Source organism: Pelmatolapia mariae, linkage group LG4 (assembly GCF_036321145.2).
Source record: "Pelmatolapia mariae isolate MD_Pm_ZW linkage group LG4, Pm_UMD_F_2, whole genome shotgun sequence".
NCBI lineage: Eukaryota > Metazoa > Chordata > Actinopteri > Cichliformes > Cichlidae > Pelmatolapia > Pelmatolapia mariae.
Window position 1 is genome coordinate 25,567,137 of NC_086230.1, and position 115,165 is coordinate 25,682,301.

The following is a 115,165-nucleotide window of genomic DNA, read 5'->3' on the forward strand; positions in this document are numbered from 1 at the left end:
GACTTTTGATCAGCATGAGGAGTTTGTCTCTGCTGCTTGGCTGTATGAGCTTTCGGCTGTGAATCAGGGCAGCCTCTCTGAGTGTGAAGGATTGAATTGGTGTGGGTATTTGTACAAGGGACTGGATGATGGCAGGGGAGGAAATGCTAATGATCTTTATGGGGCAATAAACAGGACATATATCTTCAGGTTGAAAGATGCACATGACCTTTGCTGTGATTTAGTTCCACTGAGTGAGTGTCAGGGGAAGAATGACGTCAAAAGGCATTTTGGAGTTTTAGTGAAGCAGAGATGACAAAACACAGAAGTTGAAAAGCTCCTTGCTAGGACATGCTGTTGACTCTAGATCATTTCTGTTCTTCCGAGCATCATATTTCGCAACACCTCCTGTCTAAAAATAGTTTCCCAACTTCCACCTTCTTTCAATCTATGAATGACTTACTAACATTGATGTGTCACCTTTCGACTACATCTGTGTGTGTGTCATTTGTTGTAACATTATTGATCATTCTGGTATCTCCCAGTTATTGACCTCTGGTTTACTTGCGAACACTAGAACATATAAAATGCTCAGATAAGAAGTTTTTAAGATAAGGGAAGAATAGTAAGACACTTCACAGTAGATATGCATACTCCTTGGTGCCAATTCTACAAGGCCTCAGTAACACAGGCCTAGAGACCAGCTGGTGACTGCTTGTCATCCACCAGATGCTAGGAAAATAAGTTATTCGTGCACACTCACTAACTGCTTGCCAAGTAGTAAACAAATGGTGAAAAGTGCGACAAAAAAAAACCCCAGAAACAGTTTGCCTTCAGAGTAAATGTGCCTTTTGAAACTTGTTGGTTTCAGTGGCAAGACACCAATGTTAGTTGGTGAGTGTTTTTACTTACTCTTCCATGCAAGTTAAGGCCACCACTGGTAATCTGCTGATTGGTCACTAGGCCTGTGCCACTAATGGTGGTATAAGTCTTATGCCTCTTATGCCACCATTAGTGGTGAAGAGATACAACTGATTTTGAACTTCTTCAAAAACATAGTATTAACGTTTTTGCTGATGCACCACCAATGGCTTTATGGTCAAATTAACATTATAAGTACTACTAAAACTTAATATTTAAACAACAGCCACTTCCTGGGCTGGAACTTGCTTCTTTGCACAGTTAGTTCCTTTGGAAAGAACTGGTTCTAGTTCATACATTAGCTTTAAAGCCTCTTCAGTAGTTTTGGCGATTGTGCTACAACTGTTGTATAGTATTGGAAAATGTTAAAGTTAGCGTTAATTTGCAAACTGCATAAATAAGTCAAATAAAGTTTAAGAGCTGTGAGAAATACCTTTCCTGAAGAAGAATGATTTACTGCCTGAAATAAAAAAGCTTTACTTCCTGGAGCCAGTTAGCTTAACATACATACCATTGCAGTCACTTTTTTGTACAAATTAAACAAACAAGACATGACCTGTTTAGTGTCATTCCTAAACATGTCATGTCACACCCTCACCCTGTCTAGGGTTAACATAGCTACTATAGCTATATTAGAGTAAGCTAGTAAGCAATAGAATGACACATATTTCACAAAATTTTAAACTCAAATACACAAGTAACCTCACCCTTCTACTAATTTCATCACCCTGCCAGTTTTTTTAAACTACTTTAGTGATTTCTGCATGCAAAGATATGCTCTACTGTGTAATTTAATAACAATAACCAAAAAATAAGAAGTTTTATGACTTCGTGCTGTGGTTGTGGCAAATGTTGTAGCTTTAACACGAGATCAGGCTGAAACCATAATTTGTAAGACGTTTCTCTTTTCACACCGTTGTGGTGTGCCAAACAGCCACCAGCGGGTGATCTAACATTAACCATGCATTTTTTGGGAAAAAAAGCCGCAGAATCAGACCACATGTTTCATGCACAGTCCCATAAGGTACATGCTGGCTTGCAAGTGTTTGAATGAAACAGCTCAAATAATGATTTCTACATGGGGAACATATACTGTGTAATAATATACTCCAAGGAGAAGTTGACTGTGCTAGCAGATGTATGCAATCCAGCCTTAAATTACTTATTTATGCTGCCTCCTTCTTTTCATCAACCTCAGCTGTTAGGCCTAGACTTCTAGATGAAAGCACTCTTAGCGTCACTTGCCTATACTTGTGTTTTAGTTTTTCAGCCCCATATACCTGATAGCACAGTCAGTGTATGAGGTGGGACTTTTTAAATTCTGAATTCATTATCCTAAGCTTCTTTTCAAGTTGTTAAAATTTCTAAAGCCACAAAACATACAGCTGTCATTTTTGCACAACCAGCTTCAAACGCTGATAATCCACATTCCTGTATTCAAGTTCAAAGAGTGCTTTTTCTCTCAGAGCTCAAATTATATGAAACTACATACGCATGAAGTCCATTGATCTCGCGCTGATGCTCATTATATGGATGACTGGCTCCATGAGATCTCTTAGTGTTAAAAGCTAGCGCACCCAAATTAAAACATCTGCTGTGTGCATGATGTTTAAGTGGCTGTAGCACCTGTTCCAGCTTGATGAATAGTGCAGATACAGATCAGGTTACACTTGCATGCAGATTTATGAATGCACAAAAGTTAATTTCGTATTATTTTTGTCTATTTTTCTCAACTTGAGCTTTTCCAAGCAGGGGAATGCTTTTATTAAAGGAGAGGAAAGAAAGCGAATGGATGTGAAAACATGCGCAAAACAGTGTATTCATCAGAGACGAGGTGGGTTCATGTTGAAATAGCTCCCGAAAGATTAATCATTAGCTTCCTTACAAAACACACAATTCTGCTCTGACTCACGTGGGGATAAAAAGGAAGGTTAAACAATATCAGCCTTTCTGGCACACTAAGTTGTACGATTAAAACATCATCTTGGCTGTAGGGAAATCTTTGGTTACCATGGCTCAAGCCACAGTTAGGGAGGTCTGGACAAAGTTACCCAACATAGCGTGGTTGAGAAAGGGCAATAAATCTGAAGGCTATTATCATAATTCAAACCTGTCATATTTCTGTATTGTGTGGTAATAGGCACTTTAATACTGTGAAGCAAAACCGTCAAGTTACAAACATGTAAATGACTAAAACAGCTGTGTTTTGTACATAATGCCAGAAACCTGTCTAAGACTCACTGCAAACATGTACTGTTCTTGCCTTTGTTTTTAAATTCTGCTGGCAAACATGATATAACTGGAAGTGAAATCTTGCAGCTTGCTGTTGTTTTACTAATGTTACACAGATGCCCTGAGAAAACACTATAATTTTTGTTATTAAAAAAAATCAAGTTCATAAGCGATGTCATAATGAGTAGAGTTGGGCGTGTAAAGGGTGGGCTGAAGCTGCACAATTTGAAATGCGCTTTTTTTCTTGTCTGGGAACAAATGCTCACTTTATTAGGTACAGCTTTCTAGGACTTGTTTGGACCCTCTTTTGCCTTTAAACTGCCTTAATTCTTTGTTGCATACATTCAACAAGATATTTTCAGATATTTTAGTCCATATTAACATCATAGCATGATGAAGTGTACCAAAAAAGTGTTCCCCACACCTTACACCACTATTACTAGCCTGAACCAATGAAACATGGCTGGCTGGACCCATGGCATCATACTGATAACGCCTAAGTTCTGACCATACCATGTGAATGTTGCAGCAGAACTCGAGACTCATCATACCAAAGCAGCTTTTTCCTTTCTTCTGTTGTACAGTTTTGATGAGCCTGTTCGAACTGTGGCCACAGTTTACTCTGAGAGGAGTGACACCCAGTGTTGTTTTCTACTGCTATAGGCCATCTGCTTCAGGATTTTCAGAGATACCCATTTGAATATGTTGGCTGTAACCCGTGGTTGTTTGAGTTATGGTTGCCTTCCTGACATCTCAAAGCAGTCTGACCATTCTCCTCTGACCCCTGGCATCAACAAAGCATTTTCACCCAAAGACCTTTTGCTCAGTGGATATTTCCTGTTTTTCTCTGTAAATTCCAGCAGATCAGCATTTTCAGCAACACACACGGCACATTCAAAGTCACTTAAATTAATCTTTTAGCCTATTTTGATTCTGCAGGTCAGGTGGCCATGTCTGCCTTATAAAGTGGCCTGCTGGTATAAAAAGGAGAACTTCTCCAAGTTTCTCACAGACAAGTCTGAGCAAGCTTATTCTGTTGTGCAGTGAAAAAATAAAATAAATACACCAATAGTCCACCTGAGTCAACTACAACCTTGGTTGTGGCTGTTCTGAAGAACAGCCAATAAAACCAATTGTGTTTTCAGCAAAAACTAATCAATGTGCACACTGAGCTTCCAGATGTGCTCGTAGGCAGATGTTGTTGTCTTGGGAGGGAGTTAAATCAAAATGCTTCTTAGCATGCAAAAGAATGGTATTAATCTTTTCATCCAACCTCTTTCTTATTTTGACTTTAACTGGATCACTATAGAACTGACCCGTGCAATAAGCTATTAGTCTGTCTGTATCTTGTACCCATTTGGTAAAAAATCTTCAATTAGAAGATCATTTGAAATGGAAAATAAAATGGACTCTTTTCAGTAGTACTCTTGTCTCTTAGAGAAAGAAACGCACACAGTATTTGAATCTAACCTTGTTTGATGTTGAGAAAAGATGTGGTTTAAATAAAATAAACACATCGTCTCTCAGGTCACTGTAAACTTTATTTGTGTAGACTTCAATATTTTTGCTAACCTGACCTCAAGGCTGTGAGGGTTGCAGTCACCACAAAAGATTATTGTTAAGATGCAATAACTTAACAATGACTTGATGAATTAAGTTTCTTCCCAAAACATATTACTGTTGCAGTTTAACTGTTAATACATTTCTTTTCTACATAACTGTTTAAATCCTTCCACAAAAGCCCCTTTTTAATGAGAGGTCTGCTCAGCACACACAGTACTAGTCTGTTGCCTCCATGTTAGTGACATGATGACATGACAGACTTAAAAAAAAAACCCCATCACACTTTGTATTTTAATTTATTCCAAGCTCCAGAGTCATTCCCTAAAACCCGTTCCTTTCAGCAGCTGATCTTACGGTTGGAATATTGGTCGGTTTTGGTATCTGAGTTACGAAATGTAGTTGCTGATCTGTGAAATAGTGCAAGCAAAACACATTAGCTATGCTGTTTTCAGAGTGGTGCTGTGTGTGTGTCTCTCTCTCTGTCTGGCTACACTGTGGGCCTTTTCAGTTGCCCCTCTCTGGGCCTCCTTCCCCTCCAAAACCCTCCTACTCGCTATTGTTCATCTGTTTGGTGCTTTGTTTGAGGCTTTCTCTTATCATCTGTACAGGCTCCAACTGTCCTATTTATAAACATCTCAAATTCTGGCTCCCGAAAGCTGCAATAACAAATATAACATTAAACACAGCTAATTAGTTGACAAATCTACAGGACATATTTGTCTGCATCCATCACATATCACCAAGTTTTTCTTCACTATCCGGACATTCTCCACCCTTTGCCTGCCAGCAGCCCCTTTTATTGGCCCTTTTAGTGCATTGTGGGAGGCTTGTGTGGAGGTAGAGTTAAGGCTGCCCGCCCTTGTCTGGAAGGTTTGTTTTATGGGAGGTCTGCGTTCACCGCACAGGATTTTCTAGAGACATGCAGAGTTTAGCAGATGACAGACTTACCTCTCTGTCTGCACGCAGAGTTAGAATCTACACGATGCAGGTACATAAGGGATTGTTCCCATGTTTGTAAAATTCCTATTATTTATATGCTTAAGCTGCAAGACCGGAAAGTCGTGTTGGGAAAGTAAAGCTATATAGGTGTGACTCTGTGTTTATAGTCATCACATGGAGGACCTCAGCTAGGACCACTGAACCGCAAGGGTGTCATTACACAGTTTTGCTTACATCAGCCACATATCCTTCACACCCCAAAACACATGACTGTAGTGCAAACAAAGCGCATGCCTCCGCTCTGTCCAGAAACTCAAAGGCAGACTGACTGCCCTCACCACAAAGTTTGACTTCCCAAAGTCCTGGGTTTTCCAGGGTGACATCTTGAACTTGAGTTACTCCAGAGCAGCTGTGCAGGAGAGGCAGACTTCAAGCTTAAATGGCTTGTACAAGAAAGCCTGAATAAATGCATGGGCCTCCATGTGCTTTCAATCAGATAAGAGTAAGTCCAGGGAGCAGGCATGGACTTCTCTGAGCATTCCTGTGCTGCTACACAAGACGGCTTTTGTCTTCCCTCCGTAGCTGTGGCCCCTATTTCACTGGGAGTGTTAGATGTGTGCTGTTTTTAAGATGCAAAAGGCTTTATCTGCTTGTGCCTAACTGGATCACACAGAAAGATGATGCGATTAGAGCCTACATCTACTGTAGATAATGGGCCACCCAGCTGTAGTATGTGCCATTAAATGCCATATAAACAGTACTGCATCTGCATATTAAATAACCAACTTAAAGTTTTATTTAGCTGCACTTACATAATTATTTTATATGTACAACTTTTTATGTTTTGTTCACCTTTCTATAACGATTCCCTTTTGTGTGTCTAAGAAACTGCATCAGACAGCACATGTAAGTTCAAATTCATCTTGAGCTTTGCACTGTAGCATTCAGTTGAGCTACAAGGGGTTAATGTTCTTTGCTGGGACACAGGGAGAAGTACTATCATTATATTCAAAGCCCTCTAGGGCATTTCTGAATTTCCGACACCTGGCTACATTAAATTCAAAGAAAATATGCTGCACAAGTAAAAAAAAAAAGATCGTTTACATTTCTGTGGTAGATGTAGTCTTACCTGCCAAGACTTTTAGCATCTCTTAATCACAAAGAAAAGGATGAAATACAATCTGGCCACTTGATTAGGTACATCTCACTAGTATTGGGCTGGACCCCCTTTTGCCTTATGAACTACCTTAGTGTCTCATGATTTAGAAATAACAAGGCAGTGGAAACATTTTGAAAGTGAAAGCAGTTTGAGATTACTTGAGCTTTTTGACGTGGTGCGTTATCCCGCTGGAAGTAGCCATCAGAAGATGAGTACACTGCATTCATGAAGGGATGGAAAGGGTCAGCAGCAACACTCACAATCCAGCCTTTAACAAGCCTGCTGCGCAGTCAACTTTACAGTAAAAGTATAAGGATCACTTGCACATTTGATTATGTTATTTTTACCATATGTTCACTTTATTACTTCGATCTTGTACCCTGTGTTTTATCACTTTACTATTTTGTGTACCTGCAGGGAATACAGATGGAAATTAACTAGCAGCTAAATCTGGAATGAGGAATGTTTTTTTCTCATGAGATCAATATTTTTGTGCATAATCCCTAACAAATAAAGAATAAAACTAAATTAACATAAAACATCTTTTCGTATCTAGAAAGTACATCTTTCTTTTTTAGTCAGAATTTCTTATTAGGTAATGTCTGCATATAATTGCAGGTTCTAACTTTTTCCTTTAGACTCCTGCTTCCTGATTTTCATACATTGGATCTAAATCTTCTGTCCATCAAATCAAAAGTCACACTTATGTTGTCAACCAGCTTTCATCACAAATTGCTGTTGAAACTGTAAATCTTTTTCCGTTTACGGTAACACACCTCCGGAGTTTTGCTGATGGATGAAGTCATCATGAAGTCTTTCCATCCCATTAATATCTGATGTCATTATGCTGGCGTTTATTTTTGCAGCATTCAGTTTTCCTTAAGTAATATTTCATTAAGTCTAATGGCTTGTTTACTAGTTTTGGCTCGACGAAGACTGTGATGTATGGTTCTTTAAATGTTGTGCACTACACTGCAGTTTAGCCGGGACAGAGATTTATGACACCGATTATTGTCTAAGTGTGTGCATACAAGACAAAAAAAATGATTTTAAACTGAGGGGTAACTATGTGTACGTGAGGCTCGTGAACTATTTTGAACTCAATTCACTGAGAACATTGAACATTTAATGGTTTCTACTTTTTTGTGTGCTCTATCCACCTGGGAAACTGAAGATGTAGATTAACACAGAGCCAGACTAACCTGTTTGTCATCTCCATTCAGACATCTGCTCCTGCAATAACGGCGAGATAAATGTTAGATGAACAGACAGAGCACGGTTTTACAGTAGGGTTTCATCCTCAGATGATAAAAAAAAAACAACCACTCCCCACTCTCCTCACTTCAAAGAGAGCAGTGCATTCTGGGGCAAACTGCAGGATTTTACTGTTGTGTAACAACCATGGGGTGTTTCTAGGATCTGAGTGAAAGGGAAGCTGTATGTGTGTGTGTGTGTGCGTATGTGCGTGCGTCTGGCTGGCTGGGTTGATATGTGTGAGCGTGTGGATGTTTGTATGCACTTGATCTGATAAAGTACAGTCTGTCTGCTCATGCACTGATTACCGAGGCTGTTTGGTATTTTCCATTGAAGCTTTGGGAGATGTGCATATAAGCAAAGACTGGCTAACCTCGGTTTACATTCACGTCAATTGTTCAGCTTATATAAATGTTATTTCATGACATAATACATTGTTCTTTTTTTGTCTTATTTTGATAGAGAATCCTGACAATTTACTGACAATCACTAAGCCTGAAAAATAAAGCATTGACACTAAAAGTTAGTGGAAGACCCGCTCACGTTTTTGTCTGATTTTGGATAATTTTGCTGTTAAAGCAAAGCTCCGCTGCTATGTGAGGAATCAGCCATGTTGTTAGTGGAATCCAGTCAGGGGTATAGGATGAGACAGTGCTGGTGTTGCCAAATAGCAGGCATCTGGATTGAGTTTCATCACGCTGAGGCCTGGTCCTCAGCAGATGGTGCTCGCCAAACAAGCAACACTGATTAGAACCAGAGGGGCAGCCCTCTCACTTATGTGCACATGTTTCATGCATGCTTGTCCAAAGGCCAGTTTTAATAACATGTAAGGAAAGTGAGTGCCGTACACGCCTCTGTGATCAGGGTAGGGGAAGTTTCATTTACCGTTAAAAGCTGGTGGTGACTGATTAACAGCATTGTCTTTCTGTTTCTGTTCACTTTATTGCAAACCTTTGAGTGCTGATTGTAACCTTTACTGGTATTTTGGGTAAGAACAAAGTCTACAAATTTGTTTGCACGTTACGAAAGAATTTAGGGACAACTGGTCTTTGTCAAGCATGCCAGCAAGAACAAACAAATACATTAACATAAGCTACCCGAGCTACATTTCCACTGGAATACAGGATGGCAATTTTTTTTTCTAAATCTCACCACATGATGTCCACATGATATGAAAACAGAGCAGTGCTTACCCACAGTGGCCACAGAGTTTTTTAACTGCGTGGGAGCTGATGAGAGCAGACTGTGAGTGTTGGCAGCTGCCATGGTGGTCCCAGGGACTCAATGATGGCATCCATTGGGGCTCTGAGCAAACTAAATAGGCTGAATGTGGGTTTTTGGCTGAAGTCTAACTGTAGAGCATTTTGACTTTTTGAGGCCAAACAGTTTGCTTTGCAATAAGCTGTCACCTTTGAGTCGTTTGTCTCCTTCTGTGTATGCATCTTTGTTCCAGTGACACACTCAAATATTATACCACTTACAATACAGAGAAAATGGCTTTTTAAAATTTTTGAATTTCTTCAGCTGTGTGGTCACATACTGTGTTTAACTGAGGCTGTTTATTTATGCAGACATGGCATGGCTGGAAGAATGTTTTGGAGACAACAGGACTATTTCTGACAGCCTCAGCTTCCCCCTTTGGCTCATGTGAAATCATTTGCATGTTTCAACACCAGTAAGACAAGCTAGGGTCTGTGCCTTTGTTCCCGCCTTTAGTGGTAGATTTCCTACCTGCTCTGATAATCTGTTAAGAGGCGTTTAAAGTCAAGATCACAGGAGACTGCAAAACAAAACGTGGGACAGCTGAGCCGGCTGTAAAATACGTGTGATTGGACAGGATGTTAGGATAACATTTTAACAGCTGCTCCCGTCCATGAAAAAACACACAATTTGAAAGTGCCAACGCCCCCATAACTGAGATCCCATCCACCTACTCTCCACCACCCAGGGAAAGTTGATTTGGCTTATGTGGAGGTCTGGGGGCATGGGAGAGAGGCTGACATTTATACACTACACCCACAGGCCGAGAGACCGCAGATTTGTGTTAGATTTGTGTTTCTTACCCCTATTCTCTTTTGGGAGGATTCTTTGAGTCTATTCCCACAGCCTCCATGCAAGAGGTCCGGTCAGGAAAGAGAAAGGGGGGCACTGTTTACAGCTGTACCCTCTACCCTGTGAACCTCGACTTTATGGCACTTTCAGGAAGTGCTGCAGAAATAGTCCCCATTATCGCAAATCTCCTCAGCGTCCATGAAGAAATGTGTGCTATTTTATTTCATCTGAAATTGTTGAGGATATGCGTTTCCCTGTTCAACACAGTTATATTTCACCACTTCATTTGCACACTGCATTGTTCAGTCATCCAGCTAATGCATGCAGTGAAAGAGGGCATGAGATCCTTCATGTGAGCTGACTGGAAATCTTCCAAGGAAACGGAATAGCTGGCACTGAAAAACAAGACAGCTCTTTACAGCTCTCACGTATACTTTATGAATTTGCAGTCATTCAAAAGCCCCCGAGGGACGAGAGAGGAAACACATTGTGGTGGAGCCTGCTTCAGCAGCCAGCGTTTCCTGTATGAATCATCACAAGCCTATGAAAGTTATAAAGGAGCGGTAAAGGTTTCGTACACAATTTATATCTTGTCCAAAAAAAGTTGGGGAAGTGTGAAAAGTCAGCTGACCTTGAAATGAACTGGGAGATTTCAACTGCAGTGACTGGTCACATTCTCCCTCTTTCACCGCTGGTGGCCATGGATACAGTTGTCTTTATTAGTTAGTCACCTTCAAAGACTTCAAAGATGGAGCTGTGGGCACTTTGGCTTTAAGACTGACCACTTGACCCTCAGATGCCCTGCTCGTGGAGAGCTGTGATAGGAAATGAACTGAAGATTAGTCTGCCTACAATCAGTCAGGGGATAAAAAGAGGCTTTACACCAGAGGATATTAGCCTTTGCAACAAGAAGCGAGAAGAATACACCGGGCACTCAGAGATAAATACTAGGGTGGTGGTCCTTCAGATTCAATTAATCCTGACTTTGGGTGGCACGGCGGCTACTTTGAAGAATTCAGACTTTGGTTCTGTTATTTCTTGCCTGTGAAAAGGGCAGCAGTGACAACGAATGAATAACAAGAGGTCTAAACAACTCTGGTCAAAATGTCATCTTTAATGTCACCCCAGGCATTGGTGCAATGGTTTGCATTCTTTGATATGCATGAGATACAGATCCATTCTTTTGGATGCGGTCCCCACCTTTTGTGACCTTCTAGCTCTCTCGTGAAATTAGAGTGAGTGCATTTTATTTTCTTCCCCATTTTTTAAAGGAAGTGAAATAACTTTCATTGCATCCATCAACACAGCCAGCATGAGCCAGAAAGAGGAAAGGTTTAGGTTTGCTCGTGCAGTTGTAGTAAAAGTAAGACTGCGTCACATCGTATGACTAATGTGATGAAAAATAGATTTAGTGCTGGATAAAAATTATTTACTTTGAACTGTTTTATCAATGCCAGATTACTGGCACGATCCCTAAATGCAGTTCTCCTTAAAGCCTGCCAATGTTCTCTCTCGGTGCCAAAGCAAACAGCATGAATAAGTGCACATTGTGTTGAAATAGTGTGTTTTTCTAATTAATGCTATTGACTGCATATAATGAATGAGGTATCGAAAGCTATTAGGGAAACACACAACAATTAAAAAGTCGTTTATTTCACTTTGCTCTTATAATAAGCAGACCAGAAGTATAAACAAGTCCCCCTAATTGCAAATGAAACTACGAAAATAAAAACATCCTTGTGGTGAGATATGTTTCCTCGTGTATTTAAAACCTTAAATACAACCTGCATTTAAATCCAAAATTAAAATCACACACATTCCACTGAAATGACCATTTATGGTATGTGTTTTTCTACCAAGCGCTATATTTCCCACTGATGTTTGCAGCGCAACACAGCGTGGCGAGTTATGCACAGTCTAGCGTCTAGCTCAGGTTTTTTATCTCAAACTTTCCGTCATTTACCATTTTACATCTGCTCTGAACCATATGTTCGCTGATGAACATTAAATTTTAGCTGTATCTTACTGATGAAGACTTGAAGACTCGAAGAAATCAGCAGCTTGAGGCCAGCCTTGCATGTAAAGTCCTGCCAAGCAGCAAATTATGTTGGCCTCCTGTTAAACTACAGGCTCATTTTAAGACTACCAGCAAAGTTAGGAACAGTTAGTCTCTCCATTAAGACGCACTGCCAAGAGAAAATCAAGCATGAATGCCCATACTGTAGACAAAGGAGAATACTAGGGGGAGATAACAATGTTTAATGCTCACTTTCAGTCATATAATTACGGTGCCAACATGTTTTTTTTTTTCAGCGTTGTGATTTGTTTGGGAGCTTTGTGTAAGTACATACTGCTGTGGAAGTATAAGTCTTTTATAATGTTGCAGAAATAGCTGGGGATAGATGTGCGTGTTTGAGACCAACTGAGTGAACTGCGGTTAGTGTGTTCCCCGCACTGAGTGGATAAACAGAGGATTCATGTGGACATGCCCTGCCACAATAATGACTTCTTCACAGAAAGAAGAAAGAAAACCGTTCTGTTTTTATTTAAGTCCCAAAATGAACATCCTTCACCGACATCAAAGCACAGGGCTGGCCTGCCTCAACTGTGAGCTCCTGTCTCTGCTTTTTAGGTTCTAGGTTTGTGCAGCTGACCTCCTCAGTCCATGGTCTACCAGCAAAGGAGTCATTCACATGCAAGCTGTCTAGTAATTCCTGGAGTATGACTAGAAAAAAATCATCTGATAACTTTTTCAGTCATCATAAGTCAAAAAAGGCCAGAATGCTCAATGTGTGCTGAGGCACTGCACATTTTTTGTGTATACAATCTATTGTTTAGCTGTCATAACTAATTATTTACAGCTCTTCAAAGCTTACAGCACAATTACTGTGCGAACACAATGGAGACATTTGAACAAGAGCATGAACAGAAAGATGGAGTGAAGGCTTTGAGGCAGACTCTGCAAGGGCACCAGCAGGGGAGGAGCGAGACAGCGGGGTGTCTCCTTGATTAGTTTGTTCTTTAAACTACTTCCAACTGTCACTCCTTCAAGTGAAGAATGAGGAAAAGTTAATTATTATTGCAACCCGGGAGTCATGTCATGTGGAGCAACTGTGGACAAAGAAAACAACAACATAATGCACAACATAGAGAGAAGAAGGGAGTTCAGTGGCGTGCGAGTGCATTGTGTAGACACAAGGTTAAACACAAATGTATTGAAGTGTCAAATAGTATTGTGTAGGTTGTGTAGGTTACTGATATTCTGACTTCTTTTTGTAACTGAATGGAAGAATTTTCTGGCCACTTGGGAGCAACTTTAACAAACCACTGGCATTTTAATATCTTTTAAATTCATAGGTAACTTATTGCAAATTCCTTCCTGCTCTCTCACAAATGTCTCAGAGGAATAAATATCTAAATGCTCTGCATTGCTAGGGCTGAGGAATTTAGCAGGACAAAAAAAAACCAGTTACCTGGTTTAACTTGGTTTGAATGCTAGATGAAAATGGACAACCAGCCATTCCCAATTTTAAGGCCCCAACACTCCTTTTAATCTGAAAAACCTTCTGCAGGCCACCCAAACCTTTGATAACACCTCTGATCATCAAGCAAGCCCAAAATGAAGTCTTTGGGGTTTTTTAAAAATTCATATTATTCTAATAATAATTTACCTCTTGAAGTCTATTCTACATTAATGACTGTACTTCGAGCACCATCGATTTAGTTCTATCACAATTAAACATATATTTTTAAAAAGCACAAAATTTAATGTGATTTAAAACCACAACTTTCAATAGTTTTCATTCTTTTAAAATAAAAATTTCATGTCACTTTTGAGCAAACATAAGTTTTATTATATTTATTTATTTCAAATGATGTCAGCAGTACCTTCGCGACCCATCAGGGGGCGGAGCTCCTCACAGTTTACTTACCCCTTGTGAAGCGATCTGGGTCACATTTGATTACTTAATTATTTGCAGTCTAAATTTGAATGTGTGCTGATGCATCCCTGACAAGTACACATCAAGGAAATATGTCATCACCTCAGTACTCTGAGGCTGATGTGGCAACACTACCGGTAGTAATTTGTATTTATGTAAATACATGCGCACTAGCTTTTGAAATATTTCTGTTTTATTATGTAGCCTGGGGGTTGCATCAAGAAGGGCATCCAGAGCAAAAGTCTGTGCCAAATCAAACATGCAAATCCATCCATTGTGGCAGCCTCTCAGGAAATGAGGGTATTTAGCCTGTGCATAATAAACCTGAATTAATAAATGTGTGTGGATCTCTTTCACTTTCTAAAAACACTGTTTCTTTGGAAATGCTTAACAGACACAGGTGTGAACAGTGATATGTCTTGGTAGTTGTTTCAAGGTAGTTCACTTGTTTGAGGTGAGGCCACAAGAAACTGGTAATCAAACAATATAGCACAGCTTTAATAGTTTAGAAAATCTGTATTTAATGAAATGGATATGAACTTTGCTGGCTTTACTGGCTTTGCTGGTCAGCCACCGTGGTTGGCACTTGTCACCCTTTGCCCTGAGTGGTGACCTACATGCTTGCACTAACGTCACGGACAGGATAACATGAATGCATGAGGATAATAGCTCAAAATAGCATATTGCTCTTCATAGTGACCGGAGCGCAGGCATTTCTGTGGTCAGGGAAGTGAGGCTCATGTTTTGTATCTCATTAAATGAGTGTTACTAAAAGGGGAGATAATAATAAAGCCATATTGTTATTGGCTCAGATCATCTATAAACATCAGAAATTTGTTATTATTGGATGAACTCACTGCAATGGTGCCTGGTTATATTCTTGTAGGCCTAAACTTGTTCTTTCCAAATCTGGGGTCAAATCCAGGCTTTGGGTTTCCCTTGTTGTTCATTTTAATAATTTAATTACGCTATGAATCATGGGTAATGTCCCGACCAGCTGTCGCTCCGATTCTTGGATTCTGACCTGGTGGAAACACACGACTCGAGACGGACTTCTCAGTTCAAGAACTTCTTTATTCACCCATGTACAAGGGGAGATGTGCACAGCGTGAAGCCTCCTGCAGATCTCAAGGGCAGTCCCTCGATCTGTTACATTTATACTTTTTCAAAGTTCCTCATTCAGTGCCTACTTTTCCTGTTAGTACTCTGTGTTCCTGTACCCTTCACACACCGTTTTGATCAAAACATCTCCTCCTTCCTTTAACATTATCTTTTCCTTTTACAGTCTTACAAATCAATTCATCTCTCCTTCTCTGCACGCCCTCATTTTCTATGCACGTGGGTGCTGCATGTGGGTTCCATAATAAGCTAAGCTTTCTACCTAGTTCTACTTTTTTGATCTATACTTATCAAGATGTGTTAGACGGCAGTTAGTGCTGCCCTTTTCACCCACTCCTGTAATGCTACTTCTGAACTCTTTCCTATAATGCTGTTTTTTTGTTGTAACTACTTGCTCCTGCAGTTACAAAGGGGCCTGTTAGTATAATACTACATACAGTTCCACAGTAATTCTTTTAAAAAGTGTTTGTGGCACTGTAGACTTAAGAGAGACCTCAAGCACTTATTGCTTGAACATTGGGTTAAAGGTAATGTATATGTCAAAACCCACGTGTCTATATTGATGGACCAGGAATAGACTCGCTTTCTCACTCTATAAAGATCAGTCGATACAACTTTGTGTGAAGATGATTCTGCGATGGGTCTCATTAAAAAGCTCACTGGCTTTGGCCCAAACACTGTCCTATTTGCATTCCTCATAGGCAAGCTGTCCAATATTATCTCTACTCACTCCATCACAGGCCCCTGAAACCACAAAGGACTTGCTGTGTTGGCTTCTTCCCACATCATATTTGCCGGAGAGGAGAGGCCAGACAGAGCTGCCTAATAATGCTGACGCCACACCAAAGGATGCACCTGCAGTCAACAGGTGTTTTTGTCCTCAGCCTGCGAGGAGCCTTCCTTTATTCTGAGGAAAGCTTCTGAGGTCCTGCCAGTGTGCTCTGTCTATATATATTCACATTTTCCGTGAAGCCTCAAAAGTGGATCTTTCTCTGGAAGCGATTCAGATGTGAATTCCTTACATTGTTTGAAGTGGAAGTTTTTAAAGATTTTTAAAATAACTCAAGCAAGCAAGCGCATGCTGGTATACATGACAGATTGGTTTAGCTGAATTAATAACCTCCCTCTCCTCCTTCAGCACATGTATCAAGCTACAAAACTAAACCTGTGATATCAGTCTAAGAAAGCCATACAGTGCCATGTCTGGAAATCTGCAGGTGTGAAATTTTACATCTCAGACAAACAAAACAAAAGTGTCTGTGTGGGGGATCCAGGCTGACCTGCTGCAGTGGGAGGAGATGGCCTCTGCAGTGTAACATTACTGTGTGGAGGATTAGGGTTGTTTGAGGGAAGATAAGAGATTGCGGGATCAGTGCGCTGTTAAATGTATCTGCCAGAGCCGGCAGAGGAGCTACAGCAATGCAGTGACTCTGCCAACATTCCTGGGGATCAACACGAGCTAAATGCTCCCACCTCTCTCCTCCACGGCCAGAAGTTAAAGAAAACCTGATAGATGGAGCTCACTGGAGCTTCCAGCACACTAAACTGTCTTCTTATGTCTCTATTGCTTTGTTTTAAATCAGGTTACTGACCAAAAATAAAAAACTAAACTCTGTTGATGGAAAATACTTACACTGTAAAAAATGCCCCTGATAAAGAACAATACTGGCAGGAAAACACATCACAAAAATGGTATTATAGGCCTATTCTATGAATGAATATGAACTATACTTTATGATACTGTCTGTTTGGTTGGTATTAAGTGTATTGATGTAATCTCCACAAAGTTTATTACTGTTAAATATAATCGCACACCTTCCCCCTGTACTCAGCAACTGTTGCCCATTACTTGCATTGCAAGGGGACGGAAGTCTGAATGTATTCATTGCAAATGTCATTCACAGTAGCCCATTGGCAGCTATACCTTAACTCTGCTCTTGGACACACAAACAGTGCAAACTGCATCACACTTCAACAACAAAGTCTACATATATTGTATTTAAAAAAAGTAAAGTAGCTTGCTCTTATTTTCTTTTACCATAAAGGCCAGCAATTTGTTACATTGTAAGTACTTTTACTCATGTACTTATACACCACTAAAGCTCAAAGAGCAACATTATTTCTCTCATTTCTGTCTCTCTCTTTGGTCCATTAAGATTTATTTAAGATTTGTCACACAAAAATGACGATAACCAATAATACAGTGCATTTTCCCACAATTAATTACACTTGCTTTTTATGTTTTGACTGAATCAAATCACTAGTCACAGCAGCAGGCGCTTATCTCTGTGTGTCTGAAAACACCATGCCCCAACACCCAGCGTCACCAGTTGAAGGCTGTCTATAATCAGACATTGAGTCCTTTTGATAGAGGAAGAACCTTAAAAGGATAAAGTAGTCACTTCGTATTCTGTGCTCCTATCACAAAGTAATGTAAACAATCAAGTGACATCAGGGCTAGGGCGACCCCTATAAGGCTGAGTAAGGATTTGTAAAGTTACGACTACATCTAGTGGTTAGAACTGGAAATCCTTGGGACCATTTCTGTCTACTGAGCACCTCTCTCACACAAATGCATGTTATCGCGCAAACACTGAATATAGCTTGTATTTTAGAATCCAGAATAGATGACAGTCAAACAGCGAGAGCATTAATAATCTGTATGTCGGCTCACAGGTGCACGGAGACATTAAAAGACCAGAGAGCTGTCATATGCACCGACAGATGTAGTGAGCGCTGGCACTGACTAGAGGGCATAATGTCTGCATTAGATGACAAGTTCCTCTCCACACCTGAGCCAGCATGCAATTCAATACCCTTCAGTCATCACCAGGCTTCTAATTTAGAAGGTATCGACTAGTGTTCAGTAGAGCACAAGCACTCGCAGACATTCATGTCCTCCAGCTGTGAGAAATTCTTGTCTAATCTACTATCACAGCAGCTCCTTGAGAAATGCGAACACCAAGGCGATTGTGTCGAGGTATGTTTCACTGGCTGTGGAATATGATTTCTGTGGTCGTGTGTGATTTTTCTGCAGGGCTGCTGCTGCGTTACAAGGTGCATTTGATCTTCATGTAACTGCTGCCAAGGGGATGTAAAATATTAAAGGTCACCGAAAGGCTGATGGTCGGGATGATGGAGTGAACAAATAGGTGTGAGCCTACAGCATACCTCCACACAGACACAGATGCAGCAAATGCTATCTAAGTGACGGCACTGAGTTTAAAGTTAAATACAATCTTTATTGGGTTTGTAGACATTTCCCAAAGGTATAATCCAATAAACAGCAACACAGGCATTTACAATTCAAGGACAAATAATTCACTTTCACAATAACAAATTGAAAGAGTTTTGCCTCTTGCAGATACTTTTCACCAGCAGTGCCTTTGAATCTAAACGACCAAAGAAAGTGCTCAACTCAGCAACATATCACATAATAGTTTAAATAAACTATTGGTTAAGCTGTGACACTAGGTCATAATGATGGTGTGTTGATTCACAGTCTGATTTCCTTTGCCACATTTCCTGTATATTCAGAACTAAACATTTTACATCGTTTTCAATGAACCAAACACTATGTTAACACTTTGACTTAACAGAACATTTAACGACCAAAATGTTTCCTTTGCTTCTGAATAATCAGCAGAACAAATCCATAATAATACTGACCGGATCTGCCTGTCTAAGGGCAACGTTAGGAAATTTACAAAACTGTGACTGAGTATAGACAAATCTTTAATAACTGGAAAATATAGTTGCTTTCTTCAACTGCATTCTGGAAAAAAACGTTTTTGCTTCTTTTTTTTAATTTAAAATCGTCAGTGTTAGTTTTAATTTGACTATAAATATGCAACTTACTCCTGCATGTTGATCCTACAATATAAGATTTTTCTTATAACATTTATTTGACTTTAAAATAGTTGCTTACGCTCAAAATGAGGTTGCATTTTTCTTTGTAAACATTTGGCCAGAAGAACTGGTTGTAAAATAATACGGAGAAAATATAATCGCAACACTGGTACTCACTCAAATATCACAGTTACATCCTTTTATCACGCCTATGAAAACCTGCAGACTTAACAGTGGAGATGCTGGGTGATTTTTTTTCTGCAACAACGCCAACACTATTCTACCTGAAATATCCTAAGAACTAAATGTAAAGGCAAGTGCTATTCAGATGGACTGAGGCATTCCCAGCTCCTGTTTGTAAGGCAGGCTTATCGAACGCTTTAACAATGCCTGTAAATGCGGCACACTCTCCAGGCATAGATATGGTTTTTTGGGTGCTTCATCCTCACGACTCCACAGGTTAACGACAAAGCACTACACAAGCAGCTACTGTAAAGTTACATCACTATCAAAATGCTGTCGGTGTGAAGATTTTGGTGCTAAGTACTTGCTACAGTGTTTTTTCAGTGTTTCTTCACTACACCTCTGTTACTACTCTGTGATCCCGCTGTCTCGTCTAAAAAAGGTGCCATTCGTAATTAGAACTGCGATTTTAATACTTCCCAATACCCTGGCTGTATTCCTGTTTTTTAAATGCTTTTAACATAGGTCTCAAATCCCCTTTGGGGTCACGTCAGGAAGGGCAACTGGCATGAAACACTCTGCCAGATCAAACATGCAGAGCTACCCGCTGTGGTGACCCCTTGTACCAAGGGAGCAGCTGAAAGTAGCTTGTTACAACAGCAGATGACTGTTCAGAGTTTCTAGTGCATTACAACTGTAAAACTTGAGCTACATTTTTGATATTAGGGGCAATTTCCTAGAAAAATATAGCATTAAACCTCCAATTTAAAAGTTCTGGTTGTCAATGAAAATAATTAAAGGTACAGTACTCGGCAGAACTCTTGAGCCACCACTCATTTGTTTTATTTTCCTTCCTTGCAGACTCAAGTGGTCTTGAGCAATAGTTCTTCAGCCTTTCTGATGCTCTTTCTGATTTTTTCTTTTGACATTGGCTGCTTGTTTGTCAAGCCACTTAACACTTACCTATGAACCTATAAACTGACCCATTCAAGCATAAAAAAGGCTCATATCTCAAGGTGTGGAATTAGTGTTGAGTCAAACCTTAACATTTTGACAGAGAACAGAACAAAAAGCCTTGAAGGTATTTCAAGAAACCTGGAGAACTGTTCCAGAAGACTACTTAAAGAAAAAACAAGAAAGCTGCCTAAGAGAATTTGGCTTGTGTTTAAGAATAAAGGTGGTCATAGTGAATACTGACTTTTAAAATATGTTGTATTTCCAGGTGTGACTAGACATGTTTCAACAAATGTCTGCATGTATTTCCCATTTTCCTAGCAAAAGTCAAAGAAATGAGGGGTGGCTGATTTCTTTCCAAAGTACTCCGCTCGTTTTCAATGTTTTGTTCCTTTTTTAAAATTTTGTTTGCTTAAAGATGGCTTGGGTTGTCGATATTATTCTCAATGTCACCAGACCTCTAACACTAGAGACTGAAATTAAGCTCATTAATCCACAACCTCACCTTTAAAAGTAAATATGAGGTTTACTAAAAAAGCCTCTTTTTAAAAGCATAATTGGCTAATGTTTTATTTCAACCTCCCTAGGAAACGAGCCCTTTAGAATTAAATGAGTGTGAAATTGAGAATACTCCATTATTATATTGTCATATCTGCGTTTTTTTTTTTTTTTAATAAAATGTTTTTTTAATCTTTAAGTTGCATAACAATATAACAACAATCCCATGTGGTTAACAAGATAAATACTGGCTGGATTTCTGGGTGTGGTTTGACCCTCATCTTAACATCCTAACCTCTCAGTTACTGGCACAGCTTTGAGAGACTAGCTAGTGTTATTTCTGTCAGCCATATGAGAGCAGCTGCTGGTATGGAGGGCTTTCTTTACCGCTTAAGTATAATTAAGCCACTGCGCAGGTTCATTAACCTTATTTCCTTTTGACCTCAAGAGATTAAACTTCAGAACATGACATAATGTTCATTTCTTTTCCTCGCAAAAGGACTACGATGAGTAGGAGTTCAAATTTGATCAATGGAGATCTTGTGATGTTTGATGGTTTTCTGAACACTACTGTTTCACCTAATGAATGTTTTTGAACCTCTTTCATCGGGGCTTAGGGCCACACACTGTGCCACAAAGTGTATTACTTTTTGAGGATGTCAGGGGATATATTCCCCCACCCATCAGATTGATCTAGATAACCATTAAAATGCTAGCAGAGTAGCAAAGAGCAATAGTTATTAAGGACTTCACATGTACTCAGTTGAAAAAAAAATCTAATTTATCAAGTTTAATAACGAAAACTTTAAAATCGGTCCTGCCTCTTTCTTTCGACTGTTCTTTGCAATTCCACTCTGCAATTCCCCCCGGCCTTGCAGATGCAGTGAAAGTCTTTTGGTGGTGAGTGGCCTTGATTGCATGATTTTCCACACTTGAGAAGATGTGGATAAAAGCATTACTAAGGTAACAGAGAGGGACACCACTTTTTACCATTGCTCTCCTGACTGTGCTTTTCAATAGCTCGCTCCTAGATTAGAATTTTAAATGTGCAGCGAGTTCAGTGTTGCTGTTTTCATAAGCTCTACTCTCCATCTCCCAACCACGCTGCCTCGGATATCAGATCGTAATAATAAGTGACTAATAAGTCGACGTGTGTGTGACGCATTAATGTAACAACACTCCCTACCATAAACCAGACTTCTTAATAACGCTGAACTTAGGGAGTACAAATGTTATTAGGAGTTATTTCCTCCTTGGGATATCTGCTGTCTAAATGAAACAACTGTCTGTTTAGCAGGAACCTCTTATACTCTTTCTCAACTGCATCTTTATTCTTGGACTCTACTAGAGTATCTCTGGATGAACAAGCTCTTTAAGCGCCTCTCACTTTGCCAACTTTCTACTGATTGGCTGCCTCTTGGAAACAAAAGCTTTGTACATCAGATGGGGAAAGCTTCTATGCTGAGATGACCATATTATAGATATCCCTCTCAGTGACATCATGTCAGATCGAAAAGCAGAAAAAACTGTCTGAAATTGAGCGTTAGGGATTAGCTACACATATGATGCTCTCATTATCTGAAAGTTTGTCCATATTTTAATGAGCATCCACTAAGGAAATGCACAAACACGCAACATTTCAACCTTTTGTACACGGAGGATACATTCGTTTCTGGCGCTATGTCTGTAAAGTTAATCTGTCAGTTGAGCAAGTGGTGTCGCATAAAATACGGGAAGGAGTTCAAAGGATAGATCTTTCCAGCACTAAGGTAGCACTGTCTTTGGTCTCTTCACTGACCCATCACAATCTTTGTGAGGAGCAATCTGAAAAGTTGAATGAACCCGAGCTGTGGCGTGTGCCTCAGGGGAACGTTAAGCCTCCCTGCTGCTCCTCCTGCTGCTGCTGAGTGAATGACTGGTGCAGTTTCCCAAAGCTGTGCATTATGTTTTCATGAGTTCTACTACAAATTTCTATTTAAAATTTAACTTATGAAATGGAAACTAAATGCGGGTTCAGGCTTTTACTTTCTTAATAGTCCTTCCCACAATTTATCTCCACAAAGTCCATGAAGAATGTCAAACTCCCCTTCAACTAATGAGCATATCTGAGGTATAGACTTTGACTAAATACTATTGGATGTGTAAGCTACTTCCACAAAATAGTTCTAAAATGTTAAATCTATCATATCAAAGAGTATACAACAAAGATAACGATTACCTCATTACAAAAAATATAGACTAGTAACATTTAGGATCAGCTATCCACTGAATTCTAAAATATAGTTTAACTGAGACGGCATCGAGTTGCACAGTGACAGGACGTTCATTCAGTAAGAAAACGGAAATATGCTTCACTGTCTTCCTTTTCTTTTCATTTTGGTATAATTACTGAACAAACAATACATCAGGGAGGGGAAAAAAATAATTTCAATAGTGTAAACATTGTACCAGTACAAAAGCACATGTCGCAAGACGTGGTCAGAAAACACCAACACAGGCAGCGCTGTCACCCTTTACTCTTCCTCCATTGACTTCTCAATCTCTTTCAGCCTGCGGACAAACTCCTGAGCCTCCCGGTCCCCGACGCGAGCTTCCAGCATCCCCATGATTGGCTTCTCTGGAGGCGAGAGAAAACAGATGAGCACAGTTTCTACACCTGACACAAATATCTCTTGATTGAATGGCTTTTCATGCTGCATTGAAGAAGTAATTGGAAACCCAGACTTACACCCCCTGGTCTTCAAGAAGCAAATATTATGTCTGAGTAAACAAAACGACGGCATAAAAAACCCCCCAAAAAACAAAACAAAATAAATGATACAGCCCGGAGCCGTATGTACCGCTGGGTTTACTGCGAGACAGATGCAGAATGACAGGCTGGACGCTCTTGCCAGCCGCTGAGGCGTTCGGTCTCCCCGGCCAGCAGAAGTCGCTGAGAGGAGCGACGGCTTCTCCAGCGAAGTCGTTGGTGGACAGCCAATCGTAGTCCATCACAGTAAAGGTCAAACAGGCAAACCTGTGCCTGTACTGTTCAGGACTGACGTGGCTGGAAGACAATGGAATCAAACAAATCAGCCACAGGGTGTGTGCATATAAACAGGGAGACCTAAAAAAAAGGTCAGAGTACTCACAAGTAAAAGAGCTCATCGAACACTGGGTGCAGCGTCTTAAGCTTCACTTGCGTGCGTTGACTCTTGGCCATAGGAAAGAGGTGGTGAGGACATAGCTCCACTATGACAAAGGGATCACTCAGACCTGAGGAAGTAGTGCGTTCAACTTTAATATTTAATTTAAGTCAAAAATTAAAATTCATAAATTCACATATTTACCATTGGCATCCAGTGCAATGATATCGGCAGCATGCAGGATCTCCACTGTCAGGCGCTGCTCTGGAGCATCATAGTAGCACTTCACGCTGATCCGACCGTAACGTGTATGTTTGAGAGTTTTCTGCAACATTAAGTATTGACAGAAATATTCAGCATGCATCCAGCCACATTTCGCGGGTTGTGTCATGTCTTCAAAGGGCCGACGAGAAGGCAGATTTTTAATCAGAGGTATAACAACAGAAGAAAGAGCACTCTGCTGTCCAATCAATACTTCTTTCTTCACTTCAAAGGAGAACAAAATGAGATTGTCAGTCTTGTAGGTTGAAACGCACCTGGTGGGAAATCTTCTCTAGATAGTACTGTTCAATCAGCTCAAAGGATGAACATTTATTCAGCCTCAGCTCCTCATCCAAGACCTAAAACAGCATCGAGATTGTCACAAAGTGATCAATGGCATGATGGATAACGCAACAAAAATCTGACCTTAAACCCACTTATCATGATACCAGGAGCCAGACTAGTAGATGTACTAGTAGATGTTCACCACTAAAAGTGTGTGTAATGCAAAAAGGGCAGAAATTTGCTTCTTTTATAAATCTTTGGACTTTACAGAAAGTGGAACTTGTAGAGTTCAACAATTTAGCAGAGCTTCTGTCATAAAAACAAAAATATTTTAGAAATCTTTTGAAAACTTTAAAACTAAAAACTATATCACTTATTAGCCAAATAAACTGAATTTAGATTTTTATACCCAAACTAAACTTCTCTGGAAAGTTAGAAATTAATCAAGTGTTTTAATGACATTTTATTTAATAAATAATGTATTTTACTGTTTTTTTCCTTCTGTAAAACTAAAATGCTGCAGTTTTGTGCAACATTTTAGCATTAAAAATATTATTTTAATTAAAGACCTTGCACATACTGGTGGATTAACCATAACAGAAACATAAAAATATTATTATTATTATTATTTGGCAATTACAAACAATGACAATTTAGGGCAGCTGTTGCATATATAAATAAACCTGGCTTTGGGTGGTGGTCTAATAATTTGGTTAAGCACCGTAGAAAATTTCCTTGTTTATGGAATCATGAACAGAAGAAAAATGCCAAAAGTGTAAAAGTAAAAGTAACCGAAGCCATCAACTCTGTAAGTTCAGGGTAAAAGATCACGGCAGATTTAAGACTGGAAGACAAACATGAACCATTAGTAAAACAGAAGGACCACCTGCCAAAATAAGTGTAATATTAAATGCAAGTTTTGTGAAAATTGTCTGTTTTGTTGCACTTTTTAAAATCTCAACTTTATCATATCATGTGCAGTGTGCACAACAGACGTACATTATTTATACAGCTGGCTCCTGGTTGACAGAGTTCCTACCTTGTAGTCTCCGCTCTTCATGTCTTCCAGGAATAGACCCTCTCCCCTAGCATGAAAGAACTGCAACAGAGTCTAAAGCGATTGAATAAAAGCATTAAACTCGGGAGCTGGGACTCATAACATTTATCCCTCTATTTTTGATAGACTTGTTGTTCACACAAACAGCATGAAACCTCTGGCAAACATTGCATCTGTCTGCCAGCCTCCAAAGTCATGCCATGACTTTTCATGCAAATATGTCACGTCCTCTTCCAGCTGGTTAAATTGGAATTAGAATATACAACAGTTCCCACATTGTCATTCATAAGGGAGCTCACTTTGGCACTGAACTATTACCTAGTGTCTTCATGAATATCTGATATATGCTAATGATTGCACGCCAAAGGGCATACCGAGATAATTAAAGAATGCAAGCGGCAATGATAATCTTAACATATTAGACACATGTCTTTTTAAACAGACCATTCTTTTCAGTGGGCACACCGACTAATAGGATTATTGTGCAATGCAGTAATCACTGACCTCTACTGTGTACTGGAAGCGGTTGTAAAACTCCACCTGGACACCCCTGTTTTCAGTGACCGTGTCCAGGATCATCCGCAGGAGGAGCTCCCACATGCTCTGGAGAACTCTACCAGGAAGCAGACAATGAGACACCCACACATGTGTGTTTACCAGCTCTTCCAATTACACCCCATGTACTCTCACTATGTTTTCACAGATAATAGCCCGATAATGAATACTTGTAAGTAGTGTAAGTGCTAAAGGCTATTATTATTATTGCAACGCTTACATTCATACACAAGCGCAGCATCTTATTTGCTGAGCTGTCACACATTTTATGTGGTACAACAGAATAGAGAAAATCTCTTTTTAAGAAAAGGAAACAATGGATTTTGTTGTGTAACTTGGTTCGTAGAGGAACATTTCATATGCGGTTGGAGTGAACCAGAAATCTATTTTGGGTTGGCTTGGATTCATTGTGGTTTTAACAATCAAATATATGCTGATCATGCAGTGTTTCATGTGCATGGGAAACATAAGGAACCAGGGGATATTTGGTGTGGTGCATGCTGGCTGAACTGCCACAATAAATCATATTTATAGTAGAGTGCAAAAAATCTTGAGCCACCCTTATACAGTTTGTACAGTTCTAACAAGCCTAAAATTCATATTTGGTATGGCCTCCTTTATTCGCCAACACGACCTGAACTCTTTTAGGCAAGCTTTCTTGTAATTTCTCTAAGTCGTCCTCAGGAACAGTTCTCTAGGTTTCTTCAGAAGAAGTTCTTCTTTGGAAACTGGCTGCCTTTTCTTCTGTTTTTATCAAGATGATCCCAAACTCCTTTAATAATATTGAGGTCCAGGCTTTGGGGATGCCAGTTGTTAACCGATAGTGTTCCATTGTGGGTTTCCCTATCCTGGTATCTTTCACTGCACCAGCAGTGTGTTTGGGATCATTGTTATAATGAAAAATGAAGGCGTGGCAGATGCTTTCCAGAGGGCATTGCATGATGGATCTGAGTTCATAATCCCATCAACTATGACAAGATTAACAACAACACTGCCTGGAATGTGGCTGAAATTTGTGACAGAGCCTCTGCCAGATTTTATTGGTTAGTCCAGTTTTGTGTAATTTCACACACCTCAGCCTCCTTGATTCCCTTCCACTGACAGCATTTCTGTTGCGGCTTTGGTGAACAGTAGATGGATCAACTGGAGGGCAGATACATCTCTCAGGTCCTTCGTCAGGTCTTTTTTGCTATTTCTTAAGGACATGACTTTCAGATACTGTTGATCTGCTGTAGACAGTTTTTCAGGCCTGTCACTTCTTTTTTTTGTCCTCCACTAGTCCAGTTTCCTGTGTCAAGATGTCAATTTTTGGCTAATAGCTCTTTGGGAATAACCTTGTAGTGCAATAAGGTGAATCCTAAAGCGCAAAAATAAAATCTTGCTATTTTATGCCTGTCAAACTGTGTTATCCGTGTCATCATTTCCTGTAGATTAAAAAATGGGGGCAATTATGTGCTTTTGCAGCAGGCTACTGAAAAACAAAAGGGTAAGGGTTTTAAATTTGACCTTTGTTTTTTTGAAAGTGGTGATTTGCTAATTGCATTGTTACGTGTCTTTTTAGGCTTGAATGATTCATAGATCTGTGTTAAGTGGCTTAAATAAACCAAAAAACAAATAAAAACATTCCTCTGAAAAAGCCTGGAAAAGATACAAGCACTGGACGGAAAATTAGTGAAAAAGCAGTCAGTGTTAAAGAAATCCAAAGCTCCAGAAAGCCTGGAGAACTTTTGCTCAAGACCACCTTGAAACATTACGAGAAAGTCTAGATCCTTGGATGCTTGCATCAGTGTTATGGTAAATGGCCTGTATTTGTATAGCGCTTTACTAGTCCCTAAGGACCCCAAAGCGCTTTACACAACCAGTCATCCACCCATTCACACACACGTTCACACACTGGTGATGGCAAGCTACATTGTAGCCACAGTCACCCTGGGGCGCACTGACAGTTATGCACATCTTAAGTTAGTATAAAGATACCATACTTTGAAATAAGCCTCAGAACAGTCTTTTCCTGCTACAGTCAAACCTATTTTCACAGTATTTTGACTATCACTCAAATTAAGGTTCTGATTAGTTTTGCATGTATGCCTAAGGAGCTTGGAAAGAAAAGCGTCTGGACTTCTTTAAGTTGCTTGAAGACGTTTCACCTCTCATCCGAGACGCTTCTTCAGTTCTAGGGTCAAATGCTGGAGAGTCCCAGATTTAAGCTCTGTGGAAGTAACTCACCAAGAGGGACAATGGACCCCCTAATGATCCTCTACCTAATCACATGAGCCAAGGTGTGAAAATGGGTGTGGGTCACAATCAGCCAAGGTTTTGGGTGAGCTCATTGTGAAACCTAGCCCCACCCTGTCATGTGAATTCCTGAGGTCAGATGGCCCAGGATGTGAGTGGGCGTTAAAGCGTCTGGGAAGGGATCTCAAAACTGGATTGGCAGACAGTTGGTGTCGTAAACCACCGCCTCTGTTCAAAGATGGTTGCTCACATCAGACCCCAACTAGGGAGGATAAGAAGGACAAACGCAACAACACTGTCATCCCCTATGTAGCCGGTGTATCAGAAAAACTCAGGAGAGTCTTCTCCAAGCACGACATCCCAGTATACTTCACACCCAGCAACACACACAGACAGAAACTGGTTCATCCCAAAGACAAAACTCCTAAACACAAACTTAACAACGTGGTGTATGCTGTACAGTGCAGCGAGGAATGCCCAGACCTCTACATTGGAGAGACTAAACAGCTACTTCATAAACATATGGCACAACATAGAAGAGCCACCTCCACGGGACAAGACTTGGCGGTCCATCTGCATCTAAAGGACAAAAGTCACTCTTTCGAGGATGCCAATGTACATATTTTGGACAGAGAGGACAGATGGTTTGAAAGAGGAGTGAAAGAGGCCATCTTTGTCCACTGTGAGCGACCATCTTTGAACAGAGGTGGTGGTTTACGACACCAACTCTCTGCCATCTATAATCCAGTTTTGAGATCCCTTCCCAGACGCCTTAACACCCACTCACATCCTGGGCCATCTGACCTCAGGAAATCACATGACAGGTGGGGTCTAGGTTTCACAATGAGCTCACCCAAAACCTTGGCTGGTTGTGACCTACACCCATTTTCACACCTTGGCTCATGTGATTAGGCAGAGGATCATTAGGGGGTCCAATGTCCCTCTTGGTGGGTTACTTCCACACAGCTTAAATCTGGGACTCTCCAGCATTTGACCCTAGAACTGAAGAAGCTTCTCGGATGAGAGGTGAAACGTCTTCAAGCAACTTAAAGAAGTCGAGACGCTTTTCTTTGCAAACTCCTTAGACTACGATGACCTGGATGACTGAGAACCTTCACAGACATTTTGCATGTACAGGTCCTTCTCAAAAAATTAGCATATTGTGATAAAGTTCATTATTTCCTGTAATGTACTGATAAACATTAGACTTTCATATATTTTAGATTCATTACACACAACTGAAGTAGTTCAAGCCTTTGATTGTTTTAATATTGATGATTTTGGCATACATAACTCATGAAAACCCAAAATTCCTATCTCAAAAAATTAGCATATCATGAAAGGTTTCTCTAAACGAGCTATTAACCTAATCATCTGAATCAACGAATTAACTCTAAACACCTGCAAAAGATTCCTGAGGCTTTTAAAAACTCCCAGCCTGGTTCATTACTCAAAACCGCAATCATGGGTAAGACTGCCGACCTGACTGCTGTCCAGAAGGCCATCATTGACACCCTCAAGCAAGAGGGTAAGACACAGAAAGAAATTTCTGAACGAATAGGCAATTCCCAGAGTGCTGTATCAAGGCACCTCAGTGGGAAGTCTGTGGGAAGGAAAAAGTGTGGCAGAAAACGCTGCACAACAAGAAGAGGTGACCGGACCCTGAGGAAGATTGTGGAGAAGAACCGATTCCAGACCTTGGGGGACCTGCGGAAGCAGTGGACTGAGTCTGGAGTAGAAACATCCAGAGCCACCATGTACAGGCGTGTGCAGGAAATGGGCTACAGGTGCCGCATTCCCCAGGTCAAGCCACTTTTGAACCAGAAACAGAAGCGCCTGACCTGGGCTACAGAGAAGCAGCACTGGACTGTTGCTCAGTGGTCCAAAGTACTTTTTTCGGATGAAAGCAACTTTTGCATGTCATTCGGAAATCAAGGTGCCAGAGTCTGGAGGAAGACTGGGGAGAGGGAAATGCCAAAATGCCTGAAGTCCAGTGTCAAGTACCCACAGTCAGTGATGGTCTGGGGTGCCATGTCAGCTGCCGGTGTTGGTCCACTGTGTTTTATCAAGGGCAGGGTCAATGCAGCTAGCTATCAGGAGATTTTGGAGCACTTCATGCTTCCATCTGCTGAAAAGCTTTATGGAGATGAAGATTTCATTTTTCAGCACGACCTGGCACCTGCTCACAGTGCCAAAACCACTGGTAAATGGTTTACTGACCATGGTATTACTGTGCTCAATTGGCCTGCCAACTCTCCTGACCTGAACCCCATAGAGAATCTGTGGGATATTGTGAAGACAAAGTTGAGAGACGCAAGACCCAACACTCTGGAAGAGCTTAAGCCCGCTATCGAAGCATCCTGGGCCTCCATAACACCTCAGCAGTGCCACAGGCTGATTGCCTCCATGCCACGCCACATTGAAGCAGTCATTTCTGCAAAAGGATTCCCGACCAAGTATTGAGTGCATAACTGAACATAATTATATGAAGGTTGACTTTTTTTGTATTAAAAACACTTTTCTTTTATTGGTCGGATGAAATATGCTAATTTTTTGAGATAGGAATTTTGGGTTTTCATGAGTTATGTATGCCAAAATCATCAATATTAAAACAATCAAAGGCTTGAACTACTTCAGTTTTGTGTAATGAATCTAAAATATATGAAAGTCTAATGTTTATCAGTACATTACAGGAAATAATGAACTTTATCACAATATGCTAATTTTTTGAGAAGGACCTGTATGCCTCTTCAACTATGAGCTGTATGTGCCCATTCTGATTTCTCATGTTCTTTGTTACGTTCATGTTCTGTCTTGTGTATGACATGATTCAGTGGTTTTGTACTGAATGTCTATTTCTTTTAGCACAATTGTGACTCACAACAGTTATTAACGCATTAAAGTCTACCTCCCCCCTGCCTTTTTTGTCATCTTGTGATGACGTTGCATAGTGACTCAAAAAGCAAGTTTTGCTAAAGGCAACAAAAAAAGTCTGTGTGCTGTTTTTAGAAAGTAATGCAAGAAAAAACACTTGAATATTAATAGTAAAAAGAGAATTAAAAAGTACCTGGTTAGATTTTCTTTTACAAGGTTTTCTGTCAGGATGACCATAGTGTCTTGTAAGTACTTCATGAGAGGGGAAACAGCCTGGGAGAATGTCACACATTACATAAATACCACAAAACACCGCTAATATAAGGATAAAAAAGGCTAGGTGGCTATTGCTACATACGTCATCATTGTTGATGGAGTCAGGAGACAGGCTGATGTGCTGGATGTACCTCCGCAGCTCAGGCAGCATCTGCACAGGAATATTTAGTCACAGATGCATACTTCAAGTATACAGATGTCCGGATACGCTCAAAAAGTTCTACAAACTGGTTTGTGAGAAACAGGAAAATTATACTCCTCGTGTTCACCTTGTCAGTGAGCAGTGTGATGAGGCGTTTAGCTTCTCTCTGCAGGTCCAGGTCCATGTTGAACAACTGTCCATTCAGAGCCTTGTAAACCTGCTCTTTCCCCTCCACCCCACATGATTCCTCCATGGCGCGCTCCACACCCTGCCAGTCCAGGTCCCGGGGCAGGTGACCCAGGAAAACGCGCACATGGTCTATGTTGTTCAGGGCGATGCAGAGCTAGCAGAAAGCGAGGAGGAGCAAAGGCGGAGAAACAGAGGGTAGAGGTGGAGAAAAAAAGAAGGAAAAGAAGCAGGGCTACAGAGAAGTGGAGGGATTGAGTTTGAGTGTAAATGATTGATGACGACAAGAAGCAACTGCTTTGTTTTTGTGTGTATAACATATCTGCTCTCCCGCTGAGCCCTTTGTGTTGACAGAGAGCTTGCTGACATCGTTGACGTAATTCTGTGCCCACCCCCGGTTCTGTCTTGCTACAGGCGTTACCTGCACTGTGAAACTCTTGTGGTCTCGGCCCAGCTGGTTCCTCTCAATCTTGTGCGTTATCATCTCTGAGTAGCACACGGCCTCACTGCAGAAATTCTGCAGTAGATAAAATCAGTCTTGTCATTACGGAACACCTCCCTCAGTTTCCTTTATGATTTTGACTGATAAACTGTATGTGTCATGTTTCTATGTGCACAGAATATGAGTATGTGAGTGTGGCAACACTATAAGTGGCACTCACGTCTGTCAAACGTGTGACAAAGATGAAGGCCCCCGCAGAGTCTGGCCAGGCCAGCTGGACCCAGATCTCGCGTACCTGGCTGAAGCAAGCTGTCACTTCAACTGCTGAGGAACTGTGCTTGGCTTGCTGCAAAGGTCCAAGCTACTCACAAAAAAATAAAATCAATCTTAAAAAAGACAAAGCATGGATTTCCTAATATTTACTTTTTTTTTTACTTGCATGAAAATCTGTAACATTTTAGCATATTTTGCAAGCAGGGAATGAATAACTGTTTTAAACTTAACACGGTAAAACATTTTAATGTAGTTCCAAGGAGGTACATGACCTGTGATTAAAAAATACGCAGTTCATTCATAAAAAACAGACCTGATTTAAAATTTCCCCTTTAAGGTCATATAGTTGTAAAGCTCACTTCCAATGCTGCTCCTTCTAATTGGATCACTTCAATTACAGCTCATAGTTCTTCTATTTTTTTAGCCTTTATTGGAAAGTGAAGCAGTGAATATAGACGGGAAAGTGGGGAAAGAGAGAAGGGGAAGACACGCAGCAAAGGGCTACGAGCTGGACTTTGGAGTCGGCCATTATCTGCCAGCACACAGCGCAGTTTTTTGACTTGGCCAAATTCATATCAATTTGAAGAGGACCCATTTTGACACAATGGACATGACTGATCTACCCATAGCAGCAGCACTGGAAGTGGTCCAGTGGTGTACGCAAAGAAGACCTTGGAAGGAAGATTGGCAAATCAGGTAAGGGTGTGGTTTCTTCTTTTTTTTTAATCACTTCTTGTGAACAACAAGTTTTTTATACTGCATTTGTGGACCACTATAACATCTCAGCTGATCGAGGGACTGGCTGATCTGCTAATGAATGCTAGCTTATAGCGCCAGACAAATTATTTATCAGCAGATTAATGCTTCTCCTTAAAGTGAATACTGTACATGTTTAATAATGGTGAATAAATCATTATTGTACAAAATATTTTAATTCTTAGGAAAAAATATAGAAAAACAAGAGAGCTGGGGGTCTCATAAATCTTTTACACCTTTGGTAACAATGGAACACTTTTGAGCAATAAGGATACAATATATAAATAATATTTTACAGGTTAATTGTACATTGATACTGTGATAATGTGTTAATTGATAACACATTAAAGGTGCCTTTTACAGCTATTCACAGCTACAATCCTAATGAGTTTTAGCTTGTTCTAAAGCTTTAGACCTACTCTATGTGGCACGCAGCCATATTTTACACACCTGCATGTTCAGTACTTCTGTAAGTTGACTTGTCTTCTGAGAAAAGTCTATTATGTTCCTTCTATTATTCATGCCATTTCTCACCTTATCTGTTTCCACTGCCTTGCGAATCCTGTCACAGGACCTGTCGTGAACAATCTGCAGCCACTTGTGAATTGAGGACTTGAACCAGTTATGAAAACCTGTCAAGGCCAACATTTTAGCATCCCTGTAAAAGAGAAATACATTCATTAGAACATGACTTCCAGTCAGAGCCTTTTACATTGTTACATCAATAGACGTTGGAGTCAAAAGGATAACCAACTTGAGAGGAAGAAACTCTCGAAAGCCTTTGAGGATTTTCAAGGACATGAAGAGCTCGAAGATGGTCTCTCCCATTGTCTGAGTCAGTCTGGAGCTCTCCTGCTCGAGAGTCCCACACACCCGCTCCATCGCCATGTTCACATCATCAGCTACCTGTCAGGTCAAAGGAAGTCAGCGTGTTTCATCCGTGTAAAAGTTAGCAGCAACAACAACATATGACTCAGAAAGACTTGTCATGCCATGTTTACAGTGACCTTTCGCATCATTTTCAGTGACATACCTGCTTTTCCAACAATCTGTATGATATGCTGAAGAAATCTACTTTCACTGCACTGTGGAGAAAACAAACAAACAAAGAAAAATATAGAAATCCCATCAACAACCAAGCACACAAATCAGTGTGTCACCACTGAATAATATAGCATGACACTTATCGGTTGTTTTTTTTTTTCTCCCTCAGATGTCTTGCAGAAAACTGCTGTTCACCTGTAGAAAAGTTTGTTGTAGATGTTCTGGGCCCTCTGGACGTCTACACATACAGCATCAATCACCTGAACCAGCTTCTTCAGCTGTTCCTCCAGAGTCTGCATTGTCAGAATATAATGAACATCATCCTGGATGAGAAAACTCAAGGTACACTGTGTAAAAGATGTTAAGATAGCTATGATTTAGGACCAAAACAAGCTTACTCCTTCCTCTGGTTTATATCGAGCGATTAAGCTCTCGTACCACTCAGCAGTTCCTTTCTGTTCAAAAGATTAAAAGGAGAGTAACTGGGCTGAAGTAAAGGGCTCTTATTGACTAGTAAGTATTTCTTACATTCAGCATTTCTCATCATAAAACACTCTGTGAATCAATAAAAGCTCAAGTGTTAAACACATTTACTTCCTCATTTAAAACTTATATCCATATTTCCATATTTTATTGGTACTTTACTGCATTAGGACCAACAATAACATCCACAGATATGCAGTACATCACTACACTCTGTACACTAAATGACTAGGTTATTAGGCACATCTGTTCAACTGCTTAGCCCAAATATCTAACCAGCCATGACGGCAACTCAAAATATTCACGTATGGTTGTCGGTATATTTCAGAATTTAGGAAACTGCTGATCTGCCTGGACTTCCCCACACAACCATCTGTAGGTTTTACAGAGAATGGTCTGAAAAAGATAAAATGGCACTGGGTGCCACTCCTGTCGGCTAAGAAAAATAGCTACACAAGGTCAACAGACAATAGAAGATTGGAAAAACATTGCCAGGTCTGATGAATTTCACTTTCTTTCCGATGCTAGTGTCAGGATTTCTCATTAAATACATGAATGCACTGATCCTCCCAGCCTTGTATTAATAGTTTGAGTTGCTGCTCTTGGTTTAACAACGTGGGGAATATTTTATTTGGGCCCTTAGTACCAAATGAGCATCATTTCAGTGCCACAACGTACCTGACCATGTCCTCCATGGCAAGGTCACAAAATTCAAATCATCTCAAACAGTTTTTTAAACATGAAAATGAGTTTGTGTTCAAACTGTATTCACAACCAGCAGATCCTTCATGACAATATAGACCAAAATCTGTGAGGAACATTTCCAGCACCTTCTTGAATCTACACTATGAAGATTTAAGGTCAAGGTCAAGGTCAAATTTATTTATATAGCACATTTCCAGATAGATGATGCTGCACAAAGTGCTTAACAATATAAAAATGTCATTAAAAAGAAACAATGTAAAACTATAATAACAATATAAAACAATCATAGGACAATAAAAGAATTAAAACAATAGCTAAGACTATTAAATAAGACCAAAATGCTTGGGTCATAGTGTGTTAAAAGCCAGGGCATAAAAATATGTCTTTAGTAGTGATTTAAATTGATCAAGTGTTTCTGCGGATCTAATATTTAGGGGAAGACTATTCTAAAGTCTGGGACTGGCCACAGAGAAGGCTCTATCTATTTGAGATTAGTCCGTGGGATAGATAGCATTAAGTTTGAGCTAGACCTAATGGATTTTCCTGGAGCATAAACAGAAAGGAGCTCAGACAGGTAAGAAGGGGCTCCAGCGTTAAGTGACTTAAAAACAAAAAGTAAAAGTTTAAGTTGGATCCTGTAGGAGACAGGAAGCCAGTGTAGAGAAGCTAAAACGGGGGTTATATGCTCTCTCCGTTTCAGACCAGTTATCAGGCAAGCAGCTGCATTTGAAGACGATGAATGGAGGCCTGGTCGAGACCAAAATACAATGAATTGCAGTAGTCCAATCTGCAAGTAAGGAAAAGGTGAATGACACGTTCGAAGACGTTAACTGGGAGGTATGGCTTTACATTGGCTAGCTGTCTTAACTGAAAGAAGCAGGATTAGACTACTGCACTCACCTGCTTACTCAATTTAAAAGACACCGAGGTTTTTTTACATGTGAGGTTTTTTTTACATTTTTACCAAGGTTTTTTTAGGGCAGTTCTAGCACCTGGTACCTAATAAAGTTTCATAAGTACATGCATGAAGGACAACAATTAATTCATCTACTACATTAAAAAAAAAACATCCTGCTGGTCAAAAACTTCATGGGTCACCCGCACAAGTTTTCTTGTTACCTTGATAGCAGTAGTGATGTCGAGATGCAGGTCATTTCGAAGAGGACACACAGTCTTAAAGGCACGCATGTTTTGCATGTACCCAATCCCCCTGACAGTCACAGACAGAAAAAGCCAGTGACAATGTATGAGTGCGATTATATCATAAAGCAGTTATACAGTAACATAATGTTCTTTAGACCTCAGAAAATATAAAAGCTATATCTATTGCACTTTAACTGTATGCAAGATTCTGCATATCTGTGGAGAAAATGAGAAAGATAACTTTAACTGTTAGGTGAGTCACTTTATGCGTGTGTGTGTGTTTCAGAGTGTAGAAAAGAGTTCCCTTGAGGTGCTGATAACCGGGCAGAGCAAGACTTCTTACTGTAAAAGCTTCTATAAAAAGCCAGTCGCCTCTAAATTAGTCCAAACCAGGCACATGAACTTCAATAATTAGCTGCTTTTACTGCAATTTATAAGATACAGACTCCTTATCTCTGTGCTCTTACTTTCTTCCTTTGGTCACTGCTACGTACAAGCAAAAGCCAAAAGATGGCGATTCTTCTCTTGCTGATCCAGATTTTGCTTGTCGATGGTTTCTCATTTCTAGTTATCCAAGACTTCTAGTTAAAATTTCCCTCTTGGTACATTAGTCAGGTGTTAGTCTTTTTTTTTTTTTTTTTTACAACAAATTGGGCTTTGAGGAAAAGGTGTTATAGCTCTTTTGACATGAGTAATGAACAATGACATTTAAAACATTGTTTAGTGAGTAAGGAACCCAACACTGCTTCCTCCACAGAGTGTGACTGACTGCTTGTAGTCTCTCTGTGTTTGTTGGGGTGAATGGCTGAACATGTTGGTATGAGAGCACGGGCGAGTGCGTGATGTGATGGTGGTGTGCCTTTACCTCAGCATGAGCTCGTAGCGTGTAATGGCAGCAGCGCTGGTGCAGGGGAAAACCTGACGCATGTTCTTCATCAGGCACAGGCAGTGCTCTGTGTACAGCCTGAAGCTGTCTGACAGCTGCCTCTCCTGGACACAGGAAGGGCCCTCAGTTATAGCTTCCAGTACACTGGCTGTGAGACATTTTTGGCTGAACCAAAAACCTTGATGAATGTCAGTGAGGAGCTGAGCTAATGAGGTGACTGTTTCTAGATGATGAAAGGTTTTTGTTTTTTTCCCTGTTGGGGGAGCAACGGTGTAGAACCTACTAGGTCTCCCCGCACAGCGGGAGGGTCCCACTCTGCATCGATAGTCCTCAGGAGGCGCAGCAGCAGGGAGTAGCACACCCTCTGGGTCCGATGGTGGCTGCTGTAGCACTGCCAGCGACTGCATTAAAAATAAAACACGCACCTTCCACCTGACGCTAAAGCTTTCATATAACATTTGATCAATTTTATTCCTCCATTAATACTCACATAATAGCCTGTTGCAGAGGTGAGAGATCAGTTTGCACAGCATGGTGAGTTAGCACAGTCCATGCTGGAGGAGAAACCTGCCCGTTCCAGTTGTACGGCTCTCGCTGGAAATACATGTGGAAGATTACAGTCATTTCAATCACACTTCAACCAATGTAAGAAGAAACTCTTTGTACAGTTTGTGCACTTTTGAGTGCACAAACTAAAATGATTTCTAAATACAATCATTTTAGCCATGTGATAAACAGCCTATGCAGGGTGTACCCTGCCTTTCACTCTCTGACAGCAGGATTATTTCCATCTGTATAAGTTTACATTTAATGATAAAAAAATGACTAAATGGTTAAATAGAAAACAATAGAAGCTGTTATAAAAGTGTGTGCTTAGAAAAAACAAACTAAAGGAAACTCACCTTAACATGAGCATGCTCATACTCCACAATCTGACTCAGCAGTTTCTTGTGAATTGAGACATTTGCCTCCTTCTTAGACAAAGCTGTGTCTCTCTGAAGGTCAAATGAACATTTGAAGTCTTATCGTACACAGAGGAAGACAGGTTTTTATATAATGAATAACTGTTGTACTTTTAATACCTGGCTGGTGAAGAGCTTCAGAATCAGGTGACATTCTCCCTGAACTTTAGATGCACTCGAGCGTGGCTCAAGCTTGAACCAGGTGTCGTAGCCCATAACGGGAATTTCCTGAAGAAGGAAAGCAGCTTGACTTGACATACTGCCAAATCTTCTACAGTATGTCCTTTAATGTATTTGAGTTTGTGTGAGATTTTGAAGATGCAAGGGGCAGGGATAGAATTAATGGGCTAAACCATCTGAAGCCACAGATTGAGCATAAGAGAAGGGAAGAAGCATGGAGCGGGTGAAGACGAGTATTAGAGGTGATGTGTGACAGAAGGATAGCAGCAAGAGAAGGAGATGATTTACAAGATGGTGGGAGACGTGCTATGATGTTTGCTTTGGATGTGGTGGCACTGGAAAAAAACAAATACACAATAACCAACCAATCAACCAAAAAAAGCCCAAAAGAGGCCAAGCGGAAGCTAGCAGAGTTAAAGATGGTAAGACTGTTAGTGACCAGAAGTGGCAGGACAAAATTAGAAATGAGTATATCAGAGTGACAGCTCAGGTTCAGCAGTTTGGAGACAAAGGTAGAGAGGCAAGGCTGACATGGTTTGGACATGTGCAGAGGAGGATGACATAAACAAAGGATGTTGAATATGGAGCTGCCAGACAGGAGGAAAAGAAGATTCGTGACAGAGAAGATTCATGGATTCAGTGAAGGAAGCCATGCAGAGGGTTGGTGTGATGGAAGAAGATGCTGAGGATTGGGGTGAGATGGAGGCAGATGGTTCGCTGTGGTGACCCCTAAAGGGAGCAGCTGAAAGAAGAAAAGCTTGTGTGTGATTTCTCTGCGGAGACAGTTGCACTTTGTTCACTCACATTCAAAGGAATATTGATGCATCCGAGGAAGTCATCTACATTCTCCTCAGAGCCTGATGATGCAGATCCATTCGCGCGCACCGACTTTGCTATTTGCTTAAAATACCTGAGCGGAAAATGCGAGGAACAAAGTAAATGGTGAGTTTTCAGTTTTTCTGCATTTAGCTAATGCTTTCATTATGTGTGACTCACAATTAGAGATACTGCATTTATTTACTGATGCCAGCTGACCACTTGTTACTTTCTTGTTGGATTAAAATTGCAGATTTTTCACCACGGGATGAGGATCCTTTAATCCCTTGGCTATGGTTGACATTCTCAGGTTTTCATTAGACATGTCTGCTATTTATTAGTGTCTCTGTGACCTGGCTGATCTCCTCATGTTCTCTGTGTGCACAGATTTATTGGCACCAGGGTTTCCTGTATGTCAGTCTTTCAAAGGGCAAATACCAAATGATCCCGTAAAATTAACAAGTAGGCTGCTATCAGCTTTTTGAACATGTGCAGACAAACCAGGTCTCTATACTCATCAGCTGGAACTTCTGGAATAATTCACATGGAAATGACATATTTAATGACTCATATTTTTACTGTTGCAATGTCAGCTGGACTCACGAATTAACAAGTTTAATTGTTTCCAAAATTAGGAAAGTTTTAAGGATTTCTGACAAAATTACACTGGAAATCCAGAATTACTGTAGTTAGCATGCAGTACTTTCTTCTACCTGCCCATTCCTCGAAGTCCACTGACTTCATTGAGCTTTTTGCAGGCCTCAGCAACAGATACGTCGTCATCGTGATCCCTGAAGGAAAGAAGACGAATAAAAGCTTGTTACACTCTCACTTACTGCAAAACATGAGAGGCTGTAAGAAGCTGTAATAAACTGAGAAGAGAAGGTCATCTATAATCAAGGCCCATTGTTGTTTAAGAAAAGCAACTTTTACCATGACAAGAGGCAGGAAATGTTTCGGTAACAGCTGAATAATGGGGACATTTTGTAATTTAGAACATCGCATTTTAACAGGCTATTTGATTTGCATAATAATGATATTCACACTGAATGATGCGGATAAAATTGTTACATTTTTGCATAATTAGAAAAGATGATTGCTTCGCTTCACTTTGGACTTTTTTCTCTTTTGCTTGTAAAACTTTGATCTGCTAAAACTGAGAAAGTAAGCAGAACCAGGCGCTAAACTGGGCAGATTGTAAAGCTTTTGACAAAGTAATAAAAAAGATAGAGCTCTGTGACTTTTCTAGAGCTGCAGTGAGGAGTTATTTTAGAGGATTTTGTTGCTCAAACACAAAATATCAACTTTTTTGACTGTTAATTTTCCAAAAAACCCAAAATGTGATGATTTCTGTTTCTCAGCTGAAAGAATATGCTGCCTTACATTTAACTAAATTGAATATCAATAGATTTTGAAAGTTATCTTATCAAATCAAACACATTAGTTGAGAATAATTCAATTTGTAAGTTTTCATAGATCTAATTATTAACTGAGAAAGTAATCAGTTATTGTATACTTAATATAATTATTTACCACCTCTTGTTTCTCTGCTTCCAAATATGTTTTCTTTTAAATTTCTGCAATGCAATGTAATAATCTGGCATTAAAGCAAAAACAAATCAAATGTACTGTAGGTTATTTTTGTAGCTGTAAGAGCTTGGCATTACTATGCACAGTCTCCTCAGATGACACACTGCATTAATAGGAAATAAAGTTGAATTGAATTATCTTACCATATGTCTAGATGTAAGAGGTCATTGTGGACATCGTCTATTTCACTAGAACACAACAACAGCAAAGCAACAATAAAAAACTAAAGACCCGGAAACATCATCGTTTAAGCGCTCATTTTCATCAGCAACACCGACAATAATCGGCTCAATTCTTCAGTGGCTCTTTTCACAGAAATGACATTGTGGCGCACTGGTCACATAACTAGCAGCTTTGGGCGTTAGTGTGAAACTAATGAAACCGTGATTCCTGCATATCACACATACCAGTGTGTGCAGATCTCTGATAAAGGTTAGAATTTGTCTTGTACTCACAACACGAAGTGCTCGTCCCACACTGGGTTCAGAGTCTCAGGTTTGACCTCAGTCACCTGAATACACCTGGCTGGTAACACTTCCTTGGTGCTGGAGCGTTTCTCTAGCTTGTCCTTCCTCTTCCTGAAGCTGAACTTTCTCTCCTTCTTCTCCTCCGTTTCCCGAGGGCTCTGGCCCACGAGGATGCCCAGCATGCAATATGGGTCACTGTAGCCTGGCAGGGTGCAGGGTGACAACCAGAAGACAGTGTTGGATAGTTACTGTTACTGCTGTTTCATTAGCATAGTTCATTTGTCATAGGTTATACATTATATCCGACTACTTGGATTATAACATCAGCACTCATCATTACACTTTAGGCTTAGTGGCTTTTTCTTTTTGTACAAAGTGTCAGAGTGGGGAAGAAAAGTGATTTAATCACTGTGAGTGGATGAAGCACATTTCGATTAAATATTAGAAAAAGATCATGTAATGAATGAAATATCTCACCATTTGCATCCTTGGCCATTAGATTCTTTGCTTTCATAACAGAAACTCTCAAGGAAAAATTGGCTCTCTGTGGAAAAGAATTTCATGCCTGTTTAGTTTAAAACATCTGAGTATATTTCAAGGATGATGGGCATGAATTTTAAAAAATGATAACTTCCTATTTCCTGTTAAACTTCAAGTAAAAAGGCAGTAAAACTCAGGCAACCTCTATTTCAAAACACTTCAAAGTTCTTTACATGGATATTAAAAGGTGTAAAGTGGCAGTCAAGTAAATAGCCCCCCCCCCCAAAAAAAAACCCCCACAAAAACCCCCCAAAACATGCTGTACAAAATGTAGCTTTTACTTGTTACAAGTTTTACATTTCACAAACATCTTCAAGGGCATGACTCTTCAGGCCATGCTTTCACCTTATTACTCCAGAACCTTTCCGGTGCATTAAAGCACCTCCTGTGAGGGCATGGCTGACTTTTGCAGGATTTTCTTTCTACAATGTTTCATTTTAACTTAGGGATATCGTGAAAGGCTCACCCGAAAAAAGCATATTTGATATAAGTCACATAATACTGCAGCTGAATTCTGCCTGTCCTTCTATAACAGAAGACACAAAATTTGCTTGAACGCCACAAACAAATCTCACCTTGGATTCTTGAACTTTTTGGAGAATGATTTCATGTTCTTCCTCACCCATATCAAAAACCTTTAAGGAGAAGAGTGTCAGTCAAAAAAGACCTTTTAACCATACCTGAATTAGAGTTTCTTAGGTAGCAATATTAAAACATACAAAATAGATAACAGAGTTACTGCTTAAATCTAACAAAACATCTCCAAAATATAAAAAACATAATTCGGTCAAAGTCCCTGGCAGAAGCTAACCTTCTGTTAAAACAAGAAAGCCAGAAAAAGATGCCCACTTCAGAAAAAACAAAAGGAGACTACGATTCTTAGCACGACATCATCTGAATGAATGTAATATAACAGCTGAATATCAGTACACAGTGTGACTGGGCTTTGATGTTTAATCAGTTTTGAGCCAAGAGCATCTGCTCTGATTCTTACAGCCCGCTCACAACAAATAACGCTCTCTCTGAGGCTACCATCAGTGTTACTGACAGAGATTTAATGAAGCTCAAGAAATACAGTCTGCTCTTATCATGTGTCCACGAGACAGAGAAAAAGACGGACGGACGGACGGATAGATAGACAGATAGACAGACAGATACCTTCAGCAGGTAAGCAAAGAGCTCATCGTCACTTTTCACATGTTCGGGTGAGGGCACTCCAACCCTGTTGACCACCGTGTACACAGCTTCCTCATAAAGCAGGTCCAGCTACATGAAAACACACTCCAGTTAATAACAACCTTTCAAAAATAAAAAGCTTGTGTTCTTTTGCCCTTATGCGTTCTGCTCCGCTGCACATCAAAAGCAGGAATAAAAAGCCTCAACTGTGTTGTTATTGTGAGTTTTGAGATTTAATCCCTGCTGAAATAAGATGAAAACAGAGAAGCTGAGCTCACGCACCTCTGTCCTGCTGATTCTGTCGGGGATAAAGGCTTGGTCCACATGCTCTTGGGGTGGTGGAACTGTGCAGGCCCCTCTTTGGCACTGCGAGAGGACAAAACCAGTTTAGCCAAAATAAAATTGGCCTTGGATAAAGGCTGTGTTGAGAGGAAGAACTTCTAATATACATGTTTGGCTTTTTTTCTTTGTTTTTTCAACCTAAAAAATCTTCCAGTGGTAGGAGAAGTACAACGCCCATTTATTTATTGTTGCATCAATACAACAATATAAAAATAATAATCTTTTTGAACTAAAAACACAAAAGCGAAAATTACAATCTAAGAAGCCTCACTGAAAACTGAGGAAATTTCATGGAAATTATCTTCAAGACACATATCTGATTAAAAAATTCCTACTGTGTCACAGATTTCAAATGATTTGCAGTTTTTCCATGAATGCACAACTCATCCCAAGAGCTGCCCTCTTTTGCAAAAAAGAATAAAAAACTAAAAAATTTAACAGGATCTGCAGGTAATTGGTGGTGTCAAAAAAATCATAAAAACTGAAGGGTAGCCAAATGCCTTTGTTCTCCAAAAAGAACATTACAGCAAACCTGCCAATGAACACAAGGATAAAAACCGTGCCTAAAGGAATGTGCTCTTGATGATGGATCAAAGTCATTGGCCCACAAATATTTGTACATGTGTTTGTTGTTGACCAATGACAGCTATGAAAAGAACCTTATAAAGGCATAAAAACATTATGGTGTTGTCCCCCATACCCTCAGGAACCAGTCAGGTTGTAGTTATTGATTCAGCAATGTATTCTGCACAACATCAAAAAGTGCTGAAAGACAACATGACCACAACCAGGTCGAAAGTTGAAACTGAACTGAAGTTGAACTTCCACTGACGGCTGGTTCAAGAATGGAGAAATGGTCAATAGTTATGGACGGGTTTACAAGGGACAACTCGTAAATCAGTGCCAACATCAATGTCCAAACTCTTCTGTGCTCCTGGAAAAATGGTCAAAAACTTCTATAAACAAACGCCTAAACCTTGTGGAAAGGAATGGGCTGAAATCAGATTAGACCCAATGTATTAAGAATGGGATGTCACTCAATTTCATTTGCATGGAAAACCCTCTGTAAAGCCCTTTGACTTACCTTGTGTTTGAATAGCACTATACAAATGAATCTGACTCAACTTGATCCCTCTGGTGGAATAGAGTTCAATTGTCTTTCTATCTTGCACACACAAACAAAATAAATAAATAAGCGTAAATTTAGCCACCGATGGATAGGAGAAAAACAAAACAAACAAACAAAAAAATCATTTTTCCAGAAGACAATATGATAAATGGCATGCTGAGTGAATATACCTTCTGTTTTGATCACAGTCAGCAGTTTGCTTTGGGCTTATTGGCTATTTTGCTGACAGCGATACAGCAATTTGGAAATGAAATCATCAAGCATTTGCTACAAATTTTTAAAAAGCATCACTGTCTAGCTTTGGCAGTAGGAGAAACTGAACACAGCCTTGACAGCAGTTTGTCACAGCCGAGTTTCCAGCCCTTTGAGCGCCCTGCTTAACCTAGTCCGTCTGTCTATAGACGTCAGAGTGGTCATGGTGGTGGGCTGAAAGACAGCGCAGAGATCTGTACTCGCTACACACGCTGTACATGTTTCAAACCTGTAACAGACAGAAATGCGGAAGTTAGGTGGGGGTTACCTCTGCCTGGGCCGCCCGCATCATGTTCTCCTGTTTCTGCAGGATGGCATTCATACGCTCAAAGAACTCCACGCTCTCCTCTGAAATCCTGCCAAGTAGACGGAGCACATTGAAAATCGATTATCTCTAAAGATAGAGAGGGAAAATAAAAAAGTGAGTTGAAATGCATGTTGTACTCTGTTATACATCTACACCATCTGATCAGCCTAAATTATTTATGGATGGTAATTACAGCAGGATTGAGTGACATTTGTGGGATCACACAGCATCCTGTTTGCAGACACTTTGAAGAAGCATCTGTCAATAAAGAGGATCTTTTTCTTTTAATGTTGAACTACTGGACTCCATCGCCTACCGTTCAGCTTTTTATTACTTATCAAACACCCTCTTGTCTCAAGCTTAAAAAAAGAAAAAGTCAGCATGTCTGCACCCTGCATGAACCATGTTAATCTGCTATGAGCCGGGCTGTGTGCAAAATGCAAATGATGTTTCTGTTTCCTCCAGGTGTGAGTGAATCCCCGGACTCCCGCCAGCCCCAGTTGTCATGGTGATTCGGGCACATTCACTGAGCTGGCTGAACACCTTGGGAATCCCCACCACCACCACCACCACTTACACCCCATCTCTCCCAGTATCTGCCAAATCTCTCTAGGGGGAATCTTCCCCTCAGCCTTTATGGAATTCACAGACACCGGCAGCCGCTCTTATGTGAGCTGTAGCGGAACCATCAGGATCAGCCATGCCGTCTGCCTTTAACTTCTCACCTCCACCACCTAACCCTACCACCACATCTACCTCTTTTCTCATCCTGGCATACTTCGAAAGAACTGTCCACAGAGGCCCTGACACACTCCTTTATTAGCATCCCAGCATCCCACATCCCAGCACTTACTGAATATCACAGTGGTGGGGCAACAGATGGTAAACCCATGAGGTTTTTAATGGATAATGATTGCTGCCATGCTGGGAGAGTTGGTGAAGTTTCTACTGGGGTGAGGACCAGTTGAACTGGAAAAGTGAAAGTTTCCTTGGGTAAACTTTTATAATCATATCAGAGTCACTAAAACATAAAAAAAAAAACACTAAAAAAAGAAAAGTGAGGAGTACAACTTGACAGTGAGGTCAGTCCTCCCAATATCAGTGACTAATGTTAGGCCTTCAGTGGTTGTTTTTTTTTTAATCTACAGCCAAGAAACCATTTTACCAAAGCAGTTTATTGGCATGATGCCATTTCATCTGACTCTGTTTGTAAAATTGATGGAGTTAGAAATCTTTTTTGTAGGTAAGTGACAGCTTATAGATATTTGGAGGGAATAAATCATGTATGAATATTTTCTAAAGAGTATTTTCTTCATTACAGTTTCAACCCATAAAAAGTCGACAACTCATTTCAGGTGACTGAGTTATTGTAGCCTTACTGGTCATTATGGCAGGATTCACATGGCTGCATTTCAGGCTTCAGTGTTCTCACTTCTTGTCGCTTTGAATGGGTGATGTCATGCATTGCTGAAATGAATTACGGATGTGTTGCTTCTCTTTGCTTACGCTACACATGCCGAAAGTCAAGAGAAATTCAACTTCTGAAGTGCCAGCATGGCTGTTAGTCAATTAAATTTTTTATGCAAATATCCTGAGAGCATGAATTGGCCCGTCTGTTTATTTTTTATAGGAGTAATTGATAATTGCAGTGAATAATCAAGCTATTGGATATAAACAAAGTTAGTAACAAGCATTAGCTAGCTTGGCTAATGCTAACATTAGTCAAAGCCCTGCTAGCTAGTCTTTTGATGACTGGTTATAGTTGCTATGACAATTGTCCTAGTAAAGATATCCTGACCTCAAAATTCTGGAAAGCCTGAATCCTCTGTGAATCTTGCCTTAGTGATTTGATCCCCAACTAATCTAATCTGAAGTTTCTTTGGGTCAGATACTAAATCCCAAATTTCCCTCAACACATCCCCAAAATAAAAATAAAACTTTAAAAAACCCAACCTTTTTGAATATGTTTGGAACTTGTTGAATGTCCGTTAGTCAGTAAGACTAGCTAAGCATTATTTAATGTTTACTCATTAAAAAATTCGACACTCAAACTTGCTTCAGGATTTCTTGCCTATTCCCATCAAAAATCCCAAAACAAATGGTATCGTCTTTTGTCTAAGTGACTTTGTGACATTTCAACAACAACAAAAAAAAAAATCCAGCAATTAACTGATAACCAGGACAGCTGCTGAATTTGCTCTACATTAAAACAGTTCTGAATAAAACCCATAGCTATACTTTTCAAACACCCTCCTGCATTATACAGAAAATAAAACCACAGCTGTTTTTCGTAAGTAAACCTCCTCAGACAGCATTTGAAAGAAAACCCCAAACCGAGTCTGTCAAAGACAAAGCCTGTTCCACTAACAAGGGATTGGGAGCTTTGTTTCACGGAGCTTCAGTTTTCATTTGCACAAATAGTACAAATAAGCTTCATTCCACACTAAGACTTGTGTTTAGAGACACTCGGTTCTCTCCACATCCGGGTTGAATTGCCCAGAGTATTTTTGTATCCAGAAATCTGTCCCATCTTTTGTCAGTCAGCTTGAGGATTTGTCCAAACAGTCTGGGATATTTTTTTTTCTTTCTGGGGGCTTGGGACAACATGTTCATGGGAAGCAGTACTGCACAAATGATGCAAATCAAGTCCATTTTAACATGATACATCAAAAAGATATATTAAAGATGTATTAAGTTAAATCGTTCTCTCCATCTCTCATCCACACACACAAACACACACACATGCACGCACGCTACCAGAATAACAAACTGATTTGATGTTGCTAGGAAACAGGTCCCTTTTTTTAAAAGCTCATTTTATTGTAATTTATTTTCCGAATTCATTCAAATGGTTCAATTATGATTTCCTGTCTGGAGAGTAAATCAGAAGGAAAACAAATAAAAACAAGAACGTCTTCTGTCTAAAAGAATAACTCAGAATAAACATGAACTGACTGAGAGTGCGAAGATGACAGAAGCCCTTCACTTCAAACCCCAATATATGATGGCAGTGCATACATAGTAATTAATATTGCAGACATCACTGTCATCTGCGGTATGAAAAACAAAGTGACGTCTGTATGCATTCTAGTAAAGTTAAATGTTGTTTTATTTATTTATTTTTAATCTAATTCCTTATGGATGTCAATCCATAATATAAGCCTGGGGCTCCAATCATAAACTGAGATCTCTATGACAAGGAACCCCTCAAAACAACACAGAAGACTGTTTGTTATACTCTAATTACACATTTGATTAAGCAGCAAAACATTACAGGTAGAAGGCTTCAGCGTGGAGATAAAATCACAAAAGCTCTGATTGAATCTCTCCATTCAATAACGTGGAAGAATCTGCAGTCGCTCATGCAGCCAGTGGTACTGACAGACATAAAAGTAGCCTGGTGTGAAATTATTTCCAACTCAAGACTTTTTGGTTGCTTCCCAGTTGCGTTTCACAGTTTTTACTTTCTCATTCCGTGGGTCAGTGGCTGACTGTGGATCTGACATATTTTAAAACAGACCACTGTCAGGTTTAAAGTAAAGGTTTGGCATGCTTTCTGAAAAAAAAAGCAGTATCAACAAGAAATCTGACACAAAGACACATTTAAAGGATTGCTGAGGTATAAGACAATTCTCCTGGATACTTTGAGTAAATGGCTATTCCTTCCTTAAACTTTTTCCCCACTTATCACATACTGTTTTCACAATTTTAAGTAAGATGTGTCCCCTCAGAGCTCTTTGAGCATGCACAATCTTATTCTTCTTTTGATGGCTCGCTTTAGGGGTCATTACAGCGGATCATTTGCCTTCATCTAACTATGTCCTAGTATCCTCTTCTGTCACACCAACTCTCTGCTTGCCCTCCTTCATTACATCCATGGATCTTCTAGGGTGGTCTTCCTCTTTTCTCCTGTCTGGCAGCTCTATATTTAACATCATTTGCCCAGTATATCCACTATGCTTCCACTGTATATGTCCAGACCATCTCAGAATTTTATCGTCACCTTTGTCTCTGAATGTCTCAACTTCAGCTGTCCCTCTGATATACTTGCTCATAATTCTATCCATTCTCATCACCCAAATGATAATCTTAGCATCTTCATCTCTGCCACGTCCTGCTCTGCGTCATGTCTTTTTGTTAGTGCTAGTGTCCCCAGGCCATGCATCACAGCATGTCTCATTACCATGAAGAATAACGCATCACTATAACATTTCAAATGTTGTAAAAATGTGTGGGACCACTTTGTTTTTTTACACGTTTATTTTTGTGTTTGATTTGTCTTCTCTGTTGTTATTTGGCTATTTTTAGGAAAAAAAAATGCAATTTCATGCATTTAGGCATGTAGACTTAAGGCAACCGACTGAAGATCAAACCCAAAATTAGCATTGGGATAAAAGGTCATTTAATAAATGACTTTGAATGTGGCAAGATTGTTGTTGAAGACAGGCTTGTCTGTGTTTTTTTCCCACACCACCATCTCTAGGTTTTACAGAGAATGGTCTCCAAAAGGGAAAATATCTACTGATCCACAGTGAGAGAGAAAATGCCTTGTTGATGCCAGAGTTCAGAGAAGACTAGCCAGTCTGCTTTGGATAGCCAATATTAACTCAAATATAATGTTGGATCTGGACGCATATGGGCTATAGTGGCAGAAGACCACACTGTGTCACTCCTATCAGCTAGGAACAAGAAGGTGAGGCTGACATTCAAAAGTGTACAAAAGAACTTTGGAAAAACATGATGTGGTCTGATGAGTATCAGAGCAGATCATCCCTTTTATCTTCAAAAATTAAGGATGTTTTGAGGGTAAAAGGGAGTCCAGCCCAGTATTAGCAAGTTTTACCAAATAAAGTGGCCAGTGAGGGTATACAACATTAACCAGGAAATCTTTTCACATCTGCAACAAACCCATGATCTCATAAAACTCACAGTTGGCCAAACTCTAGCTATTTAATTCTGTGGAACTATCCTGCCCACTGAAAAATGAAGTTAAATGGAGTCCCAGCGTACTACAATGCAATCCTTACAAGCGTTGTAACATTGTGCTTACTGACACAACTAAATGTGCATTAGAGGTTGCCTGTCTGGTAGTATTTTAGATTTTCATAATTTCCACAACTCCCACAACTAAAAACCAAATCCAACACTGAACTTTAAACTAAACTAAAGCTTAACTACAAACTGAGTAATTTTCAAAATGTTCCAATATCTGATCCAAGATGCTCTAAATGCCAGAAACTGGCTAATTAAATTTGACATTTTAATTCATGAAACATCCTTGTGCAACAATGTTTCACTCTGTGTCATGTTCATTCATTACAATTATAATATGTACTGTGATATAATATACATTCTGATATTTATATCAGTTAAAGAAAAGGCTAGAGAAAAATGCAAAAATAAAAAAGTAGTGATTCTACTTTAAATAACCCAGAAACCACATGTAAGCCAGCAATCTGAGAGCATAGGGTTTTACTGAGGTGATATGGTACTATGAGGTCTTTAAGATAAGATGAGGCTGATTATTGAAGACCTTGTATGTGATGAGAAGGATTTAAAGTTAAAAATTTTGTTTGACTGAAGGACAAAAATAGGATCAGCAAAACATACTTTGAGGAAACCGATCAAGAAAACTTGATCATTATTATTCTGGAGGTTAGAGCATCCCATCAGTTACTTTTCCTGTGAATCGCTGTCCCTCATAAACAAAAATGTAAACAGGTGGGTTAGGCTATCTGAAATGATTATAATAAAGATATTGCCTCTCAATAGTGTCAAGAGTTAAAAGAAACGCGTAAAGCCTAACTTCTGAAACCTGAAATTTTGTCTCACTGTGACTACTTCCACATATGGTCATTATTTGGAACTTGTGTAATATAAGGATTCCCTATGGGAACTGTATATAAATTTTATCCTGATCAGTGTGGTGTCATGGTCTGTGGGTTTTGTTTGGTAGCTTTTTGTACTCAATTATCCCCAGTATTTTGAAGCTTCAGTTTTTGCTATATTTTAGTACTGTTTATAGTACTATCCTCTGTGTTTCCTTTTTGTCTATCCTCCTGTGTCTTTCCCCTGTGCCAAGCTTATTCTTGTGTGTGTTTCCCTGTTTTGTGTGCACCTGTGTCTCATTTCTTCCCAGCTGTGTCTAAATTCCTAATTCACCATCAGTGTGTATGTGTACCCTTTGTCCTCACAGCATCTGTTTTCCTCCCCATGTGTTTTCTGCCTGTTTTGGATTCTGTTTTTCTTTCTTTGGATTTGTATCAGCTGAAATAAAGGGCTTTCCTTTTTTTATTCAGTCTGCCTGGGAGTCTGCATTTTGGCTCCTCCTCCTCTGATACTTGACAGGTGGAGCTGTTTGGAACAAATACACTTTAGGATGTTTATATATAGCCTATGTTTAAATAACCTATTTAGGAGACCATATTACATTTTGCAGAGCTTGTAAAACAGTCAACTTTACAATATTTATCCAAATCAGAGTGGAAAGCACAACTGCATGCATGCACAGAACTACTCTGTTACTTTCCATCCCTGGTTGGTTATTCCCACAATACGATCTAAATTCTTGTTTGAATGCAAAAACAACTACTCATGTGATGCTGGAAGCAGTCTCAAATAAGTGCAGTATTATTATTTGACTGACATGCTAAAAGCTGAGATTCTCAGCTACTTTACTGAGCTCTTTTAAAATTTAATTACTACACAAAGAAATAAAGTTTTACTAAGATTTTCTAGGTTTTGGGAAGACAGCCAGGAAGTCAGGAAAATAAAGTAAAACATGGTAGGTCCTGCTCATTTCAAGGACTTGTAAAGCAAAAATTAAAAATATACTAGCCTTGACTGACTTTGCAATAGCAGGTGTTGATTTTATTGCATTAGGGGTTTCTGTTTAATGTCACTCTCAATTGACTGTGTTATTTTGCATTATTAAAAAATGAGAGCCTCGATACCGTGACACTGAGAAGTCAGAGCCATTAAGCAAGCTGGGGATTCAAAACACAGTGAAGTCAAGTGTGAAATATGAAGACTACTTCTCTTGACGGATGTGGAAGCGGACAGCAAAGTAATCAAGCAACAACAACAGCAACAAAAAAGCAAAAATTTAAATTTAACCCTGGTGGGTTTATATGCTGTACCGCCAGTCGAGCTGATTGCTGACAGTGTATTGTGCTTTTCCACATTGTTAAAAAAACAGCTCACATAGAGGTAAAAACATAATTTGCTCTACTGAATTAAAAAGTTCACCTCCGATGTGCAGGTCTCTGCTCGGAAAGGGCTCGGCTCTGACAGCCGACTGTACTACTGGGTCAACAACCGTGGATGGAGCAGCCTAAATCCACCCGGCCTCATTTGCAAATTCTCAATTAAAGTGAAAGTGCATCCAGGTCAGCAGCCGTCTGAATGGATAACAAAGATCAACAGCCTGCCTCTAATGATGAGGGCTCAGGGTATGCACACAGCTGAGACTCAGTGGGGAAGCTGCAGCACCAAGAAGCTGGCATGGGAAATGAGAGAAAGGTGCGATACTGTCAGGTCGAATCACTGCTTAATGAAGACAATAAATCAGGTCTTTAATAAAGAGCACAAATCAGCTTCTATTATGTGATATTAATTTTGCTTAAAAATATTAAAATCCTAAATCAATAAACCTCTTTAAGCTATCTTAAAAAATACAATGAATTAAAATGTATGTGAAAAATGTGTCAAAAATCATCTGTATGTCCAGCATCACACTTTCAAATTCAGATTTGATTAGTGTTCAACGCAGCGATTGAGGTTATCTTCAATGTTAAAAATAGAAATGGTTGTTATTACAAGTATAAGTTCACATCACGGCAGCAGCCTGTGTTTAGGTTGCTATAGAAACCTCAGGTTCATACGATTACTTTTGGCTTTATATAAAGCTTCAAAACACGACTGAAATAAATCAGATGACTCTTTTTTTTTTCTTCTTTTTTTTTTACCTGTTCCACTTGTTGCGAAGAAAAAACTAAACTCCACTAACATAACTAGCATAAGCTAATGGTAACACATTTAAGAAATTAATTAAAAACAGCATTATAAGAGAGAGAAAAAATTAGAAAACATCACAAGGTATCTAGTGTATATACTGTAGAGTATAGATAAATATGTATGTGTGTATGGCATGAAGAAGAACAATACAGGGCAACCACTGTATATACTGGCTTAAAGGGTGACTAAAATGCTGGATTCAGATTAATGTGCCCTTTCAGAGATTCAGATAGGTTTTATCCATTTAGTTTTCTATTGTTGGCTATCTGCATAAAAAACGCTCTGAGGTTAGCATTTCACTGGCCTGTCACAAGGTTTCTATCTACCATAATCTCATTTCAGAAATAGGATCTGTAACATTACTGGCTTCATCAGACTGTCACCATCACAGCACTTTTGTCATGTGAATGTGTCACTTTTACGTTAATGATCCTCATAACTCTATACAGAAATATCCATGACAGTAACAGAGCCACAGTAACCAGGCAATGTTTTTCATACACTCAAGAATACAGTGCCTTCAAAAGAGGAATATATAAGGTCACAGTTTTCTTGCAAGTTTTGTAGTTACTTAGAAAGAACTGCGATCAAGCTCGCTACCTGAGGAAGACTAAAGTATCTGCAGTTAGTCACAAAAAGCAAATTATTTAAGAGTAGGATATAAAGTGTGATAGTTGAACACAGTGAACTAAACATCAGCTCCGTAATGATTATATCAACAATTAGGGCTGTGCGATATGACCAAAATCTCATATCCCGATATAAAACATCTATCGTCCCGATAACGATATAAATGACAAAAATTTTACATTTTCTGTAAATTCTGCGAATCTCGCTTAGCTGAAGTGTTTCCAGCTGGGCGTCGTGTACCTGGACTCGAGTGTTTTAACCGATGCATGAAACGATACATTTTTAGACATAGGTTGTAACGGCCGCCGTTTCCTTTGTATTTATTACACAGCGTGCTGCAGGGAAAAGTCTGTTCTAACGTTTGAGTCTAAGGTTTATTTTTTAGCACCTGACGGCTCTTTTTTGCTTCTCATCCGTAAATACTCTGCATACTTTTTCACGTGATTCAGTTTATTTTGAAAAGTCTCAACAGGATCTTGAGCTTTATTGTGAAAGGTTTATGTGGAAAATAAACAAGCGGACATGCGATGGTTTTACCGTCGTTGTTGCTAACGAAAACGCATAAAAACAGGTCCTTGTCCGTCTGTAGTGTGGTTATATTAAATATAAGAGAAAGAGAGAACTTTAACAAATTAATATAGCCACTACGGTGACCATCAAAACGGTGAAAAAAATATTGCCGTAAACAGTTTATTTTGCGACACCACGAAACAAACGATAACGTAGAATGACATGATAGATGTTTTTATATCGTCATCCGATATATATCGTTATATCGAACAGCCCTATCAACAATATTATAATGTTAAAGTTTTGTCAAATCCTGACTCTACATTCATTGTGGATGGATCTTCAGTGCACTAAAGGTTTTACTTAAAACTTGTTCTTTACAGACGCTTCAATTTGTAACAGGAAACTGTTAAATGAGGGAAAACTCAACATCTATTAAAAGTGTTTTGTGATTTTGGAGAGGTCTAGTTTAAAGCAACTGAACTATGTTTTTTGTGCGTTCACTGCAGGTGCCAAAATGTGGAAAAAACTTTTTTTTTTTTCCTTAAATGAGCTTTGAGACTTCCGCTTATCACTAGGGAGATTATCATGAGCATTATATATCTGATTCTACATCTGGCAGAGATTTATTTTTGCCTCATGGTAATGGTGTTTAGGGCTTTTGCAAAACCTGTCATATTTGTGCGCTGAGTAACTCTTGAGTATCCACAGGAGACTAGGGTTTCACAATACTAGGATTTAAATGTTTCTCCTACTGAAAACATTACGTCCGGATCAACAGAATGAACCTTTTGGGACTAGGATTTAAACTTGACACAGATACCCAGGAAAATCCTTGACACCATTTTCAATACCACAGGGAAAAAAAAGACAAAAAAAAAATCAAGATGCACTTTTTTCAGTTACATAAATGAGAAAACTATTTGTCAAGCTCTCTGCCATAGTGAGAAACAAAACAAAAACTGTAAAATAACCATGCAACCAATTCTGGGTTGCGGGGAGGCTGGAGTATATCACACATTTTAAAAGAAATGATCAGGTAGTTCAGTAACTTTTTAATACCACAATGCTACATTTCTTTTTTAAATGGGACCTTTACTCACTTTTAAATTCCTCATAAAGTGTAGTTCAGTGGTATGAATCTCAACGATTGCTTAAGTGTTCAGCTGCTAGTGAGGGGAGGGGGCTGTGACAAGGATGGTCAAGGCCCACTTCCCCCTTGGATGAAGAGTTCCAATAAATCAATACAAAGTTGTTTGGAGTGATCTATCCTATGACATAACATTTCTATCCTGATAAGCACGTTTTAATCTAGAATGACAATACGCCTGAAAGGTGCCACTAAATGTTTGAAAATGATGTGAATCACATGGAATCACCAGATCTCAAGCCAGATGCACATGTGAAAGTTTGGATCAATATGTTAAACAGCACTCGCTACCACCAAGAAAGACTCAATCATTCATCATCTTTTGGAAAACAAGGAAGCTAGAGAGAATTGAATCAAGAATCAATACCATGGTGCACTGAAGCTTTGCTGGTGGCACATGGATGTCTTAGCACCTTACTAAGGCATTTGGTTAACACTAGAACTACTAAGCAGGTCATTTTGACCTCTTGGCATTTAAAAAATCATGTTAAACTAAAACCCCATCATCTCATATTTCATGACTTTTACTATATTGGCTTATTTATCAAATATTAAATGTTACCGTGTGTGGGATCAAAAGAAAAAAAAATTATGAACACTTTTACCCAGAACTGCCGGGTACGTCATTTTGACCCCATAGGAATAATGTAAAACTACTACTGCTGCACGCCTGGTTGCCTAGCAACATTATTTTTTACACATACTTAGATTTGAAGGCTGCTATAACATGACCCAAAATTAGATAGATGTTATTGATAACTCTGCATGCCTTTCTTCATCAAATCTTAGAATCTTCTCTGTGGTCTTCATCATTTCCTCCTCTCTGGCAATTCAATATTCAACGTTTCCAAACCATCTCAGCCTTGCCTCTCTAACCTTGCCTCCAAAACACTCAACCTGTTCTGATATACCAATTTCTAATCCTGACTGTTCTGGTTGCTCTCACTGAAAACCTTAACATCTTCAACTCTTCCAAGATCATTCATCACAGCAGGTCTAATTACTATCTTGTAAATTTTCCCTTTCACTCTATTCTCCTTCTTCTCTCTAGTGCACTGTCAGTTGCTTTATATGGTCGACACCAAGCATTTAAACACATCCACCTTCACTACCTCTGCTCCTTGCAGCTTCTTGTAACACCTGTCTCCCTCTCATTTACATATGTATTCTGTCTTGCATCTCCTGACTTTCATTTGTCTTCTCTCTAGAGGATACCTCCACCTCAGACAGACCACAATAATGTCTATGAATATACAGTCCACAGAGACTTAGCTCAACTGTCAGCCTACCCATCACCATTGCAAACAAAAAGGGGCTCAGAGGCGATGCGTGATGTAGTCCAAAACCCACCTTGAACCCATCTGTCACTCCTATCACACACCTCTCCACTGCCTTGCTGTCCTCAAACATCTCCTGCACAACCCTAGAATACTTCTCTGACACTCCTGACTTCCTCATAAAACACCACAGATCTTCTCATGTTATCCTATCATATGTTGTCTCTAGATCTACAAAGAACAAGCTCGATTAATATGTCTATTCATATTAATGTACAGAATTCACCTGCTTGCTGCTACTACTGCACATTCACCCAATGTATATACTATATATATATATATATTTATAATGTTATTCCTCTACCCCCCCCCCCCCCCCTTTTTTTTTTTGCACATGTTGAGGAGCGTGTCAGGATACATTTCACTGTGTGTTATACCTGTATAACTATGCATGTGACAAATAAAGAACCTTGAACCTTGAACCTTGAAATAGTGCAACTCTTTCTGACATTCTCTATACTTTTCCATCAACACCCTCAAAACACATATTGCATTTGTAGTGCTCTTTCTCGGAATAAAGCCATACTGTTGCTCACTGAACTCTCAACTCTCATCATATCTTTAACAACTCTTTCCCATATTTTCAAATTTCGGCTCCTCAGCCATTTTATTCCTCTGCACATCCTTGTTCTTGAAAATCAACAGCAGTACACTTTTTCTCCACTCCTCAAACATCCTCTGACTCTCCAACTTTGTGTAAAACAGTCTGAATAAAAAGCTCACTGCCCTCTCTCCTAGACATCTCCATCCCTGCACAGATGTGTTACCTGGGCCAACCATCTTTTTACCACCTGATTTACTAACCTTCATCCATCCATCCATTTTTTTTCATTTTCATCATTCATGAGCTTCTCAATGTACTCCTTCCACCTTGACATTCTCTTCACTCGTTGGTACATTTTAAGATCCCTAATTTGCTGCACATCCTTTCCAGGTCGATCGTTCTGCCTAACAAAAGTCCTTTTCCCCAGAGGTGGCGTGGAATGCAGGTATGGAAATTTTATTCTTGGTGAACATATATGATTGAATGTTTGTTTATTTGTTTGTGGTACTATTTGTACATGTATGTGCATCCGGCTGACTCACCTGCGAGGTAAGGGGTCAGGACAGTGTGTGAGGGGGCTGCTGGCAGTCGGAGGAGGAGGTTCCCTTCGGCTCCTTAGCGACTGGCTCCTCTGCACCTGCCTCAGCACACTACTTTTTAGGTCCAGCAGCGTAGTCATGATGTTTCACTGCAGAGTGGAGACAGGAAGCACATGTTAAGACTCTGCAACTCACTGCAACCCCTGAGAGTTAGTAATTTGCAGGCTCAACTCTGGGAAGGTTTGTCATAATACATTTGATTTTAGGTACAAGACAATATTCATAAAACTACTTGTTTCTAGAAATACACTTGGTCTGAAGGCTTCTTTTAGTTTAATCAGCTGCATAATCACCCTTTTTCACCTTTAACATAATTATTCTCTTCCTCAACGGGAGCTGTGTTCTATTTCTGTCTGCACCTAACTGATGCTGCAGGGTATGCAATTTATCTTTCACCTTTATGTCTGGTCTGCTCAGAGCCAATTGAACCCTATTTTTTCTACTGCACTTTGTAAAAAAATATGCAAAACAAAAGAGACACAGAGTGGAAAAACAAGGCTGCATAAAAGTAATGGTCACAAAAGGTGTTTTATAATTGAAAGAACCATAAAATATATGTCAAAAAAATAATGAGTTACGTAGAAACTAAATTTGGAAATGAATGTCTTAATTATAGACCTGGTCTTTGTGCGGATGTAATTTTATGCAATTCTACATCGTACTGCTAAAACAGTTCAGATTCCTCGAGGCACAGACTCTGCTTGATCTTCTAGTGTGTCAGGAAACCAGACATGAGTAAGAGGTAGAGCTTCTGTGGACTGGACTGAGTTTCCACCATACTGGTATCTGGTTTACAATAATTTTATGTAAGTGGTAGTTGTACAGTGTAATATCTGCATGAATGCCAGGACCAAGGATTTCTTAGTAGAACTTTAGCCAGATCATCACACCATGTTCACACTACAATATGAGCCAGCCTTAGCTTTTCACAGGCATCTGTGAGCTATGGCCATCCCAAAACCTATCATGGGCTTAGTATTTGTCCTTCTTGGGAATTAGTAGGTACTTATTAGGTATTAACCACTGCATATAAAAAAAAAACCCCAGCTGCTTTGACCCTGCTGCTTGCCATTATAATTTGCTCTTTTGCCAAGTCACCCACATTTTTTCCTGCCTACATCAAGTACAAACTGACTGTTCACTTTGTGTTCTAGACTAGGATTGTACTCGCTTGCAGACACTAACACAGACAGCTATGCACACCTTAACCAAGTATTTGTTCCTGTTATACATTTTATAAGTCAGTGTCTGCACAGGCTGTCACAATAACTCAGCAGGCACACATACATTTGCATGGAGCCTTGATTTTGACACATTTATAACACACAGACCTGAGCAGACCTTCTCTTACATACAATACTTATGTATCCCACTCCTTATCAACTGCTATTGTATCAACATAATCAGTGTAATTCACTTCCTTTTAATTTGCTGCTAATCTGTCTAGCATGACCTACTGTATTAACCCTGCCTGCAGTGACTGGGGAAGACATCTTGCATAATCAAAACCAGTTTACATGAAAGCAGTTAATATTGATGTAAACTTAATTATTCAAGTTCTCATACCTGGCCATTTTCGAAGAATTGATTTGTTTTTGTTTGTTTGTTTAAGCCACTTAATGTTGACTTAAAATAGACAAATCAGACACATTATTACTAGGTGCCTAATGCAAAAGTATAATTTGTTCTGAGGTATGCCAAATTACACAAGAACTTATGAGATCTTACGGAGGGATGAGTGCAAATTTGAACTCTTTAGTTCAAATGGTAATCAGTATGTGCATGATCCACCATGTATTACCTGGCAACATATTCATTTTTCAGCTTAACAATGATCCCAAACATACTGCCAGTGCAGTAAACGGAATGAAAAACACACAATGGAACACTATTGATCAATAAATCTCTTAATAAATAAAGATTCCATTCCCAATTTTCCTAGCAAAATATAGACAAATAATGGGTAGCTGATGTAGCTATGATGTAGATGCATTTTGGGGGATTCAGTACTGTGTGATGAATGGGAATTTTAACATCTCGAGATTTTGCAACTTTTGCACAGGATTGTTTTGCATTTCTTGGCAATTAACGTTATTGTTTTGTCGCTTACATTTGATTAATAAGATTGATAGCAAGTGTTGCGTCTCTTAGTAAATAAGATGCTGGCAGCTTCAGCTGCTCTTCTTGGCTTAGCTCACAGACTGATAACTGAACTGGCTGCCTTTACCCTCTGTTTTATGTACATTACACAAAACAGATATTATGGAATGTGGTGACTAATGATAGGTGAATTTTGAGAAATCAGAGATTGGCAATTCCCTATAGGTTGGAGCTCAGAAGACTACCAGCTGTTTTCTGTCGTTTTATATTCATTTTTGGGACAAGTGCTATCAGTCCTCTCATCTGTCTTTTGGCTAGAAAGTCAGGATCACAATTAAAATTCTTTATTAATTCCATCTGGGTAAAACAAACAAAACAAAACAAAACAAAATCCCCTAAAGGAACTTAGTGATCTCAAACTGACCTTGGTCATTCAATTATTCTGGATGATGAATGTTTTAACTCGTAAATGACCGATCTGTAACAGCATTAATTAGACTTATTGAACTAAGGAGCCATTCATCAAGCTATGCCAAACACACTACTGAAGCATTCAATGAGTGGACAGCTGAGCTACACAGGATGAAACCAGGTTGACTGTTATCTTTGCAAACAATAACTAACAGTTGTTTGCATATGATACATTTAATTAAACAAGATTATGTCCAATAGTTAATTTTTTATATAGTTATTTCATAACATGACAAGTTTTTTTTTTCCAACAAATTTAAAAATGGCATCTGAGCATATATAAAGAAAGCTATCCTTGGGCTGTCATGAGTATGAAATATGAATTTAGAAATCTGAGCCTATGCAACATCCTGAAAGAGATTGGCACTGTGTTGCTAAGCGATTCTCTGAGACTGAGTAGTTCTCTCTCAAAGCCAATTGCTATAAAGTGAATTCTCATTTTGGCTTCATAGTGACTTTCAAGTGTAACTAAATTATATGTCCTAATAACAATATCATATGCTGTCACAGCTCCGCGCAGAGCCAAACAATCAAACAAATTCTTCTGGATGGAAATATTAAAATAAGCTGCACATGCTGTCATTTTCACCATGTAAAGGAGTAAACACAAATATGCGAAGGAACCACAATATAAAGCTTAAAATATCAAGAATATCAAAAATCAACTGTGGTTAGCCTATAACCACAGTTTGCACCAAAACTATAGCACACAAAAAATATTTTTTAAGCTTCAGTTTTTTTGTCTTAGTCAAGCAAAGAACTTCATTATGTATGTCGGAAGCATGTGCTGTTTATTAGGACTTAATCTAAAAAAGTTAGGGTGTGGATGATTAAACATATTTTATTTTTAATTGTGATTCTAGGCTCTAGTGATTATTTAAAAATGCAATCAAGATACGATGATTATCCTGCTGTATTTCATTTCCTGTCTTGTTTTGTAGTGTGATATCAGAAGAACGGTTAACTCTTTTCACTCTATTTCCAGTCTTCAGTTTCACACACACTCTAACCAATTTCAACCTTGCTGACCAATTTCTAAAGGCAAAATCTAACATCATATCAATTTGTTACTGATCCATAATAGGGGTACCGGGAAAAATATCAATAGAGCATCATTTTGTGATATTTTGCATGGTGATATTCTTTTCATACAAGGACACTAAATATCTATATTTTATCAAATAAATTTAAATACTAAGAAAAAGAAGGCTCATCTCAGACACCACTATCGTGAGATTACGTTAGCAAATTGACTCAGCCCAAAAAAACAACCAAACAAACAAAGAAAATCCAACATCGGACACACTTAGCTTGATAAAGCTAGATCCTAATAATGGCTCAGTCACAGGAGTCCTCAGTCACAATTAAAAAAATAAATAAATTGGTGGCTAAATAGTAATTGCATGGAATTGTTTTGGGGTTTTTTTTTTTTACATTCTGGTACCGATCACTACTTGTGGTGACTAAATAGGCTTGGACCGACAGCAATCATCCTCAAAGAGATCACAATCTGATTTATAAATGCAGACAGACTGCCAACATTTTGCTGTCATTCTGAATTAGTCTTTATCAATGAGGACAACCTAAGGGCGCTCGACTCAACATTTATGGCAGGTTTTGCTGACAGTGTCATCAAATATGACAGCTTTATCTTTTTGATAAAACAAACTTTCAATTTGAGGACATCATTTGCAGTTGAAAAAGGTTACAAATCTCACTATATGTTATTGCAATACTTACCATTCTGAAAAATGTCAAAAATATTGTGATCACATGGTGTTAACATACTGGTTTTGCTGGAGTTTTAAGAGTGGCAAGCAACAAAGTAAAATAGTCTCAAATGACCATATTAAGACCTTTTTTTTTTTTTTTTTACTGTGTTATGAATTCAGCACACACCTTTTCTTTGCAGCATTCCACTTTGACCTCTCCTTAAAAGTCCAAACCATGTTTTGAACTGTTTACTTCAGACAGCACATGACAGGAAATGAGCTTTGGTCAACAAGATTGATCTAGAGGAAGTAAAAGTCATAAGGAGGTTTTCAGAGGTGGACATCTGGAAACATGATTAATAGTTACCTGCCTGATCACTACCTGTCCTCCCTCTTTTGTGTCTGGATCAGACAGGGGTATACCCTGACATTTCTCCCCCTGTGGAGATTGGACTTCAGGCCTCTGTAGTTCTTATCTGTCATTCATTCACTTGAATTATATGAAAAATTGTGATTTAGCAGCATATTATTTGCTCAGCCTTAACTGATGTTGATTACCAAACTTTCACAGGAACACAGTACACTTATTAGCTGCCACATTTCTGAGCACTAACATTACATTTGTAATCACCGCAGCAGCAAAACAGTTTATAGTTGTGTTTACTTTTCATTTCACTCTTCATGTCAAAAGGCTTTACAATGATTGCAACCTCATTAATCACGCAGCTTGTATCTGTCTAGTAACTGATGAGGAGAGTATCAAGAATCCCCTTCACATCTTCCCATCGACACTGCTTATGGCTTTTAAATTTTGATGTGAAATTTGTATAAATGGGACTGAGATTGCAGCTCCACCTGGATGAATGAGTGGCTTTTGTGCAACTCCAACAGTGTCTGTGCCACGAAAAACAGTGAAAGAAGAAGAGACAGAACACTCAAAAAAAGAAATGACAAGGACACAACGGAGAGAGGGTTTGATTGATGGAGAAGTTGTTTCAGAAGACAGTCAGACAGCCTCAAACAGTCAGACTCCTTTTCAATATTTGACAGCCAGTGTCTGCGCATCGACGTGAAAGAAACAGAGTGAGCCAGGGGAAGGGTTTGTTCTGACTTTTACAAGACACAATATCAACGTTAGAGGATAATTAGCTTGGTGGATATGAGGGAAGAGATTCTGAGCTGATGGCACCCATTTTACTGGCAATGTTGATTTTTTTTTTGTCTTTTTTGGATGGTGCTGATGAAGGTTGCCTGTTTGAATTGAATTTGCTTACACTAAATGAATCCAGAAAATGAAACATACTGTATTTGTGTGTGTGACTGTCAGTCGGTGCACCAGGCCAACTGCACAGAGAGAGCAGCATGCAGTCGGCTTTCCGGTTCGGAGTAAGCCAGAAGCTCGGGGTAGAAGTTGCATCATTGACTGTGCCAAAGGAGAGTATGCTATAATCCTGGAGGCTGGCATCTGTTGTCCACATGGAGAATTCACACTTTACTTTGTTAGACTCGAGCGTTGATACTTCTTCTCTGCTAGATAACATCAGTGTTTTGTTTCCAGTGCACCACAGAGGGAAACTCTTGGAATTTCCTCTACTTCGACTCACTTAGTGATTTTCGATGTTTCCCAAAATGGTAGCGATAAGGCGTAAATTTGCTGTTTTGAATCAGTGGTGGTGATTGTACATATAGACATGCCAGTAATTACTTTAACTAGCCGACTAATGATTTACAGCAGGACTAAGAAAGATTGCATGTTTTTAAAATTAGATTTAAACTCCTGACTATAATATTTCTTTCAGTCACATCCTCACATAATCTTTCCTGGTCCTGGGCACTTCGAGCCAGCACTTAATTAAAACTAATTTTTTTTGTGGACTTGTGATTCTGTTCTTTTGGGAATTGAAACGTTCTACTTCTATATTTTGTCCGTTGAAGTATTATATTGTTTGTTTGTGTGTTTGTTTGAGTTTTGTTTTCTATCCTCTTTTGATTATCATGTTAGTTTTCTTTCCTGTCCAGTCTGCCCTAGGCATGTCAGTATGTCTGTGTCCCTTTCTGTCTCCTCTGTCGTGTCCCTGTGTTGGTCTGGTTTCTCAGTGTGCTGTCTTTGGGGTCCCTTTTTAATTCTCTCAAGTTTGTATGTCTTAGTCCTGATCCCAGTGTTTGTTATCTCCTATTTTACCTCCTACTTTTGCATCCCCTTGTTTCATTAGTTAGATTCAGTTCAACTGTGTTTTCTCAGATGTTTCCACTCTACCCCAATCTCCTCTTGTCTATTTATACCCTCAGTTTGCCTCTGTCTTTGTTGTGTCCTCCCTTGATATTTATCCCCATAGCAGGCTTGTTGTTTTGGTTTCCTTGGTTTTTGACCTGCATTATTTTGTAGTTAGTTTAAGTTCAGCAATAAAGCTGCGTTTTAGTTTACCTCTTGTTTTAGAGTCCTGTGTTTTGATCCGACTGCTGCCTGCCACACAGCCAGCCTCGACAACACCATTATTTTTTTCAAGTTTTACAATATTTGAGTAAACTGTAAGACCTGCTATGATATATGGTTTAGAGATGGTGGCAAAGTTGAAACTAAGATTTTCATTTGGAGTGATCAGGAAGGACAGAATTAGGAATGAGCACATTGGAGAAATGACTAAAGTTGAGCATTTTGAGAGGAGGAGTAGGACGTAGTGAAGGGCATGCAAAGAGTTTGTGTGAAAGACAGTGATGCTAGGGATATGGTGAGGAAGAGGACCCACTGCGATGACCCCTAAAGGAAGCAGTCGAAGAAGAAAAGTTATTCGTAATCGAATGATTGCCCGTGGTATTGGGTTTCTCAATGTTCAAATATGTTTGATCAGTAGGGTTAAGACTCCTAGTCCCCTACAAATGCAATTATTAACACTTATTTGTTTGACTTGTATTGACATTTTTTGCATGATAATCAAAGACCACACTATATTCAAGTGGTGCTATAAATGAGGCATTTTTAGTTTGCTTCCTATTCATATGATACACTTGTAACCTTCCAGTATTGGAAACTCCAAATTACTAGGTTTCCTGGTTGACTGCCAAAAAGTAGCTTATAAAGGAAGCAATTGTGGCCTAATTTTCGGGGTGCTTTTTTCAAGAGCTTAAATGTTGCTTCTTCAGTGTTTGACAGGAAACGGCAGTTAAGTCCTTCCAGTTCTTTATGGTGAGTTGTTGGTGAGAGGAAAGTGACAGTGAACAATGACGAGTTTTAGAGTTATCCAGAGATTTAAGTATTCGGAACAGAAAGCAAAGTGCAGTACAAAAACAAAAGGCTCATGCTGAGGGTATGTATGGGATACTTTGTACTTGTAAAGCAAATATTTATATGATTTGTATAAAACATAGATATTGCAAAAAAAAGGTTTCTTAGTTAGTCAGTTAATATCACAAAAATAAAAAAATCATTCAAGCCTAGAAAAATTTCAAAAAGCATTAATTGTAACTTTAACAAATGTTATGTTCCGGCTGGATTCATGTGCACTTGCCACTTGCCACAGCTTTATCGCAGAACATCTATTTAACAGAGTTATGCTCTTTAGATGACATCTTACAAAGGCCACACAGCTGAAATACCTGAGGCATCTCTTTCAACTTCCACACTATGGCGCCACCAGTGGAAGACTTGCTCAGGCATCATATTATATCTACTACATGCAGACTGGCAAGCGTGGACTGTTGACAGGTAACAGGCGCCGCAGAGCAGCTGTCTCCCAGGTGAACTCATTTCAATTACGGGAGTGGATTTCTCCCAGCTGATTTCACTCTGTCTCGGCTGTCAACCCATAGTGACAAAATGGGTCGACGTGCCACTACTGGTGTGGCGCCAGCTGCCAAGGAAACACTGTCAAAGCCAAGCAAATGCCTTTCTCACTACACTGGTGCCGAAATCAAGCCAGGGAAACACTGGCTCACCAGTGTCTCTTTCCTGTGAGATCCAATGAGCCCGGCAGCCAAAGGCGACTTGCTGATAGGGATGGTTAGTCTCTATGGTAACAGCAGCGGAAAGGAGTCGGTAAATACAGGTAAATGGAATTCTGCAAGGGCTGAAAAAAAGACCCTGGGTTTTATAATGCATTCACTTTAATGCTGCAAAATACAAAGCTGATACTGACATTACATTGTAATACTGTCACTTTGACCTATAGCAAAGAGAGAAGAATACATAGAACAATGTGTAAGGTGCACATACAACACTGCTTTGCCTATTTAGTGCCAGTCATTAGTTCACCTAATGCTCAGTCCTGAGAATATTTCAGTGTGACTCATGAGCTAATAACTACAGTTCATACTTTTAACTTGGTCCCATTTGATATTTCCAATTCTGTCCAAAAAACAGCGAAAGAATAAAAAATCAATAACCTCAAAAAAGTGTAGCGTGTTCTGCAATAGTTGATTAACAACAGCTCTAAAGAGACACCTCGATCAACATAGTTGAAATGCTATTACATTCCTCTTGAGTCGCTGAAATAAAAGGGAACAATTAACCATCCCTTTATGGCAGTTTATGTAATTGAATAAAACAAGACGTGCTTATTTTGACCTGCATATTCCTCAAAACTTAATTTAAGCATGGCAGCCGGAGGGGATACACATTCAGATCATATCATAACTCTAAGTAGATTATTCTGCAGAGTTGCCCGTGTTAAAAACCACCTTTAAGTCAAATCCATGAGCCTCGTCACTGGCCCCGAATGTTATTATGTGGCTGGCCCTTGGGGACACAAAAGGCTAAATGGATTAAACTGCCAGCTCTCTGTAAAATCTTTTCAGTGGGATCAATGGGAAAAAGTGCAGACATTACATCGTAGTGACCTGTACTGTATGCACCTGCAGATAACACCTAATCTATGATTCACCTAAAAAACACTGAACATTAAGCTGTCTATTCCCAGAAGCTAACAGAGTCGGTGTTGTCAAGGCACATGACAGGCACTCCGGCTTGGAAATTGATTGCCAGAGAAAATCCCAGGAATTGACGGCAGTGAGCTTTTGTAAAGGGCGTCTGCAGCACAGTAAGGCAGCAAAAACCACTGACAGCCACGCACAAAATATAAAATTTAAACAATAGTGAAAATCCCTGCTTATTATACTACACACAATGCATCTTTTGTCACCCTGAAAACGCTCAGCAGCAGTAACACTACTCTCAAAAATAGAAACCACTGACTTATTATGCAGCGGCAATAATGCTCTATAGTTTACGCAACAACATCAATCTGCATCTACAAGACACTGAGCTACAATACGATTCTCTGAAGACATGCAACACTTCACAAAGGCTGTAATTAATGGCGTACTACCAAACATCTGAATACTCTGTTTGTACAGCATTACCATAACCTTTTGTCATGTCTCTATGAGTGTGCGCAAGCTGCTTTTTACATAGACAGGTTTGTGAGTAATGACCACTGAGGTCCTGTATGATAAAAAGAGGTAACGATTAATTAATGTCTAATGGACTCATGACTCTAAAGTGGGGCTATGACCTGCACCAGAAAGGCTCATAAGGAGATAGCTGAAGGGAGGCCACAGAGAGCAAGGAATTATGAACTGGAGATGATTTCTGCAAAATTGAGAATCACTGTTTGTTTGGTTGGTTTTTTTTGTTTTGTTTCATACACCACCAGCGCTCTGAGTTTTATACAGATGGTGAATAATGAGGTATAATCCTTTTTATTACCCTTTTAATCTGCTGTACATGTAATTATTGTCAATATAAATAGCTCAGGTAAATTACCAGCTCACTGTGGCTGCGGCTTTCACTGGGGGAAAAGACGCTTCAAGCAGAGAAGTCGGTGTTTGTGTGTGTGTGTGTGTGTGAGAGAGAGAGAGAGAGAGAGAAAGAGAGAGGGTGCGCTTCACAAACATCTCTATGACAGAACATTGATTTATACATAAAGCTCAGTAAGCATTACAAATAAGCTCAATAAGCTTTAGAACTGACATGATTAAGTGGTTAAAAAAAACAAATCAAAAGGTTTAAATCCAACTTACCTTTATCTTCCTGAGAATTTGACACACACACACACACACAGTGTGTGTGTGTGTGTGTGTGTGTGTGTGTGTGTGTGTGTGTGTGTGTGTGTGTTTTATGGGTGTGGGGAATTGTATCTATAGAAATTTGAAGAGTAAACAGCTTTATACCCTCAGCTCAATTATAAAAACCACATGCATAAAACATAGTAGTAATAATACTAATGATGATACCATACAATCATATCTACCTGTGAGAGTTTAAGGCCAACATAATTCTACTAAAATGAATATTTATTATTAAATGTATACCAGTGTTTCCTGCCTAAGGCAGCTCGAGCTTCTGATCAAGCTTGCAGCACCATGTTTATGATCTGTATGTTTATCAGTGGGGGCAACTTTTGGCCATATGGCAGAGAGATTGTGCAGGATCTTTTTACGAGAAATGCCATAAATGCTGCCCAGTGCATAAATCCTCACATCGTCCTTCATGTGCTATTCCAGTAGAGCCTACTTTCATATCATCAGTGCGTCAACAGAACTTTATCATCCTTTAAAAAGACTAATTTCAAATGATTTCCAACTACAGGAAATGCAGATCAACAGGTGCCAATTTAACATCCTTATAAATGACGATGAGTCTGCAGCTGTGTGACGCATTTTTTCTAATTTTTTGGTTAATTAGTTTAAAAAGGGGATTTTTGTAAGGTGTTAAATGACTCAAAATAAGAAAAAACACCTTACCTGTGTCTCCTGACAGTTTTCCCAGTGTCAAATGTTCTTTTGTTGCTGCGTGTCAGAGTTCCTGTGAATCAAAGCTCACTGCAGCAGGACGTTGCTTCCCTCTGTGAACGCGGCGCAGTCAACTTATGTGAAAACAACGTTTGGATTTTTTTTTCTTATGACAGACGACAGACAAAAGCTCATTTTAGTCCTTCGAAATGCTTTCCTGTGCTCACGCTGCACCGATGCTCACTCCAAATATGGCCATAGGAAGTGCCACGATACTTCAATGCCCTTGAATACTGTCGGATGTATGGCTATTAAGCGTTGACCGTTTTGTGGACAACCGATCGTTAAAGTGTACTGCGTAGATTGATTGTTACTGTTTATACACGAGTAAGTAATATGGCTGGCCGGGTTAACCGATAAGGAGAAAAAAAGTATAAGGCAAAGGAAATAGAAACGAAACAGTCGAATCATTTATCGTGTAACATGGCCAACATTTGCTACCTCGACTTAAAGTGAAAATCAAAAATAAATTAAAAAATGTATTAGGCTACATATTTTTTTATGCTAATAATTTTATTTTTTAACTTTTGAGGGGTGAGATAGGTTTAGCAGAGGATTTGTTTTCTGATGACAAGTTGGGCAGAATATAAGAGTACTCTTTTCTTCTTCTACTTCTCCTGCTGCTGCCTTTAGGGTTCGCCCCAGCGGATAATCTTCCTTACTTTCACATCACCTCTGTTATCTTTCACACCAACCCTCTGCACGTCCTCCATCACTATATTCATGAATTTTCTCTGACTTCTTCCTCTTTTCCTCCTGGTTGCCAGCCCCATCTTCAAAATGCTCCCCCCTTATATCCACTATCTTTCCCCCGCACATGTCCAAACAATCTCAGCCAACTTTAATTTCAGCTCAAACCTGTGCTTTCCCTCTGATCATTTATCATTAATATTCAAGCAACTTTTTTTTAGTCATATTCCACTTAAGTTAGTAAAATTACTAGTCTACTTTCTGTCCTTTAAATGAACGCTTTCCAACACTGATTTACAGTACAGTTACTTCTTGTCTTCTGCCTGTTTCATGCTGATTGTTAGTAACCGAGCTACTTTAGTGAAATTCAGAAGTTTACATTGTTCACCTGAAGGCACCATTTGACTGTTGCTGAGGGATGTCGCCGAGAATAATCCTCTCAGCGGCAGAGGGGAGCAAGTTCAGCTGTCAGTCAGATTGAGATTCATGTACTTTTTTCTTTGCTCTGCTTAATTAGCTCTTCCGGCGCTCTGACAGCGTTGTTGCACCTAAACGGGACTTTAATAAAAGTAGAGTATGCCCTATGCAGAATACCAAAAAGGCATTAGAGGCTTCTCAAACTGAGGTCTCATTTTCATACAGAAAGACAATATTTCACTTTTTCTTTTCTTTTCTTTTCTTTTCTTTTCTGTCTTTCTTTAAATACAGAGTATTAGTTCTGAATGTACATTATGTGTTGAACATGAAATTTCTCCACTGGCAGAGCAATGTGGGACAAAGGGACAAACGTAAACATGCTGCAACCAAAAAATATTCAAGTAGACTACAAATACACAATTGGATATAATGGCTACTGTAGGTAATCCATTATTAATAATCATTTCCCATTTAATTTAAAAAATACGGGATTAGTATTTAAATGATAGAAATAATCCTTTTCTTTATGTAGCTAAAGTAGACATCTTGGCAATACACCTGCTTTGATAATAAGTTCAGGGCTTGTTTTTCATTGCAGTAATATAATGTTACTCTAAGGGTTAAATAGATAAAACACAGCATATGGGAGTCATTTCTTTTATGACACGTCAGACATTTTCTCACACGACACATGAATGAACGTGCATGTGCTTTAAACTGGCTCAGGAACATTAATCATACCATTGCTTTATTCTAAATATAGACATCATAACAGAAGGTGCAAGCAGGCATCATCTTGTAGCGTAGGACTGGCAATTCACTAATGTATACTATTCATCAGCGTCAACAAAGTCAAAGCTTATCTTATTAGGGAATTTCATTAATCACAGTTTACTGACAATAATCTACATAAAGGCCTGGAGCAGTTATTGTGTTACAATGGCTTTAAATTAAGTAAGAGTGACCTTTGTTTATAAAGCTTATAAAGCCCATAAAACATAGACATGTTTTATGGAAATAATTTAGCATATTATTGCAAATCACGGTAAACAAACAAAGGTTTTTACATCTATTTTAGAGCCTCTTGACATTCCAATTAAAACCAAAACAATACCAGAGCACTTCAGCTGTATTTTGAGTAAACACATTGGCATTCAAGAACATAAGAGCTGTAGCTCAGTCTTGAAAATTAATCTTATATTTTGCTGTTTTTCTGCTCAAAGCCTTTCCTAATTGATACTTGATCACTGGGAGGGTCGTGATGGGATAATTGCCAATGTTAAGAGCCTGTTTATTTGATTTATTTATTTATTTCTTCAGTTTTTTTTTTCTTTTCTATTTTTTTATGAGAGGTATTTTTTTCATGACTGATTGCAAGTGCCTCCTGTGAATAATACAAAAATAGACTGACAAGGACTCTAAAGCTGGAGTCCGAAGAATAATATCAACAGCCTTATCAAATCTACTAATGAGGAAAACCAAAAAGGTAGACTGTTCCTTGATTTTGACATCATTTTAAAATCTAAGCAAAATCAAGCACAGGGCTTTTCCTGTCTTGAGTGATAAGACACATGTGACCCTGTGCCTTGTTTCCATGGACACATCATTAGCGAACTTCCCCAGCTGGCTCCAAGTGCTTGAAGTATTGGTGGCAAATAATAAGAGAAGGATTTTTCAAAAGGAAGACAAAAGCAAAAGTGACTTTCAAAGTCCAGCACTTGAAGAGATTAAAGTCCTACAGACGCCACATAATTGAGCAATTATAGTATATATTCAATATAGTCTTGGAATTTAGTCCATTGAATCATTTCCTTCCATTGAACGAGCCCCGGCTTTGCACTTTCTTGATGAGAACTGCACTAACAACTTCAGTTTTTTCAACCATTATAAGGTGGTTAAAACGCACTTCCTGTAATTGTTACCTTGAAATCCCCAACCCACCCAACAGTGTCATATTCTCAGCACATATGTATATTAGTTGCAACATTGTTCTCTGTACAGATAAATCCATTATACATTGCATAAAGGGTGTCCAGATCCAGTAGGTATTTACAGCTTTATTGATTTTAAAAATCAATAACTGGGATTACAAGTTGGAATCTTTTATTTTCTCTAATTCACACAGGCTCAAAATTTTACGTACAAGCTCAAATGTATACTTACTCCCCACTAATATTTTTGCTGAATGTCCCTTAGCAAGTTGTACCTTGGCCAGACATTTTTGGTAGTCAGGAGTAAGCTTCTGGATATATGACCACTCTTCTTGGCAGAATTGGTAGAGTTCATCTAAACTGGTTGGTTTCCTAGCAGGGACCTGCCTTCTAAGCATAAATTTTGAACAAATTTTCAATAGAGGTGAGGTTAGGGCTTTGCAAAGTACCAGCAAAACATCCCCAGAGCATGATGCCACTGCAAACATGCTTGAAATCTGAGGTTTGAAAGCCTCAACTGCACTCCTCCAAATATATACCTCTTGTCATTGTGGTCAAATAGCTCAATGTTTGTCTGACCATAAAACATTTCTCCGAAGTGCATTTGGCTTGTCCATGTGGATAACTGCGAAACTGAATTTTAAGATTTTTTTCTTGGTCTGCACCCTCAGTTTATGATGATAAAAAACTGGCTTCACGTGGGAGATGGGACGCTGGTGTTCTAGCAGTGTCCAGTTCTTGGCAAGGTTGAGTTTTGGTGGTTACTGGGTTGTTTCTGAAAATCCTTAGCAATTTCATCCAAGGGTGACAGTTTGTGTCTTCTTCCAGACCTGGGCAAAGTGGTGACACATCCAAACTTTTACTTCCATGCTGCCTTTTTATGCTGCCACAGAGAAAACTGCCAGTTGTAGTTCGTCACGATCATAAATGAGAATTTAATAGGTCTTAGCCTTTATCTGCAGCAGATGAACAGTATCTGAAAGTCACATTTTTAAGAAGGATGTGACACAGAGGACCTGAGAGCTACATCTGTCCCTTCATTTGACTCATGTACTATTCACGAAAGCCTCACCAGAAATGGTGTCCATGGGGTGGCTGTCGAGCAATTATTCTTAAGAAAAGAAAACAGGGAGAAAAGACTGATGTGTGCCAAATTACTCAATAACTGGACAGGAAATCAGTGGCAACAGCTCTTATGAAGTGATGAGTGCAAATGGGAACTTTTTGCTTCAAGGAGACAGGTACAGCAGTGAAGATCGTGGTCTGGAGCTGCATTTCAGTCAGTGGTATTAGGGATCTTGTCAAAATTGGTGGAATTATGATGCCACACAATCTGGAAAGTAAATGATTGGCAACAGCTTAGAGAGAACAGAATAAAAGGCAGCCAGCATCAAAATAGGCCTGGAGAGGTTTTCCTAAAGACTACTTAAAGAATTACTAGAAACCTTAAGAGAATTTAGCCTGTGTTGGAGAATAAAAGTGATCATACCAAATATTGGCTTTAAAGTTCTTTAGAAGTGCACAAACTCTTTTTTAAATTACATCTATATACTGTATTTCTATGTACGACAAACATCTTTCAATAAATTACTGAGCCTAGTTCTCCTTTTTCTAGCAAAATATAAATGAATGAATAGGGTGGGGTGGCTCGGACTTTGTTTTATACAACACGGTATGCTTTATTTGAAAAAAAAAAAAAGGCTCACATTTGGCCCACTTTGTTATCTAATCTTTAAAAGGGATGGCTGGAAAAAGTGTCACCCTGTTAAGGTTAGTAGCAACAATGTTACCTGACTGTTTTGAGAGCATCAAAAATATCCAGCCTGAGTTAAATTATAACCCACAAAAACACATGTACAAAAACACTTCACAAATAACAGTCAGTTTGACAATGTAGCTTCTACTAACTAGCTAAGAGTAAAATGCATATGACCCTTTTCAGACTGAACACAACCGATATCAGATTTGACTTGGATATTTCATTTCTTCTGCTTTCATGGATCTGTGTCATTCTACACGTGGAATACAGGGAAATCATTAGTGTCACTGTTTATACTGTATAGTGAGTTCACCATCAGAGAAATGTTTTTATCCAAAGAAAAGTTGCATGGCAGTATTGATATTATGAGAATAGCAGCAGTACTTTGGTATCACTTAACAGCAACACATGATGCTGTTGGCAAGAAATAATTTTTTTATTTTATTTTATAATTGGACACAAGGACATTAGAAAGGCTGACTAAGCAGCTTTTAAATAATGAATTGCTGCGTTTGGAGTGATAAATAAAATACAATCTCCTAAACTGCAACACACAGTGTGTCTTCTCTCACAGTCACGACAATGTATTTTATCAGACATATCCTGCGTTAATTATTTTGATTCTTTGTTTGAAAAAATGTACAAAGATATGGACAACCATATGCTAGGATGGCCATACAAAATTCACACACATGTAGATATACACATACCACCTTCTAATATATGTATTTCAGTTACTCAGATAATCAGATAAATAGGCACACTTGTGGCTCTCCTTTTCCTTTTTTAATGCTTGTTGCACCTCCTTCAGGCACAATAGTGAACTGAAAGTAATGCATGATGAGACAATTGCTTCCAGTGTGTACACATCTTAACAACTTAACACTGGATTCTGAAATAGCCTTCCCAAAGCCCTGGTCTCAACCCTACTAAGTTGTGTTGAAAATTGTGGACAATGCTTAAAAGCCAGATCCATGCCAAGAAACCAGCCAACTTAAGTTTTGCCAAGAAGAGTGGTCAAATATCCAACTAGAATTATGTCAGAAGCTGGTTATTAGCTACCAAAAGTTTCTGGTTGAGGAACTTGTCAAAGGACATTTAACCAAATATTAGTGCTGGTGTATGTATTTAGAGCCTTTATGTTTACTTTTGACTCTTTGTGGATTAGAGAAAATCCAGCTCTTGTAAGCTTTTGTAAAGTACATAATAGATGTATGCTGTATACCGTGGAAAAAGAACACTTCAAAGAAATCATTAAAATTGCCAAATTACTCATGTCCATGATGTGTGCAACTTCAGACTACAATTGTAAATCCCAGAATAAGATGTGATCTAACCAATTTGAGAAAAATTAAGAGATGCAAAATGATTACAAGAGAAATTCACTAAGCCCAAAATGTGGCACAAAATTAGATATAAAAACACCAAATGAGAGACAAAATCCCCAAAACAAAAGAAAGTATAACACAAAGAGACACAAAATGACACTAAAGATGCAACCCCCCCCCCCCCCCAAAGAAAACCAAAACAAAACAAAAAAACAACCCAACCATACAAGAAAAAAACAGTGTCAACAGCAGGACGCAGAGGAGCAAATGACTGCAAACAGAATTATAAATGATCAATATAGGAGACAGACGATGACTGGTATCAGCATGGTTAGTCCTTTGCGTGTATTACACCCCTGTGGTGAGTACAGCCCAATACTGTCACGAATCTGAATTCTTAAGATCTCCTTTCTGAAACTAATATATCTTTTAAAAATTAAACCTTTGATCAGACCTTTAGAGTTAATTCTCACTGAATGATAGCCACGGTAGGTACTTTTTCCCAGTTAACAAAAGAATATAATCTTAAGCCGCTGACCCAACTCCTAGCCAATAGGTGGCGGTATATTAGCTCTAAACAGAGTTATCTGCCGACTACTCGGACAAGAAGAAAAAGAAGAAGTAAACGACATGCTACTTGGTATCTTAGCCCGAATGTGCCTCTGAATGTGCTAGAAGATGTGAGGTTTAACTGGATTTCGTACACACTCTGCTTAGAGCGTAATTGTCTGCATACCATGGCGGACTGTCTGCTCGTATCGGACCGTGATGGCGGGGCCGGAAAGTACTGCCGCTGTTTCTGCTGCTCTTGTTGAACCGTTAGCTGAATTAGCTAACGCTGCTGTTTTTACTTCAGCACAGCCGCTGTCGCTTCGGTGCTGCAGGGCAGTAGATCGCAACAACAAGGTAACTTTGAAGCAAGTTGCAGACATAAACAGCTAACCTAAGCAGTGTCAGTGCTGCATGTCTTCCGCCATTAGGTCGTTTGGTTTGTTTTGTAGGCAGGATTGTTGTGGAGGATTAGCTAACGTTTTTCGACAACATAAAGAGCGCTGCATGCTTTTGGAAGACACAACTTAGTGAACATGTTACCCGCTAACACACCTAACACTCCCTGCAGCTCTAACGTTAACCACTGCTGCTGTCTACATATTTTGAGATGTAGCATCAGTTAGCCAGCAAGATGACTCGGACTCCGTGCAGCACATCTGAGTTTTCCGTCTGCATGTGAGCTGTCTGTGAGAGGGGAAATCATGTCTTGTAAAGCCGCAACCAAGGACAAGAAGTCCAGCTTCAGCAAGAAGCTGTTCAGGCGAGGCTCTGTGCGCTCTGTGGGCAGTTTTATGAGTAAACTCCTGAGGACACTCACAGCGCTGTCACACTTTGGATCCGAAGTGCAAACCGAGGATGACAAAGATGATGGAGGATTTTCCACGTTTAAATCTGGAAGTAAAGATGTACCCATGGAAGATGTGGACCTGGGGGGCTTCCTATCCAGGGAGAGGGTTCCTGGGGTGTCCGGTCTAAAAAACCACGGCAACACCTGCTTCATGAATGCAATTCTGCAGTGCCTCAGTAACACTGAACTCTTTGCCGAGTACCTCGTTTTGGAGCACTACAAAGGCGAGGAGGAGGACGAGGACCAACCAAAGACAAATGGTGTGCATTTGCAGAAGAAGGGTCTTCTGGCCAAAGGAGAGGTCACGGAGCAGCTGTCAGGACTTGTGCGGGCTTTATGGACGTTTGAGTATACCCCCCAGCATAGCAGGGACTTCAAGGTAAGAGTGACATCAATAAATCAAGGTGAGATAACACCAGTAAATAGGGGACCTATTATGCTTTTTCATGTTTTCTATCTTATATATATACTCTTACAGTAGTGTATATAGTCATATTTAACATGACCAAAGTTTCAAACAATGAGGGCAGTGCACTGTATAAACAAGTAATTCCTTTGGACCAAACTTAAGCTTCTGCCTGCTTTAGATGCTTGGTTGGAGATATGTTTTTCTACTCTTGTCTCTGTATGATGCCAGTGATTGCAGTGGCTGCTTTTGTTTGTTGATGCAACCAACCACTTCTAATAAACTAGGCTTAAAGGGAGGTTGAATGGGCTCTTTTTAGACCGTGGATGAGCAGAAGTGGTGATAAGAGATCTGAGATAAATAAAGATTATTTTGAACTGTTGTTGATGCAGAACTACTTGCATAGGATAAAAAAAACATTGAGTTGGGCATGAGCATAACAGGCCCTCTTTAAGTAAAGATGACCAGGATTATATTTTTATAACAGTGTATGGTAAAAACAATGCGTACCTACACCACACAAATCTTATACCTGTTGTTAATAAAGCTTTACTCAATGATCTAGATATTCAGAGTCATTTCAGGATAAACAGTGGCAGGCATCGTAACTTTTGGACCATGCTGTTTCTTGCAGAATGTTGTGTCAAAAAATGCCACACAGTTTAAAGGAAACGCTCAGCATGATGCTCAAGAGTTTCTGCTGTGGCTGCTGGACAGAGTACACGAGGATCTCAACACCGTTAACCCCAACAGCAGGCCTGCTATTAAGGTGAATCCAGAAAATATTTGGTGTTCTAATGTACATCCCCCCCCCCCCTCTCTAATCAAGCCACAATTGTGAATCATTAACTGGATATTTTCTCCTCATTGCAACTCATCAGTTTTCATTCCAAGGCTATTTTGTTTCAGTTTATATCTCATCAGTGTTCGGGGTGTTTTGGTCACTTGGTGCAGCTTCCAAATGAGCGGCATTCACAGTCTGGCTCATCTAGGCTTGCCAGGCTTTGTTTTCTCTTTTTTCCCCAGAGCTACTCAATAACAAGACTGTATAGCTCCCACAGCAGCTTGTTGAACCCTGATAGACCAGAATTTATTATGATGAAGTAATCAGACTAAACAAACCTGTTTGTTTTTGTTCAGCCACCTATTGAAGAAGACGATCAAAGCATAGAGGGACCATCTCCTCCCCTTTCTGCTGGGTCGTTTGTACAAGAACTGTTTCAGGCTCAGTACAGGTAAGCTTTATGTTCAATAGAAGCTCTGTTGCTCTGACGGTGTGACAGGGATGTCTCTGCACCACATTAAGATTTTTAATGTTTTCCCAACAGGTCTTCTCTTACCTGCCCACATTGCCAAAAGCAGAGCAATACCTTTGATCCCTTCCTCTGTATCTCATTACCAATCCCGCTGCCTCACACACGGTGAGTTTCTCCCCCTGAGCTGTGCTATAGGTCAGGGAGTGATCAGTTAACAACACTTTGATGACATGTTCTTACATGTTTCTGATGTGATTGTTGCTCTACCAGATTGTTTGCATTTCTACACTTTAAGCAGGCATGTGTGTTTAAAGGTCTTTAGAGGAATGATACCTTTCACTGGATGTAAAACTGTGTGTGTGTGTGTGAAAATATACAGTATATGTGATTGCAAAAGTGGGCGTGTTAAATGTCCAGGAGTAGATTTTTTTTTGTTGTTGTTGTGTTGCAGAGCATACACCTCATTCTATAAATTAAAAAAAAATTGTTCTTCAGGCCACGATATTCACATTTTATTTCAATTAAAATAATAGATTTTTACATGAAGGTTTAAAGCCATGATTAAGTTTACATCAGTACTGAAAGAATTTGATATGGCCCTCTTAACATGAATTCCATTAGCTTAAAAGTAATCTCTTCCCTAAAGAAAAGAGCTCACGTGGCTCAGAGGTGACAGAGTTGGAATGTGTATCGAGGTTGTCTGACATTTTAAGGAACAAAAACCCTTTGGAGATGAGTTGGAAGGCCAAAAAGCACGACTCCTCCCACGAAGAAGAGAATTTGAGAGTATGTGACTAGAACCTTAAAGGATTCATAACAGAAAACAAACACTCTGTAAGCCTCAGAGACTGAAAGACCCAGACTGAAATTTCAAAAGCATACAAACGAAGCGCTGAGTTTTTGAACAAAGCTTTACTGTTTGGATAAAGTGAAGATGATTCCCTAGCTAAGTGAAAGAAAGAGGAAGATGTCACCAGGGAAGCTACAAATTGTATGGTGATGTCTAAAGGTCACTGACAAACAGAGTTCCACAAACTATGAAATATGAGGGTTTTGGCGTGTCACCATCCTGTTACTTTTTAACCTCTAGAGCTTGGGCATCACCAGGGCTCTGCTATTAGAAGTCTCATAGACATTTCTGTTCTATGATATGATCCTATCCAAATATTTACTTTATTGTAATATCCATTATTATACTTTACACTGATTGTTCTGGACTCGCCAAAGAACAAATATTGCCTAACTGTCCAAATGCTTTTAGGCTCCAAGTATTTGGATTACATATCAAGGCATTTTTATGGTTGCAGTACAATAATGATAAAAAGTGGCTTTATAGCCCTTGGTCACAAAGACAGCGTCATGGACTAAACAAACCTGGCGTAATGTTATCTTAGCGTGTACTTTCAGGTAGCATGCAGAATCAGAGGTGTGATGTGTTACACAACAGTGCCTGCATCTAGTGTGGCACTCTTCCTGTCATATCAGTTCAGCTCCGGCTTACTTAAAGGCCAAGCTGCAACACCACACCCTCCCCATTTTGTCCAGTATTAAATAGGTTGTGTGAATTTTTTTTTTTTTTTTTGTGTGTGTGTGTTTATTTGTGCTGCTCATTCCTGTTTCTTTTTGTTAGGCCCCTGTATGTGACTGTGGTGTACCAGGGGAAGTATTCTCACTGTATGAGGATTGGAGTTGCTGTTCCGCTCAACAGCACCGTGTATCGCCTCAGAGATGCTGTGTCACGCGAGACTAAGATCCCAATGGACCAGGTGCTATTCCTGTCACTTATCAGGGTCTGCCACAGTGAGACTATATTATGGGCACAGTGTTGGCACAGCCAGTTCTAAAACAGAAGCGAGTTTTGCTCCAAGCCCCTGGCTGTTATAGGTTATAGTTGGGAGGTAATACACAGTTCTAACATTTGTTCTTAGTACTACAGCAGCGTGGTAACGCAGACAAGAAAGGGCTTGAGAGCATATGTAAATTACAGCTAAAGCGGGATACAGCTGCTAATAAGATTACTGAATTGCTGTAATACTGATATGGACTTAATACAGAATAATTGCTACAATGTTTAAATGTACTCTTTTTCTCTTGTAGTTTGTTTTGACTGAAATGTACTACGACGGCTTCCACCGTTCGTTTTGTGACGATGATGACGATCTTGACATCATACAAGAGAGCGATTCCATCTTTGCCTTTGAGACACCCGAGACCTTCAGGCTGGAAAACATCCGCACAAAAAGAGGTTACTCAGTAGCTTTAAAAAAAAATATATATATATTTTTTAAAGGTGTCTTCTACATTTTCCACGTTTAATCAAAAAGACTCACGTGCCATTCTGTCTGTCACAGGAAGCCTTCTGGCAAATCTGAATCATAACAACTTGAAGTATGGGACAGAAATCAGCAGGACTCCGTCTTTTATGCAGGGGGCTGTGACACCTGTAACTGCATCACCCAATAAAAACCTGGGACCAGAAAAAATGATCCTTTTGGTGTGTAACAGAGCGTGTACTGGCCACCAAGGGAAGAGGTACTGCACCTCAGAGTGATTTTATGTTCTGCATTTCTTACTCATCCTCTCTGCTTCTTCTGATTGCGTAATACATGCCCTGTTCTTGTGGGTCTGTCAGTGATAAAGAAGGGTTATTGACATAACCCACAATTTGTCCCTGGCATTTACCTAATAACAGGCCTGATGGAGAAGCTGATAGCAGCTAATGGAACTTGTGCATTTTGTTGTTTTTATTTTTAGGTTTGGCCTGCCTTTTGTACTGTACTTGGAGCGCACTGTGACCTGGGATGCTCTGCAAAAAGAGATCCTTGAGAAAATGCGCCATCTTTTGAGGCCTGGGGTCTACATTCAGGTAGGATGACAACCACTCACTCTGCTTTATACTCAGTTTATTTCCTTAAGTAGTCCTGCAGCCTTTATTTACCTGAACCGCTGAAGTCAAAGGGTTTTATTTGGAGCTGGTTTATAGTGATCGTACCCTCTGTTTGATCACAAGTAAGTACAAACCTTCCTCCAGTATTCTCCTGTTTATACCGACTATACAAGCAGTGACTACCACTTGTGGTGAGATTATTAAGAAAGCTTTATTTTAAACAACAAGCATAATATGATGTTAAACAGTGACTCCTTGTAACCCATCTGTCCAGATACCTCCTGCACTGATGGGTCACATCTTTGCTAACTTAACATGAAAGTTCATAAAACAGAAACAAATGTAGAGTGACACTTTCTGACAGATGATGCACAGCTGGAAAGACAATACTGTCCTAATTTATTTTTTAAGTGAAGTTGAAATTTTAATAGGTATCAAAGCTATTTTTAATACAAAACAGTTTAAAGTAGTTGGATGACACTGGGGGGGTTTATATTTCATTTTCAATCTGTGTGCAGGTTGGACCTTTCAGTCTTCGAGTGGTTGGCGTTGTTGGCATCACCTACCTCCTGCCCCAAGATGAGCGACCACTGTGTCATCCAACCGTGGAAAGGTCCGTTCAGATAGCCATTGTTATATTTGATAACTACTTGATTTCAGATGAGAAGTATGACCTAAAATTTAACTAAGTCGGGATATGTTTATTCAGAACGTTCTTTAGTAAATTTCAGCTTACTCACACTGTGACTTCTTGTGACAGCTCATAAAAGCAACTCATAAGGCTAATAACCCAGACTATAAAATGACTGTTTTTCTCTCTAAAGCCTGTTTACATTGCCATAATTATATTGGATCACTGAACTTAAAAAAAAAAAAAAGTAACCTTGCCTTGCAAAACAAGTATAGCTATTTGACATGTTGTAGTCATGTAATGTAGTAACAAACTCAGCAGTTTGAAAAGGGTGTATTACCGGTGCTAGGCTCTCCATATGGGTTAATGTTTTGCAGCAGTCAGTGAAAGTGAGAAAATCTGAAATCCTAATAAATACTGGTGCATAAACATAAAGGTAAAGGCAGGCATGAGCTTGAGTAAATAGTTTGAAGTTGTAATTACATCAATTTTCAGCTTTAATCTCGCCTCTCCACACTTGCCCCATCAGTTCTACTTTACTTATGACCTGAGCAGAGGACATGCCCTAACAGGATTTGAATGTTAAATTGCCAGTTTGGCCTGTTTGACTTAGAACCTGAATGATTTCAGAATAACAAAACAAGTCACAACACTGCAGATGCACAAACCAAAGTGCAATTATATTTGATTGTATTATGATCATGATTAATCAGTGGTGATCATAACTAGCATGCTTTTTGTTGTTTATTGAATACAGTCCTGAAACATTTAATATAGCTCTGTTCTCAGTATAAACGATTAACTCTCATACTGTATTCAAATATCTGTCTGACATAAAGGTGTTTTTAAATTACATTTAAGTGAATGGAACTCTTGGCATACAGTGCTTGGAAGAGGGGGAAAAAAACCTTTTTCACTCATCTTACTTTGTTGCTAAATGATTTTTTTCTCATTACAGAGCATACAAGTCCTGTGGACAAGGGGGACCACCACATGTGAAAATTGTGGTTGAATGGGACAAAGAGACCAAGGACTAGTAAGTGAAAAAATACGGATGTGTATGTGTCCAGTTTCACTTGTCTACAGTACAGTTGTTCTGCAAAGGATAAAAGGTTTGAATTGGAATTTGTGGGCCCTTTAACCAGAGCTAAACAAATATCATTGTTAAATTTAAAAAGTATAGTTTTTGTTAGCCATGACCTATCTACCCAAATATAAAAGCCATCTTTGACAAATAGTAAGAAATGAGGTCTTTACTATAGGCAGACCAATTCTGCTTAAGACCCATTTTGAGACGGGGAAATCCTGAAAACTGTTCTGAAAATTGGTAAAGCCACTGGTCATAACCTACTTTGTTGACATAACATTGACTCTGTAATTGATTATGATTGCTACAGACAGCCTAGTTTTGCTTTGTAAGCAGTTCCATTCAGACCACCATAGAAATGATGGAACATTACAGACAAATGCGGCTGAACTTCAAAGTGTTATGATGTCTGCAGTTGCAGAATTTTGACCCGTTTCTGGTCCTGACTTAATGTAACTGCTTTTTGACTTTACGGGCAAAATCTATAGTGCCACAGACACAGAAAAACCCCACCTTCCCCACACACATCTCTTCTACTGTAGCTGTCAGTTAGGGTTGTGGTTTAGCAGTTCAATGTGTCTCAGCATTTTCAGTAAAATTGATGGTGACAGTAACTGCTTTGCCGAGTGTTTCTGAAAAGACGTTCAAATTGAGCAACACCTCAAACTTAACTAAGGGTGTTTCAGACGACTTGGCTTTTCTGTGCGTATCTCCTAACATATCGTTTGCTAACTGCTGTCCTTGACAGGATTTCTTTTTTCAAGAACTAACTTATGTAAAATGTCAAAAAATTCACGCTACATTTGAAGCACTTCCTTCTTTCTCACTAAGCTGACTAATATGTCGAGCAGTTAACACAAACGCCCATGCTGGCCAAATCAAACTTTTTTTCCCCCCTTTTTGGTACTTGGATATTGATGATGTTGGCTTTGAACAAATCCTCTCGAGTTCATGTGTAATGCATGTCTGTACAAGTGCTGATTGTGAAGCCCTTTAAAGTCTTAAATCCTTTAGTTGCACTGCTGGGTGTGAACCGTTAATGTAAGGACAAACGGCATTCTTATGACATGGTAAACAATAACTTCATCTGTCTCAGTTACAGTAAAATACTGGTCAGTTTATTTTTCTTTTATCAATCTCAGATCCTGTGATCCTCACCTGAGTGCGCTGTTACACGAAGGATGTGTTTCTTTTTCTGTTTCCCATAGTCTGTTTGGACACACCGAGGAAGAGTATATTCCGGATGCTGAGAGTGTCTATCTGCATAGAGAACAACATCACCAGCCGCAGGCCTGCACCCTTGCTCAGTGCTTTCAGCTGTACACTAAAGAAGAGCAGGTAGACACACGAGCACGTATGCATGCGTGCAAGACGGCACTGTTAGTAGTTTAACTTGAATAAATAAATTGTAAACTGGCCTTGGCACATGCACTCACAGTGGTTTTACTGTGTTTTGCTCTGGAGTAAAAGAGAGAAGTTGGAGGGAAAGTCGGGGCCTCATCCTGTGTGAGGTCTATTATATAAGCTCTGTGGTTGGGGCTTTCTCTTCATAGCTACTCCTTGGGTCTTGTGTGTTTTAGCTGGCCCCAGACGACGCCTGGCGCTGTCCCCACTGCAAGCAGCTGCAGCAGGGCCGGATTAAGCTCAGCCTGTGGACGCTCCCGGATGTACTCATACTGCATCTCAAGAGGTTCAGACAGGTATTTTAGTTCATCTGGATATTTTCAGTAAGAATTTGTAAGTAAGTTTTTTGCTAAATCCTATATGTTGACCAGCAGATATTAAAAATGAACACTGTACATCTGCAGAACTTAAAGGTTAGAGTTTTAGTCTAGGTGGACAGCTGATGGTCAGATAACGAGACTCTGTTACAACATGCTTCTATATTTTTGTTTCAGGAGGGGGACCGGAGGGTCAAGATGCAGAACATGGTGAAGTTCCCGTTGATGGGGATGGACATGGCTCCTCACGTGGTTAAGAGAAGCCAGAGTAGCTGGAGTTTACCTTCCCATTGGTCTCCGTGGAGACGGTCCTATGGACTGGGAAGGAATCCTGATGACTACCTGTATGACCTATATGCTGTTTGCAACCATCACGGGAACATGCACGGAGGCCACTACACTGGTAATGCGAGCAGTTCTTTGCTTCAGACCTATTTTAAAATGGATCAGAAATGCAAATTAAACCTTTTTTTTAATGCCTATCCTTATTTTCTCTCATATGTGCAATGTTACTGTGTTTGAAAGTCAAATGAAATGTGGGCAAGCTGTCAAATAATGATGTAAAAGTATATAAAAGTAATCCCTGTAAGCCAAAAGCTCAGAGTCAGCCTCCAGACTGCTGGAATATAAGCTTTATGCCAAGCTAATGTCAGCGAAGCACATGATTTCCTTATATTTCCAAGTGTTATATGCCAGTAGAGTCAAACTACAAGCTGCTTGGTAACGTTTTTGCTGAGCAGTATTTTGGGATTAGGAGAAAGTGGGCTTTCAGACAAGCGGGCACTTAAAGGGACAAAACCAAAAAATGGCTTGTTTCAGCCTGAGGTAAAACTGAGTGGGACATCAGGGGAAGGACTAAAAAAGAAAAAGTCAAACAAACAATGAATCACTGATTTGCTTTTAACTGTGATAACATGCAAATTAAACGTTGTATTGGAAATGAGCATAACAAGCAGCTGAATGTGTTTGCCATCCATGTTAACTCATTCTTTACTTTGTGCTCACAGCATACTGCAAAAACTCCATTGATGGTCAGTGGTACTGCTTTGATGACAGTGAAGTTACAGCAATAGCTGATGATGACGTGTGCCAGCAAACAGCCTATATACTGTTCTATCAGAGGAGAACAGTCATCCCCTCTTGGTCTGCCAATAGCTCTGTGGCTGGTCAGTATTTATTTATACACCATTTGTCCACCTAGCATATGTAATGTATACTGTACCATAAAGTGGCATAACAAGCTTTATGTGACATTTAAGACTTAAAATTTATCCATGTTTGTGTTTTAATCAGGCTCTACTAGTTCATCCTTGTGTGATCACTGGATCAACAGGCTACCTGGCAGCAGGCCTGCTAGTTTGGCCTCTGGAGCCTCATCCAGACGCACCTCTCTGGCTTCACTGGCTGAGTCAGTTGAGTTTCCAGTCGAACGTAGTGAGGATGACGGTGAGAAAATGCTGAACTTTCATTTATTTTTCTTTGAATTTAAAGGTTCCGGATTGTTCATTTTCATTGATTTTCATTATACACACATGTTCTACTGCCTCCTGAGCGGGTCATAGTTTCAGAAATGCACAAAGTTCAGAGTTTGGGTTCAAGGTTTTGATTAAAAGTCCATCAGATTTATAGGGATAATTTAAAGCTTCCTCTAAAGACAATATCTAAAGTGGGATTAAAAATTACAGTGAAGAATTATAAACTCAGGCTTTAAATTTACCAATCCCAACTCTAATAATTGAAGTCACAAGGCAAATATGGCATTGGAGTGAAATGAACAAGTCCCCACAGATCTCTGAGGTGTGGGAAACCTTCACTAGCCAGTCAGCAAGATATGGCTTGCATGTTGTAAAATTTCAGAAAACTACGCATGACTTGTCTTGGATGCTCCCTTTTTATTAACTTGGTTTTTACTAGTCGTTGTGTAGGCCTTGGTCTTGTACTAAGTGAGAATAACATTACAGGCACTGTAAATGTGATAAAGTCCTTTATTATAGCATAGCTTTGTAGCAATGTAGAAATATGACCTGAGTGATGTTTCGGGTCCAGTGGGTTATAGCTGTTTGCCAGTTTATTGATATTGGCTTTGACAATGGCTAATAAATGAAAATTTAAAAACTAGAGAGTATTACATAGTTTGTCCATCAGATGGCACTCTGCAAGTTCCCTGTTGGTAACATGTGTTTATAATGCTGCACAACAACCAGCTGATCACAGCAGAGTCAGTGTTAATGAGCAATAGATGAGTTGTTGTGGTAATAAAACAAGATTTTTTTTTTTTTACAACACGGTCACATCATCTAATAAGCACTCAAAAAAAGAAAACCAGCCAAAATGTCTATTTTTTAAATAATCAAATATCAGTGTCAGTATTGTTAGTGATGTAGATACACTGATGGATTTACCCCCCAAAAAGTGTGAAACATTACAACTATTTAATTTGATTCTTAATATAAAAATAATTGAGAAGGAGCTTGTTCATTATTGTGTAGATATTGGTGTGTTTTAAACTAAATAATTCCCTGTTTTTTAGGAGGATTCTCTGTCCGCCCCTTTGTGAGGAGTATTCAGCGACAGAGTTTGTCCTCCAGGTCATCCATTGCCAGTCCTTTAGCTTTCAGTGACAGTGGGATAAAACCTTCCTGGTCTCTCTCTGCCAAGCTGCACATGAGATCTAACTCACCCTCACGATTCTCCCTTGACTCTCGGTGTTCCCCTCCTTTAGAGAGGATAGGAGAGGCATGTGACGACAAGGTTTCCACATCGTGTTTTGGCAGCTACAGTAAACATGAACGATACTTTGGCAACAGGACTCCGTTGTCTATGATGGAGAGCAGTTTCCCCGACCAGGACAACAATAAAAGGTTCTTAGACATGTACTGTCGGGCTTCCACTCCAGTGGAAAAGAAGATCACCAAAAATGAGCCAACTGAAAACAACAACCAGATTACAGCTATAGACCAAAACATATTACCCACTCAAGCTACTCCCTCCAAAGAACAGAAACGTAAGAATAGTATCGGAGGATTTGGCTTAAAGGCTGAAAGCACAGGATCCACAAAGAGTGTCAGCAAAGTGGAGCAAGATAAAAGCTCCAAAAAACGATTGTGCTCGACCCACAAGACCTCTGCACCTGAGACGTCTTCCAGTACACCAGTGAAAGGTAAAAAGCTGAGCAATACTAAAGAGAAGAGTGCAAATGCTAAGAAAAGCACCTCGACGCCCAGCGGAACTCCCTCCAAAACAAAAGAGTCAAATCAGCCTCCAGAGGCTACGCCACAACATAAGCCATGCGTCCGTTCCACGCCTCAGTCCTCAGCTTCTCCTTCACCAACCTCAAAGAAGAATTCCACTGTCACTGAGAAGAGCTCAACAAACAGCAGGAAGCGGCTTATAGAAAGGAGCTACAGTAGAGATTCTATGCACACTAGCCCTCTGGCTGACAACCTCAGATGCAGCTCGGTAGCACGCTGCTCACTTTCAAAGAGCGGCGAAAGCAACCGTCCTGAGAGGAGATTTGTGCGGAGTTCCAGCAGCAGTTCTTCTGTCACTAGCCTGCGTTCACCTAGCGTTTCCACCAGAGACCTGCAGCGCAGCAGCAAATCTGAGGAGAAAGGGTTGTCTTTCTTCAAGAGTGCCCTCCGACAAAGGGAAAGCCGCCGGTCGGCTGATTTAGGAAAAAGCACCATGCTCACCAAAAAAGCCTCGGAGAGGACATGCAAGCAGAATGGACAAGCCAAGGAGATCGGTGGCAATGGTGGAAAGCCAGGAGACACGGCGTCTTCTCAGAAATCTGCAGAGACTCCTGGAGGTGAGACAAAATCAGAGACAAAGGAGTCTTCCAAGCCCCCCAGCTCTCTGAGTCGCTCTCTGTTAAATGTAGGCAAGTCCAAGTCTTCCACTTCTGAAGTAAGTTCCAAATCTCCTAATGGGAAGAAACCCCTTGAAAGAATGACATCTTCCCGAAAACTGTCATCGAGCATGCAATCTCCTGCACGAACAACACAGAGGCCTCAATGATACATCTATAGTCGGTATATTGAACAAGCATAATGCAGCTAATCTTTGTGCCTAAGTTTCAGCGAGCACCAGATGTATTTAAGACACATTTTTGATGTTATGGTTTTGTACACTTGGTTTAAATGCACGTTGGGTTTGCAATTTGAGTATTGGCAGCCAGCTTTGAGTGTTTAAAGATATTTAAAAGTACTGTATCATCATCTGCCTACTTGAGTGCCAAGCACTTGTGTAGTATGCTGCCAATTTAGCTTCTCCCAGTAGTAAATATTGATACCTTTTACACCTTTGGTGGTGCAGCAGCGTATTTGATTGTGTGCGTGGAAGACCTGTATGACACGAGCCTGAAATAGAACTTGATTTAAAATGCAGCAGCTTATCCATTTGAACTTGAGTCTCTACGAAATACTTATCAATGTCTTGTGCACCAGTAACTTGTAATTCAGATATTGTAGTAGTTTTGTTGTAGTTTGTGTTTTCTGTTACACAGGTTCCAAATCTTCTAGTTATTCTAGACTTGATTAGCTGGCTGCTGATGCTTGAATTCTGCTGCTGTTCTGTAAGCATTTTAAATCATTGTCAAAGTGTACAAAACTTTAACATCAAAAACAGCCTCTGACAAATACTGAAACAAAATTATTCAGACATGCACACAAATACAAAAAAGAGTTTCATTCCGAAATAGGGTTGGCTAATAGTACGTTTCATTGATTGTTTTGCCCACTGATGGGTTAAATCTCTGTTCTTCAAGCAAGTTTCTCCATGCACCTACTGCTTTAGTCTATAAAGGTCTTACAAGTATTATTCTTACTCCATTTTTCCATTAAAAAAAATTAAGTAATCTCATAATGTGGCTCTGCTTGATAGTTCCTAGCATTGATACAGAGGAGCAGGAAGAACAAAACCAGAACTAATGTTGGCAAGAAATTAGAATTGGTTTACAATTTGTCCAATATTTCAAAACGTTATTATTTTTTTTACTAGTACTTTTTAAATATAAATCTATTTTTCAAAATTTTATTGAAGTACTTTTGCATTAAATTGATAGTGTGTTTTGGAATGAAACCCTTTACAGTCACGGTATATAAATATATGTATATGTGTCTGTACATATATTGACAGAAAGTATATGGTATGTAACTCATTTTTTATTTTCTCCTTCCATGAGCAAGATGAAAATAATCTTAAGCGCCTTTCAATGCTGTACATGTAAACAAATAATTGCCTTTGGCAACATAGTAGTCTTCTACTGTATGCATCACTGAGTAGGAATGTTTTGTTCGCACTTTGTAAAGATGAAGTAGTGTCGTAATTATTAATTTAGTAATTTCGAGACATATCGGACAGTAGATTCAACAGGCCTTAGACTTGAAATGATAAAAGTGTACATTCATCTCGATGTTTCAGGGGCCATTTTTTTTAAGAAATCACCCCTTTATTTCACCTGGTGCTCTAAAATGCCACTGCTCCACTAGCTCTTGTTTCTTAAATGAGCATTCTTTCAAATGATGACGCTCAGAACTGTGACCACAAACTTCAGAAAAGGTATTGTTTATCATAACCTGCGGTACCTCACTGGAGAATATTTTCCATTTTGTTATTCATCAGCTTGAATCAGAATATTGATAATGAGCCATTTGGTTGATTGTAGATCTACACATACATTGTCATGGAGTGGTTGTTGTCCAAATATGGACATGTATGCGAAAATAACAGATGCATGGTGGTATGTTAGTTTTGCAGTAAAGTTAAAAGCAGTGGCAGAATATTATCAGTGCTGCCGTCATGATGCTTGCTGGCCTTTTTGTGAACAATCAGCTTTAGTTCACCATAGAAATGCCCCATTTATAAGGCAATACTCATACATTAGGCACCACTATAGTGTATGTTTCAAAAGAATGAAAGGGGCTGTTTCATTATAAACCACAACTAAGTGGTTTTACTTCTAGCATAAAACATTTTGAGTTTGGTATTTTGCAGTATCTTTCTCACTATTTCTCTGTAGCATATATGAGGTTTCAGGTTTACATTGGGTTCTCAGATGGTTTTGGATACCACTCATTTTTAAACAGTTCAGTGTATTATTTCAATGGTCTGTACAGGTTGTTAAAATTGATGAACAAATTATACCCAGAAATGTTTAATCTGCCTGGTGTGCTTGATGAATTGTCACGTTTAGACAACACGATGTGCTCGAGCAACACTAGATGACGTTTCATGTCTTTATTGAAGCCACCTGTTAAACCTTGCCTTGCATTTAATAACTGGTCGAACATCCTGTTAAGCTTCCAGTAATAATTAATTTGTTTATAACTGGGACACTTATTAAAGTAGCCTCAAACCTGACATTTAAGGGAAGCTTTTGAAGGTCTCAGTCAGTTTACCTTTTAAGTGATGAACATCCTATTTATCCTCAGGACGTTTTTATCGCTACTTCTGTGATTTAACATGGTGTGCTAATCTTTAGTGTTAGTGTGGGGTTGCATAAAAAGGTATCTGCTGCAGACCTGGGACTTTTCTCTGTACGTGGACTGACTATGGCATTCAAGCTGCAACAGACCATAGAGATTACATAGAGCTGTTTAAATATGGTGGTATTCTTGTAGCTGCTCTTTTCTACTTAACGTGTGTAATCTATCAGGAAGCTGACAATGGCACTTTGGATCAAAGTAGGATCATTTTAAGTACATTTAGCTTTCCCTTTCTTGTTTGCCTGTTTAGAAGTCTGTAATTGAAATGTAGTGGTTAGTGTGTATTTTAGAGAGCTGGGCCTTGGCATTAAGCTTCTTTTTTTGTCCATAAATTGCTTGCTACATAAACAATTTATTAGAACATCTCATGAAGCAGTAGACAATCTCATAATGTAATAAAGTCAAAATGTATAGTGTTTATAACACACTGTGTAAATACGGTTTGTGGTTTGAGGTGCGGATGTCGCCAAACCTTTTATTTGGCTTTTTTCCTGTATATGTTGGACACTAAAAACTGCAGGATGTTTTCACTCATTTTTATAGCTTGGCTTTGTTTTGATAATGTAGGGTTAGATGAGAGCTGTTGATTTAGCAGTTGCAGTTAAAGGTCCTAATGGCAAGCGGTTTGTTGAGCTTAAAATTGGTGGTGTGCAGTCTAAACTCTTGAAAGAAAGCTGGAAGCATATTGCGCACCTGTTACAGCCCTGCTGCCAAACATGAACCATAAAAACACTACAATTGCAAAAAATCTTAAAAAAAATCATAACAATGTCTTTGTTGTTTGGTGTTCATCAGATGGATTCAGTTTGATTTACAAAAACGTGTCAAACTGCCGCATTTGAGGGCCACTGAATTTATTAACGGTTGAAGGACAAAATATAAGATTCCTAGTTATCAATTCCAGGATCGGTCATCTCGTAGCTTTATCTCCACGCCAGTTATGTGTCTGCATTTTTCATTTTTGTTTGTAAATTTGTTGTCAGTGTACAAAATCGAGAATGATTAAGGAATGCAGTATTGCATGAAAACGCTAATGCATGTATTTATTAACTATGCAAAATTCTGCAGCTGTGTAAAGTAGAAAGCAAAGCATGGCTGGTATATTCATCGCTTAATTTGCACGTCATTTAGAAACTGTAAAATCTAGCATACTTCATCATTGCTTTAAAGGATTAAACTTAATGTTGCCTATATGAAAGAAAATCTATTTAATTCCCTAACTGCATATAGCATTATATCAATTAGTGTTTTGTTTTTTTCTCACTTTGTTATTTAATTCTGCTGATCTGTGCTCTCTGGGTGCTCCTACCACAGTGGTTGTTTATTGTGTGTCTTCTTTAATATTTACTGTTGTACACCAGCAGAGACAACACTATGGAATCGATTATCTCTCTTTGATCACTATATAGACTCATTATGTACGTGTATATCGTAAGAATTCCAACTTTGGTTCACCTCAGTGAACGGTTTGTGAACCCCTGTTTCCATGTTCTCAGCTGCATTGAAGATGTGGTCTGTCTGTCATATAAAATAGATATATGTAGCTCAATGCAATAAACAAAGATAGTAAATTTATAGTTTTATAACACAGTACATGATCAGTGACATTATAATATTAATAGCTTAATACTTTTAAGGGGTTTTTTATTTTATTTTTCTTATTGTAAACTGTTTATCAACAAACAGTAACTTCCAATGTTTTAAAGCGGTGCCATTTTTTTCTTTTTTTTCTTTCTAATGACTGGTGAAGTGGGTATTAAACGTTAATCACTTTAGTTGTAAAATGCATTCAGGCTTCCCTGCAGAACTTAATTAGGATTAGAGAATCCTGCTTGGAGTTGTTGTTGCGACATAGACATTTTGTTTTGCTGTTAAAATTCATGATGTTCAATTCAAAGTTGCAGTAGCAAAACTACCATAATCCTACATTTGAGGTACAGACTTAAGATTCTGCAGATGGCGAGGTACTGCAAATATACACCTGGATGAGCTGAAATAGCCGGTGAGGATTTGAGAAGCTTTTGAGAGCATTTTCAAACGGAAACACTACAAAAAAAGGATGCTGAAACTTTTCAGAAGCCTTAAGCAAAGAAAATTGTAATGGACAGTTTCTATCTTTGGATCACAGAATCTAAGGAGCGGTTTGATGAATGAATGTCACAAGTCTCATTTTCTTTTAAACTATTATAACACTACAGTGCTTAATGAAAGCATGCCGCTTCTTTTACTTTTTGCTCTTTTACTTTCTGTATGAATTGTAATGCGTTTGTACACTGCATTCATGGAGATTTGTTTTCATTCTAAAGTCTTTTACTGTACTCCCTGCTGAACTATGTGGTTATTATATTGACATCTGCAGTGTCTGAATTGACCAATTTCTCGTATTTTGTTTTTAAAAATTTTAGTTTACATTAGAGCATTTGTTCCAGCATATGCCTGCTATTTCACTTTTTATATATATTTTTACAATTGAAACAACCAGTTTCAAGTTCATTAGACTGTGGTGAAGCATTCTGTTAATTTATTTGTGTTTGTCGTTTTTTTAAAGTCATATATGCACTTTTTTTTTTCCTCCTAAAGAACGAATGTGTATATACTTTGTTGGTTAATCCATGCAAGTATAAATTGAAAAAGATTAAAAATATTGAAACTGTTTTGGTTGTTGTGCTTTTACTTTGTGTTGTTGAGGTATAGCTATTCCTACACTAGGGGGAGTGTTTCTCTAACAAATCTGTCCACAGCATGACTCCTAATGCATCTCGTGTGTTTTCTTGGTTTATGCATCATTCAAAAAAAAAAAAAACAAGAAAAAAAAATGTAGTCTTTGGGCAAGATTTTGTGCATTACTGTTGCACAGCTCGAGATTGATAAATGCCAGAAAAGCATGACTTACCTATAATTCAGGCAAACCTATATGTGGTCAGTTTTCAGAACACTGTTCAAAGCTTAGTGCATTAAAAAAGAAAGAGAGGGCATTCTGGAGTTCAAAGTTCCCTTTTTATCAATATCAAAGTGAGCTAGGTTTGGATGTCCAAGTGAACGAGCACACAAAATTTACTGGTTATTGTCTCGCTGCTGTAGAGACTGTATTGTCTGAGATCTCAAGGTTTTGCAATACATAAGAGGCTCTAAATTTCTGGACCGGGTTATTATTTCAAGCTTTCACTGGTTCCAGAATATCGAGGTCCGGGGGGTGGGAAGTGCAGGTGGGAGCAAGTCTGAGCTTAGCTTTTACTCAGAGACGTAATCACTTGTCAGCTTTTGTTTTGTTTTGTTTTTCCACCTTTTGGCTTCTGTGTCAGTGAAAAGGGATTTAAATTAAAAAAAAACAAAAAAAAACTTGAATCATGATGTTAGATGAGTTTTGATTTAATGAGCAACATGAATAGCAGAGCATGTTCCCAAGACAAGTTAAAAAAAAGATCATTTTCTGTCAATACTTTGCAACAAATGAGATAAAACAGGTCTTTTTCAGGCAGGAGGTAAAATATGAGGTATTCAACAGTAATACTTCAAACTGCCACCTCTGAGACACTGCAAATTTACAATTATGTTTTAAATAAACTGATTATTTTTTAAAAGAACCCTTAAAAAATATGAATTTATTATTAGTTTAGCATAGTTTCTATTCTCTTCTCCTATAAAATATTTCATAGTTGTCGTATTAATACTTTGTGTAAAAGATCTTTGACAAATGTTCATTTTTTAAAATCAGATTCTTCATTTCGTTTTTAACAATGTGATGAGTTATGTACCTAAAAATATGATCTTTCACAACCCAGCTGAACTTCTGATATCAGAATAAGTAGGGGCAATTGTGAGCAGGTACATAACCAGATAAGAACAATCAGCATTTAGGTGCCAAATGTAGAGGCCTCGTTACTGGCTCTCTGTCATGGGTCATCGTAAAGCAGCCGTTAATCCATAGCGGTGTTTGCTTAAATTTTGAGGCATCTGAATATCTCTCACTGTCTGTCTGTCTGTCTGTCTGACTGTTATCAACTTCTCAGCTTACACTATCAAACAGGACAGCCAGTCAGCTCCTGGCCAACATCCACTTCATGCATCATTTGAAATTTCCTGGTAAGCGAAGGATGCCATTTACTCTTATTCTCCAGTGTTTTTAAATGGAGTCAGAGCAGCATCTGAGTCTCCTCTCACGATAATACCAGTCCCCTGTGGTACAGTGAAGTTACTTTAGCAATTCGCCTGTGGTTTTATCTTCTTTGTCCCCTCTTTTGACTCCACCCCAGAGAGTGCAGCAAAATCAATAATAATTGATTTTAGAAAGCAGGAAAAGGAGGTTAGAATTCAAGGGAAGGACCAGAGGAAGACAGAGACAGAGAGGTACGAGCAAAGAGGTGCAAGACCCTAAGCATAATATGCATGTGCTGGCACAGATAAAGGTCACCAACATGAACCTGTCTGTAACAACAGATTATAAAGTGTCTAGCCTCGCAGTTACTGAGGTCTCGCGTATAAAAGAAGAATAGTGGCAGCTGCAAACAGTTACAGTGACAGTAAGTCATTTTATTCAATAAAAAGGTAGGTGTGTTGAGTTCAGTAAAAGTCAATTTTAGAGATTTTTAAAAGAGGACATTTCTTGGCAGTTGTGCTTATAAACACTGTGAGATTTTGACATTTTCTGTTCATTTAAAAAAATGCATTAAATCGGAACCTGCTGCACTTGTATAAGCATTCATTGTAATGTTTCTCCTTGTAGCAGCCAATTAGTTGCTTATTTTCCTGTTTCCTGTTGTCGCTTTTAAGGTTGAGTTTTTATCAGTCCTCTATTCCCAAGACCACTCAATCAGGGTAATGTTCAAAGCAGGACAAAACAGCAACAGACTTTCAGTACAGAGAAGACGGGCTGTTTGATTTCTATTGCAGGATTTGTCTGGGGTCCGATGGGTCAGCGTGGCTGACAGCTTGGAGATTGATAGTTGAGATCTTTCCCAGGCGGAACAGTGTTGGACAACATGAGCAGTGATCCAAGGCACCAGCAGAGCAGAGTGGAGGTGGGGCAAAAACTGCAGATGTGGTGAAGAGTGTATATGCGAGCGGGCCTGTGTGTGGTCTTTTGGCTGAAGGCCATATCCCTCCTGTCATCAGGACTGCTGAATGGTACTCAGTACCTGCAGACTCAGATCTAAGCACCTGGGGATCCATCAGTGCTTCAGGATGAGTAAAATTTCAAAGAAAATGGAATCTGTTATTTTTTTCTCTTTTTTTGTTCTTTGTCCTCTTATTGAAATTTTTTTTATTATTCCCTGCTGTCATTTCCTTTCCTTTCTTATCTAGTGTTCTCAGACAAAGCAAATACCCCAAGATTAGCACTGAGAGAAATCGTCACTCTTCCTGATGTTGATCAGAGCCATCCGAACGGTGAGTTGATTTTAATATAGATACATACACACATGCACATCCAATTGCAATGCAGCTACAGTGTTCCACTGATTTTTCCTCTCTTATGAAAATAACATGCTTATAAAAGTGATTTGTTTAATGTCACAGGAGTGATTTTAAAAGTTGATATTGCCGGGTTCTCCACTTCAGGGTATGCATTGTGGAAAGGTGGATGACCTTTCACATAATATTGTGTGCGTCTTATAGAGGAAACATTTTCTGACACAAGATTTTGACTTCAGCAGGCAGCTTGTTATTGTGACCATATATGGAAGTATTCATCAGTATATGGCAGTATAAAGTATAACAGAATAAACAATTACTATACAGCGACCATGTATCGGCATAACTAGGAATCTTCAAAGTTTGCAGCATAGCTTGCAGTGTGTATTAAAAATCCCTTCTTATGTTATTGTGGTTGCATGACCAGAATCAGACAGGTGCAATAACCTTTTATACAGCTCAGCAGATTTATAGTGACAGCCTTACTATGACTTTGATGGCCAGTTTCTATTTTGGCTGTATCACCTTCAGTGTGGGATAAAACATAAAGAACTCAAACCTGAGCAGGTGACAGGTACTTGAATATTGCGTTTGCATAGATGTATTTGCATACATTTCGGGAATAATGATGTAAAATGAACATTAATGTTGTAAGCATTTTCTTGAAAATGAGTACTTATTCAGTTAGTGTAGCTAATGCAATTGCTGCCCTACCGTTTCACTAAGAGGACAAAAAAAGGGCAAATTCTCAACGCTTTACAGAAACATACATTTTAAATATGAAAAATATCACAGAAATAACTCCTTTTCATAAGGCCCACAATTAATTGTGTATTTCTGCTAGAATGGAATCTATTATATCTGAAATATACTAAAATAAAGGGGTAACAGTTAAAGTTTATACATGAAAGAAGAAATAATTGAACTATATGTAATTTTAAGTACTGCATAATGTCTTAGAAGTATATAAGACAGGCCTATAACCTGCAATGTTTGATGGTGTTTATTTTTTTATTGTAAGTAGGAAAGGGAGATTGGTCATTATCACAATTTATATGTACTATAAGAGTACAGCTGAAGAGTCAAAAACCCATCATGTGCACTAAAATATTGTGCAATTGCGACATAAGACTGGAAGGTTAAGCTACTCTAGAATACAGCCTGTGGCCCTGAAAGTACAGTGCATTCACAGAATAAGTTGTGGAAATATTGTTTATTTTTATGCTGGAATACGTGGAAGATACTCACTACTTGCTTGCAGGATAATTTGTGTCTTCTTGTATCTTGTGTAGATAAAATATATTTAAATTCCTTTTAATTCTAAGGAAATTACACCCTTAGCCGTGGCCCTCATTGTAGTTGTAACAAATCAGGAAAAAAAAAATCTCATAATTGATAATGTTTGATAGTTCAAATCAGGGAGGATCACATATTAAATAGGTACAAATGTGACGGCATGATATCAACAAGTACCACTCACTGTCTTTATCAGCCACTGCAGTTCAGCAATGAGACAAATTTCATTATTTTTGCGTCTGTATGTCATCACAACAGCTTTAAAAAAATAAAATAAATCAAGATGCAGTTGAAGTCCAGATTCTCACTTTTAATTCAAGGGGTTAAAAAGTAATTACAATTACAACAATTCCCATACGCAGTTCCCTATTTTAGGAGATTAGAAGATATCAGTGCAAAAGAAATAGACCACCAGCTGCAACAACAAAGCAAATCCAACACTGTGAGAGCAGAAACTTTAGGGGTGGTTGGATAAACAATTTTAAAACAATCAGGGGGATAAAAAAAATCAGCTTGGCAACATCAAACATCCTGATTGTCCACTGAGCACAACGGTGGTTGTTGATCACAGGATCCTTTCCATAGTAAAGAAAAACTCAAGCCAACTGAATAGCACTTTCCAGCTGGCAGAGGATGTCCTTATGCAAGTTGACCATAGAGAAATGACCTTGTGATAGCAAATACTGGGAGCTCATTACACTGGTGTTTACTGATGATGTGGAAGTTGGATGAATTCTGATGAATTCTGAAGTGTGTAAGGCAAGGCAAGGCAAGGCAAGTTTATTTATATAGCACAATTCAACAACAAGGTGATTCAAAGTGCTTTACAGAGACATTAAAAACAAAAACAAATAAAAAGCACGATTTAAAATTGATTAAGACAAGCAAACAAACAAACAAACAAACAAACAAAACAGTATTTAAAATCAAAAATCAAAACAGTAGATAAAATCAGAACAGTGTAGAGCAATGTGTTCTGCTCATATTCAGGCATATGGGATAAAGTTGATTGTGCAGCACTTCGCAGCACAGATACAGTGACCCAAAACATACGGCAAAAGCTGCCAGGAGTCAGATAGTGGAATATTATGCAATGGGTCAAACACCGGATCTCGACTTCATTGAGCATGCATTTAATTTGCTGAAGATAAAACTAGAGGATAAACACCCAAGAACAATCAACTGAAGATAGGCGCAGTAAAAGCAACACAAAAAGGATGAAGTTTGAAGGATAAAAAGATTGGCTTTGGGAAAGGATGGATTGTGTACACAAACAAATGCAGTTCCTCAAAAGTTAATGCAATTATTCTGTTCAATGCTTTCAATTACAGCAGAAAGCCTGAACTTGTATTTATCATGTTTCATTTAACACAAAGGAACACTGTGTCAGTGTCTAGAAATCTCTACACATATTTATGTGATCGCCCTTTGGACAGTTAATAATCAAGGCAGCGGAGTAAAAACTGTAAAGGTCACGCATGGTCAAGTGTAAACTGTATATCTTAGACTAGATCCAGCATAAACAGCCTGACCTAATATACGTTCTGTCAGTATTATATATATGTTTTTGCTGTGAACCTTCACATTGCTGGATTTGGACAAGAAATATAACATGACTCTTAATGTTATGTTTTTCTACAGGAAGAAAAGGCTTGAAGGAACAGTATTTTAATGAGGCTCGGTGCTATGAATCCTCTTTATCATGATACATGGTTTCACGAGCACAGCAGCTAATACGGATATAAAGCCAGATGTCCCTAAAAGCTGTTTCACCATTATTTATTTATGAATGAATATCCTCCAACTTCACTAATACATCCCTGGGCTTAGGGAAATGGCCTAATATTTTTGTTAAGCATGGCCTGGGATTTTTTATTACCTGTCAAATCTCTAAAGTTAACACTTTGTCATGTGTGTTTTTTTCTTCCTGTTTTCTTTCACGCCCTACTATACAGAAAATCTGCAGGAGCTGACAGTGGATGATAGTCGAGCCTGTAGAGGCACTAAGATCTAAATAAGTGCTTTTGTTATTATATCCTGCAGTTGATGCATTCTAAAAACAGAAATGAAAATTTGATCATAATCGTCAGAAGCGCAAATGCTGTTGATTGCTCACCAAAGCAGGAAAGCAGTAAAAGCCCTCTCAAATAGTTTCTGAGTATAAAGAAAATAGAGTCCTTTTCTAATGCAGCTTTAAAAGAGGAAATGATCTTCATTTCTTTATGTCCCTGATGCAAATACTCCATCTTCACTGACATATTTACGTAATAAACATAACCTTGTGCTTTGAAGTTGAATGAATGATAAACCTAATAGTGTCTGAAGGGGATATATCCCTACTCCTGTAGTTCTATTTTTGTAGCATTTGAGAAGAGCACTTTGGTTGACACGAAGATACATTTAAAACTGCTTTACTATTCAAAACAATCTCTGGTGAATTCTGTTGGTTTAATGTGGATGAATACAGCAACAAAGTGCCTCCCTTGTACTGAGTTGCGCTTATTTATTCGGTTCCGAGGTTCCCATGTGTCCTTGAAACCCCTCAATTAAGCTCAACCACGAACGCTGAGGCAGTGGACAAATCCAGAAGGACTTGATTGGCCTTTTTTAATTTTTTTTTTAACTTTTATTCATATTTCCTTGCTGAGAGATAGCTTAAAAGATAGCTTTTACAAAGAAAAGTGAACTACAAATTGTACCGCTGCTATATGGCAATGAATCAAATTCTGCACTCAGTAACGGCCTTGTGTCATGTTCATGAGAAGTGAAAAAAAAAAAAAGCCAAGCTCTCTGCTCTGCTAATTAATAGTAAGAAGAGACCCTATCACATTCCCCAGAGTCTCCTTTTCACCAGTGAGAATAACAATGAACCCAGCTGAATGAATTATAGATTGCCCTATACTCTGAAGAATAATTCGAGTGCTTTAGTACACAGTAAATTTTGGTGACCATTTAAGGCACTTTTAAGCTGTTTTCAGCACCCACAGAAACTGACTAATGAGTGTACTCATGGTGCTGTAATGAGTCAGCCAAGTGTTGGCTTTAGCCAGAGCAGCACCTTAAACCAGAGCCCATGCTCCTGCTGTTCTGTGTATGCTGTGTTTCAAGCGTTCTCCTTCACTTCCTACCAGTTTCTGGCTGGGTTCCCAAACAGGCTTTCTTCGGTGATAAGCACTACCATTGCTGTTGTTTTTTCTTTTATTTTGTTATTTAAAATGCAAATAAGCAATACTTACTCCAGCCTCACAAGAACAGCACATTCTTGAGACATAGATACCAACATTTTCAGATTCTCAGTGGATAGCATGAAACAGAATTTCAGATTTGACTAGTTTTTTCAGTTTTAGCCATAAAAAAGTGATCTTTTTTCTCCAGATTTATATACTCAATATATTCTTATCGTCTCCAGCCAGAATGAGTTCATTTAGCTGTTGATGTAAAAGATCAGATGAAGCTCATAAGAGCTGGAGAAGAGTCACTGCAGTTTGCTCCTTGTGAAGTAAGAAATGTCAGCATTGACTTTGAGGCAAGCTCCTTAAGTCTACCTCTATAATTATGACGTGAGGAAACACGTTAATGAATAAAATATCAAACTGTGCCTTGAGTGTGTAAACTTGAAAACCCCCTGGCAACTCACGAGGATCTTAAAACTCCTACTTTCATGCATTTTTAATTGGTGGTAAAATAAAGGGAACGGGAAAGAAAACAGAGCAAAATGAACTCCACAAAAAGTCTTTACATGTAATGCAGAGGCAATTTACAGCAATTTAGTGTGGCTGGAATCCAGCAGCCTCCTCAGGCGCCTCTTTTATTTTCATAGAAGATGCAGTGACAGTAATGAATCATAGTTAAGACCATACTGCAGTGTAAGCTTGCAGTTTATTAAACAGTCAGCAGCTCATTGCTTTTGATCCTTGGGAACGTCACTGTAATAGATTACAGTCCACCATGTTGATAGTTCTCCCACTGATTTGTCTCTGGTATTCTTTCCTCTCCGTGTTTCATATTTTTAACAGTGGGCTCAGAGGAAACAACAACAAGCAAACAAACCTAAGAAACCATGTTTTGGAATGTGAATGCGGTGACCTTGGCTTGCGTTATCCTCTCGAGCGTCGAGTTTCCCCGTGGCTGAAGGCAGGAATTTAATCATTGCATTCTTTTGTCTCCGAATCGGGTTCGCACTGACATCTCGGTGAAGGACGAGATATGTTTGGAAAGAGTTATCAGGTCTTACAAAGAAGCAGAAGACTTTCACTTTCCCTTGACTGCATCATTTATCCTCACATGACTGATACTTCTATCTGGTGCTAACGTGAAGCCATTATTCTTAATTCTTCCCAGCATCTGCTATTTAAGCCAGAGGAATGAGTCGGAGTTGGGTTACATTGTTGATTACTGTGACTCATCAGTATTGGTGAGATTTGCCACATTAACAATGCCTGCCAAATACTATTGATTACAAAGGACAAAAATATTGTTCTGTAACTCTCAAATGGGTAACAAATGTGTGTCAGCTGAACAACATAATGAGGTGCCAGTGCCCAATGAAGAAGACATCCACCTCCATGTCTTAAGTCACAGCTTTGGTTCTGGTTACTAAGTGATCAATACCAGGTTTCAATTAAATGATATGTATGAAATTTTATAGCTTATAGTATTCAAGTTCTTGTTCTCATCTACATAAAATTTCACAAGCTTTCCCTTAAAGCCTGTTTTGAATGCTCTTCCAGCCACCATTCAGTGTTAGTATTTCCTTATTACTGTAGGAGCTATTTTTGGGTTGATATCCTATGTATGCAGCTAGAAGTCACTTTTTGAGTTTTTTGGTATGTTGAATGTATTTAAGGTAGACACACGTAATTAGCGGCAGGTGTGTTGTTGATTGAAGGAGGCAAACAGTTTGTGACCGCTGCGCTCCTATGTTAAATCGTGGAAATAAAGAATCTAAAGGACAAGATGAGTAAGGCTGGAGTTATTGGACTGTATCAAGTTTAATAAATTCATGCATACCAGTGACATCGCGTCACGCCCGTCAACGAACACCTCAGTGGCTTCAAGCGTAGGCTTAGCCCCTACAATTACAGTTACCCACATTTTACTAAAAACAGTATTTTCTTTTATTTATTGCACTTTTTACACAGGACAGTTGTTTGTCAGGTGTTTGCAAATCTTAATTTGCAGAATATATCAGTGATATTGTGCATACTTTGCCTCCTGCTCTATAACAGCTGGGACAGGCTCCAACCCAACCACAACCCTTAGCTGAATAAGTGGAAGAAAATGGACGGATAGATGGATACTTATTGTTCACTGCCTTACTGCTTGCTCCAGCAATTCTCCTTAGTATTCTCTTCTTGTCCTCAGCAGAGACTTTTTGCCAGCTTCAAAAACCACTGTTCAGATCTTACATTTTCCCCTATTCCCCTTTTATTTTTTCTCTCTTTAGTGCCTACATGTGTAACTCAGTTTTCCAGACAACTATCGTCACAACAAAGAAAATGTATACATATAAAGAATTGGAAGCCAGAAGACACGTATTGAAAAATGTTGACTTAAAACACAGAAATAAGATAAAAACACAGTTGGCTATTGCTGCGTACCTCCAAAGCCCCCGACTGTCTGCACTGGCTGTTGTGTCTATCATGAATCTCAGTATTGATCTCAGTTCTGAATACCTTTTGTATAACATTGTAGGTGATGGTCCACACAGTGGTACACAAGTTGTGCACACAGTCTAATATTTCACTGACTAAAAAAAGCTTTTGTAAAAGTTAATTTACAATATTATGCACAGTGGAAAATATATAGTGAAAAAACCAGTGATCAAATATGAGGACATTTATGTTTTTGTATTTGGTGATTTAAAATAATTTTTTCTTTCATATACATGAAACATACAAAGATTTCCCTAAAATTGTGTAGTTTATGGGTCTTTACTAAGGTAATATGACCTTACAGCTCTCTCTTCTTTACTCTTTAAATTTATTTGTTGCCCATTAATGAATGTTCATCCAAATATTGGCAAATAGCTAATAGCTCTATTTTTTTTACACTTTGTGTAAACCCATGCACTAACAACCAAACATTCTCTGGACCAGAGCTTTGCTATATCATATTGTCGCCAATAATACTGGTAAAAAAAATATATAAGTGATATAAAAATATCATCACAATAGCATCTATAACATAATCATGTGTTTATGTTCTCTAGTGCACCAGAAATAAGCCCAGGCATGTCGAGCAAGAGACGTGTTCAGCCACCATAATTATTACTGAACAAGGGCGCTACTTTAGCAACCGTCAGCAAAACACAGTACTTTTGCAAAATATGCAAGAAAACTGTGGAACTGTTCAAGTTGGAAACAGCAAATGTGTTTTAGCACTTGACCACCACTGGTCTAGTATTACCAGGTTATGAGTGAATGCTAGTAGCTGGTGATGTGCAATGTAAATGTAAACAAATTGCACCACCCAGTACCACCCAGTGGAGTACCTGCTAGTTGCTCTCTATATGACACAAAGAACAAAAAGATGGGAAAGCAGGTCTTTAAGCAACTGGTTAAAAAAGATCGGCCCTAGATACAATATCCCAATATTATGTGACAATAATATGTGAAGAAGAGTTACAAGGTTAAGTTACTTCAGTTAATGTTAAACTAAAGTGTGAATGAGTTGTTTTATACTGTTACTTAGAACTTCAAAAGAAAACACTACCTAGGCTACTTTTGTGCTTACATTTGACTTATGCTGTGTCACTACTATCGCACTATAATGTTGCTGCTGCTAGCACCTTTTTCAATAGATTCACACTTCAAATTAGGTAGTGTATCATCAATGACAGTAGCTCACCGGAAAAGAAAAATGGGAAATGCTCTTCATTTACTTACACTTACTGTATGAATGCTGCTGCCTGCAAGCCGCAAGCATTGATAAAACACTCAGTAGTTTTTCTGTATCATCAGAAATACTGCTATCGCAAGTTTTCTTGAAATATCATGATATAATTTTACAGTACCCACCCCTACTCTGGACCTTCATCCTTGATAATCCAAAACTTTATAATGGGAGCAAAGTGAGCACATGTGTGCTGTGTCATACACACCATCTATGGAGCTTGAAATATTCTTTTTATGAACTGATACAAAATAGTAGAGGTGCACTCTTTTGGGGCCTGCTGTGTTTAGATTTTGGATTCCCTTTTGTCCTTTTGCCTTGAAAGTATTGCATTAGTCATTAGCGTTCTCCTCAAAGTCTTTCTTCAGAACTGAATTTATTCAAATTTTTGACAGAGTCTGTCATGTGTGAAATAGTTTAGAAGCAGCCACCAGCTGCCCAGCTCAGCTTCCATCCTTGGTGAGAGGATCGAACACAGTCCAGGACATAATGTGTCACAGACTGCAAATCACAGCACACAGAGCTGCACAATGAACAATGAGGAGGTTGCATTACATAACATGCCAGGTGCTACACTTTCCTCTGCTCCCCTACAGTTCTCTCGGCATGAATTTTCCCTTGGTAATGTTCACAGTGGGGGATTGGGTGGTTGAGCTGGTCCAAGTTGGTCAAAGCTTTTCCTCTAATACATGAAGGGCCTTTGATGCTGTTTCTGCAATGATTGCAAAGAAAAGTCTGTGATAGTCATCAGTCTACTGTCTGCGTGCAGCTTTGGCTCAGTAAAACAGAGAAATGTTACGCGTATAATCCTAGTTTCAGAGGCACAGTGCATCAAATTTTGAGCTAAATATGCAGTAAGAATGAAGCAAAGTTGTTAACATAAAGCAGTTTTGTAGAAAGACGGTCTGTTAGAGTGGATTCTTAAATGTTTGTCATTTTTATGCTTGCCATCCATTTCTACATTGTTTAACTGTGAGGCTGAAGTGTTTTATCACAGGGAACATCCTTGTGGAGGTCTGTTTGATGTTTGGTAGAGCTTCCTGCCCTTTGTATGGTTTCACTGTGTTACCTATGGTAAACCATACATTGGGTGTGGGGGAGACTACCCTCTTTATGACCAAGGATGTTCCCCCTGCTTTTAGGGTTTATGACCCTTTGATCAGCAGGAGGGCACCTACATACACACACACACACACACACACACACACACACACACACACACACACACACACACACCTACCTACACACACACATACACACACACACACACACACACACAAACACACACAGTGCCTCGTCTTTGTAACCAAGGGGGGTTAAGAGGGGAGGTACGTGTTGTAAACTATTGTGTGAACTGTCTCTCAATAAATAGCTGCGAGGGAAGCTGCTCTTTGAAGGACTTTGGGCTGGAGACAGGTTAGGAGCGTGAGCTCCAAGAGCTGGTTCTTGACCAAAGGCCTCCCTTGCGCAAGTAATCGATCGAACGCTGTTGCCTTGTTTTCTTTCATGATGAATAAGTCTCTAGAACTAGCGGGGTTTGTGGGAACAGACCCAACACGGTCATTCCACTTGTGTCAGTTTGAATAAAACATCAGCTAAAAGATAATAACTGGAACTTTGAAGCACTCAAAAAATGGGCAGCAGATCTTGTGCAATGTGATGCAAGATTTACAACATTTATCTCAAAGTAAAAACACCAAAACAACAAACATGAAAGTGACATGTCATGAAATCTTTTTTCTTTAGGGAAGCTGTTGTAATACATAGAAAAACATCCTAGACAAAACCTTGAATTAATTAATAGCGAAATAATTTAAATGGTTTCAGGTGCTAATGAACATCAATTTGCTACTTTATTTCAATTCCAAAGTCAAATCACACTGTAAAAAAAAAATCGTGATATAAAAGTATTTTACTGTGTATTTTACAGTTTTGTACTGTTCTTCTAGAATATCATTAAATTCACATAAATAGACTGTGATTTTACATTTCAAATGTAAATTAACATAAAATCACTGTAAATGTAATAAAACATAATTTTCTTGTTTTTTAAATGTATTTGTCTGTACATATGCATATTTAGATTGTTAAAATACATTCACAAATGTATCATAATTTCACAAATATTTGTCCATTATTTGAAAGATTGAACTGTTAAATTCAAATGTAATGCTATGGAAAAATATATAAAATGATTCTTATAAACTTTTTTTACATCAAATAATTATTATTATCATTGTTATTTAGGGCGATCGTGGCTCAAGAGTTGGCAGTTCGCCTTGTAATCAGAAGGTTGCCGGTTCGAGCCCCGGCTCAGACACTCTCGGTCGTTGTGTCCTTGGGCAAGACACTTCACCTACCACCTACTGGTGATGGCCAGAGGGGAATTATAAAGTGGAATTGTAAAGCGCTTTGAGGGTCTCATAAAGCGCTATATGAATGCAATCCATTATTATGTAAACCAACTGTTAACTGTATATTTCTGTACATTTAAGTATTATTATTCATATTGCCACATTCATTGACCTTTTTTATAGGTAATTTCATTGTTTAATCACATTAAATTGTTTCTAATTTAATGCTTAAAAGCACTTGAAAAAGGCAAAATCTCATGTAAAATTATGGCAACAAACTGTATTGTCAGTACTGAAAATAACCGTATTTTCATGGGAAAGTTATTTTCTGTTATTTTCTGGTATTATTTTGGCGCCCCAGCTGCCAGAATATTACTGTTTTTTTAGGATCTTTTTTTTTTTACGGTGCAGTACACACTTCCAGCTGATTGTTTAGCAGTCTAACTCCCACTGTCATGTTTGACTGTCATGTTTCACTCTCACCTTTGTCATAGTAATTTAGCAGACAGCGCTTTCCAAAAATAAAACAAGATTAAATAACTGAAAAATTTAGCTTACCAGTAAACATAGTGACACATTTGCCAGATTTGCTAAAGCTGAACTTAACAAGTGTGAATATTGGTCTTACATTTGGCAGCCTGCTATAAAAATGAATCGTGAATGGATAATGGAATTTAATATGGAAATGTTGAATTTTTGAGTAACCGTTTGCTAACAAGTGTGCTGTATTAACTTTAAATAGTTGTGTTCCTAATTTATTTCTACTTCCTCTTCGCTTCCAGGTAAGACATTCCCACAATACGGTTCGAAATGCTACCGGACACATTTATAAACTCTGTTTGAATGGAAAAATTTGTACCAACAATCTGATCAGAACACACAGAGCCGCATTGTTTCACTGTGATTAACAACTGATTAGAAAGATAAAGGGACTCCAGCCCCCACCTGGCATGGAGCAAATGTTTCTTTAATCAGTGTCATCATATCCTAAGCTGCCTCTGCCAGGTATTATCAAACCCATAGAATAGACCAGGACAGCCAATCCCATGCCTGCTTTGCTCAGCATAAGAATATGCAAGAGCAATCTAAAAGCTGTTCTACTAACTGAGACAGAGCATCTAATGGCCCCGTTCCTGGGGGCATATAATTTCCCATTTCAGCATACTGGCCTCTTGTGTAATTAATCTTAATATAGGGACAGGAATTGGCAGGACAGGGTGCTATATGAAAGGTTCAGAGTTTGGTCTGCTGTCAGGTTAAACCTTGTCTCAAGAACACAAGTGGTTGTTTTCAGGAAAACTTAAGAGGCTGCAGGAATGATTTAGAGTCTCTGTTTGGATTATAATGAGACAACACATACATGTGGGTGATTTTGATAGGATATCTAACTCCACAGCTCCAATCAAATCAAATCAAATCGCTAATACTTTGTTATAAATCAATCGTCTTATTATATCATTTCCTCAAACAGAGAAATACATTTGGATTAGCACTGAATGCTACTTCTTTATGATTCCTAACACAGCAGAGTCAACAAATGGGTATACTGTGATGATCATATGTAACGACAATGCCCAGATACACTTAAACATGGCTGAATGGAGAAATGTGCTGTAATATGTGTGTCTATAATTACTTTTGCTTTCACTAGAAAAGAAGATTATTGGTTATTTTTAATTTTTCAGATGTTATTTTCTTATTAAAGCAATGAATACTGAGTCACACTGTAAATGTATGACCGTCCATCTCCATATTTACTTGAAATATAAGCCAAGGACTGAGATGGAAAAAGACATGGTGTTTAATGTGTTCTGCACATGCTAATGCAGTATCTAATTTATGTTTGCACATAACTTAACAAAGATGAAATACGACTTGGGGCTTCAGGGAATTAACTCAAATGTCAAATGTTTAAAAATAATGTTAACATTCTGTTTGTTTCATCTGAAAAATCACCCAGAGCCAGCTCCAGTTTTGTAATAACCCCACAAATGAAACTGGACATGAGCTCCATCTTCAAAATGTAGATAACCTCAACTGACAGGTGAAACCTCAGAGCTCAGATGACACACTGCTGTGTATAGGGGTTTAATTGCAACAGTTTATTTATTTAAATCTGTTAAAGGACACAATGTGCTGTAGGATTTACCATTAGGTATCTATATGACGATTAGCTTAAGAGATGCAAAGGCATGCAGATCAGGACAGTAAATACCCAGAATTCTCTGTGCAGTTTTTAAGGACTTGTATGTGTTTAAAGTGGGAATCAGTTGCTCAGTAAGGCCACATCCTCCTTCACAATGCAGACTAATGAATGTGTTGTTTAATGCTACAAAGATTATTGGGCTGATCCTTTTGCAAGACTGCAGCTGGTTATACTGAGATTCCAACCACAGTCTGAGGTTCAAGCTCAAAATCCCTGTGACGTGTCTAAAATATCAAGTAGCTGTAATTGTGCATATTTGCATTGATGGACTTGCTGTTATTTCACTTGGATGATATGCAGGATATGTCGTTTGGGAGATATTAACTCCTCACCCCACTCTATCTCTTCCCGTTTCTCCTCCAGTCCTCCTTTTCTGATTCTCCCTCCCCCTTTCATCTCTCATCTGCAGTTCTCGGCTGATCTGCCATCTTTAAAGTCACTCTGGATCACTGAGACTGTTGCTCACTCAGCAGCTATGGTTGAGCTTATCCTTCCAGTCTGGTGCATTATAGAAGCCATGTAAGTGTGTGCGATACCTATAGCTTTACTCATATACTCTCTATGACAGATTTATAGAATATGAAAAATCGCTATCAAATGGAAACATGAAGACAGCGTTTTCCTTTATAAGATTAGAATTGTGAAAACCTTTGTTATATATAATGGGAAAAGCAGAGAGGCTTTATTTTAGTTATCACTACGGAAAGTCAACATGTCTGGTTTTATTTGTCTAGACACTGGTAACATACAGGTCTGAGTACTTTCAAAAATCTGATGTAGAGCAATCCAAACAAGATAGGCTCTTTTCTTCTAATCAGTGCCTTGATTGTTATCGATCTTCTCTCCAATCTGCAAACAGAAGTCCAGGAGTATTTTTATCATTTCAAAGTGGAGAAGCTTCTCTCCTGTGACTGTGTTGGTTCAGGAGAAATGGTTTGATTTTTTTTTCTTTTAATGTATCTATGTATTTATTTATTTATTTTGTGTCAATAATTTGCCTTCTGACTAGTTGCAATGAAGCAAGAGCAGACACAAATGCGATTTCACATGGCTGTGGGTTTATTAAAGTGATGGACATCATCATAATCAATAATGAATACGAAAAGAATCTTAGAGCTGCTGTAAATCTTCTAAAGTGAAGCGAGTTTGCCTTATAATGAGTGCTATTTTGCAGCCAACTGATACTTAAAAATCAGGTCATTGTTTGAAATATGTCTTTGACCTTGTTATAAGAGTATACACTACAGCAGCAGCAGACGTGTGTTAAACTGTGATGACCCTTGGACTTTGCTGTCAGTTCTTTTCTTTGTCTGCCCATGTCTCAGGTACCTGGTGGGCAGGGCAGGGATCCTGTAATCCTTCTTTTGATTTTGTTTTCCTGCACCACACAGCGCTCACCCACTACGTCCAATCTCATGCGCATCTCCCAACCCTGAATCCACACTGATCCTCATGCATCATGTATTTTTTTTTTTTTTTTTTTTTGGAGGGGGGGTGGGTGGGGGTGGGGGTTCGTATTTAATCAGTCTCAGTGTTTCTTTGGTTTTTTGTTTTCATAAATTAGTTTTGTTCATTGTATTGGACTTGAAAGCCAAATGACAAAGCACTCTAATGATTTGGGTCAAGTTGTGTCAAAATGTCACTTTTTTATTGTATGTTATCTATAACCCGGTGCCCTTAGTGAAAATGACAGTCATTAAAGATAATGATCGTCAATCTATCAATCACAGTTGACAGTAATTAGCACACTTTATCCAGTCCTGTGAACCCTCAGCAATTAGTTGGTGTTTTACAAGAATGTGTAATGTCTGTCTGCAGGCCTTTCTGAACATCAAACAAGTTGGGTTTTACTTCTGATAAATTATATAAGACATGATTCTTCTCCTCTCGGGCATATCAGTTCAAAAGAATCTTCTGTACAATGCCCCGCACTCATCATTTTATAAGACATGAACTCTATATGAAAAATCAATAACAAGGCAACATAAGTCTACCTAATATACTTTATATATAAGACTTCTTGTTTGGCTCAGTTTTGCCCTTTCTTGTTTGTTTTCAGTTTCTCTCTGGCAGAGCTGAGGCCAGGATACGCTTGAGTGTTTTTGAGGGCACTGACCTGTCCGCCTTCACTCCACTTCCTGCCAACGAACAATGTGTCACTTGGACATGTTATTTACCAGACTGTTGCTGTTCTTTAACGCAACACTAGAGCGAGACATCCCATGGATGAAAAGAGTGTTTTCAAATCATCTGTATCCCTAAAAGAGACATGACAGCAAGGGGTAATCTATGGTGCCTGTCAAGGATTTGCCCAAAAAATAACACAGAATAAATATCTCCTGGTCTTTCTACATAATGAAGTGTTATTGTTACTGCCTGCAACCATGTAAGTTAATCTCCAAATAATTTGCTGTAGATACCAAAAGAAAACACTGCGTTCATAATCAGAACTGCAGTAATGCTATATTTGTTGTGTGCAGGCATAACTTTCCCACTTCTCAGTATTTTTTTCATCAAAGATTATGTAGTAAAATACTTTTTTTTGGTCATTTCAAAGTTTCTTTTATGTCTCACGGTTTTTTAGTGACCAAGAAACACTGAAGGAACAACTCAAATGGATTCATTTATGCTGATGTGAAAAACAAAAGGTTTTCATAGGACTCGATGCAGGAATTTGAGCCACTCTTCTTTACACCGGTGTTTCATTTCAGGTCCTGTGGCTGGAAAACTCTCTCAAATCATCACCCCTTCACCGCTCTACTGAACAGTTGGTTTGGGGTGCTTGTGCTGATATGCTGTGTTTGGTTTTCTGTATATATGGTGGTGTACACTATGGCCAAACATCACTACTTTGGTCTCATATGTCCAAAGGCCATTGTTCCACAAGTCTTGTGGTTTGTTCAGATGTTCAGAACTTTGCAAACTTAAGCTATGCTGTAACCCATCACCCCACTTTGCTCTCGCGCTGCAGGCTTACTTGTTGTTCCTAGAGTACATAAAAGTAGAATGGGAGGCAAAGCCTTCAGTTTTCAGGCCCATCTTCTGTGGAATAAGCTTCCAGTTTGGATTCAGACACAGATGCTCGCTCTACTTTTTAGGCTTAACTTTTCTTTTCTTTTTTAAAACAGATAATTAGGGCTGGATCAGGTGACCCTGAATCCTCCATTAATTATGCTGCAATAGGTGTAGGCTGCTGGGGGATTCCCATGATGCACTGAGTATTTCTTCTTCAGGGACCTTTCTCACTCACTGTGTGTTAATAAACCTCTCTGCATTGAATCATTGCTTGTTATTAATATCTGTCTCTCTTCCACAGCATGTCTTCTGTCTTGTCTTCCTCCTCTCTCCCCAACTGGTTGCGACAGATGGCCGCCCCTCCCTGAGCCTGGTTCTGCTGGAGGTTTCTTGTTAAAAGGGAGTTTTTCCTTCCCACTGTCGCCAAAGTGCTTGCTGATATGGAGTCATATGATTGCTGGGTTTTCTCTGTATGTATAATTGTAGGGTCTACCTTACAATATAAAGCCCCCTTAGGCAACTGTTGATGTGATTTGTCGTTGCATAAATAAAATAAAATTGAATTGAATTTTAGCAAGATGGCTCTTTCTCTTGAAAACTCTCCCAAACAAGTCATATTTATTCACTGTTTTTCAAATTGTACAACCATGAACTCAAACAGGTAGCCTTGACTACTGAGCCCTATAAATTCGGAGATGTAGTTCTTGGGGTTTTTGGAAATTCCCTGCCCGTTCTCTAGTCTGATCTTGGGGTAAATTTGCCGGAATGTCCACTCCTTGGAAGGTTTTAATATTGTGTTATTACACACCTGAAGCCTTCAGACCTGCAAACTGCCAAAACCTGTGCTTTATGAGAAGCGGTCACACTTGCTGATGCTTAGTTGATATAATCCATTTGATTGGGAGCACTTGGCTGTTACTTAGCCTCTTAATTTCGATGTAAACAGTAAGGATCTACTTTTTCACAGGACTGCAAAGAGCCTGGAAAACGTTCTTTTTAACATGACTATACATGTAGAGGGCAGCACAGTGGTGTGGTGGTTAGCACGCTTGCCTCACAGCAAGAAGGTCCTGAGTTTGACTTCACCACCTGGCTGTGGCCTTTCCGTGTGGAGTTTGTACTTTAGAGATGTTGAAATGTAAATAAAAATAAAATATCGCATTGAGTTGTTACTCAAAAAAGATGCTTCTTTAGCATTTCCCCCCAGCTTATATCTGTAAGGTGAAAAATATCTCCACTAATGAACATAAAGGAGTTTTTATGGCCCATTTACTAGGTACTAATTCGGAAAAAAACCTGAATGAGTGGGAGGCTAACTGAGGAGTTTAAAATATCACTTGAAAACAAAGAAGATGAAAGCAGAGATGCTTCACTGTTGCTAATTTTGCTGGTCAATTAAACTCAATCATTACCATTAGCCTCCAGAAATCAGAAATTCAAATAAGGATTAATGTAGTTTGAAAGTAGGGATTATAGTTACACAGAAGAAATATTTATTATAACTAGCATCAGCAGATTTCTCCTTCAGTGGCTAAAACAAGCCTATATTAATCTCTTTGCACTGAAACTGACCTCTTATGCTGAATTTCTATACATGACAGTCTCTTTCTATTTACACTGGAGAATAAACAATATATGTTTTATGGATTTCCATTCAATAACATACACGTTCATGTTTAATCACAGAAAAAACACAAGCTCTCCGGATTGCCACAGAGCTTGGAAACTTGTTAGAATGTCAGCCAACCATTCCTGGTATGTAAATTAGCGTAGGGCCAGGAAGCTAAGCATGAGGAATTGTCAGTATCAAGGCCTCTTTTTTGATCCGTGACCTCAGTGGGGCCACTCAGTGCATAACAAAGTGACCCGTGTACTTCATTCACACCCTTGCAGCACTCTCTGTCCTCTCAACATCTGATTTAGGTGAAGATATACAGTTTGAAAAAGTGAAAAAAAAAATCTACCAAACACACACCTAACAGATAAATTCATCATGCGCGCTGCAAGTCGCACCACTTGTGCAATCAGAAGTGTGAAGCCAGTGCAAATGAGCAGCTTGTGTGTGGCTGGTGTGCAGTTACAGAGCTACAATCTGATTCTTACAGCAGAGGCTTGTGATTGTTCCTTTAGGCCAGTTTGTGTGCCATAAATATTCAGGATCACTTTCAGTGTATCTGCACCTACCAGATATTTGTTTAACCAAGACCAGACTCTTTATTTCTCTACTTGTGCATTAAGAAAGCTTATTTGACCAAAATCCTAGTAATGTATAGTTATGCATTTTAGATGTTTTTCTTCTTCTTCATTCAGCTAAATTATAAGGCAGTGTCTTTGGACCCAGAGTGTTTGGCTCAAACTCTCATTCAACTTGAGACTTTTTCATTCACACCAAATGGAGTGTTGGTTTGGTGTAAAGACTTTGGAGTGCATGCACAACTACTCCAGGCTGTCCCATTTTCTGAACATGTTAAATACTGATGATAAAACTGCCAGGGAGTATGCCAGTGCTTCTTTGTTTTTTGGATATGTTTCTGGACTCGAGGCTCTTGCACAACAGCCAGGTTTCCTCAGGCTCCAGAAAAAATCCATCTCGCAGCCAAGTTGAACTTGTGTGACTTTAAGGGTTTGTGGTCATCCCAGTCTGAGATACTGGTGAATGAGATTTATACTATATCAGTAAACTGGTGCTCTTACATTTAGATGAATACATAAATGAACAGTTTGATACAATACAATGTAGCTGTACTGATCTATTGGTTATTAAACACTAGGCTTCAATCATCATATCTCCTATAGACATATTTTTATCACTACAGCCAGATTTGCTATTTGTCATTGTTTTACAGCAGCATCTTAAACTCTTCAAGGACGGCACATCTATATGCGCCATTGCCAGAAAATTTGCTGCATCTCCCAACACAGTCTCAAGAGCATAAAGAAATTTCCAAGAGACAGGCAGCTACTCTAGGAGACCTGAACAAGGATTTAAAAGGTCTTTAACCCAGCA

At 39.0% G+C, this 115,165-nt stretch overlaps 2 protein-coding genes across 2 annotated transcripts; one reads left to right on the forward strand and one right to left on the reverse strand.

The window, feature by feature from the left end:
- Positions 1–22,993: 22,993 nt before the first annotated feature.
- baiap3 (BAI1 associated protein 3) lies at positions 22,994–69,050 on the reverse strand. Its single transcript, XM_063470751.1, has 34 exons — positions 68,940–69,050; positions 57,862–58,007; positions 45,094–45,181; positions 43,385–43,468; positions 43,085–43,192; positions 42,502–42,561; positions 41,864–41,930; positions 41,375–41,588; positions 41,063–41,107; positions 40,043–40,120; positions 39,318–39,423; positions 38,454–38,561; positions 38,274–38,366; positions 37,862–37,965; positions 37,655–37,772; positions 37,351–37,475; positions 36,462–36,552; positions 34,553–34,609; positions 34,350–34,447; positions 34,144–34,195; positions 33,865–34,016; positions 33,645–33,768; positions 32,302–32,442; positions 32,061–32,156; positions 31,581–31,796; positions 31,394–31,462; positions 31,229–31,308; positions 25,876–25,984; positions 25,354–25,425; positions 24,305–24,388; positions 23,973–24,093; positions 23,775–23,898; positions 23,484–23,689; positions 22,994–23,260 (listed from the first exon to the last, which is right to left on the reverse strand). Exons 2-34 carry the CDS (start codon positions 57,996–57,998, stop codon positions 23,157–23,159), a joined length of 3,531 nt encoding a protein of 1,176 aa, XP_063326821.1. The 5' UTR covers positions 57,999–58,007; positions 68,940–69,050; the 3' UTR covers positions 22,994–23,156.
- A 6,691-nt stretch (positions 69,051–75,741) lies between these two features.
- On the forward strand, positions 75,742–93,612 carry usp31 (ubiquitin specific peptidase 31). Its single transcript, XM_063472177.1, has 16 exons — positions 75,742–76,890; positions 77,552–77,686; positions 78,058–78,152; positions 78,246–78,338; positions 79,804–79,939; positions 80,271–80,418; positions 80,525–80,705; positions 80,928–81,039; positions 81,579–81,673; positions 82,650–82,727; positions 83,987–84,116; positions 84,359–84,478; positions 84,677–84,902; positions 85,507–85,665; positions 85,793–85,945; positions 87,030–93,612. Exons 1-16 carry the CDS (start codon positions 76,366–76,368, stop codon positions 88,514–88,516), a joined length of 3,873 nt encoding a protein of 1,290 aa, XP_063328247.1. The 5' UTR covers positions 75,742–76,365; the 3' UTR covers positions 88,517–93,612.
- The last annotated feature ends 21,553 nt before the right edge of the window (positions 93,613–115,165 follow it).

Coding starts and splice junctions, on each gene's coding strand:
- usp31 (XM_063472177.1), top strand. CDS start 76,366: ATGTCTTGTAAAGCCGCAACCAAGGACAAGAAGTCCAGCTTCAGCAAG. Junction 82,728..83,986: donor GACAAAGAGACCAAGGACTA/GTAAGTGAAAAA, acceptor TGTTTCCCATAG/TCTGTTTGGACACACCGAGG. Junction 85,666..85,792: donor TGCCAATAGCTCTGTGGCTG/GTCAGTATTTAT, acceptor TGTTTTAATCAG/GCTCTACTAGTTCATCCTTG.
- baiap3 (XM_063470751.1), bottom strand. CDS start 57,998: ATGACTACGCTGCTGGACCTAAAAAGTAGTGTGCTGAGGCAGGTGCAG. Junction 31,797..32,060: donor ACAAGAGTTTCACAGTGCAG/GTAACGCCTGTA, acceptor GCTTTCTGCTAG/CTCTGCATCGCCCTGAACAA. Junction 23,690..23,774: donor TTCGATGAGCTCTTTTACTT/GTGAGTACTCTG, acceptor ATTGTCTTCCAG/CCACGTCAGTCCTGAACAGT.